Below are 144,179 nucleotides of genomic sequence, written 5' to 3' on the forward strand. Positions count from 1 at the left end.
TATATCACCTCCCAAGGCAATCTGTTCCATTGTTGAATAGTTCTCATTAGATTTTATTTTTCACGATGTCTGACCAAAATTTACTTGCTCATCATTTTAAGGGTTTTTGTTGTATTTTCTGAGACTCTAAAAGTGCAGAGAAAGAGCAACAAAGATAAGTAGGGGACTGGAGGCTAAAACATGTGATAAACAGGAACTACAGTAGCTATGAAGGACTAGTGGGTGACATGATGGCAATCTTCTAGTTGATCTAAGGGGCTGCCACAAAGAAGAGGAAGTCAATCTATTCTGCAAAGCACCTGAAGGCAGGACAAGAAACAATGGATGGAAACTTATCAAGTGGAGATCCAACCTAGAAATAAAAAGTAATTTCCTGAAACTGACAACAATAATTAGACCCGCTTGCCTTCAGAGGTTGTGGGTGCTCCATTATTGGAGGTTAAAAAAAAAAGGCTTGGACAGCTATTTGTCTGAGCAGGGAGCTGGACTAGGAGACCTTCAAGGTCCCTTCCAACTCTGTTATTCTGGGACAACCTGATAACTCTGCTTGGTCTTCTATGAAGTCTGCATGTAGTCTTCTCTTTGCCAGGCAGGCTAAAGTTTACTAGCCTTTCCTTCCAGACCTCTTATCATCTTGAATAAGAGGTCTGGAAGGACTTTGATAAGATGATAAGAGGTTTATTCTCTGGATCAGGAGTCTCCAACCTTGGTCCCTTTAAGACTTGTGGACTTCAACTCCCAGAGTTCCTCAGCCAGCTTTGCTTTGCTGGCTGAGGGACTCTGTGAGTTGAAGTCCACAAGTCTTAAAGGGACCAAGGTTGGAGACCCCTGCTCTGGATTGTCAATGCCATTCCTAAACTGTGTTAACCAGAACTGGATATAACCATTTAGGTGAGATCTGACCAATGTGAATTATGATCTTTCTCATCACACTATCCTTCTTATGCAGCAGTTGCTTATGCAGCAGCTGGACCATTGTTCACTAACAAATATATTGGCAAGTACAGAAACTAGAACAAAGTTAAATGGTATACCATTTAACACTGTCCAACTTGACATGGAACCAATGCAGTGGTGAAATCTGCCTGTTTCTATCTGGCTCTCCGAACTGGTAGCACCAGTGGCAGGAGGCTCTGCCCACTTGCTGGGGCATCATTACGTCCTTTTTTAACCTGCGCATGCGCAGAAGAGGGGTGCGCATGTAGCGCATGCACACTCCTGCACATTCCCGTTCCCAAACCGGTAGCGAAGATGTGGATTTCACAGCTGAGCCAATGGCACACTTGTTGAATATGACTGATTATTAACATAAGCCAGCTCACATGCTGTCAACTTTACTAGAGATTTACTTTGCTAAATTCAAGCTAAACTACAGAATTCCTGGGGTCACTTATCAAAAAAGGAAATTGTCCTATTTTGGCTTAACTTATTCTTGACAAACCCGTGCTGGCTCCTGCTAGAAATGCTTAAAAACCAACTGCTGAATGTTACACAATTATGATTAATAATGATGCCAGGCTGACCGGTCTGAATTTACCCAGCTCCTTCTTTATTTTATTCTTTTTGAAGTCAGGAACATTACCCTTCTCCAGTCTTCTGGAGCTAAACCAGTGGTGGGATTCAGCCAGTTCGCACCACTTCGGGAGAACCGGTTGTTAATTTTCTGAGCAGTTTTGTGAACTGGTTGTTGGAAGAAATAATTAAGGCAGAGAACTGGTTGTTAAATTATTTGAATCCCACCACTGGGCTAAACCCATTCATGAATTCTCAAAGGTCAGAGCTCTGAAATAACATCCATAAATCTGTCAAGATTTGCTTGTAATGGAGCTGCTCCTGAGAGTTAAACTCATTCATGGCAGCCAGTAATCACTATTGACTAACTTGGATTGCTACTTTCCTATCTTAATTGCTCTGCTTAGGGTTTATTTGAAGTTTCCCCTGGGGAAGACAGAAGAAAAATAGCAGTTGAGGAGCCCTTCCCTCTTATCATGCAACTGTCCTACAATCTTTGGATCTTTTGCAGGATTCAAACTATTTTTCTTACTTTCAACAGTCCCCTTATCTCTGTGTCGGTTCATGTAAAACCAAAGTTGATAAAGATTTTATCGTCATTCCATTTCTCTTTGAGCTTAATTTCTCAAAACGTATAAGAATCAACAACTGATTCAAAAAGCAATTTGTTTTTCCTGCTTTGCCCATTTTCTCTATCCTCTGCATTTATACCAGTTTCTAGTTAATGATGAATCTAGAAAGAGTGCAGAGAAGAGCAACAAAGATGATTAGGGGACTGGAGGATAAAACATATGAAGAACGGTTGCAGGAACTGGGTATGTCTAGTTTAATGAAAAGAAGGACTAGGGGAGACATGATAGCTGTGTTCCAATATCTCAGGGGCTGCCACAAAGAAGAGGGAGTCGGGCTGTTCTCCAAATCACCTGAGGGTAGAACAAGAAGCAATGGGTGGAAACTGATCAATGAAAGAAGCAACTTAGAACTAAGGAGAAATTTCCTGACAGTTAGAACAATTAATAAGTGGAACAATTTGCCTCCAGAAGTTGTGAATTTTCCAACACTGGAAATTTTTAAGAAAATGTTGGATAACCATCTGACTGAGATGGTGTAGGGTTTCCTGCCTGGGCAGGGGGTTGGACTAGAAGGCCTCCAAGGTCCCTTCCAACTCTGATGTTATGTTATGTTATGTTAGTTATGTAGATCTTGAAACATGTTCATGTTATATTAAAATATTAGACTTAATTTTTTTTAAAAATATGCATGAATATACAGTACAGCTAGGATGAGTGTTGACATGGATTATTTTCCATTGTGAATGGCTGCAGCTATCTAACACGCACACACACAGAGACCACCCTTTCTGCCTTCTAGTGGACAGAGCAAATGGAAGAGAAAGTATCTAGGCAGGAATGGCTGGCTGAGTCTTCTTAAATTTTAATATTTTTTCTTAATTCTTTATAGCAGTGGTTCTCAACCTTTTCTTCATCATAGACCCTCTCTAAATACCTTTTGTGGCTATGGACCATGGCCACGGATCCCCAAGACTTAACTCAAGATTTAAATCATAACATTTTTTTCAAGCCTTCGAAGAACCCCTGTGACACCTGAGAATCCGCAGACCACAGGTTGAGAACCAATGCTTTATAGTCATTTGCCTCTTTTGTTCTGCAGAATGCTTTCAGATTCTCTTGAGAACCCTAATATTTTTCAATCAATTTAAAATAAAACTGCTACAGGCAGTCCTTGATTTAGAACCATCCATTTAACGACCAAAGTTACAGAAGCATTGAAAAAGTTATTTGCAACCTTGCACTTATGACATTTAAAGCATCTCCAGTCACAAAATTCAGGTGTTTGGCAACTGGCATGTATTTATGACAGTCGCAGCACCTTGGGATCATGTGATCGCCATCTGCAGCTTTCTCAGCCAGCTTCCGACAAGCAAACAACATAAATCATAATAGGATACTAAATAAAAGCAATCAGCATAAATCAAGAGATACAAGTTATAGTCATGAAAATATAAGGAAACAGGTAATAGGACAGATGAGAAGTGTAAGTGATACAGCCTTACTAGGTGGTTTGACATCCCAGGGCACAGACAAGTGTTGAGGGAAGCATGGGGGAAAAAATTGTCTTTGTGTCTGGTTGTTTTGGCATGCAATGCCATAGTGCCATGATAGCAAACCTATCGCACGCATGCCACAAGTGGCACGCAGAGCCATATCTGTGGGCACACGAGTGTTGCCCTAGCTCAGCTCCTGCACGTATGTGCGCGCCGGCCAACTGGAAGTCAGGAAACGGGCTGTTTCTGGCCTCCCGGTGGTGGTGGTGGGGAGGCTGTTTTCACCCTCTCCAGACTCCTAGAAAGCCCCTGGGAGCCTGGGGAGGGCAAAAGACGGGCCTTCCAGTTCCACTGGAAGTCGGAAAACGGGACGTTTCCAGTGTCCGGCGGGCCTCGGAGGGGGAGGGGAGGCCGTTTTCACCATCCCCAGGCTCCTAGAAAGCCTCTGGAGCCCGGGGAGGGCGAAAAACAGGCTTACCGGGCCCACCGGGCCATTGCGTTCCAAAAGCGGGGGGAGTGTGGGAAGTCGCACGTACATGCACGGGGTGGGGCAGGGTACGTGCACAACTGCCCCACACTCCCCCCCCCCCCGCTTTTGGCACGCGACGGCAAAAAGGTTAGCCTGCACTGCTATAGCATCATCTTGAGAGAAGAAGTTGAAAGTTTATGTCCAGGATGTGAAGGGTCTCTAGAAGTTTTCACAGCCCCCTTTCTAGCTCGTGCATTATACAGGTTCTGCTGTGGCCCGTCAGCGGCAGTAGATTTGGACAGTGAGGAGGTTGGGGAGGAACATGGGCCAGTCCTGGAGTCTTGGGAAGGCTCTGATGAGGGGTTTGCGTCGAAGGCAGAGAGGGGCCAGGTCCGTATGCCAGTTATCAGCTGCCTTTGGAGTCAGACATCAGTGAGGCAGACGAACAGCTGGAGCCTGTTCCTGGTGTGCGCATGCGCCGAGTTGCCAGACGAAGGGAACAGCTAAAGAACAAGGGTCGACTTGGGAGTAAGGCCACAGGTGGATGATGAATGGCCCCTCCCAGAGGAAGTAAAAGAGGAGCAAAAGGGGAGTGCAGTTTGCAGGAGATAATTAGTTCATTATGGCATTCTTGCCAAGTATTGCAGCGGCTGAAATATATCGGCCTGGCCACCCTCCAAGCCTGATCAAGGTCGGTAATTGTGAACTATCTTGAAAGACCGTGGGAGAGGAAAGACTTTGCTGGGGAGGAATTCACTGCAAATTAAATAAAAGGAGTTTATCAGGGCGGGCTTCGTGCTGCTGGGGAAGCCGTAATTAACAGTAATTTTGTGCTCAATTGTGGTTTTAAGTCAAGGACCACCTGTACCGCTCTCCTAACAAGGAAGGGACCCTTGGCAAAGGATCCGTTTTTTGGCCGTGTTTTTTTGCTCTCCAAGCTGGTTGCAATTTATTTCCGAACCACACCAGGTAACCTCGCCAAGCAGGAGGATTTTCTTGTCGTATTCCTCTTTAAGTGTTAAATTTGCACCCTATGACTATCATTTAAGTGTTGTACCTTGATGAAGGTAAAGGAAATAAATAAAGGTTATTCTTTTATAAATTGTAACAAATATAATACCAAAGTGTGAGACTATCTGTTTGCTGTTTTCTGACTATGCAAAGTGACTACAATTGGTAATGTAATCAATTGTGGAGACAATGTATTATGACTTGATAAGAGCTCCCCAGAGACAGAAACTTACGCCTGAGCCAAAAATCCTATCAGGAGACAGGAACATCGGCCCAAGGTGAACATTATAAGTAAATAAGAAAAGATATCAGAATAGACGGAAATTGCCAAGATGACCCTTAAAGGTGTTGTTGGAAGAAATATCCATCTGGGTTCAGTTCCAAGTGGGGACAAAGACACTGGAAACATGGAGGCTGCTTGGAAAGATGGTTTAATGGTGGTCAGGATCACATGGCTTGAGTTCCTGAGCAGAAAAGGGGCCCGAGATCCTGTGTGCTCCCTGGTTTTATGATTTTTCTGAGCTTTGACCTTTCTGGGGCACAGGAAGAGTATCCTGATTGGTTGTCAGACTCCCAGGGGGTGGGGGTCTTAGCTAGCCTTGCTGGCTGTCTCTCAAGCTTGCTTGAGCCTTGCCATGTGGTGAGTTTCAGTTGTATTGTGTTGCAAATCATGGGGGGATTGAGTGAGCTTGGTTGAAGCCTTAATTGCCCATTGACAAAGGTGGGAGAATGAGTGAGCTTAGCTGAGGCTTTTAATGGCCCATTGACAAAGGTGGGGGAGTCAGGAAGTTGCAGGAGCTCCTTTTTCTTTAATATATGTTTCTCCTTTTCTCATCCAGGAATGTATAATATTCTGCTTTTTAAAATATTTCCTAGAATATTTCATTCTTCTAGGAGGGGGGTGGGTGCTAAATTCCTACAATCCCTACTTTTTTTTTTTCAAAAGTGAGTTTTGAAACATGCTCTTGGCAAAAATTAAAATTGATCAAATCAGTGGGTGCTTTTAATTTTCCTGATGCAAAGGAAGCCATTGATAGAGACAACAGAAAAAGATTCCTTCAGTGGCTCCCAAAAGCTTTCAACCATGAAGGTCTAGCAGCCAGGGGAAAAGTTCTGGTAAGAATTTTACAGTATCCAATTTTCTATGCCAATTAATTTCAGCTGTTAGATATCACTTTCTGAGAGCTTCCAGTCAGGTCAAGCAAGCACACATCCCAAAATTTTCACAGCCATGGTTTTCCTTTAAATTACAGGCTGTCCATTTCCAAGGGTTGGTTACTGAACCTGCCCTAGCTCTTACTTTAGTCTATCCAAGATTTTTTCCAGTCCAAATTGAGGTTAATCAGTGTGCAATCCAGGCTTTTTCCTTTCTTCTTTTTAAAAAAAAATTACACACAATGAGCCCTGGGACTTCTACTCATGAGACCACCAGTGCAACATATCTTGCTTTACTGGGCAACTGGGCAGCATCATTTGTGAGTCATAGTCAGGGCTTGGGTTTTGGATATCACTTTTTCTGCTATCTCTTCAAGAGAGGAATTGCCTGAGGGGGATGCCCTCCCCTATGGAATTAGCAGGGAGATCTGACTCCTTGGGCTTTTAGTGCCACAGAGCAAAAATCAACCTAAAAGTCTTGTGTGGAGGTAAGTGAAGGGAATAGACTAATTCTGAATGGTGTGTCTCTCTGTGTGTGCCTGTGTATGCAGCTACTTTTACAATACAGGCAATACAAACATTTTGGACATATTTCCCTCCCACCAGACAAAAATCTAACGTGTTCAGAACTTGCTGTGGTAGCCACTCAAATACAATCCTTACATGAGTACTTTAGACTGATTACAATGTAAATGAGACAAGACAGAAAACCTTACAATGAATTTCCACCCTTCCCCATAGTCTTTCCAGTTGTCTTCTGGGAATTGAAAAGAGTCTTTTAGTCTTTACTTATACATCTCAGGGTCCTTTCTTTCATATCTTTTGGGTGGCATGCTTGTTGGTCAGTCAGGTTTGGAAAGGTCTGCTCCAATCTGGTTGCTGTGATGACTTTCAGTGGGGGCTGGATTCAAACTCAATTCCTGGCTCCAACAAATGGAAGGTCTCCTCTGGGGGCAGCATCTGGAACCATGTGCTCTGCTTCCACAGTTGCAGAGTCATCTTTTCAGGGCTGAAAGACATTAGAACAGGATCTCCTCCCCACTTTTGTGGGTAATCTTCTCAGGAAAGGCATTGTAACAGGATTAAAGGGGGGGGGTAGATATCTTGCAGGCAGAGTTTGAAAAGAAACAACACATCAATATTGCAGTTACTAAAAGGTAATGCAGTTTCAACAAAATGGAGACACAACTGATGAGAAAGAAAAAACTTCACATACTTCAGGAAGAGGATGAACAGGTAAAATCATTTAAATACACAGTAAATGCAAGACTGAAATTTTTTTTTCTCTTGTAAGTGAACTTAAAACGTTTCCTCATAAACTTATCTTGTAAGTGAACTTAAAATGTTTCCTTATAAACTTGAGTTGTTACTTTAAGATAGAGAGGGAGGAAAAAAAAACAGAAATAGGATGAAAAGTCCTTTTTACTATTTTGTTGGCCGGACAAAGACAGGAAAAAGGCTCTTTCCTTTTTTTTTTTCTCTCTCTCTTCCCCATTTTCATTGCTTCAACCTTTTGTTTTTCTTTTTTCCTAACAATTTAAAATTCTTGTCTCTAGAGATCAGATACATTTTACAGTTACAATTACCTCAAGGGCCCACAAAGACAGACATACACACATAAAAAACAAGGAGGACAAAGAGAGGAAAACAAAACTCTGAGATTTACACACACACTGATCATTCCGCCATAAATCTCAGTTAAATTAGGAAGGCACAAATCTTAACAGACAGACCACGTGGTTCCATAGAAGACAGAGAAAGAGACAAACAAACAAACAAACAAACAAAACCCAAACATTCCTATTTATATATTTCCTTTTCTTTTAAGTACCTTTATTTAGCCAAATTTGTTTCCTATTCTCATCTTTATTACACAATTTCCTCAATTTCTTTTCCATACCAGGTAAAACTGGCAGCCTCCGGGCACTCCAGGCCCCAGCAGGTTTTCCAGGGATTTCCTCCACCCTCGAGCTACTGCTTCCCATGTTTCCTCTCCGATGTGAGGTTTTATTTTTCACTTTGGCTTAGCCGGGTGGATCCTCCTACAGTTTTCAGAAAAAGTTCTGGGAAGGACTTGACTCCTTCTGTCAAGTATGAGCACCTTCCTGTTAAGGAGCTTCCGTTTGGATCAAAAAGGTGATCCCAGAGGACCTACTGCCCTGCCAGTAGGTACGAGCACCTCCTCAACACTGCTTCCTGCTTCCTTTTAGCATACCAGGCAGTACTGGCAGCCTCCGGGCATCCAGGGCCCCAAGCAGATCTCCTGCTTCCTTTTTTCTCCTTTTCTTTTTACTCTCTTAATTGCTTCATTCACACTTACTTTCCTCTCGCCGGCTTCCGTTCCCAATAAACACAAAGTTCCACGTTTGGCTTCCCCTTGCTTTCTCTATCCCACCGGTCACGGCTCGGTGGAGCTAGCAGTAGGCAGAGGTGCGGCTAGAGGTTGCTCAAAGAGGTGGAATCAGACTGTTTCCTTAGGTGGAATCCCACACACACTTCTTCCTTCCCTAACAGAAGGTCCTGTGCTCTGGCAAACCCCATGCTCTCCAGACTTTTGGTCTTTCTGCGGTTAGGAAATGCACAGAGGATGCAAGATCCAGCTGTGATTGGGAGCAGGGCTCTCATTCACACACATGCAGGCATACACATATTTCCCATGCTTTTCCATGCTTAAAAAATTAAAATTTAGAGGTACTCACCTTCTTTCCAAGCAGTCTTTGAGCTCAACACTCAAAACCCTTTAAAACCTAGTTCCAAATGGCCAAGGTCCAGGAAAACTTACCCACAGACTCAATGGGTCTGCTGCTAGCAAGGGAGGCTTACCTGGGCCAGGTCCATTGGTTAGGTTAGCTTGGAGTCCCATCTGGGTGCCAATTGTTGGAAGAAATATCCATCTGGGTTCAGTTCCAAGTGGGGACAAAGACACTGGAAACATGGAGGCTGCTTGGAAAGATGGTTTAATGGTGGTCAGGATCACATGGCTTGAGTTCCTGAACAGAAAAGGGCTGAGATCCTGTGTGCTCCTGGTTTTATGATTTTTCTGAGCTTTGACCTTTCTGGGGCACAGGAAGAGTATCCTGATTGGTTGTCAGACTCCCAGGGGTGGGGTCTTAGCTAGCCTTGCTGGCTGTCTCTCAAGCTTGCTTGAGCCTTGCCATGTGGTGAGTTTCAGTTGTATTGTGTTGCAAATCATGGGGGGATTGAGTGAGCTTGGTTGAAGCCTTAATTGCCCATTGACAAAGGTGGGGAGAATGAGTGAGCTTAGCTGAGGCTTTTAATGGCCCATTGACAAAGGTGGGGGGGGAGTCAGGAAGTTGCAGGGAGCTCCTTTGTCTTTAAAATATGTTTCTCCATTTCTCATCCAGGAAGGTATAATATTCTGCTTTTTAAAATATTTCCTAGAATATTTCATTCTTCTAGGAGGTGGGTGGGTGCTAAATTCCTACAGTGTAAAACAACTAAAAGGACAAAGTGGGTAAGGGGGGAATTTCTTAGGCGTGGCGTGCATTGTGTAGGAGTATAAAATGTGTAGCTTGAAAACTGCTTCTTGCGCTCTTTGAACTCAATCCAATTGGGAAGAGTCTAAGAGGCCGCGCTTGCAACCGCTTTTTTATTTTATTTTATTTTCACTTTTTTTTACAATAAATCTTTGATTTTGTTAATCAGACTTGTCTTGGAGTTGTGAGTATCAAATTTGGGTTTTAAATCTCACAAAGGCATCTTTTCTTTTATGTACACTGAGAAGACAAATTCCTTGTGTGTCCGATCACTTGGCCAATAAAAATTCAATTCAATTCAATTCAGCTTTATCAATGTCTCGTCCTTTCAAAAAAGAGGCCCTTCAGCGGGGAACCTACAAGGCGGCACGAGCATAAATACAGACCCCGGACCAGGGTTATCTTCCTCCCTTTTCTCTGGAGCAGGGGTCTCCAACCTTGGCCACTTTAAGCCTGGAGGACTTCAACTCCCAGAATTCCCCAGCCAGCTTTGCTGGCTGGGGGATTCTGGAAGTTGAAGTCCACCAGGCTTAAAGTGGGCAAGGTTAGAGACCCCTGCTCTGGAGGATCCATTTCCCTCAGATTTCTCACTCCAACCCCGACGAGCAAAAAGTAGCGCTTTCCTCAGCCTCGCCGGCCGCCTCAGGCGCTGACCCGCCACGGCAGAAGCGTGAAGCCTTTTTTTTTAAAAAAAATATATTTTTATTATTGGTTTTTGTGGGGTGTGTTGTTTTTTTTTCCCGGCGCCTCGCTCGAAAAGGGCGGGAAAAGCGCGGAGGCCTCGAGCCCCGCCCCTTTTAACGGCCCGGCGGCCTCCGCAGTCGGGTGGGCGGGGCCGCGTGGCCGTCCCGCCCTCCCCCGCCCCCTTTCGCGTCAGCGCGGAGGAGGAGGGAGGGAGGAGGAGGGGGAGGAGGCGGCGGCATCGGGCGACCCTGCAGGATGGTGGCGGCGGCCGCGGCGGCGTCGGTGCCGGCGGCGGAGGCTGAGCCAGGCGGCGGGTAGAAAATGGCGGATTTCGAGGAGCTGAGGGTGAGCGCGAGCGGGGCCGCCCTCCCCCCCCTCACTCCCTCCCGCGGAGAATCCTCCCTCCTCCCGCGAGCCCCGGTTTTTGGGTTGGGGGGGGCCCGCTATCCTCTTCCTTTCTTCCTCCTTCCCTCCCCCCCTCCCTCCGGCCTCCCCGAGGCTGATGGGAATTGTAGTCCGACGCCTGGGAGTCGCGCGCAGGGTCGGGGGGGGGGCGCCCTCCAACCGTGGCGACTCCTTTCCTTCTTTCCTCCCTCCCATTCCCGGTCCTTTTTTAATATATATATATATATATTTAATATATATACACACACATATTAAATATATATCTATATATTAAACCCCCCCCTTCCCGGCCTTAGTTTCCTTCCGGTCGCCCTCGGGACTACAACGCCCATCTTCCATGTCCCTGCCGGACTCGTCTCGGCGGGAGGCTTCAACCTGAGGGCTCCCAGAGGACCCTCCCGGCGCTTCGGAGGAGCAGGTGAAAACAAAGGGAGGGCTGCTTCCCCACGTTCGCTTGAGGGGAGAGTCGGGGGGGAGGAAGGAAACCCCCTGGTGTTTTTGTTGTTTTTTATTTTATTTTAAATCGCCACAGGAGGAGGGGAGCCTGGACTGAACTTGGCTGCCTCACCTGACCCCCCCTCCCCTATTTCCTAAGTCACCCCTATCAGTCCCTCTAATTTCCCAAGTCACCCCTATTACCCCCCCTTTATTTCCTAAGTTACTCTTGTTCCCCCCCCTTATTTTTTAAGTCACCCTAACCCTTATTTCTTAGGTCACCACTTATCAGCCCCCCCCCATTATTTTCTGCCTCCCTAACCCCTCCCTTATTTCTTAAATCACCCCATGTCCCCTTATTACTTGGGTCATCCCTATCGGGCCTCCTTATTTTCTAAGTCACCCTAACAGCCCCCTATTTCCTAAGTTACTCTTAGCAGCCCCCCATCTTATTTTTAACTCACCCTAACCCCTCCCTTATTTCTTAGGTTACCCTTATCAGCTCCCCCATTATTTTCTGCCGTCTCTAAACTCTTTTATTTCTTAAGTTACCCTATCAATCTCTAATTTCCCAAGTCATCTGTACCAGAGCTCTCTTTACTTCCCAAGTCATCCCATCACCCCTTATTTCCTAAGTTACTCTTGTTCCCCTTATTTTTAAGTCACCCTAACCCTTATTTCTTAGGTCACCACTTATCAGCCCCCCATTATTTTCTGCCTCCCTAACCCCTCCCTTATTTCTTAAATCACCCCATGTCCCCTTATTACTTGGGTCATCCTATCGGGCCTCCTTATTTTCTAAGTCACCCTAACAGCCCCCTATTTCCTAAGTTACTCTTAGCAGCCCCCCATCTTATTTTTAACTCACCCTAACCCTCTCCCTTATTTCTTAGGTTACCCTTATCAGCTCCCCCCATTATTTTCTGCCGCCTCTAAACTCTTTTATTTCTTAAGTTACCCCTATCAATCTCTCTAATTTCCCAAGTCATCTCTACCAGAGCTCTCTTTTCTTCCCAAGTCATCCCATCACCCCCATTTCCTAAGTTATTCTTAGCAACCCCCACCTTATTTTTAACTCACCCTAACCCCTCCTTATTTCTTAGGTTACCCTTATCAGCCCCCCATTATTTTCTGTCTCTAAACTCTTTTATTTCTTAAGTTACCCCTATCAATCTCTCTAATTTCCCAAGTCATCTCTACCAGAGCTCTCTTTACTTCCCAAGTCACCCCATCACCCCCCTTATTTCCTAAATTAGTCTTAGCAACCCCCCACCTTATTTTTTAACTCACCCTAACCCTCTCCCTTATTTCTTAGGTTACCCTTATCAGCTCTCCCCCATTATTTTCTGCCTCTAAACTCTTTTATTTCTTAAGTTACCCTATCAATCTCTAATTTCCCAAGTCATCTCTACCAGAGCTCTCTTTACTTCCCAAGTCACCCCATCACCCCTTATTTCCTAAATTAGTCTTAGCAACCCCTTATTTTTAACTCACCCTAACCTCTACCTTATTTCTTAGGTCATCCTTATCAGCCCCCCATTATTTTCTGTCTCCCCTAAACTCCTCCCTTATTTCTTAAGTCACCCCATGTCCCCCTTTCTACTTAGGTCATCCCTTTCGGGCCTCCTTATTTCCTTAGTCTCCCCATGAACCCCTCCCCTTGTCCTAAGTGACCCCTGTCAATCCCTCTTGTTTCCCAAGGCACCTCTACCGAACCTATTTCCTAAGTCACCCCTATCAGCCCCACCATTTCCTAAATCGCTTCTAGCAATCCCCCTTATTTGCTGAATTAAGCTTAGCATACCCCCTTATTTTTAACTCACCCTTATCAGCCCTCCTTATTTCCTAAGTCGCCCCCAAATCCCCCCTTATTTCTTGAGCACCCCATCAGCCCCATTATTATGTCACTATTATCAGTTCCCCCATATTTTCTCCCAAATCCCTCCTTATTTCTTGAGCACTCCTATCAGCCCCCTTATTTCCTAAGTCTCTCCTAAGCCATTCCCCTATTTATTGTCACCCTATCAGCCCGCCCTATTTTCTAAATCACCCCAACCCCTTCAATTTTTAAGACTCCTCAACCCCCTCTTATTTCCTGAGTCACTCCATCCTTATTTCTTAAATCACCCCTGTCAGCCCCCTTTGTCTAAGCCTCCCCTAACAATTCCCCATATCCCTTAAGTAAGCCCTATCAACCTGCTCCCTATTTTATTAACTCACCCCTAGCCCATACCTTCCTCCAAGCAGCACCTCCTTTTGTGATTCTCAGATGTTTCCTTTCCCACCAGCAATCCACTCAGTTTGGCTTCACCTGCGGCCCAGAACGATGAGCTTTTGTGTCCCTTCATAGCCTGTAGCTCTGGAGTTACTCAGTCCATGTTGCTCCTTTGCTTCCTTCCCAGCCTCTCTTTCTCCTGGAGTTCGTTCCCTGCCAGGCACTTTTGACAAGAAAAACAGCTTAGTTTCTCACTTTCATAAAGAGGGATTTTTGGAGACTATATTCATTTTTTTCCTGTGCTAATTATTCACCTAACCCCTTCTCGGATCCTAATTCTATTTTTCCTTTGTTGCGTCCTTCTTCTCCCCTCCATTCTCAGGAAGGCCCTTTTCTTTAAGCTTCTGCTTTACCCTGCAGGGTTTCATTCCCTCAATTGAACCACAGAAAGTATCAGGACTTCTCTGAGTGTCAGGATCCAGTGTAATATTCTACATACTCGAGAGGCAGTCCCATCTATTGTTGAGACCTGTTTAAAAAAAATAGGCAAGATTGGGCTTTTAATCTCTGAGTTTACTCCTGGAGTCCTGATACTTTCCTGAAGAAGTCTGAAAGCCTTTATAGGCAATCTGCTTTTGAATTCATTATTGTTAGATACAGATCACTGAGCTGAAGATAATACTCATGGATTATGTCACTTCAGTTAACAAAAATCTAACAATGCTTTGTAGATTTAACTATAGGTAATTTTCACTTAATGGCCAGTTACTTGGCAACTGTTTGTAGTTATGATGGGCCCCTCTCCCAAAAGGTACTTGGGACCCAATTCTAGGTTTCTGAAGGTGGCAACTCTCATGGTAACAAGGAAAGCCTGGCAGCCCCCTTGCCTTAAGGCCAGTTTATATATTTATATTTATTTTTCACACTTCTTAACCTACTATCTCTTCAAATTTAGAGCCCTCTGCAGTCATGTGATGGTGTTTATGGCTGTTTTAGCCAGAAATTGGCCTGTTCAGTCAGTTTCCAGGAATAAACACACATAGGAATACCTTGACTCACTTAACTATTGCCAGTTTATTTAACAACTGCTGCAAAAAGATTGTAAAATCAGATTGGTGTAAGGGTGTCTTGATTTACAATTGTCATGATTTATGACAGAAATTCTGGGCTCCATTTTGGACATAAGTCAAGGACTAATTGTATACCACTATCTCTTGTATGTTTTATGACTTCAAACTCTTTATATTTTGTTTCGTTTTTTTATGTCCTGAAGCTGATTGTATTGGGGGTGGGGGGCGAAATATGCAGGTTTAAATTTTTTTAGTTATGATTTTATTCTGACATTAAAGTAATACTTTTTAGTGCACAAAATATTTTTATTAATGGCCAAAGAGAGAAGAATCAAAGTACAAGTATGATTTGAAAGAATCTTCTTTCAGCTGCTGTTTCCTTTTCCCCAGTATCTTCTATTTAATTTAATTTTAGTGTTTCAAATGAAGCTCAAATTTTAATTTATGGCACAGTCTCTGTGCCATAAGTTTGTTGGCCTAAGAGCTGTTAAACAGGGGAAATCAAGATGTTATAGTTTAACAATACTTCCATGTGTATTCAATACTCTTAACTGAGAATTTTTTAAAAACACGTTCTACATATTTGGCTTCTCCCTCCATTGTTGAAAATTTCTCCCTTGAAACATTAAATGGCAACCTGACCTGTTCAGTATTGATTAACCAAATAATACTGTATGCTTAGTTTCTTTGACTGTTGGAATGAAGAGATGGTTATTTAGTTGTGTAATGTAAAGTACTTGAAATTGCAAAAGTATATCTCTACTCATTTCTTTTGTCATTTATGACAATGCTATTATGACCATGCTGTGTTTTGGAGAGAAAATTGTTTTGGGGTGATTGCAGGTGCCCCGATAACAGCTGAGAACTACTGAGATTAAGTGAGACTTTTCCCAGGATTGCATTGTAGCTATGGAAGTATAATCCTGGGAAAACACACAGCTTCTTTAAGGAACTGTTGATGGATGCTGGGTGAGAGAGGTCCTTGGTGCTCTCTGGTTTGGTTGCTTTCTTGCAGATTTTTCATTACCCAAACTAGGTAACATCAGTCCTATTACTGATGTGAGGACTAGCACCAATGATGTTGCCTAGTTTGGGTAATGAAATTTATGGAAGAAAACAATCGAAGCTCAGAGAGCATCAAGGACCCCTCCTTTCAACCTTGAGCTACCAATATTCTCCTTTATTGGTATATACTGCATGTGTTCCTGCACACCTGAAAACCCCAATTTCTCTTAAAATCGAAAGACTAGACACCATCTAATTTATACGAAGTCAAAGTAGAGATGAGGTTGTACTTTACAAGAAGATAGCAAAATATGTCCCCAAACTGGAATGGAATGGAATAGAATAGAATAGAATAGAATAGAATAGAATAGAATAGAATAGAATAGAATAGAATTTTTTATTGGCCAAGTGTGATTGGACACACAAGGAATTTGTCTTGGTGCATATGCTCTCAGTGTACATAAAAGAAAAGATACATTCATCAAGGTACAACACTTACAACACAATTGATGGGCAATATATCAATATAAATCATAAGGATTGCCAGCAACAAGTTATAGTCATACAGTCATAAGTGGAAAGAGATTGGTGATGGGAACTACGAGAAGATTAATAGTAGTACAGATTTAGTAAACAGTTTGACAGTGTTGAGGGAATTATTTGTTTAGCAGAGTGATGGCCTTCGGGAAAAAACTGTTCTTGTGTCTAGTTGTTCTGGTGTGCAGTGCTCTATAGCGTCGTTTTGAGGGTAGGGGTTGAATCAGTTTATAGCCAGGATGCGAGGGGTCTGTAAATATTTTCACAGCCCTCTTTTTGACTCGTGCAGTATACAGGTCTTCAATGGAAGGCAGGTTGGTAGCAATTATTTTTTCTGCAGTTCTAATTATCCTCTGAAGTCTGTGTCTTTCTTGTTGGGTTGCAGAACCGAACCAGACAGTTATAGAGGTGCAAATAAAGTTCAGAAGTCGCATAAATATGTATTATTATACAGATAGTCCTCACTTAACGATGGAATTAGGGATAGGAATCTTCATCGCATAGCACCACAGGTGTAAAGTGTGACATATGTGACTGATATGGGGGGGGGGAAAGGGGTACTAAAAAATGAGAAAAAACATGATATGTGTCTCTGGAAACACATCAGTTCGAAAGCTGTGGAGTATAGTCTAATAAAAAGCATTAGGCTCTTTCCCGTGTTCATTTATGGGGAAACCCGAGCTTAAAAATTGGGAAAAAGAATGATAAGAAAAAAAAAATCAGATGGAAGCAGGAACTTTTTACCAGTTGATAGATGATGATATATTTTTTACATGCTCTGTGTCAAGAGACAAATATCTACCATAGCAATCCCCAACATTTCCGACTTTGTGGACCAGCAGAGGGGAGGGAGGGAGAGGGAATGGTAGGCAAGCTTGCACGCTACTCCAGTTTGTGCAAATGGCAGACACACGCACACACCGCTCGCATGCACTCACCCCTTGCTTCTGCAGCCCGGTTTTAAACGAGCAAAGGAAAGGCCCAGTAGTGGGCTGCGGGCCAGGGGTTCAGGACCCCTGATCTACCAGATGTAATGCAGTGGCAATATTAATAGTCCCGACATTTGTCGACAAGCATTTGAATTTTGCAAGTGTTTGAATTTTGACCACATGCCCATAGAGATGCTGCAACCGTCCTAAGTGGGAAAAATGGCCATAAGTTATTTTTTTCCCCAGTGCATTGTACCTTTGAACGGTTGCTAAACAAACAGTTGTAAGTTGAGGACTATATATAAAAGCTTTGCTTGTCATTAGAATAATGAAAGTAGATTTGACAATCCGGATATATGGAAGATTGTAACTGGCAATGTAAAAAAGGAGTAAATGAGAATGAGTTGGCTAATGGAATAAATGAAAATAGATGCATGTGAAACCAAGAAAAAAGGAAGGATGTGATAAATCTTAGAATATGGTGCCATGAATTTCCTTTCCACATGAAGGAAAGTGTAAGTTTTATCATGAATTAAAGAGCAAATGTATACATCAAAAATCTGCTTTATATCTTTAGTTGTTGTGGGAACATATGCTGGTAGAAATAGATTTGTGAAGTTGTATGTTAACAATGGAAAAACCCAGAAATAACCTAAGGAAAAAATTGTGGGGGGGGGGGGGAAGCGAAAAGCGAATAACTGCAGGAATGGAAAGTATGAATTCTATATTGAAACGTATTAGATGATATTAATCTCCCAACAAACAAAGGAAAATGTACATAAGAAAGGAATATGGGGGATGCTTTCAACAGCATGGAAAAATAGTATCACCCAGTGCTACAAGAATGTGTAATGCTAATGAGAATGATGGAAAAGGATTGGGCCTGCCTGCGATTGAAGAAAAAATGCATGTAAGAGAATGCTGGAAAAGTGAGAGAAATGAAAGAATATTGTAGAAAGGATGTTGCATGAAGAAAGAGAGTTTTGATTCCAGTGTAAAGCCCAACTTCCTCTTTTCCTATCTCCCCGCACACCATTAAATATAAAAATAATTTCAACTGCACAGAGCTGTCCAAATTGCCTGGTTAAACTGGAAGAACTACAGAGAAACCTCTTGTGGCTCAACAAACTAATGCAGTCTGTTATTAACAGCAGCTGCTTGCAATTACTGCAGGTTCTAATCCCACCAGGCCCAAGGTTGACTCAGCCTTCCATCCTTTATAAGGTAGGTAAAATGAGGACCCAGATTGTTGGGGGCAATAAGTTGACTTTGTATATAAATATACAAATAGGATGAAGACTATTGCTAACATAGTGTAAGCCGCCCTGAGTCTTCGGAGAAGGGCAGGATATAAATGCGAATTAAAAAAAGAATAAAAAGAAAGAAACAGGACTTAAAGCAGCAAATCAGGATAAGTTGTTGAAATTAGTGTAAAACCTAAACATACTTTGCCATTCCTTAAGCCAGAGTTGCCAGGATGAAAGTCAGGAAAGAGAGAAATGATAGTAGGGAATTAATATGGATGCGAACAGAAAAATAGGGATGCTTGACTCTTGATTTTTAACATATTTCCAAAACCAAATCAGCTTTAATTGAAATGAAGGAAGAGGAAAAAGAAATGCTATCTTGCTATCTTTTCTAAATATCCCTATTATTATATTTTCTGCATCAAAAATAGATTACTTAAGTGTTTGGTATATTTTCAATTTCTTATAATAATTGCTTTAAGAAGTTCCATCTTGACTGCCCACACATACTGTAAAGCCATTATCATTATCATCTGAATTTAATCAAGCGTTTAAAAATAATCATTTTGTACCTTGTAGCATAATATAGAATGGAATTATAATGCTCTGAAGGTTCCCCTAACTCTCTAGAAGAAGTTTCAATATTGTAGAGAGAGGTGGAAAATTGCTGCCTCCAATTTTACTCCTGGAGGTCTTTCTCTTGGTGGGGATTTATTTCTTATCATTTGCAGCCCAACCCACCTCACAGGGTGGTTGTTATGGGGAAAATGGGAGGAGGAAGTTGCATTGGATTTGTTTATTTGTAAAAATAATAAAGATGGGATGCAAATAAGTAAAAATAATAACACCCATCTTTCACAAGTAACTCTGGGTAGTTTACAGGATTAAAAACAACTCCCCCCCCAATAAAAATATTATTCCCCCCTTCCCTGGGCACCCAAAGATAAACAATGAACAATTAATCACCGAAGGTAACAGAGCTTATCTCCACTTCGGTTCGAGTGCCTGGGGAACAGCCAGGTCTTCAATGCCTTATGGAAGGCTCACAGGATTCGGGGCTTTTAAATCTCCAGGGAGGGGGTTATACTGTTTCACAGAGCAGAGGACGAGAGAACATGACTCTCAAGATGACATTGTTTAATAGAAGGGACCTGGAGGTTTGCAATAGTGGTGAATATCTGTAGCTCAGATGTAGGATGACGGTGAAGGTTCCTTCTCCAAGCTCGTGGGTTGGTTTTCTGAACATTTTGTTACCAGGCTAGGTAGTATCTTCAGCGGAGTTTAGGGGATTGTTTGTGGTGTTCTGCTTATAAGGGCTTCAGGTGTGGGTGTCTCAAGCGAGGTCTCTTTACGAGGTCTCTGGAGACTCTTAAAACCAATTCTTGGGAAGTGTTTAAGGACAGATTCTGAAGAATATCCAAGAAAGGGAGATTTCAGACGTCTAGGGTAGCTTTGCAAAGCCCTATCATGCATTTGTTTTTGCTATTGAAGCATTGCTTATAGGAAGAATATTCTAGACCTGGAATGGGAGTCCTACAGCCCTCCAGGTGTTGGTGAACTGCAAGCCTTGGTAGCACAAATGAACAGACTCGGTAATAAGGGATGCCGGAAGTTGTATTTTGGTAATATCGAGGAATGGAAGATGGCTTTTGAAAATGGGGGTGAAACAATAGAAGCCCATCATGTTAGCCCCTGTGGTTGGATTTTGTGTTTCGAAACTGATGCATTGACTTGCTTTTTCTCAACTCCCTGTAAAGCTAATGCTATATTTGCAGGTCTGTAGTCCTTAATTAGGACCATTTGAAGTTACAACCTCACTGACATAAGTGACTTATAACTTGTCCTCACACTTAGGACCGTTACAGCATCCTTGTGGTCACATGATTGTGATTCAGGTGCTTGGCGGCCGACGGTGATTGCCATGTCCCAGGGTCACGTGATCGCTATTTGCGACCTTATTAGCCAGCTTCCGGCAAGCAAAGCCAAAGGGGGAAACTGGATTTGTTTAAAGACAGTGTCAAAAAAAAGGGTCGTAAAATCGAGCAAAACCGCACACCGTCATGTGCATGACTCATTTGTCAAAATGTGTTCCAATTCCAGTTGTAGTAACTTAAGGACTACAGTAGAACCTCTGGTCACAACCATAATTTGTTCCATAACTTCGGTTGCAAATCGATTTGGTCGTGACCCGAATCTAATTTTGGAAATTTGGCACTTACAAAAAAAATGGCATGGTAGGGGAATTCGGCTGCAGGAAAAAAAATGATGAATTTTAGTCGGAACCCGATTTGGTCAGAAGTGTTCGTGACCAGAGGTTCTACTGTATCTGTATTCAGAGGAAGGCCAAATTGTGAAAGATAAATAAATACTCAGAAGAGTAAGAACATTTAGCCATGAGAAAATTTGAGGCTATCTTGTGCTCTGTTTTTTTTTTTAATTTATTTTTTATTTATATATAACATATAACACCAACCCTGCGCCAGCTGCACTGGCTGCCTGTGGTCTTCCGGGTGCACTTCAAGGCGTTGGTTACCACCTTTAAAGCGCTCCATGGCTTAGGACCGGGTTATTTATGGGACTGCCTACTGCCACCGTTTGCCTCCCACCGACCCGTGCGCTCTCACAGAGAGGGACTCCTTAGGGTGCCGTCAGCCAAGCAATGTCGGTTGGCGGCCCCCAGGGGAAGGGCCTTCTCTGTGGGGGCTCCTACCCTATGGAACGAACTTCCCCCTGGACTCTGACAACTCCCTGACCTTCAGACCTTCCGCCACGAGCTGAAGACGTACCTATTTTTCCGCGCAGGACTGGCATAGAATTTTTAGACATTATTATTGGGTTTTTAATTTTTAATTAGGTTTTATGGTTTTTAAATGTATTTTAAATTGGGGCCAAATTTGAATAAGATTTTTTAGTTATTGTTTTATCTGTATTGTGTTATTGATTGTTGTTTTTACTTGGCTGTAAACCGCCCTGGGTCCTTCGGGAGAAGGGCAGTATAAAAATTTAATAATAATAATAATTATTATTATTATTATTATTTATTTATTTATTTATTCATCTATCTATCTATCTGTGTTTATCATAGAATTCCACTTCAAGTCACTAGTTTAGTGTTCCAAGGAATGAGTGTAGATTAAGTGATATATTTAAGCTGATTCTATAGCTCTTTGAGCTGCACTGTAATCACAAATATCCTGCATGGAACGAGACGATGGGTATGAGACACCCTGTAGCTATAAAAATCTGAAAAACTGTGAAACAAAAACAGTACAGTAACCAAAATGAGTGTTTGGGCTTTTAACTCTGTGCTATAAATGTGTCATTTCATTAGAACTTATATTTTACTTTATTGCTGCCATTATGGAGGTTAATGTTGCTTGTTCGATGAAAAATTATACTTATTGAGAGGAATGGGTCTAGTCGTGCATGCGTGGGGTGCAGTTTGAGTAGGGCTTTTAACTACATCCCAGTTGCAGTACCATCAGTATTTCAGTGACTGAATTGGTTAAAAAACCCCACTCCTAAATCATGAAGGTTTTGTTGCCCATATATGGCATGACACAATATTATGATGTAAATAAAACTTGATCGTATTTACTGTTAACTTTTTTAACCTAGGGCTGTCAATCCATCCTGCCATTGCCCATCATTTCACCTATTCTTGATCTGTTGTTGCTCCTAGAATATGGTATCAAGTTTTCGGGTGTCTGAACTGCAAGTGTTGCTGGGTTTTGCTGGACGTAATAAAAGTGGGCGCAAACATGACCTCCTAATGAGGGCTCTGCACTTGCTGAAGAGCGGCTGTAGCCCAGCGGTTCAGATCAAGATTCGGGAACTCTACAGGCGCCGCTACCCCAGGACAATTGAAGGCCTTTCTGACTTGACTGCTCTAAAATCTTCAGTTTTCAACCTGGACAGTAGCTCTTCTCCGGTTGAACCTGACTTAGCCGTGCCCGGATTGCATCCTGCACCTTCAACTTCGGCCGCTCCCCAATCACCTTCCTCTCCTCTTGGTTCAGTGTTACTTCAGGACACCAAGCCTCATTTTGAGATGCAGCAGCCGCCCCCTTCGGTTCCTCCAGTGCATCCTGACGTTCAGTTGAAGAGTCTCCCTTTTTATGATGTGCTTGACGTTCTCATGAGGCCTACCAGCTTAGGTAAGTGTGCTAAAATACACACGTTTGATACGAACGCTTAGTCAGGACAAAAATAATGAGGTGACACGCCAAACTGGTTTGCCCTGATTATTGTTTCCAATCCCAAGACTAACTTAGAATTGCTTGCTGGTTAATGTTCCAATGTGATCAGCAATCCCGTTTTATGAAGCTTTTAAAAAGAAGAGCTATAGCTAGAGTATGGTGTGCCAACAGCTATACATATTTTCTCCCCGATTGTGAAGCGTGCTGTGCAAGGAGCTGCGAGAGCAGCGGGCAGGCATGGAGGGGGTACTGGATCTTCCCTCCCCCTCCCCCCATGCCCCATGCCAAAGGAAAGCAGCCAGGCTTCTCCTTCCCTCCTACCCTTCTCCCTTCCACCCACTCAATCCTACTTTGGGACAGAGGAGCGCGTGCTGGAAACACGTGTTGGGGCGACTGACGATAAGGGCGATGGCTGGGAAGGGGTGGGGCTTAATCACCACTGCACATGGGTCAGATAGATTGTGTTGGCGAGCTATATCTATCCTGTAGTTTGATGATGCCTGGGTTAATTGTTCTTGCTGTTAGGAAGTTTCTCCTCAATTCCAGGGTGCTTCTCTCCTTGATTAGTTTCCATCCATTGTTTCTTGTCTTGCATTCTGGTGCTTTGGAAAATAAGTTGACCCCCTCTTCTTTGTGGCAGCCCCTCAAATACTGCTATCATGTCACTCCTAGCCTTTCCTTTCTCTAGACTAGCGATACCCAATTCCTAACTCATAGCTCATGGATAATTCCAACTGTCTGTGAGATAGGATCCTTCAGCCTTTTCTTAAAGACCCTTAGCAAAGAAAAACTTACCATGTCACAAAGTTCTTCCTACTATGTAGTTGGACCTTCTTTTCTGTAGTTTTAAGATCCTGGCCTCAAGGACACTGGATAATAAAGTCTGTTCCCTGTCTATGTGGCAGCCCTTCAGATCCTTAAAGACTCCTATCAAATCTCTTCTCAGGTATTGGCACCTTGCTTGAATTTGTCAAAATCCTCTTTGAACAGTGTTGCACAGAACTAGAAACAGCTCTCCTGATAGATGGAATGCAGCAATTCTTTTCCATAATCTTTGCCATTTGCCTTTTTAGCAACTACATCACAATTCAGGCAGTCCTCGACTTATGACCACAGTCGAGTCCAACGTTTCTGTGGCTAAGCAAAACATTTGTTATGTGAATTTTGTCCCATTTTATGACATTTTCTTGCCACGGTTATTAAGTGAACCACTGCGGCTGTTAAATTGCAGTGCCTTACACAATGTAAGCCGCCCTGAGTCTTCGGAGAAGGGCGGGATATAAATGTAAAAAAATAATAATAAAAAATTAGTAACACGGTGGCTAAGTGAATCTGGCTTCCCCCTTGACTTTCCTTATTAGGCGGTGGCAAAAGAGATCACATGACCCCAGGACACTGCAACCGTCATAAATATGAGCCAGTTGCCAAGTGCTGAATTTTGATTATGTGACCATGAGGATGGTGATTATGCGAAAAATGGTCATAAGTCATTTTTTTTCAGTGCCACTGTAACTTTGAATGGTCACTAAATGAACTGTTGTAAGTAGTGGACTACCTTTACTGGCTTATGTTTAACTTCTGCTTGACAAGGATAGCCGCATTTAAGCGTCTCCTCACTACCTTCATTTAATTAATAAAAATCTTCGAACAGCACAGGATCCCTGACAGAATTCTGTTGCTTTTTATTTTAATACGTCTCTCCAAGATGAAATGAAGCCATTAACAATACACATTTCGGGCATTGTCATTTAGCTAACTGTTAAGTGCATTTAGCAGTATCATCTACCCCATATTTTAATTAATATCATTAGGCAATCTGTCAAAGGCTTTGTTGAGGGCCAAATAGTGTTTGTAAAAATTGTTTTTAATACGGCTGTAAACCGCCCTTAGTCCTTCGGGAGAAGGGCGGTATAGAAATATAGACAAACAAATAAATAAATAAATAAATACAATATGTTTATAACATTCTCCCGACCTACCAAGCTTCTACTACTAAGTACTACCTATTAAGATGAAGATTTGAGATTTGAGAACGTGCCACTTAAGAAGGAGATGAAGTTAATCTAACAAAGATTGTTTGCTACAATTCCCATGCTGGTTTTTAATTGTGGCCTGCCTATCCAAGTTCTCACAGACATGCTGAAGCTACCCCAGGATTGATATCAGGTTGCTTGTCTCTAGCTTGATGGGACCACCTCACCTTTTTGAATATGCAGACAACATTTGTTTTCTTCCAGTCTTCTGGGACCTCATCAATCCACCAAGAATTCTCAGAGATTAAAAAAAAGTGGGCTTTTTAAAATTAAATTTTCTTTTTCAATAGCGAAATGCAAATAATAACGGCATCACCAACAAAAAAGAAGTGATTATATGCTTCAGAGAGAAAACCAAAATATAATGATTAAAATAAATTAAAAGAGACAAAGCTAATTAACAGAAAAATGGGATCCATATAATAATTACATATAATAATGCAAAATTAATCCAAACTCATTGCTAAAGCTTATTAAATCTGGACCATACAGAGACATTGCATTATCTTCTCATTTTTAGAACAAAGAAACTTTTTAAAAAATCAATTACAAATCAATATACGGGATCCTTTTCTTTAAATCAGAAGAATTAAGGTTTTTTAGGAGAGTAAAATAATATTTTTTGCTTTGCCCTAGGCTTCATAAAATCAAAACTCTTTGTAAAAATCACCAGCGCCATTATCTAACCCAAAGTTAATGGATCCAGCTTACTGCTTTCTTTACCTACAGTACATTTTTGTAACATGCAAGATAGCATTCATCTTGGAGATCAGGCCCAGCATTAAAGTGGGTGGGTGGGGGCGAAGGATACATATATACTTACGTATACAGGTAGTCTGGTGGGTTGCTCCCAGTTCGGTCTGGTTCTGTAGAATTGGTAGTAAAACCAGAAGGAGTCTCCACCCACACACCACAACATCATCATGGGTGATCTGCGCATGCGCAGAAGTGTGTGCGTGCTCTCGAACCGGTAGTAACGGTAAATAGAACCCACCCTGCTCCAGAACCATAATAAGTCCGAGGTATGAGCTTCTTTCTCAGGGAAAACCTATTTCAAGGTATCCTGCCCTTCAGACACAAAAAAACAACTTTCCAGAGAACTACCTTCTCTTGGGAACCCAAAGGTGCTTTTTCAAGAGGCAACTGGACTTTCTGGTTTTTCTTTGAAGATGTTTCGCTTTTCATCCAAGAAGCTTCTTCAGCTCTGACTGAATGGTGGGGTATGGAAGCATTTATACTCCTTGGAGACAGCTGGTCATTTGCATTCTTTCAGAGAGTCTTTGAGGCCACCTGGAGGTTTGTCTGTGTCCTCAGGGTCACCTGAGTGGGGGAAATGGGTGTGGAGCCTACTGTTGAAAAGGATTGTATTGTAGAGTGGAGATAGATGTTGTTGTATCCCTCCTCCTCTGTTGAGAGAGGGCCTCTTTGACCCCTCTGTGAAACCAGCGGTCATCTCTGTCCAAAATGTGGACTTTGCTGTCTTCAAAAGAATGACCTTTGTCTTTTAAATGCAGATGGACTGCCGAATCTAGTCCTGATGGGTTTGTTCTCTGTTGTGCCATGCATTTATGAAGTGCTTTTTTTGAAAGCTGCCTCTTGAAAAAGCACCTTTGGGACAACCATGACCTGGATGACTGTGAATTTCCATAGACATTCTCTTGGGAAACATCTCAATGTCTCAACTTTCCGGAAAGCACTCACCTCTGCTAGTCTCATGGATCTGAACCTGATAGTCTTTTGATCTGCCAAGGACAACAGAAGCCACCGGCCATCCGGTATATGAGTTTTAGCGCTTTCTCAATGCACAGTTGATATTTATGTGTCGAAGCTTTATTGTGCATTGATAATTCCTTGTAAGGTTCAGTGTGTTTTTGTATCAGTCAGAAAAGATTTCCTGTATTCAGCTCAAAAGATCTTTTGTCTCTCTTTCTCTTTAGTACAGAGCAGTATTCAGAGATTCCAGGAGTACTTTCTTTTTGCTTTAACACCTCAACAAGTCAGAGAAATCTGCCTTTCCAGGTAATAACAGAAAACTTGAGCCGAATTTCCTTGTACACAATTTCGTATCATGAAAAACTCCCCTAAACATTTTATGTCCCAATACTTGCTGGATATTGAACATTTTGTGGGTTCTCTTCAAGCAAAATTATTACTTCTTTGTGTTTATTATCTTGTATTAGTTGCCCTCCTGAGTGCAAGTATATATTTCAAATTTTTATTATGCCAACAAAACTTTGAAAACAATTACTGCTTTATACACTTTGAAAATAATTCAAAGTAGCACATTTTTGCTATTTATTAAAAATGGTCTGTTGTTTCTCATAGTCTGAGTAAGCTTAAAAAATATAGCTCCTTTAAGAAACTCACTTATTAAATCTAATTCTATTTTTAAAGAACTGCAGGTTTACTTAATAGCAGAAATGGGTTGGTCCACATAAGGTCTGGCCTCCACTGTTTTTCTGAATTATATTCAAATTGTGCTCCTCCCGAAAAGTAATGTGATAAGTTAATATTTTTTACTTTGGGTTTTGGACATGTGCACCACAGCTGAAATTTGGTGAGAATTCTTCTTAATTGGTTTGGTGAAATTCTGGTTCAAATGTTCCTGAGGAATTCCTGCCTGTTTGAATCCAATGGTAATAACCATTTGATCCATGCATGTTATGTTTCTTTCTAGAAAATAGCCCGTTTCTACAGAAATCTAATGGACTTTTTTTACACAATGCCTATTCTTTAGTTATAGAATATTTATATGAATGCAAACTGAACCGCTATTGGATTAGTAGGCCACTTAATATTTTTTTGTTCTCTAGGATACCTGAAACTCCATTATTTCTATCAGAGTAAAAAATTGTATATAATTACCTGCGTATACTGTTTGTTAGGGGCATATACTTATAGAAGTGATATGTACATGTTGAAATAAAATCAAAATTAACCATGAATTTTACCAATTCTCATACAACATGTCCGAGAAAACAGACCAATACATCAGAAAGAGTGAATGCTATCAACACAGCAAAGCTGAACTCTAGGGACAATTATTTACCTCCCCAAAATATTCTGTTTTTTCATTACAGTTTCAGAGATTCACCCTGATGGAAATGCTTATAACTTTGTTAAAAACCTCTATGCTCAGAATATTTCATTTATACTGTTTTAAGGTGTTTTCTTCCCTACAATTTTGACTGCCCTAGAACCTCTGGAACAGTTGGCTCTTCAGCAACATTTTTCAAGCTTCCATTTAATATGGCCTTTTCCTTTTTTTAATTTTATTTGTTCCTGTTTGTCAGCTCTGGTTTATTCTTTCATTTTCCATTTTTATTTAACTTCACTAGTGTTTCTTGTTTTTTCCAGTGGGCATTTTTACCCCTCCCAATGGTGTGTATGGCCTTGAGTTCCTGTAAATCTATAACACGTGGCAATAAATTCATCCTACATATAGGCATCTGCTTTGTTTGAGCTATTTAGAAAGGACTATGTTGCTTATTAAGGCTTGACAACAAAAGCAGGATTTGTCCGCCCCTTGGCCTAAATGGGTGGGGGGTGAAGATTATTTTTTGCAATTGTATGATCCAATGGAGAACATCTCCAAAAACAAGCATGCAAAACAGGAGACAGTGCCAAGATTTCTCATACACTGCACTGACCACAATGAATAAGAGACCCCCATATAGTTACAGAGGAGTTTTTAAATCTAATTTGCTTCCAATACTGTGGTCTGACTTTTTGTACCTACACTACAAGTATAGATCCAGTTTGGGCCACAAGAAAGGACTTAATTGCAAACTTATAGTAGTAGGTAATTTCATAACAAGCCGAGCAATCCTAGTAAATCGATGAAGCATTCTGCTCCAGTTTCAATAAACCTAATAAAAAAAGAAGGCTGGAATAATGGTAATTGTCACTAAATGTTTTGATTGGTTGTTTTTGTGCCAACTTAGCTATTGCTGAAATAGAACCGATAGAAGAGAATATTTGTAGCTCAGGGTTGAACTGTGGGGTCCTTGGTGCTCTCTGAGCTTGATGGTTTTCTCGCAGATGTTTCATTACCAAACTTTAATCCTGGCGATCAGATCTTTTGGTTCCTGAATGTTTTATTCAGCAATGTCAGAAAGCAGGTTTGATGAAAAAGTGAATCCTAATAAAGGAGAAGATGTGTAGCTCAGGACTGACATGAGGGGTCGTTGGTGTTCCCTGAGTTTGCATGTTTTCTTGCAGATGTTTCATTACCCTAAGTAACATCAGTGCTAGTTCTAGCAGTGATGATGTTACCTAGTTAGGATAATAAAACGTCGGCAAGAAAACAAGCAAGCTCAGAGAACACCAAGGACCCCTGAAAGTGAATCCTACAGGTCTGGATAATAGCACTTAGCTTACATCTTCAGTCCCGTATGCAACTGATAAGGCCACAGTGAATAACAGTCTATCATGGAGTCTTTAGGTTGCGGTTGCCCATGGCTTCAAATATGACCGATTAATGTTAGCAAAGGTGGCCATTCGTCCGCTGAGAATTCATACCTCTGAACAAACCTGTCAACTTTCTTCAACGTTTATTTCTGCCACTGGGAAAGCTGGTTGTATGTTGTCTGAAAACAACTCGCAATGTGGGGAGAGAAACTGTCTTTAACAAACGCATCTGCCCCTCTGATCTCTATTGAAGCGGTGGACAAACATTGGCTGAAGCAAGTTTGTATTCAAAGGTGAAGGTCTAAACCATTTCTATTTCCATTGCTACAGGGACTTTTTGCCTGGAGGCAGAAGAGACTACACGGTGCAGGTTCAATTGAGGTGACTTCCATCTTTCTTACGATAACATATCCATAATGCCTTCCTTTAACTGGAATGAATGGTAACTTAAATTCATTGACTGAACACTTTTTTCTTTTGCAAATAGACTATGCCTAGCAGAAACAAGCTGCCCTCAAGAGGATAACTACCCCAATAGTTTATGCATAAAAGTGAACGGGAAGCTCTTTCCATTGCCGGTATGATGACTAAGTTATTTTGATGTATTTATTATTTTGATGTATATGGATGCTCATCTCAAATTTATGATGCTGGGTGACTCACCATGTTACAGCCGGTCCGAAGACAGGGGGGGAGGGGTATGTGCAGAGCAGAGAGTATTATTCCATCTGTACGGTAAGTGGGAGAGGCAGATATGGCGGAGGCGGGGGGTCGTATCGTTCTTCGGGAGCACGTGTTCGATGTTTAAAAGCGATCACGTGCTCCGGCCCCTCAGTCCTCACTGCTCCCGGAAGGTCAAGACCCTCAGAGCTTGGGTCTTGGCTGATGCTTTGCAATGCCGGTCCGTGGTCAACAAGGCTCCCTGATTTGTGATCTGATTCAGAGGAGTCCGCGGACTTCATGGGCATTACGGAGACCTGGTTGGGCACAGAAGGGGTGTACCCTGGTTGAACTGTGCCTCCGGGTTTCCGTGCATTCCATCAGCCGAGGCCCAAGGTAGGTGGGGGTGGCGGTTGTGATTAAAGAAAGTCTAGGGCCGAGGGAGTCCACTGTTCCTCAGATAGCTGGCTGTGAATCCTCCTTGTGAAGTGGGGCCACGGAATCAGATGGGGCTGTTGATCACGTACCTGGCTCCTTGCTGCGTGACTACAGCCCTACCTGAGCTACTAGAGGTGCTTGCTGGCGTGGCGGTTGAGATTCCCAGACTTTTGGTCTTGGGGGATTTCAACCTGCCATCAGCCGGCTTGTCATCAACGGTGGTTCAGGAGTTCCAGGCCTCCATGACGGCCTTGGACCTGATTCAAGTAACTGATGGCCCTACACACATTGGGGGAGGCGCGCTAGACCTGATTTTTATCTCTGGTCAGTGGGTTAATGATCTGGATTTAGGAGATATAGTTAAAGAACCAGTGTCATGGTCAGATCATTTTCTTCTTCGCCTAGACTTTCGGACCGCCGCTCACCACCGCAGGGAGACGGAGCCAATGCGTTGGTTCCGTCCCAGGCGCCTGATGGACCCGGAGAGGTTCCGGACGGAGCTTGGGCCGTTCCCTGAGGATCTTACCCACGGCACGACTGAAGAACTGGTTGCGGCCTGGGGCTTTGGACCGTGTCGTGCCTTTGCGGCCTCTGACCCGGCGTAGATCTCAATTGGCTCCCTGGTTTTCCGAGGAGCTGAGAGAGATGAAACGCCGGAGAAGACGCCTAGAGAGTACTTGGAGGTCTAGCTGTTCCGAGGCTGATCGGACACTAGTGAGGTCCTTTACTAGGACCTACCTAGTGGCAATGAGGGAGGCGAAGCGTTCCTACGTTTCCACCCTCATTGCATCGGCAGATAACCGCCCGGCCGCCCTGTTTCGGGTGACCCGTTCCCTCCTCCATCAAGAGGGACGGGATGACCCCTTACAGGGACGAGCTGAGGAGTTTAACGGTTATCTATACGATAAAATCGTTCAGCTTCGGGATAGTTTGGACCAAGATTGCGATGATCCAGCTGAGATGACAGAGACACGTCTTGTTGAGGTTATTTGGGATGAGTTTGATTCTGTGGCTCCCGAGGACATGGACAGGTTGCTGGGGAGGTTACATGCAACTACATGTTTACTGGACCCGTGCCCTTCCTGGTTAGTGCTGGCTGCTCAGGAAGTGACACGAGGCTGGCTCCAGGGGATTATAAATGCTTCTTTGATGGAAGGGGCCGCCTTGAAAGAGGCGGTGGTGAGACCTCTCCTCAAGAAGCCTTCCCTGGACCCAGCTATTTTGGGTATTTGCCGTCCAGTCTCCAACCTTCGCTTTGTGGTGAAGGTTGTAGAGAGTGTGGTTGCATGGCAGCTCCTCGGCACCTGGAGGAAACTGTCTATCTAGACCTGCTCCAGTCTGGCTTCCGACCCGGTTATAGCACGGAGACGGCTTTGGTCGCGTTGGTGGATGACCTCTGGAGGGCCAGGGACAGGGTTGTTCCTCTGCCTTGGTCCTATTAGATCTCTCAGCGGCCTTGATACCATCGACCATGGTATCCTGCTGCGCCGGTTGGAGGGATTGGGAGTGGGGGCACCGCTTATCGGTGGTTCTCCTCCTATCTCTCTGACCGGTCGCAGACGGTGTTGACAGGGGGCAGAGGTCGCCCCGAGGCGCCTCACTTGTGGGGTGCCTCAGGGGTCGATTCTCTCGCCTACCCTGTTCAACATCTATATGAAGCCGCTGGGTGAGGTCATCAGTGGTTTCGGGGTGAGTTATCATCTGTACGCTGATGATACTCAGCTGTACTTTTCCACCCCGGACCACCCCAACGAAGCGGTCGAAGTGCTGTCCCGGTGCCTGGAAGCTGTACGGGTCGGGATGGGGAGAAACAGACCCAAGCCCAATCCCCCCAAGACGGAGTGGCTGTGGATGCCGGCACCCCGGTACAGTCAGCTGCACCCGCAGCTGACTGTTGGGGGCGAGTTAGTGGCCCCAAAGGAGGTGGTTCGCAACTTGGGCGTCCTCCTGGATGGACGGCTGTCTTTTGATGAACACCTGGCGGCCGTCGCCAGGAGGGCCTTTTACCAAGTTCGCTTGGTTCGCCAGTTGCGCCCTTCCTTGACCGGGATGCCTTATGCACGGTCACCACGCCTGGTTACGCCTAGGCTGGATTATTGCAATGCTCTCTACATGGGGCTGCCTTGAGGTGCACCCGGAGGCTGCAGTTAGTCCAGAATGCGGCTGCGCGAGTAGTAACGGGAGCCGCCAGGGCTCCCACGTGACATCGCTGCTCCGTAGCTTGCACTGGCTTCCTGTGGTCTTCGGTGCGCTTCAAGATTTTGGTAACTATCTTTAAAGCGCCCATGGCTTAGGACCCGGTACTTACGAGACCGCCTGCTGTTACCTTTGCCTCCCACCGACCCGTGCGCTCTCACAGAGGGGTCTTCTCAGGTGCCGTCCGCCAAACAGTGTCGGCTGGCGGCCCCAGGAGTAGGGCCTTCTGTGGGGCAGTGACGCCTGAACGAACTTCCCCTGGCCTGCGTCAAGTGCCTGATCTTCGGACCTTCCGTCGTGAGCTCAAAACATATCTATTTATTAAAGCGGGACTGGCATAATTTGGGTTGAATTTTAAATTGGGTATTCTTAATATTTTTAAATTTTTAAATCTAAATTTTAATAATCAGCCTTTAAAATTTGCTCTTTTTAAATGTTGTTTTAAATGGTATATATTTTGTTTTTATTTTGGCTGTACACCGCCCTGAGTCCTTCGGGAGAAGGGCGGTATAAAAATTTAATAAAATAAATAAAATGAAATAAAATAAATGTTAAAAAGAAAATACAAAAGTATTGTTAAAAAAATCAAATGTTTGCAGTTCTTCTGCCTGAAACAGAATTTGTTCTGTCTTTGTACTTAAATCTCCTGGATTTAACATCATATAGCAACAGCAATAGCATTTAGACTCATATACTACTTTACAGTGCTTTACAGCCCTCTCTAAGCGATTTACAGAGTCAGCCTATTGCCCCCAACAATCTGGGTCTTCGTTTTACCCACCTTGGAAGCAGTGGTGGGTTTCAAAATTTTTTACTACCAGTTCTGTGGGTGTGGCTTGTTGGGCATGGCGTGGCTTGGTGGGTGTGGCTTGGTGGGCATGACAGGGGAAGGATACTGTAAAATCTCCAATCTCCTGTAAAATCCTCAATCCAGGGGAAAGTTACTGCAAAATCCCCATTTCCTTCCAATCAGCTAGGACTTAGGAGGCAGAGAATAGATGGGGCTGGGGCTAGTCAGAATGTTTACTACCGGTTCTCCAAACTATTCAAAATTTCCACTACCGGTTCTCCAGAACTGGTCAGAACCTGCTGAAACCCACCTCTGCTTGGAAGGAGGGAAGGTTGAGTCAACTTTGAAATTCAAACTGCTAAATTGCAGGTAGCCAGCAGTCAGTAGCCTGTAGTACTGCACTTTCACCACTGCGCCACCGTTGCTCATATAGACCAGGGGTGTCCAACACTGAAAACTTTAACTGTGGACTTCAACTGGCTGGGGAATTCTGAGAGTTGAAGTTCCACAGGTCTTAAAGTAGCCAGTTGGACACCCTGATGTAGATTGTCCACTGGAATATTATGGTCTGTTCTGAGGACAGTTAATACAAGAAAAATTCTGGGAACAGACAAAAGAAAGAAAAAATCCTACGATTAAAGGTAATCCTCGACTTACAACAGTTCGTTTAGTGACCGTTCGAAGTTACAACAGCAGTGGAAAAAGTGACTTATCAGATGTTTGGCAGCTGACTCATATTTTTGATGGTTGCGGTAGCTTGGGTCACATGACCACCTTTGCGACCTTCTGACAAGCAAAATCAATTTGGAAGCCAAATTGTTGTTAACAACTGCAGTGGTGCACTTAACGGTGGCAAGAAAGGTCATAAAATGGGGCAAAATTCATTTAATATCTGTGTCACTTAGTGAGAGAAATTTGGGGCTCAATTATAATCATAAGTCGAGGACTACCTGTATTTGCAAAAAAAAAATATAAGTGAACACCTTTTCTCTGATTATCTTTGCATTTCTTGTTCTAGTTTTCCTTTGCTACACGAGAAGGGCTAGAAAGAGATATTTCCAGGGCTGCCTATATAACCTATGATAATAATGTTTGAAATAACCTTGTTTAACTTCAGATGCTTAAGGCATTATGGCCTTTTTACTGTCCCTGAATATGTCATCAAGTCATAAGAACTGCAGCCCTTACTTATGTGGGAATGAGCTGCAGGGGAATACATTCACTCTGCTTTGTACCAAATACCTTGAAAGAACTAAGCACATGCTTAATGCTTCTGCGAGCGTCAGTTGAACCTGTTCATAATTTTAGATGCATGTATTATGGCCCGTATTCCAGATATATTGTGGGGGAAAATAGAAGGACGAAAGAGCATTAGATAACATTTGCTGCCTTGAGTTATTTATAAAAAAATAATTAAGGCGAGTAAAAATAAATCCCTAAAGGAAAATATATGATTGGGAAAATGCTGTGTTTTTCAGGGATACGCACCTCCACCTAAAAATGGAATTGAGCAGAAGAGGCCTGGACGTCCGTTGAATATTACATCATTAATTAGACTTTCCTCTGCAGTGGCAAACCAGATTTCTATATCCTGGACATCTGAAATTGGAAAGGTAAGCTGTACACAACAAGATGGTTTCTCTCCCCACTCCCCCCCTTAAGTTACTATGGTCCTTTCTGTATCTGCTATAGATCAGTGTTTCTCAACCTTGGCAACTTTAAGATGAGTGGACTTCAACTCCCAGAATTCCCCAGCCGGCAAAGCTTTGCTGATTGGGGAATTCTGGGAGTTGAAGTCCAACCATCTTAAAATTGCCAAGGTTGAGAAACACCGCTGTAGATTAAAGTTAACAGTGTTAATTTTTCACTACATAGTAGAACTCACTCATTCTTTTATGATTTTCCCCTTGTAGAATTACTCAATGTCTGTGTATCTCGTGCGCCAGCTGACTTCAGCAATGCTGCTACAGAGATTAAAATTGAAGGGTATTAGGAATCCTGATCATTCTCGGGCACTAAGTGAGTAAAGCCGTTCTTGCATATATATATTTTTCTGATTTCAGAAATCTGTTATTAGGCTCCAGTTTTCTCCAGCATATGTACTCAGGTGAAAGCAGTTGGGTACCAAAGTATACTTGGGAGGTCCACATAAATGTGAATATTTCTCTTACTGTCTTAACAAGATTGTAGCTGGAATAAAATGATGACTTTTGTTTTAGAGAAAGCTGAAAAGAGATGAAACATAAAACAGACTAAAAAAGTTTCCAGGCAACTTTTAAAATGCAAAGAGATTAAGCTTAAACAGGTAATTTTCAGCTTACGATCAGAATTGAACCCAACATTCCCATTGCTAACCTATTTCTCCTCTAGATAGAGGCAGCACGTTACAGGTAGTCCTTGACCTACGACCACAATTGAGCCCAAAATTTCTGTCGCTGAGAAATTTATTCAGTGAATTTTGCCCGATTTGATGACCTTTCTTACCAAAGTTGTTAAGTGAATCTCTGCGGCTGATAAATTACTAACCTGGTTGTTAAGTGAGACTGGCTTCCCCATTGACTTTGCCGGTCAGAAGGTCGCAAAAGATGATTATGTGCCATTGGGACACAGCAAACGGTTGTAACTATGAACCAGTTGCCAAGCATCTGACTTTTGAGAACATGATCATGGAGATGCTGCAAAGGTCGTAACTGTGAAAAACAATCATAAGTCACATTTTTCAGTGCCATTGTAACTTTGAATGGTCATTCAGCGAACTGTTGTAAGTCAAAGACTATCTGTAATTGTATACTGGGAGCAGCGGTGCTATTCAGCAAGTTCTGACAGGTTCTGTAGAACCGGTAGTGGAAATTTTGAGTAGTTTGGAGAACCGGTAAATACCACCTCTGGTTGGCCCCAGAGTGGGGTGGGAATGGAGTTTTTGCAATATCCTTCTCCCACGAGTGGGGAGGGAATGGAGATTCTGCAGTATCCTTCCCCCAGGAGTGGGGAGGGAATGGGGATTTTGCAGTAACCTTCCCCTGGAGTGGGGTGGGAATGGGGATTTTGCAGTATCCTTCCCCCAGGAGTGGGGAGGGAATGGGGATTTTGCAGTAACCTTTCCCTGGAGTGGGGTGGGAATGGGGATTTTGCAGTATCCTTCCCCTGCCACGCCCACCAAGCCACGCCCACAGAACCAGTAGTAAAAAAATTTGGATTTCACTACTGACTGGGAGGCAAGCATTTATTTGTATGGCAAGGTTTTTCAAAAGTTATACCACAGAGCTTCATTTAAAAAAAAAATGTTGGATTTTCGAATGATAAGCAGGTGAAGCAGAACTTTTATTAACCACTGTATTTAATGTGACAGTCATTTTGCATTTTTAATACTTCTCTCTCTTTTTTCCCCTCTCAGTTAAAGAAAAACTCACTGCTGACCCAGATAGTGAAATTGCTACAACCAGCCTCCGGGTATCACTGATGTGTCCTGTAAGTAAAACTAGGAGAAAGTTCTCAACTTTTTTTTTTATTAAGCTTCTATCATAAAAACACATTAATAATTTGCCAGTATTATGGGGAACATTACGTGGAATACATACTTTCTGCTTGGACTTCAAAGCTTCCTATAATATTAAGAAATAAATAAGTTGAACCCTTCTTTGTGGCAGCTCCTCAAATATTGGAAGATTGCTAGCATGCCATCCTTGTCCTTCTTTTCATTAAACTAAGATATACCCAATTCCTGCAACTGTCCATTGTATTTTTTTAGCCTCCAGTCCCCTAATCATCTTTGTCGCTCTTCTCTTCTCGCTTCCTATTTAATTTTAATTATCACTACAAATAAATACTGTCTGGGTGTGGAATTCTGAAAGTTGAAGTCCACACATCTTAAAATTGCCAAGATGGGAAAAAAATCATTTCTCCAGTAATTAGATGTGAACCCGGTCTGTGGGAGATGCTCTAATTTAGATCCTTGCATTTGGGGGGGATTTGACCATACGTCCTAAACGAGGACCTTCCATTTTATTTCCTGAGAATGGAATTTCTTCTTCTTCCCTGTTCTCTTTCTATCCACCTGGGTCTCCAGCTGGGGAAAATGAGACTGACAATCCCCTGCCGTGCTGCCACTTGTACTCACCTGCAGTGCTTTGATGCCGCTCTCTATCTTCAAATGAATGAGAAGAAGCCGACCTGGATCTGTCCTGTGTGTGACAAGAAAGCAACATACGAGAATCTCATCCTGGATGGGTAAGAACCCAGATAAGGGCTTCCTTCTAAGCTTGTGCGATGAAGTTTTATAGGTAATAGCTGATAAGCTGGCATTGCCCAGGTATTTATTTATCCCAATCCCTATATTCTACAGGGAACAGCGTTTGAGTTATTTAGCTGGCATCTCCCCCCGACAACTTGCCCTCTTTGCTTGAAGCTGAGGGCCTATGGTGTTCTGTTTTTATTAAGAACCAATTCCAGAGGGAGCCCCCTTGTGGAGTACTGTGAAGCTGTTACCATGGCAACTCCATTGTGCTGTACAGTAGAAGCCATTTTAAGGCACAACAGGCTGTATCTTAACAGAACTTGAATCCAAAATGCACACTATCACTGTCAAAAGTACTGTGATTTGACACTATAACTATAATTCATTCCTTTTCATATCAGTGACCCAGGCATTCCAGAGTTATGCTGGAACACACCCAGACACACACACACACACAGACACACACCTCCCGAGGGGTGTTAGGGGTATCCTACCCTCACAGTTTTTTCCAGAGAGTAAATCATCTGTGTACCAAGTTTGGTTGAAATTGCTCGAGGCGTTCCAGAGTTATGCTGGAACGTATGTGTGTGTGCGCGCACACTTACGCACACACACACAGAGCCATTTATATATACATATATAGATAATTGTAATAATGTAATAATTTTCTTCTTCAGATTACAAAAAGCAGTTGAACCCCAGTACTAAAATTTCCCACTTACGCTTAAATGAAAGACATTTTAAATATAAGGCAGGGTTGTATTTTTTTTAAATTTTTTTTAAAAAGGAAAGAGTAGACAGGAAAAAAAACCACAAAAAAAATAATCTTAGCTTCCCTATCTATTCCTGATTCCCTTTAATAATAATAACTTGCAGGTGCAACAATATGCATGTTCATAATCGTGTCTGAGTTTATGTGCAGAAACTACAACTCAAAAAAGGGTAAAAGAAAGAAAAATAATTGAATTAACAGCTAATTAAAATAATTTCCATAAAATAAGATACTCCCGCTTATACACTGGTGAATCAGCCATACATACTTGTGTTTTCTCCCAAAATAAGACATCCCCTGATAATAAGCCCAATTGGGCTTTTGAGCGCATGGCAATAAGGCCAAGTGTTCAGGGTTCCAAAAAATATAAGACAGGGTCTTATTTTTAGAATAGAATAGAATAGAATAGAATAGAATAGAATAGAATAGAATAGAATAGAATAGAATAGAATAGAATAGAATAGAATAGAATTTTTATTGGCCAAATGATTGGACACCCAAGGAATTTGTCTTGGTGCATATGCTCTCAGTGTACATAAAAGAAAAGATACGTTCATCAAGGTACAACATTTACAACACAATTGATGGTCAATATATCAATATAAATCATAAGGATTGCCAGCAACAAGTTATAGTCATACAGTCATCAATGGAAAGAGATTGGTGATGGGAACTATGAGAAGATTAATAGTAGTGCAGATTCAGTAAATATTTTGACAGTGTTGATGGAATTATTTGTTTAGCAGAGTGATGGCCTTCGGGAAAAAACTGTTCTTGTGTCTAGTTGTTCTGGTGCAGTGCTCTATAGCTGCTTTGAGGGTAGGAATTGAAACAGTTTATGTCCAGGATGCGAGGGGTCTGTAGATATTTTCACGGCCCTCTTCTTGATTCGTGCAGTATACAGGTCCTCAATGGAAGGCAGGTTGATAGCAATTATTTTTTCTGCAGTTCTAATTATCCTCTGAAGTCTGTGTTTTTCTTGTTGAGTTGCAGAACCGAACCAGACAGTTATAGAGGTGCAAATGACAGACTCAATTTTGGGGAAACACATAGAAGTATGAACATTCTCCTTTCTTAAGAAGAGATGGAGATGGGGCAAACTGTTACTGGTGATTTTCTCTTAAAATCTTCCTTTTTGCTGTTTGCCTTTGAAGATTTAGATCACGGGTGTCCAACCTTGACAACTTTTAAGACTTCACAATATCCAGAATTCCTTATTGCTGACTGTATTAAAGTTGCCAAAGTTGGACAACCCTGATTTAGGTCATCAGTAGACTTGGCTCCTGGCCTGCTGAACAAACCCTTTCTGAAATATCTCGAGAAGGCTTGAATAGCGGGTTCGTCGTCTGGATATAGTGGAATAATAGTTGTAGCAACGTTGCAGAGGGGAAACTATGTTAACATTGCCAGGGGGTTCTGCCTGTCCATCATTTTGTCTAGATTCGTTCATAGCTTTAGTGCAGGGGTGTCAAACTCGATTTCATTGAGGGCCACATCAGGGTTGTGTTTGACCTTGGGGGACCGGGGGGGGGGGAGGAACTGTGGCCAGGGTAGGCACGACCAGCACTACTATTAATCTTCTCATCGTTCCCATCACCCATCTCTTTCCACTTATGACTGTATGACTGTAACTTTCTTGCTGGCAATCCTTATGATTTATATTGATATATTGACCATCAATTGTGTTGTAAATTGTTGTACCTTGATGAATGTATCTTTTCTTTTATGTACACTGAGAGCATATGCACCAAGACAAATTCCTTGTGTGTCCAATCACACTTGGCCAATAAAATTCTATTCTATTCTATTCTATTCTATTCTATTCTATTCTATTCTATTCTATTCTATTCTATATCACTTGTGTTGGGGGCTCTGTTGTGGCCCAAGTGCTCTGCCTCCGAAAATGGGCTCCCGAGCTCCATTTTTGGCTGCAACGGCCTCCTGCAACCCTCTGCCAGGAAAACTGGAGCTCGGGAGGGCTGCCTGCGGCCTATCTGCCTGCGGCCCTTCCGAGCTCCAGTTTTCCTGGCAGAGGGTTGCAGGAGGCCGTTGCAGCCAAAAATGGAGCTCGGGAGCCCATTTTCGCTGGCAGAGGCACCGCGGGCTGATCCTTTGCTGTTTCCAGGGCAGCCCCATAGTCCAGATCTAAGCAGGCCAAATCCGGCCCCCGGGCCTTGAGTTTAACACCCCTGCTGTAGTGTCTCAATATGTGCCTTGCGATAGAGGGTTATACCTGAATATATACCTGAGTAGTAAGGGTTTAGAGTGAGGGTGGAGGTTCGTTCTCCAAGCTTGTGGGGTGATTTCCGAAGTTTCGTTACCAGGCTAGGCAACATCTTCAGAGTTTAAAGTAACGGTACCAGCCTGGTAACGAAACGTTTGGGAGCCACCCCACAAGCTCGGAGAACGAACTTCGACCCTCAATATCTGCCTTTTTAAACCACCTCTATAAAGATGGCACTCTTCCCCTTGTGTGCACAAACAATTGAAAGATAATGGGAAAATTAATTTTGTCTTCGGGTAAATGTATTGCTACGAAAGAGCTCCTAAAAATCATACAGATAGTCCTCGACTTAACAATGGTTCATTTAGTGACCGTTCAAAGGTGCAACATCATTTTAAAAAGTGACTTGTCACCATTTTTCACACTTACGACCATTGCAGCATCTCCATGGTCACGTGATCAAAAGTTGGATGCTTGGCAACTGACTCATATTTACGATCTTTGCAGTGTCCCGGGATCATGTGATCGCCTTTTACGGCCTTCTGGGAAGCAAAATCAAAGGGGGAAACCAGATTTGCTTAACAGCCGTGCTACTAATTTAACAACTGCCGTGATTCACTTAACAATTGTGGCAAGAAAGTTTGTAAAATGGGGCAAAATTCACTTCACAACTGTCTTCCTTCGAAACAGAAAGTTTGGGCTCCTGTGGTCGCAAGTCGAGGACTTCCTGTAGTATATATATATCAGTCACCTGTAATAGGTAACTAGTAGTTCATGTGAATAATAACTGCTGAATATGGGAAGGATGCTCCAGAGCATGGGTCTCCAACCTTGGCAACTTTAAGACTTGTGGACTTCAACTCCCAGAATTCCTCAGCCAGCTTTGCTCTATTCTTTGCCAGCTTTACTGGTGTTGTGCCTCGTCCTCCCTCCTCTCCTCAGCCGGGCCTCTCCCACCTCCTCCTGGGCCTGCTATCAGATTCAGAGTCTGATAATGAAGAGGAACGGCCTGGCATGCCTCCAGCCCCCAGCCCTGGCACCATGCCCGGACAGAATGTCAGGAATGAACAAACAAACCTCACTCCTATAGCGTGTGAGCCAGGGAGCCAGCCACGTGCAGGGAGCAGGGAGCCAGCCACGTGCTGGAATTACCGGCAGCAGATCCAGAGGAAGAGAACCCACAGTGGGAGGATCCCCGCTTCCGGAGATCTGAGAGGCGATGTCAGCAGAAGGAAGGGTGGGGCAGGTCTGGATAAGTGCTGAGTCATGGAGCCACACCCCACAGCCTATATAAAGGATCAGCTTGAGTCAAGCAACTTTGAGTCAAGCAAAGTCTCATCTGGTTTGCTGAAGTCACAACTTGGATTCCTGCCTGCCCTGAGAAATCTGAAAGGAATTTGGCAAAGCTGCAGAGGCTTCGTGGCCACGCTTGATACAGACTTCCTAGACCCGGTCGTCGGAGGGGGAGGGGGACACGACATCTGGCTGAGGAATTCTGGGAGTTGAAGTCCACATGTCTTAAAGTTGCCAAGATTGGAGACCCATGCTCCAATCCCAAGGAAAGTATCTGCACAATTAATGAAAACATGCCAGTAATGTTTAATGTGTCGTTTTCCAGGCTCTTTATGGAAATTTTGAATGAATGTTCAGATGTTGATGAGATCAAGTTCCAGGAGGACGGTTCCTGGTGCCCTATGAGGCCCAAGAAGGAGCCTTTGAAAGTCGTTAGCCCACAGTGCCCCAAAATGGAAAGTAAGTAATTTGTAGTGATTTGTTTTTTCTGTTGGGCTGGGAAGTTACCCCTGCTGATCTGGGTTGAACTTGGTACTCCTCCAGGTTTTTTGAAGGACAGAGACCTTAACACACCCTTCCTGGAGCACAACAAGGTTAACAGAAGTGGAAGGGAAGGTTTGAAATGGGCTGCTGGCTGAGGCGAGTGGCTACAGCCCTGAATATTATAATATATTAAGAGAGGAACTGCTGTCTTAACCAAAAAGCTTTCTTCCTACTGGTGGGTAGAGAAGGTCTTCTTCCTAAGTTCCCTGCTATTTCAGTTTGTTTATTTTTATTGTATTTATTTATTTATATCCTGTCTTTACAAACACCCCAAAGTGAACATATCTAACACATCTTCCTCCTGTCTCCACAACAACCCTGTGAGGTGGGTTGGACTGAGGGATTGGTCCAAGGTCACCCAACTAGCTTTCATGGTTAAGGCGGGACTAGAACTCTCAGCCTCCTGGTGATTGGCCCAAAGTCTCCCAGCTGGCTTTCATGGCTAATATGGGACTAGAATTCACATTCTCCTAGTGATTGGTCAAAGACACCCAGCTGGCTTTCATAGCTAAGGTGGGACTAGAACTCACAATCTCCTGCTTTCTAGTCTGGCCCCTTAACTACTACACCTAGCTGGCTGCTATTTTGACTCTTTTTACTGACATCTGTCCTAGAGTCCACAAACACTCCCAAGGAGTCTCCTTTCACTATATTTTTTATTAATTAATTAAATGAAGCAAAAAAAATAAAACCCCAAAAAACAAAACCAAGAAACAGGAAAAGTACATCTATACAAAATAAACTTTGCACTACAGCAAAGATTGAAATAACGCTACGATGATGAAAACTTATTTTCTGGATGACTACAGAATTGTAAGGCTTTAATATAAATGGTGTCCCATGGTGGAATTGGGTATGAATAATTTTATGAGCCAAAGTTTTGACCAAGTGAAAACAGTAACAATTTTTGCACCTCAAGAAGAAACCTTTGCCAGTACCCGGAGACTTCAGCTAGTCCAGAATGCAGCTGCGCGGGTGATAGAGGGAGCTGGTCGGAGCTCCCATATAACACCAATCCTGCGCAGACTGCACTGGCTGCCTGTGGTCTTCTGGGTGCACTTCAAGGTGCTGGTTACCACCTTTAAAGCGCTCCATGGCTTAGGACCGGGTTACTTACGGGACTGCCACCGTTTGCCTCCCACCGACCTGTGCGCTCTCACAGAGAGGGACTCCTTGGGGTGCCGTCAGCCAAGATGCTCCTTGATGGGTCCTTGATGCTCTCCGAGTTTGGTTTTATTCTTGCAGACATTTCATTACCCAACTAGGTAACATTATCAGTACTAGAAGGGAATGGGGTTTGCTCTCTCATTACATACTAGTCAGTGGCTTGTTCTGTTAGTGCTGGTGGGTCCTCATTTGACCGACCTTGGAAGGACGGAAAGCTGAGTCAACCTTGTACAATTGCTCTTCCCCCCCCCCAGTCCTGCACTCTCCAGGTTCTGCCATGATCAGTAAGCAGGGCTCGACTCCCACTGGCGAGGTCAGCAAGAAAAAAGTGGACGTCATCGATCTCACCGTCGAAAGTTCTTCTGACGAAGAGGAGGATGCCCCGCCCAAACGGAAATGCATATACATGTCGGACACACAAGCAAGTCCCACAAAAGGGTTGGTTCATTTCCCTCTTTGTAGGGCACCCTCAGGGTTGGATGCTTTGGATTGGATCATAGATGGATAGTTGGATCAAATTATATATTTCATTTCCTAAATTTTTAGTTTAGAAACCAAGTTTAGCCAGGCGAGGGTCTTCAGGGGCCATCATCACAACTGGTAGATCAGCTTGGATGAAGCTTCCCAGTTTACCAGTAGAAGAAAAGACAGATGGTCCTTGACTTAAGGCCACAAATGAGCCCTACATTTCCGTTGCTAAGTGAGACATTTGTTCAGTGAGTTTTGCCCCATTTTACAACTTTTCTTGACAGTCATTAAGTGAATCAGTGCAGTGGTTCAGTTAGTCACCCTGTTAAGTGAATCTAGTTCCCCCATTAACGTTGCCTGTCAGAAGGGCGCAAAAGGTGATCACGTGTCCCCAGGACACTGCGACCGTCATAAATATGAGTGAGTTGCCAAGTGTCTTAATTTTAATCGTGTGACCACGGGGATGCTGCAACAGTCATAAGTGTGAAAAATGATCATAAGTCACTTTTTTCAGTGCCCGTAACTTCGGACGGTCACTAAACAAACTTTTGTAAGTCGAGGACTACCTGTGTTTGTAGCTCGGGGTTGAACTGCGAGCTCCTTGGTGCTCTCTGAGCCTGGTTGTTTCCTTGCAGATGTTTCATGACCAAAACTAGAGTAACATCATCTGTGAATCCTTATCATCCCTGATGATGCCACCTACTTGGGTAATGAAATGTCTGCGAGAAAACAAGCAAGTTCAGAGAGCACCAAAGACCCCACAGCTTCTTAAGTTTTATAGTGGGGTCTTAACACCTGCTATATTTTCCTGTATGAGAACTCCAGACATGGGTATCACTCTAGTCTTCGGGGTTTATGGACTGGGTTCAAACTTGTAGAGACGCCCCCTTTGCAGAAACACTCCCACTTTCAACTCAGTCCTGAGCTCATGAGGAACGTTCTGGGTTTGCTCGTGTGTGTTTTGAATTTGGCTGGAGTTTGGAGTTTGATTTGTGCTTTGTTTTCTTTGGATTCTCTTCAGAATTGAAGCAGCTGAATGAGTAAATTCAGCTATGTTTATCTAGGCGTTTGATGCCTTTAATTACATGGGATTCCTTTGCTGAGGGATTGTGTGTGTGTGTGGGGGGGGAGGCTATCAGTTGGAGATCAGCTGGGGAGCTGCACACAATAGCACTGCAATTAAAGGACAGTTTCCTTTTTTGTCTCCATTTTAACCTGCTGAATCAGGCAGTGGACTCTTGATTGGATTTGGAGCACTTGGTGGAAAGTGCGAGGGAGATTTAAATTGAGCTGCTGCGCCCACGTGGTTGCCCTTTCACAGGGAGATTCAGAGCCATGGGAGGAGGCCTGGGAGTAGAATGGCCTCTACTTTATTTGGGTTACCCTATTAGACTCAAAATTGTGAGTATGGGGTGTTTTTTTTTTGTTTTGTTTTGTTTTTTGCTGGAATATCCACTAATTGTGAGGGAAGGACCAAGGGCTTGAGAGCCATATTGGTAGCCACCCTGGGCTAGCCGGTGTGGCGGCCATTTTGAGGGCTGGCTGGGCTAGCAAGTATATGGAAAAGAGGCTATCATAGGGCTCAGTTCTCGGCCCTCCAGCACAGCATCGGCCTTTGGAGTGTGGCGTGAGGGGCCCGGAGCCTGGCCTGGGGCCGGGGCCAAAAGAAAACACTGCAAAAAAAGAGAGAGAGAAAAGAGGCCTGATTTAGCCTGAAGTAGCCGGTTCCAGGCTGCATGGCTTGAGAGATTTTTAGCTCAGTGCAGGTGATCTCGACCTGCAGAGAGGGAGTGCCAGCAACTTAGGGTGTTGACCCTTGTAATTCTGCTGGGTTCTACGTATTGTTGCTGGCTATTGATGTATGTACATATACATTTATATTTATTATATGAAATTGGTAATAATAATAATAATAATAATAATAATAATAATAATAATAATAATAATAATAATAATAATAATAATAATAATAATAATAATAATAATAGAAATTTAAAAAAAGAATGGAAATAGATGAATCTCAAACAGGATTATTATGTGAAGGTCCTAAGAAAATGCTGATCAGGATTACAAAAAGAGAGAGAGAGAGAGAGAGAGAAATTTCATGGAACTATGAAATGTGCTTACTTCTATGTATATTTATTTCTATATGTGTTCTAGAGATATGGCGTCGGACGCTTCCCTTAGTGACCAGATGGAGCTCAATGATGCTTCTCAATCTCAGGGAGCTTCCACCAAAGGCTCGAAGAGCCGTTATCATAAGACAAGGAATGGCAGTTTGGAAGCGGCTGCAAAACTCAGAGCAAAAGCTTTGGCGCTTAAACGGGCTTCTAAGGTGCAGGAGAAGGCGGAAAAACGCCGTCAAAAGGTGCTGGAAAAACAGGTACAGGGGAACATCAAGGAGGCTGCTAAGTCCAGATCTATTCGGGATCAGGAGCAGTCTATGGAAAAGGACCCAGCAGTGGAACCAGGGCCTTCTACCAGTTTTCAGACCAGGGCTCTGTTGCCCGGGTCATCAGGGGGCGACTCCAGTAAAGGAAGGGCCAGTTCTACACCTGTCACCTTGGTAGCAACACAGGGGAATAGGCAAACCACAGGCCCGGAGACAGAAATTCCTGAGTTAGTGCAGCAATGGATCGCGGAGGCGGTTCAACGGGAGCTTGAGGCCAGCAAACGCCTCAATAGGCAATCTGTCCTTAGGGCAGAAGCCCAGTCACAGGATAAGGGTCAGGTAGAAGAGGCGCCAGCAGATGAACATGTGGGGTCGCGTTCTGACAGTTCTGATTCGTCCTCAGAGGCGGAGAGTTCCGGGTCCATGGAGGAGGACCAATGGGAAAAGGAATTATCTGAGGAGGAAGATCTCATGCCGGACCAGCCCATGTTTAAAGGGCTGTTCAAACCTCATCTTTTTAAACCCTTGTTGAGTAAAGCTAAGGCGGCTACTAAACAGAGGGTCTCATGGGAGCAAGGGGGCGCCCGCCCAGAGCAGGATCCTGTGGACCTGTGGTTTTCTGAACCAACGGAGACGAAGACGGTTCCTGCTCCTCAATTATTCTTGGAGATGATTAGGAAACAGTGGGAAGCCCCGGGCGTATTCCCGAACATGTCCTCCCATGAGAGACGGTTTTTTAACACGGCTCCTGACCTGATGGAACTCTTGAGAGTGCCTGAGGTGGATGAGCCTGTTTTGGCCCTGGCTTCCTCTTCGGCCACCTTGGTTGAACCAGAGAAAGTTTTGAAGCCAGAGGATAGGAAGTTGGAGCAGGCCCTCAAGAGGGCTCATCAGGCGGCTGCCTGGGGTATAAGGGCGGCCACAGCAGCATCCTTTTTCACCAGGGCTGCACTCCTGTGGCTCAAACAATTGCAGGAGAGGGTGCCAGTGACTGATCAGAGGGCGCATCAGGATTTCAACAAGATAGTGGCGGCTGTGGAATACACGGCTGATGCTACTATGTCCTCAGCAAAATTCGGGGCAAGGTCGATTGCATCTTCGGTCACCGCACGAAGGCTTCTTTGGTTAAAGAATTGGCAGGCAGACACAAAGCGCAGATGGCGATTGGCCTCTGTGCCATTTAAGGGTGCAAAGTTGTTTGGTGAGGCTTTGGAGCCCCTGTTGACGGAACCTAAGGAGAGGAAGAAGGTGTTGCCAGCCTTGTCAAGGAGAGGGGATACCAAATTTCCCTCCTCCTTTCGGAGGTCTTATTTTCGCCCCTATTGGGGGTCGGCCTTTGGCAGATATCAGAGAGGTTTTCAGGCACAGGGAGGCCAGTCTGGCCACTATTATCAGTCAGGGGAGGGATCCTCTGACGGGCAGGTCCCGCAGTCAGTCACGGCGTCCTTTTCATGGGAGGGGCAACAGCTCCTTTCACAGGCACCGCTGATGGCAGGTATCAGGCTCCCATTGGTGGTTGTCTAGGGCTGTTCGCCGACCAGTGGGAGAAAACGACCTCCGATTTATGGATAAGGGAGACCATCTCATCAGGTCTCTCACTAGAATTTCTTGCACCCCCCACCCCCGAAGGTCTTGTTTCGTTGTCTCAGGTCTCGAGATGCCGCAAAAAGAGAGATCATGGACATCGCGGTTCGGCACTTGCTGGACATCGGAGGTGGAGCCCGTTCCAGTTCACAAACAATGGAGCGGTTATTACTCAATATTGTTCATCACCCAGAAGACCTCGGGGGGGGGGGCGGTGACCGATTCTCAACCTGAAAGGCCTAAACAGGTATTTGAAGTATCGGAGGTTCAAGATGCACTCCCTTCGGTCAATCCTGGTGAATGTCTGGCAGGGAGACTTCTTGACCTCCATAGACCTTACGGAGGCATACCATCATGTTCCGATAAATCAGAAACACAGAAGGTTCTTGAGGTTCTACTACGACGGCAAGCATCTGCAGTACCGAGTGCTTCCGTTCGGGCTCACCTCAGCCCTAGGGTTTTCACGAAGATCCTGGAGGCATTAGGAGCACTTCTCAGGGCTCGTCCAATATGGATTCAAGCCTACCTGGACGACATTTTGGTGCAGTCAGTCTCTCACAGGCATGCAGTAGAGGATTTGAGGGACACAGTGCTTTGTCTGTAGGCTCATGGCTTTTCCATCAACATGGGAAAGAGTCACCTCATTCCCACAAATCTGCTGTTACACCTAGGGGCGGTGATAGATAAGCTGAAGGGTCAGGTGTTCCTGTCTCCAGACATGCTTCAGAGCATCAGGGACCTGGTTGCTCAGATTCGCTTGCAGAGGGCAGTTCCACTATTGCTACTGTCATCTCTGTTGGGCAAGATGATTTCCTGCATAGAGGTGGTCCCGTGGGCAAGGTTTCATGCCAGGCCTCTACAATGGTTCTTGTTACCGTTCCAGAGGTTGGACAGGGACACGTCGCAGTTCAAGGTCAGGGTCGCGGGGGACATTCTACTGTCTCTGCACTGGTGGACATCCAAGAACATGGAACAGGGCTGCCATTTTTTGGAAGGGGACCGCATCACAGTGTCAACGGACGCTAGTCTGACAGGCTGGGGGGCTCATTGTCTGGACCAGGTGACCCAGGGCTCTTGGTCAAGGTTGGTGACACAGACGAGCATAAATTGGCTGGAGATGAGAGCAACCAGGTTGGCGCTCAAACATTTCAAGAATTGTCTGAGGGGTCGACATGTGCTCCTCATGATAGACAACATCACGGTGAAGGCTCATGTCAACAGGCAGGGAGGCACTCGATCCAGGGGGCTCATGGTGGAGGCAGATCACCTTTGTCGCTGGGCCGAGCGCGATGTGGTTTCCATCAGGGCGGAACACATTGCGGGGATAGACAATGTCAGAGCAGATTGGTTGAGCAGGGCACCTCTGGATCTTGCAGAATGGAAACTGGATCCAGAGTTGTTCGGGGAGATAGTGAGGAGATTTGGACAGCCGGTGATCGATCTGTTTGCGTCTCTGGCGAACCATCAACTTCCTCATTATTTCTCCAGGTTCCCAGTGCCAGAAGGGGTCAACGCCCTTCGACTGCCGTGGCCCAGGGGTCTACAATTGGCTTTCCCTCCGATAGTCCTCAGGTAATTGGTCAGATTCTGCAGACCAGGGTGCAGGTCATTCTGGTGGCATCATATTGGCCCAGAAGGCTGTGGTTTGCGAATCTGGTGCGCCTGTCGGTTGCCCCACCACGGAGGATTCCACCTGACAGGGTGTCTCTCAGTCAGGGGCCGGTCTTTCACCCAGGGCCCCAGTGGTTGCACTTGACCACGTGGCGGTTGAGTGGAGAATTCTAGAAGGACGGAATTTCCTCTCAGAAGTGATAACGACATTGCAGGCGGCCAGATGGCCATCTACTACACGAATTTATGACTCCACTTGGAGAACTTTTGTGATTTGGTGCACTGGTAGGAGTATTCAGCCAACCAAGGTAAAGCTTCCGCAATTGTTGCAGTTCTTGCAAGCTGGATTGAATAAAGGGCTGGCACCAGCGACATTACGTAGGCAAGTGGCAGCAATAGTGTCAGTGTTAGGTTGTGGGGGTAGGTTGTCCGTGACACAACACCCAGAGGTAAGGAGGTTTTTGAGGGGGGGCGACCAACTTGAGACCGGCAGTGGTTCATCGTTACCCTACCTGGGACCTTCAGAAGGTTTTGCAGGCACTTTCCAAGGCTCCCTTTGAACTTATTAGGACAGTCCACCTCAGTGTTTTGACCTACAAGACACTGTTTTTGGTAGCCATCACATCGGCCCGCAGGGTTTCGGAGCTGGCCGTGCTTTTGGTGCGAGAAGACTTATATGTTTTCCACTCCGATAGAGTGGTTTTGCATTTGGATCCGGCCCTTGTGCCAAAGGTCAACTCCTGGTTCCACCAGGCCCAGGAGTTGGGTCTTCCGGATTTTTGCCCTAATCCATCGCACGCAAGGGAGCGTGTTTGGCATACTCTGGACGTATGACGGGCTCTGAGGGTTTACATCAAAAGGACTAGGGATTTCCGATAGACGGAGGCCCTTTTTGTGTCATTTCTACCATCTACCATGGGACAGAAGCTTTCCGCTGCAGCGATGGGCAGGTTGCTCAAAGCCACCATAGCCAGAGCCTACAAGGCTCAGTCTTTACCAAGGCCTAGGGCTATTGTGGCAGATTCAACAAGGAGTGCGGCCATGTCAACGGCCTGGGCCGCACAAGCATCGGTGGAGGTGATCTGCAGGGCTTTTGGCGGCTTTTGGTCGGAGAGTTCTACAGCATGTGGTAGAGATGCCTGAAGGACATGACCAGACGGCTTCCCACCCATGAGGACTGACAGCTTGGGTAAGTCCCATGTCTGGAGTCACGAGTTTTCATACAGGAAAATGGGTGTTGTTCCTACCTGATACACCCCTTTTCTGATGAGAAGGAATGACTCGAGGCCCATCCTAATAAAGGGGTCTGGTCAGGGAGGTGTTCGTGGGTGTCGTTACAGGTGCAGTATCCTGGACCCTCGTTGGACATCGTTGAAAGTGGGAGTGTTCTGAAAAGGGGGCGTCTCTACAAGTTTGAACCCAGTCCATAGATCCAGAAGACTAGAGTCTTCTAAAGCAGGGGTGTCAAACTCGATTTCATTGAGCGCTGCATCAGGGTTGTGCTTGACCTTGCGGGGCCGGGTGGACGTGGCTGGGGTGGGCACAGCTAGCTTGACTTCAGTTGTGTTGGGGGCACCTGGGGGGAACTGGGGGGATCCATTGTCTCTAGCAAAACCAGGGAGAGAGCCAAACTTGTTCTGTCCCTTCCCTTCCTCCCCAAAACAATGCACCAGCTGAGGCTGTCTGCCAGCAATTTATTTACACTTCACCGGGTTTCTTCTGGCAACGATAAGTTCTGGCAACATTCTTGTACGTGCCAGCCAAGTCCTTATCAAGTAGTAGCGTGCTGACAGACTGTTGCCAGGGCAACCAGGAATCTGCAGGAAGATCTAAAGTACTCACAAGAAATCCCAGCCTTCAGTCTGAAGCAGTCAAAGAGCCAGTAGTCCGTAACTTTGTCCGACACAAGGGCCTACAGAGCACTCTCCCTGCTTTTATCCCCTGTGGGGTGTGGCTCTGTGACTCAGCACTCCCTGGGCCTGCCCCACCTTTTCCTCTTCTGCACACGCTTATCTCGGCGTCGCCGTTTCGCATCTAGCCAAGATTGATCCTCAGCAGCTGGTTCTTGGGGAGTTGCCAGGGAGGAGGAGGGGTTGGGGGAAAGAGGCCTTGCCAGCTCCTCCTCCTCCTGGCCTGCAGTTGGAATCTGGGACGGTGCCAGGGAGGAGGAAGGTTCGGGGGGTGGGGGGGGAAGAAGGCCTTGTCAGCTCCTCCTCCTCACTCTCCGAGTCATCCGGCTCCAGGAGGCCAGGCCCACGGGGCGGAGCCACAACAAAACCCTTGTCCTCCAGAGGAGTCTTTCCATCCCTCTCAGGCCACCCGGCGGACCCCTGGATGGTGACGCAGGCTGTCCAGAGCCCTTTCCTGTCCCTTCTTGGGTGCTCAAATGCAAAAGGGGAAACATTTCTCGATGCCTCCTTGCCTTATGATCAAATGCCAGTTTTGCTAGTAGTTTGTTTTGCTAGCGCTCTGCCAGCAAAAACGGAGCTCGGGAGGCGCGTGGGTATCCCTCCCAAGCTCCATTTTCAGCTCCAACAGCCTCCTACAGCACTCTGCCACCAGGTTGTAGATCAGCACTCGGTTGGCCTGAGGCAGGCCGAGGCACCATGAGACAGTCTTTGGCTGTTTCCAGGGTGGTGCTGCGGGCCAGATCTAAGCACCCCGTGGGCTGTATCCAGCCCGAGGGCCTTGAGCTTGATACCCCTGTTCTAAAGGGTGACCTAGATGAACCTGTACAAACAGGAGGCTGTTAGTTTTCCATCCTCAGAGCTCTTTTTCCATTGTGTAACTTTTTGCGAGCCCTTCTGCCTGTCACAAGGATGCCCTTGTGCTCGGCTTTACTCCACACCTGCATTTCTTTCCATAGCTCAGCAGTGGTTTTACTTTAAAATTAGCCATTCTTAAGAAATCCTCATGGCTCTGAGATGTTAGGAGATCCTGTGGCATTGGTTTTCCAGGAAACAGGCTTGGTTTCATAGTTTTTATTACTCATAAAGGAGAATATTTGTAACTCAGGATTGAAATGAGAAGTCCTTGGTGCTCTCTGAGCTTGGTTGTTTCCTTGCAGATGTTTCATTACGCAAACTAAGTAACATCATCACTGCTAGTCATTATTTATTAGTCATTTAATAAAGGCATCTTTTTTTAATTATAGCTTTGCATTTTTAAAATATATTGAGAGTTAATTATAGCATTAATACCATAATTGTTAATTATTTTAATTATGGCAGGATATAAGAGTGATTAATAAAATCATTACTGGAGACTCTCCTGTTTAACAGATATAAATTCAAACGTGACAAATTTGTACTTCTTCCAGTGACCTACACAAGTGCTTTGGTGTGATATTGTGCAGTTAGTCTGTCGTGCCTGGTGTGCCTGGCGGCCTGGGGCTGCCATTTCGGTGGGGAACCAAGAAGCCGGGATTGCCTTTTATTTGGGGACCGGAAAATGACACAGCCACTGTGATGCTAAACCCACCGAACCGCAGAGCCCACACCAGACCTGTCACCACTGCTGACATCAACACTGAACAGCTGTTGGGCGGCCAAGTGGCTGAAACAAAGATGGACACTTGTGTGAATGCGCACTGAGTGTGACTGACAATGGAACTCTGCTGGCCTCCCTGCTCCATTTCTACTGACTCGGCTTAGGGAAGAATAGAGGGTGGGGTGAGTGCATGGGTGGCTGGGCAGGGCTAGGGAACAGTTTAAAACGGTGGAACAGTTACTGGACGGTTAGTCCTGACTTTGAATTTCCTGTTGATGGATGTCAGTTCATGCTGGTGTTTGTGAGGGAGATTAAAAAATACTCAATTCGGAACTGCGTTTTGGTTTTTTTCCCCCTTAAGTTTACATCGGAACCTGACAGGACGTCAGGACTCACCATTTAATTAAACATATGGCAGAGGAAACGGAGCCAAGCCTGGAGGCTGCAGACTTGGTGGAAACTATGGAGCCAACGAAACCTGCCCCTCTGGAGATCTTACTGGTGCCTTCAGAAGATCCTTCCCAGGACATCCGGACCAAGGAACATCCAGGTCCCAAAAAACCCCTAGTCAGTTGGGAGGCCTCAGAAATCTTCCAGGGTATAGGCCCAAAAACCGGGCGAACAGGAGAGTGGTGGCTGAGTTCCTCGGGGCCTGTGGGATATGGGACCCCTCTATCCCCGTTATTCCCTCCAGGAGCCATTTCACCCAGTGAAAGGAGCGATGTATCTTTGAGGGTGAATGGAGTCTCTCCACAGCAGTAAGCAGCCCAACAGTGGAAGTACTGAGAGAAAAATTTGGAGCTGCTAGCATCAGAGAGCAGAGTCCTAAGAGAGGATGAAATGGGAAATGGGGAAGGAGAGGTGAACCGCCCTCCTCTTGAGCAAGGGCTTCAGAACGCTTTCGATTTGGTTAGCCCAAACCCACACTATGAAAGGCCTGGACAGTTAGGGAGGTAGAGCAGAGACCGCACCTACTATCCAGCTTCCCTGTGAAGAGTGAAGAGATGGGCAGGCTGTTAAAATATGAGAGCCAAACCTCAACACTTTCCTGGCCTGCGGCAGTGCATGACCAAAGATCATTAAGCCCTTGGGACCCACCGGCCCTGTGAGTGTCCTTTGATGGTAGTCCAGATAAAGTGGCTCTCTTTTTGGGCCAGGTGCTCAATCACATGGACTGGTATGCTCACTTATATATGTCCCAATGGGCCATGATGATGGCGGTAGCAGCGATGATAGGAGAGGCAGCTGACTGGGTCGCAGACCTATACAGTGACCATGCTGCGAAACTAGGAGACACCGGCATGTTCCTAGCAGCTCTTCAGGAGCGATTTGAGGACAGCACCAGAATCCAGCAAGCAGAGAGGGAATTGTTGGCGGCCAGGCTACATGGCAGAGTGGTGGCTGAATATATCAAGGAGTTTCAAAGGCTGTCCGGAAAGCTGCGAGGATGGTTGTTAGGTTGTTGGTACACCATTTCAAAACTAGCCTTGATCACACGTTGGGGCAGGCTTGTGTGTACCAAGGCCTGCCTCCGTGCATGGCAACCTGGTTCCAGGCTGCCACAGAGCTGGAAGTGGAGTTACGGGACGATAGACCAAGAGGGGACTGGATCATGCAGCCCTGGAAAGCCCCAGACTGATCAGCTAGCAATTATCCCAGAGCACAACTAATATTGATGACAATAACCGAGAAAATCACAAATCCCTGGCTATCAATAATATGCTTACGATGTGTGAAGCTGGGCCACCGGGCGGTTGACTGCCCTGAGGCAGGTCCCAAAAACCTCCATTGGGTACCTCGGGGACGCAACAAGAAATGGCGAGGAAAACAATCGCAGCAAACAAGTTCATCAACCTCGGTTGGGACCGGAGCGGAAATGAGAGGCCAAACTGATGAAGAACTCAACACTGGTGGGAGTGATGACGATGGAGAGAATGATCCCATGGCATGTATGGCCATCCAACCCTTTGTGGTCTCAGTGCTGTTAACGGCACATAGGTACCAAGAGTGTAAAGCCCTGATTGATTTGGGCTGCACCCATTGCCTCATGAGTACAGCCGTTGCAGGCAGCTTAGGAGTAAAAATCCGGAAAATGTTAATGCCCCTAAGCTTTGAGCAAATAGACAGCTCCCTGTTGGGTGGCCGACATCTGACACATATCACTGAACGGATCACGTTAGGAATAGGACCACACCGAGAGATCATACATTTCATTGTAGTCCCAAAAATAATGTAAGAAGTCATTCTAAGCCTGGCCCAGCTCGATAAGTGGGACCCGGTGATTAAAAAAGGGGGGGGGGAGATTGTCAGCACCTGTGGATAGAGGTTGGGCCTAACCCAACACCACATGAAACATACACCCATACCCCAGGAGAAGGGGGATCAGAAAGGGGTGCTATGGAGAGGGCTAAGCCAACGGGTGAACTAATGGCTTTCCCTGCTGTATGCAGGGACTTGAAGGACATGTTTAGCGAAAAGGAGTGTGATATACTTCTTCCCCACCATCCCACAGTGCGATAGAGATACTCCAGGGGACCCATTTACTGAAGCCCAAAATGTATTCAATGACCCCTAAAGAGTTAGAAGAGATGAGGAAGTACATAGATAAAAACCTGAAACGGGGGTTCATACAACCAGCCAGATCCCAGATAGCGGCCCCAGTCCTCTTTAGGGAAGAGAAAAATGGAGGCTTGCACTTATGCATTGACTTCCGAGGGATCAGTGTATTATGTGTTGAACATATGTACCCCCTCCCACTCATGAAAGACATGCTGGCCCAACTAGCAGAAGGCCACATCTTTACAAAGTTAGATCTATAGGAAGCATATTATAGAGTTAGAATCAAAGCTGGAGATGAATGGAAGACCGCCTTCAATTGTCCACTAGGGAGTTAACTAATTTAAGGTCATGCCATTCGGGTTACAAGGGGCCCCAGTTGTTTTCATGCATCTCATTAATGAGATCCTACAGGAACATCTCTATAAAGGAGTACTCGTCTATATGCATGACATTCTAATTTATACCAAAACCCGATAAGAACATGTCACTCTGGTGAGTCAAGTTTTAAGCAAACTGTTACATAAAATTATCTAAATGTGAGTTCCATAAAACACAACTGGACTATCTGGGATTCCGAATCTCAGCAAAGGGAATAGAAATGGACCCCACTAAGGTGAAAGCGGTATTGGACTGGCAGGCCTCCAAAGTACGCAAACAGTTAAAAAGTTTTCTGTGGTTTGCTAATTTCTATCGTCAATTTATCCCTTTCTTCGCTTGAGTGGTTCTCCTGCTAACGGATAGCCTACAAATTAAACTTCTGGCTGGGAAGCCGCACTGTGGATGGAACTTTTTAGCCTTATCCCAAAAACTGCAACACGCTAGCGGATGAGACAAAATAATTCAAGCCATGATACACCACTGCATCAAGCAAGCAGTTCACCAAGCACCAGAAACAACCCGACAGAAAGAGTAAAAAGGAAACATACCCCATTCCATACAAGCCAAGCTTCCGAATGATCTGTGGTTCCAGGAAAACCAACATTCACTCACACAACAAGATGACCTAGTGTGGAAGGGGTTCAAGATTTACATACCCAACACACTGTCTGGACATGCTCCGACACTGCCATGACATCCACTTGGTCGGGCACTTTGGGTTTCTAAAGAATTTACACCTAACAAACTGGCAGTTGGCCTCATATGAAGAAGGATGTGGAGGACTACATCTGGAGCTGCGTTATGTGCAACACCATGAAAAAAGTGGCAAGGACAACCTTCCAGATTTATATAATCAGTGGCGAATCCTGTAAGATCATGGGAGGAGATAACCATGGATTTTATAGTGGATCTACCAGAGATCCAAGGCAACACGGTAATCTGGACGATCGTAGACCTTTTTTCCAAACAAGCCCACTTCGTGGCTTGTTCTGGCCTCCCGTCAGCCAGAAAGCTGGTTAAACTATTCATCACCAATATATACTGCCTACTCAGCATACCGCAGAGAATTGTATCCGATAGAGGGGTGCAATTCATTGCTAAATTTTGGCGACAGCTCCTAACCCTGATAGGATCATCCCAAGGCCTCAGCTCGGCATTCCACCCAGCTACTAACAGAACCGCTAAGAGGGCTAATGCAATGATAGAGCAGTATCTATAATGCTATATAAAGCAGCAGTAGTCAGACTGGATGGAATTACTACCATTTGCCGAGGTGGCCTATAACAATGCGGTGCATAGTAGCACTGGGTTCACCCCTTTCCAGGTAACGAATGGGGTGGAATTTATGTCCATTCCGGAGTACCCCTGAGAGAACCCCGAGGAGGTAGACCTTAAAGAGTAGAAAGCTAAGATGAATATATTGTGGGGAAGAGTGAAACAGGCATTAAAGAAATAAACAGAGAACTATAAACACCAGGCAGACAAAAAGCAAAGTCCACAAACCCCATTCCATATTGGGCAACAGGTCTGCCTGTCCATTAAATACCTTAAGTTAAAGGTACCATGCAAAAAACTAGCCCCTAAGTTTATTGGCCCATTCCCAATTGTGAAACTGTGAAAATCATTAACCCAGTTACAGTGAAACTCCAACTCCCACACCCATTTTTCCATTGCAGCTTGCTACGTCCAGTTCAGACCACTCCCTTTCGGGGACCTCCACTGAAAAAACAGACAGAAACCAAGGAACTTGGATAGGGAGCCAGGTGGTTGCCAGAAACCATCTCATTGCGCCGTCTGTTTTCCAGGTGCCGTTTCCGTGGTGGGGGGGGCGCATGTCAGCCCTGGTGTGCCTGGGGGCCTGGGGCTGCCATTTTAGCGGGGAACCGAGAAGCCGGGATTGCCTTTTACGCGGGGACCTGAAAATGACATGTCCACCATGACACTAAACCCACCGAACCACAGAGCCCCCATGAGACCTGTCGCCGCTGCTGACAGCAATACCGAACAGCTGATGGACAGCCAAGCAGCTGAAACCAAAATGGATGCTTGCGCGCATGCGCATGAGTGTGTCATGCCCCTGTTGGAATCTGAATCCGAAGGGGAAGACAAACAGCTGACAGAGAGTGAGAGAGTGGCTCCATTGGCAATTGAAGAAATGGGGAAGGGCAAAGTCAGGCTGGGCAGAGCAGGGGAGAGGAGAGGTAGAACAAGGGGGAGGGGGTTCGGATGAAGACCAAGGCCAAACCCCTCCTCATACTAGGCAGTGGAGGGAGGAACGGAGAAGAGAGCAACGTGGTTTGCGTGGCTGGCTTACGAGTGAGGATAGGGCCCCAATTCCCTTTACAAGGCACACCAGCTGATGGAGTTTAAAGGAGAGGCAAATGGGAGGAGAGGTTGTCAGGAACAAAGGCTGAGTTCATCTTGTGTTTATCTGAGTTCCTGGCATCCTCCCAATTGGTTTGATTTACTGCCCTGCTACTTCACTTCTGGAACTCCTTATCTTGCTGCCCTGCCGAATTAATTACCTTGTCTTGCCCTGTTGGATTTATAGTTGGACCTTTTCTGCTTACAACATTTGGGACTGAAGTATTATTATCAGCCAAAGACTACTATAGGTTGGTGGAAGAGTTCTCTCTCCAGGCCAGAGAGTTGAAAGGGACATAATGGGGGCACAGTTGGTGATAATAAAGGTACTCATATCGGTTCTCTGGCTGTGTTGCCTTTGTTTCACGCCCCGGGTCAGTGTCTACTCACTCGACTTAGGGAATAATAGAAGGTGTGGTGAACTCTTGGGTGGCTGGGCGGGGCTAGGGAACAGTTTAAAACGGTGGAACAGTTACTGGGAATTGGTTAGTCCTGACTTTGAATCTCCTGTTGGTGGATGTTAGTTCGTGCTGGTGTTTTTGAGGGAGAAAATATTCAGAACTGTGTTTTTGAGGTTTTTTCCCCCTCAAGTTTACATCGGAACCTGGCATAGTCCTCGACTTACAACCACAATTGAGCCCAAAAGGTCTGTTGCTAAGCGAGACATTCCTTAAGTGAGTTTTGCCCCATTACATTACCTTACTTGCCACAGTTGTTAAGTGAATCACTGCCGTTGTTAAGTTAGTAACACAGTTATTACGTGAATCTGGCTTCCCCATTGACTTTGCTTGTCAGAAGGTCGCCGAAGGGGATCACATGATCCCAAATCAATATGGGTCAATGGCCAATTGCCAATTTTGATCATGTGACCCTGGGGATGCTGCAAAGGTTATTCAGTGTAAAAAAAGGGTCATAAGTCATTTTTATCAGTGCTGTTTTGTCTTTGAACAGTCACTAAAACTTGTATGCCAAGGACTCGCTGTATTCTAGTGCAGGGGTCTGCAAACTTTTCTCTTTTAAGACTTGTGGACTTCAACTCACAGCATTGAAGTCCACAAGTCTTAAAAGAGCCAAGTTTGCAGACCCCTGTTCTAGTGAGCTTACGGACAACAGGTCAGTGTTGCGTGGTTCATTAGATCTCTTTCTGGTAACTCCTGGTTTATTTTAACGTTTCGCCTGCTTTTTTTCTCCAACCAGCGTCCTTGTGTACCAGCCGGCAGCTGTACGAGTGCCAGGAGTCAGCACGGTGGATTCTACGGCCATCGCCCCATCATTAACAGACTACTCAGTGCCCTTCCACCATCCACCAATATCAAGCATTTCGTCTGACTTGCCTGGTAAGTGCATTCTTAGTTGTTGTTTTTTTTTAACTGATTGAGATTGTGGCTGGAATGACTTAACAGTTGGAAGGGACCTTGGAGGTCTTCTAGACCAACCCCCCTCTGCTCAAGCACGAGGCCCTATAAAAGTAAGATGTCGAGTCAAACGTTTTTCTTCTCCCCCTTGGTTGAATGTATATCAAGCAGAGATTTTCTGCCAGTTTTGGTGAGACTCTGTCCAATTCCTTTCCTTGCTGATTTCCACAGTCCAGAATACAAACGCTGATTTGGTGTTTGAGTTTCATGGGGAATTTTCCCCTAGCTTGCTTTGACTCTCTTTTCTCACAAAATGCTAAATAAGAGACTTCTTTAATTCCCAAGCTCTTTACTGAGATGTATTGGCCATTTATTATTAAACCTATAGGAAGTCCTTGACTTACGACCGTTTGTTTAGTGACTGACAAAGTTACAGTGGCACTGAAGACTCTGACTTATGGCCGTTTTTCACAGTTACGACCTTTGCAGCATCCCCATGAACCTGGGATCAAAATTCAGACGCTTGAAAATTGGTTTATATTTATGACAGTCGCACGTGATCCCCTTCTGACAATGTCAGTGGGAAAGCTAGACTCACTTAACTGTGTAACTAACAACTGCAGCGATTCACATAACAACCGTGGCAAGAAAGGGCGTAAAATGGGGCAAAACTCACTTAAGAAGCTGTCTTGCTTAGCGATGGAAATTTTGGGATCAATCGTGGTCATAAATTGAGGACGACCTGTAGTTTAGCCAGTCCCAGGTCGCTCAATGCGTGTCATGATTCAGTGAGGTTTCAAATTTACTCTTCTCGCCCAGTACAGGTAGTCCTCAATTTATGACCACAATTGAGCCCACAATTATTGTTGTTCAGCAAGACATTTGTTAAGTGAGTTTTGCCCCATTTTATGACCTTTGTTGCCCTGCTTATTAAGTGAATCACAGCTGATAGCTTCGTAACCCAATTGTTAAGCAAATCTGGCTTCCCCATTGACTTGGTTTGTCAGAAATACGAAGGCGGTTTTCAAGCGTCTGAAGGTTGATCGCGTGACCCTGGGGATTCTACAAAGGTCGTAACTGTGAAAAACACCCAGAAGTCACATTCTTCAGTGCCGTTGTAACTTTGAACGGTCACTAAACTGACTGTTGTAAGTCGAGAACCACCTCTATTTCATCTACTGTGGTCCATGATCGCAGCATGTAATCCAGGGGTAGTCAACTTTTTTATACCTACTGCCCACTTTTGTATCTCTATTAGTAGTAAAATTTTCTAACCGCCCACTGGTTTGGGGAGAGATGCGCGAGCTATTCTGGGACGAGGCTCTTTTGTTTGCAGTCGCACTATAGCACCATGTACGTAACGTGAACTAAACTTATGCACGGGCGATATAAATAGTGTATTTTCAGAAATTTAAATTGTCATGGGGAATTTTATGAAAACCTAATGAAAATGTTTTTAAATAATGCTATGACAATATTTTAAAAAGTCAATTAAGTTAAAAAGGAAAGTGCTTCAGTATCGGACAAAACCCCTACCGCCCACCATGAAAGCTGGAACACCCACTAGTGGGCGGTAGGGACCAGGTTGACTACCACTGATGTAATCTAATGCAGGGGTCTCCAACCTTGGCAACTTTAAGTCTGGCGGACTTCAATTCCCAGAATCCCCCAGCCAGCTTTGCTGGCTGGGGAATTCTGGGAATTGAAGTCCGCCAGGCTTAAAGTTACTAAGGTTGGAGCCCCCTGATCTAATGTATTCTTTCATAACAACCTATTTACTGAAGGTGACGTCTTTCTCTCCCTAGGCTTGGATTTTCTCTCTTTAATCCCAGTTGATCCACAGGTAAGGCTCTTAACTGCTGATCAGCTTTTTAACATTTGCAGAAACCTGGATGAAGCCGGAATAATTTTGAAAATGAAAAATGGAAGGCCTCTGAGAAGAGTTAAAAACTACTGTTGTAGTTGTGCAATTAAACAACACAGCTCCCACATTTTCCCTCTAATCCAGACGTGTTAATTTAAAACGAGAAGGAGACAGGAGCAGAGGTTGGGGCAGCTGTTTTAATTCATTTGATTTCTTTACCTGCCCATCTCCATAAGCATCTCCGGGCAGCATCCCCATCGTAAAACGTGAGAACAAAAACAAACATTACAGAATAAATAGAAGTGGCCATTGAGTAGATTCCCAGTTTTTCTGGAGTTTTCATCAGCTATTGATAGCATCAGTCATGATATCCTGGGATGAACCTGGAAGGTAATGTGATGGTTCTTCTGTCATGGCCGGTCCCGGTCAATATTGATGGGGGAGAAGAGGAGAAATCAAGCGTTAACGATGCCATTGGCCCTTGCTGATGGTCTCTTCTCTCTTCTCTAAAATCTACACCAGGGGTGTTCAACTGTGGCCACTTTAAGACTTGTGGACTTCAAGCTGGCTGGGGAATTCTGGGAATTGAAGTCCACATGTCTGAAAATGGCCAAGGTTGGATATCTCTGATGTACAGAAAGCCACTAGGAGAGAATGTCCATTGCCACAGGTTGAATGATCCTCAGCTGTACCGATTAGAATTCTTTATTGGTCAAGTGTGATTAGACACACAAGGAATTTGTCTCCGGTGCATAAGCTCTCAGTGTACATAGATGTGGCCCAAAGCATTGGGTCCCTCTTAATTGTTTCTCCTCCCCCCCACCAAAGAATTCCAATTTGTCATAAACAAAATTGAAACCGACAGAAATGAATGGCATCCGCCGTTCTTTATCCCACAGCAGACTTTTTTTTTAAAAAAAAAAATATGACCGAACACTTTCTTGTAAATAGGAAAGCAAATGAAAATGGCACGGACATAATTATTGGAGCTCCAAACCTGACAGTTTGTATCCTAGCCTTTTTGGGACAATAACTGCAATCGGGCACTTTCTATTGTTCTGACTAAGACAGGGCTCTCCAATCTTGGCAACTTTAAGCCTGGTGGACTTCAACTCCCAGAATTTCTGGGGTTCTGGGAGTTGAAGTCCTCCAGGCTTAAAGTTGCCAAGGTTGGAGACCCCTGGACTAAGACTTCTGCACTTCTCAGCTGGCAGTTCGTTCTGCTGTTCTTGAGCAAACTCCTTCGGTTGTTTGGATGCGTGATGTGGTTCCTCCTCCTCATTGGGAATTTCAGCTCTTTCCATAGATCCTTAAAAATCCAATGTCTTCTCCAGGGTGGATTTGATTTAAATCAACTTGATTTAAATCATAATTTTTAAAGAGCAGCTGTCAGCTCTGTCCCGCAGCAGTTTCTCCTCTGATCCGCCATTGACTCACTGACCGTCCCATAAACGTGAATGGGATGGCTGGCGATGCGGCAGTGAGACAACAAGGGGAGGGGTGTGGCGGGCAGCAAGTGAGTGGATGCCCGCTAACAGGCGCTGCCATGATGGATCTGAAGTGACAGGCGCTCTTTAAATGTAAGGACTCATTCTTTTTGGTAGTTAGAATTTTTAATATTGTTTGCAAACAAAATGAAGGTTTCCTGTTTTGCTTGCAGAGCTTGGATTCATTGAATGAGTTTACCAAAAATGTAAATATTGCAGAATATATGCAGCCTCGTGCTACATAACGAAGCTCCATTTCATGCTGAATGAACTAAAACATTAATGTATCTTAAATAGAAAACTATCTTTAGGTAGATTTTTATTCCAAAAACATTTTTATTAAAATAAATATGATTTTTTTTAAAAAAAATCCGATTTAAATAAAAGAAAATCTGGTTTGAATTTTTTAAAAATCCATTTTTTAATTATTATTTTTTAAAAAATCATTGATTTTTATCCACCCTGGTCTTCTCCTAAATCGCTTTACTTCTAAGCGATGCCAATAATTGATGTCCGTGCCAGTTTTGTTTCATTCTTGAAAGAATCTTTTTCAGTCATCTGGGCTACTGCAAATAGGCTATGGAGGAGATTATTGAAGACCTCTCAGAAGCTGCAGCTGGTCCAGAATGCAGCAGTGATGGGACGTCTCTTGTTCCACCCCTGTAGTATTTCTACTGGGCAAGCTGCGGTGGCTCTTGGTAGACCTCTGGATGTAATTCAAGGCTCTAAACGTCACCGTCACTGATGGGAGTCCCAAGTTGTTTTTCGAAGGAGAGGTTTTTCTCCTATTTTTGTTGTCCTATAAGCTGTGACGGGGACGTGGTGGCTCAGGAGCTAGGACGTTGAGCTTATCGATCAAAAGGTCGGCAGCTCGGCGGTTCGAATCCCTAGTGCTGCCGTGTTAACGGGGTGAGCTCCCGTGACTTGTCCCAGCTTCTGCCAACCTAGCAGTTTCGAAAGCACGTAAAAATGCAAGTAGAAAAAATAGGGACCACCTTTGGTGGGAAGGTAACAGCGTTCCGTGCACCTTTGGCGTTAAGTCATGCCAGGCACATGACCACGGAGACGTCTTCAGACAGCGCTGGCTCTTCGGCTTTGAAATGGAGATGAGCACCACCCCCTAGAGTCGGCAATGCCTAGCATGTATGTGCAAGGGGAACCTTTACCTTTTTAAGCTGTGACATTATTGGCATCTATTAAGCAGTGCCATTTTATCAGAGTCCAGAGTGCCTGTTCTGTCACAGCGTTGACCCTCTGCAGCAGCAGCCCCCTGAAAAATTTGAATCCCCCCCCCTCCCAGCCAAGCTGTCTATCTTCAACCAAGCCTCCAAGGTCTTGGCCTTAGGCAGGCTTTGGGGCTGTTTTCATGCACTTCTTAGTCTGTTCTCTGGCCATCTCTTTTTTTAAAAAAAACAGTCTTTGGGTTTTTACTGTGTCTGCATCAAGCTCTTGTTTTCATTTGCTATCTGGCATCGGGAATGCTTTATCTAAATTGGGGGGAAAGGTTCCATAAGGAGAGTCTTTAAACACAGGAGCCTGTTAGCATGATAACAATGTAGATGTGGAGTTTTAGGGCTCCTTCTCTTGGTCTCAATCAGGATGCCTTTTGTCAATCCAGACCAGTCCCATAGGTACTTTTCCAAAAGGCAGTTGGAGTTTCCTGGGTCTCCCCGCCCCCTGAAAACATTTCACTTCTCCTCCAAGAAGTGTTGTGATCCAGGCCCAAGTAGGTCCTAGGAAACTCAGTCAGTGTAAAACCAAACAAACTTTATTAAAACAGCTGAGAATTACTTCATTCTCAGCACAGTCCAACTAAATTAAAGCAAATTCCCCCCAACACAAATTCCTCAGTCCTATCACCAACCTTGGTCCAATTAGGCAAACTGCCAAAGGCCTTTCTTGGTAAAAGTTCAGAAGACACTGATACAAAACAAATGCAACAAGACAAAGCTATCAACGTTGTTTTCTGGCAAAGAGTCCAAACGCCGTTGCTGGTCTTTTAAGCCTTCTGGGAGGGGCCAATCATCTCTTGGCCCTAATCCCGAGTCGTCCTCTTTGCTTGAGCTGCTTCAGGACTGGCCCATGTTCTTCCTCAGCCTCATCCCAGTCTCACTCCATTGCCAGCTCCAAAGGCTGCTGCCGGACCACAACAAGAAACTTCTTCAGTTCTTGGCTGAGAAGTGAAAAGTTTTCAAAGGAAACGCCAAGAAAACCTTTTGAAAAAGTACCCTTGAGATAACCACGTCTTGGATGATTGAGAATCTCCATAGACCAGGGGTGTCAAAACTCGATTTCATTGAGGGCTGCATCAGGCTTGTGTTTGACCTCGGAAGGCTGGCGTGGGCGTGGCAGAGTGGGCGCGGGCAGCTCGATGTCACTCATGTTGGGGGCGCTGGGGGCGGCCAAGCACTTTGCCAGCGAAAATGGGCTCCTGAGCTCCGTTTTCAGCTGCGACAGGCTCCTGCAACCCTCTGCCAGTGAAAACGAAGCTCGGGAGGGCTGTGTGCTTCGTTTTCGCTAGCAGAAGCACCGCGGGCCAGTCCTTCGCTGGGTCCAGGGCGGCCCCACGGGCCAGATCTAAGACCTGCGGGGCCTGCGTTTGACACCCTTGCCATAGACCAGGGGTCTGCAAACTTGGGTCTTTTAAGACTTGTGGACTTTAACTCCCAGAGTCCCTCAGCCAGCAAAGCTGGCTGAGGAACTCTGGGAGTTGAAGTCCACAAGTCTTAAAAGACCCAAGTTTGCAGACCCCTGCCATAGACATATATCAGGATGCTGCTTACAACACAGATTCACAACTAGGTGGCAAAGAGCAAAGTAGCCATGTCTACTTTTAAGATGCATGGACTACAACTCCCAGAATTCCCCAGCCAGCTGGGAGGTTGAAGTCCACCTATCCTAGAGCCAACCCAGTTAAGAAACACTGCCCTAGAGCAGGGGTCTGCAAACTTGGCTCTTTCAAGCGAAGCAAAGCTGGCTGAGGAACTCTGGGAGTTGAAGTCCACAAGTCTTAAAAGAGGCACGTTTGCAGACCCCTGCCATAGACAGTCCCAGAGCAGTGTTCGTTAACCTTGGCAACTATAAGATGTGTGGACTTCCAAACTCCCCAAATTCCCCAGCTGGGGAATTCTGGGAGTTGAAGTCCACACACATTGTGTAGTTGAAAAACACTCCCCCTTCGCAGAAGCTTGTTTGCAATTGGTCCCCTGTAGCTCGGATGCGCATGCTGTTCTCCCCGCTTGCATCTAGTCTCTCTTCCTTACCTTCATCATTGTTTGTTTCAAGCAGTACTGTGCTCCTATGTTTTTGGATAGTCTCGCCTCGACCTTGCCAGCAAACACCACCTCTGGCAACCTCCTCACCTCAGCCAGCCCCCTCGACAGCAGCGGCGGCAACAGCAGCACTCGCGTTAGCTCTTCGGGCCGGAACGAGACGGCCGTGCTCACCAGCAGCAGCGGGAGCAACATTCCGGATATCATCTCCCTGGACTAAAAAAAAAAAAAAAAGCTGATGAAAAGCTTGGAACTTTTATTTTGGAATATTTATTGGGAGAAGACAAACGAAAAGCTTTGGATTCCATAACTGTTTCCGTGCAGGTTAACAGTGGAAGAAAACTGACTGGAACCATTTTTTTTTTCCTTTTCATCCTGGATATCTCTATCTCTCTCTCTCTCTCTCTCTCTCTCTCTCTCTCTCTCTCTCTCTCTCTCTCCCTCCCTCCCTCCCTCTGTTTTGGGAGACGTATTTTCCAACAAGCCAGCCTTTCGACTTTATGGTGGTGAAACTGTCACAGTTTCTATTCTGGGGATTCAAAGGATGGATCCCATGTGCTAATTATAACTTTGGCTTAGATCTAGCAATAATGTAAGAAAAGAAAAAAAGCAGTGTTTTAAAATGCATTTACTTACTCGGGTGACAAGAACCTGCCTTATCCCGGATCTTAAGGACAAGAGGAAGGAGTTTAAATTTGGAGGAATCCTTGACCTTTTGCTGGAACTTGGAAGAAATCCTTGACAGAGAGGATGCAACATTGCAAACTTAACGGTTGTATAAATCGTTTGCCTCTTCGCTTCCTCTTCCGTGAGATCACAAACCCTCTTGTAAATCTGAATTGGTGTTTCTATTTAGGAGTTTGTGCTCTCCCGAAACTGCTCAGTTACATGTGCAAAAAAAACAAAAAACAAAACCCCGATGAGAACTGGGGGGGGAAGTATGCTATGCAAAGTCCGTTTCCTGCATCTAATCTGTGTTTGTAAAAATGTGAATACGATGTTCGGCGGTTAATTTTGAGGATGGGTCGTCAGTTCTCGTTGAGAGGAAAGAAAGGGGCGAGGCAGAGGTTGCTCCTTCAGATCTTGCAAAATAAGCCGGTGCTTCGGGCCTCTGGATGGGGTCCTGTGTCCTTTTTTTATCTGCACAAGGATCATGAAATTGAAGCGCTCTCAGTTCATATCACGCCGGTCATTGCTACTAGGAAGATTGACCCTCAGTTGTCTTAAGTATCGTTTTATGAGTGGCTAAATTAACGAGAAACGATCGTCACGCGAAAGAAGGAAATGAATGCTTTAAGCCAGGGGTCCCCAACCTGTGGGACACTGCCCACTAAACTAGCCACGGGCTAATGGCCACCGGGCCACGTGACTGGCTGGCCTGGTGCCCACCTGTGTATGCACAGCCCCGCTCACAGGAGTGTTGCCACAGATGCTTGTGGTCCCGCTAATGTATCGTGAATGTCTGGGGCGCATATGCACTTGCCCCTCCCACAAAATGATCCCCCCTCCCCCCCCCCCGCTCCAGGCCGCCAACCCAAGAAGGTTGGGGAACTCTGCTTTAAGTATCATGAGTAGGTGTGCTTTTTATTTTACTTTTTTGGCCTAAACAAAGTTGCAGAAACTATCCTTGGAAGAGCCTTGCTCAACAGTATGGTCCTTGGGGGATAATTTCCAAGTATTTCATAAGTAAGCAATTTCACTGACATCATTCTTATTCTCTCTCTCTTCCCCACACCCCCCAGTACAGAATCTGTAATACTGGGAATCTTCCAGTATGTTCTGACCTAGACTCCCTTAACAAACTGGAGGCAGGAATTGGTCCCGGCTCTGAATTACGTTCATTCACAGTTAGCAAGGTTTGTCCAGTTTTTTCAGAGGAATATTTCTCAACACACCTTATCTCGTTTGGCAAGCTGCCATGTAACTTGTTTCCATCCACAGTACAAAGCAAAACCCGGCACAGAGTCTCTCAGAGTCATGGAAGGAACGAGTTGTTTCCTGCAAAAGCCCCCTCCCTGGTCATTCCCCTTTTGTTTCCTATGGGAGGGGCCAATCACCTTCAAGGTGTGGTTTACTCCCGAGTCGACCCTGCTTTCTGAATTGTCATCTTTGGCAGCTCTGCGCACCCGTGCACTGGGAACAGGCTCCGGCCGTTCCTCTGCCTCGCTGCTGTCTACTTTCCCTCTCCGACGCAGAGCTCTCGTCTGAGCTTTCCTCAGCCCCCAGGACTGGCCCAAGTTCTTTCCCAACCTCCTCATTGTCTGACTCTGCTCCTAGTTCTGCTGGCTGCCGGCAGGCCACAACATAATAGGTGCCCCTGTGTAAAATACTTTCCCATGGTCAGATTTGGTACCTGAGACCACTTGAGTGCAAGCTTTGTTTTATCGGGTGCGGTATCAAGGATCTCTCCGAAGTAGAAGTGGCCACTATTTAGATTGGAGTGTCCAAACCTTGGCCATTTTTGAAACCTGTGGACTTTCGGCTCCCATTTTCTGGGACTTGAAAGTCCACCGGTTTTAAAAACGACCAAGGTTTGGACACTCCTGCCCTAGACCAATAAAGGAAAACCCTGAGAAAGAAAATGGCAGTTTTAATTGATATTCTAGACCATGGGTCTCCAACCTTGGTCCCTTTTAAGACTTGTGGACTTCAACTCCCAGAGTCCCTCAGCCAGCAAAGCTGGCTGAGGAACTCTGGGAATTGAAGTCCACAAGTCTTAAAAGGGACCAAGGTTGGAGACCCCTGGTCTAGACCTCACTTGGGCATGCAGGAGTAAAGTCACTGTGGCCATTCATGCTTTAGGGATCCTGCAAACCAAATAAAACCTCCCGTATCTTTTTAATAGTTGGCCCCGGAGCATTTTAGCCAGAGTAGATGAGACTAGAAAAACTCTAGGCTTCATAGTTTTCTCCCAACTGTTTGCTTAAAGGTCTCGGAAGTTGTGACGCTGAAAGCCGCCTGGCCATTATCATGCGTGCGCGGCTCTTTCCTGCTCTCCCTTTTAACTTCCTTGCAAAAGTTTCTTTTCTCTAGTATCCAACGGTGTTCCTAAACTGCAAAGGCATTGCCGGGTGCGTCTTTTCCTCTTCTAACCAAGTCTTAATATTTATAGAGTTATCTGGGCCAAGCATACCTGGTAATGATTTCCCTTCGGATGTTCAACCCCAAACGACACTTGTTTTGTATCGTTGCCGCCACGCAAAACAATTTTTCGCTTGCATTTCATCGATCTCCACGTGCCTGCTGGTTTTTTTGTATCGATTAAAAGTAATCTGATTCTTCTATCTTTGAGCTTTGGTTCAAGAAAAATAATGCTGTTTTTACTTTTGAGATTTTCTTTTCAGTACTGTTCAAAAGGACTTTTTTCCTCCTTGTAGTTTTTCCTCTTGCTGTGCTGTGTAATTCTAAAGGTCCCGGAGAGATTTCACTAAAACTCAGGGGATGTCTCTTGAAAAATTCCTCTTTGTTTCAGAGTTGAATTTCAGGCTTCTGACTCAGTCAAAAAAAAAAAAAAAAGCCATACTCTTTTTTATTAAGCGATGCAATTAAGCACATGGACTTTTTGGTTTGTTTGTGTTTTTTTTAAAAAAAATGCCACGCTGGATCGTTTCTGCAAATTTCTCTCCAACCTTTAGAAGCAGCATTTTGTGTGCGAAGCAAGAGACGCTACATACCAAGTTGGCATAAAAGCCACTGAATCTGCATAAACTGAACTTGTTATGTAATGAATGCCCTGTCTCAGAAATCCTTGCCGTTAAAAAAAAAAAACCCATCGAGCAGAACCGGTCTTGTTTCCAGAGGAAAATAAAAACCCGACTAGATCGTTCTATTCAACAACACACTTTTTATTTCTCGTTATGTGAACATGACATAATTGCTAGAGGCTGGTTTTGTGTCTTCATTTCGGGTTGTTCCGGTTTCTCATGTCTTCCTTTCGCTTGTAGTGAAGCAATCCCGATTCCGTTGTGGAGTTAGTCGGGTGTTGTCATTAGACTCTCCTCGCCCGCGTGAGGAAGCCGTTACAATTTGTCCAGGAAGTTGTCTAGGGGTGGGATGCCTTCCTTCAAGCCTTTGCGTTTACGTGTTTCGGCCACAACTTGGAAAGGGCGTGAATTGGCATCGTAAGGGTCCCCGGGTAAGATCTGCCAGTGATCGAAGACGCACTGCGGGAAAGCCTGGCCCCCGGTGTTGGATCTCAGGTCAGCAGTGAAACCTGTCGGGGAGGGGGAGAAAAGATGATTTTGTACTACCGTCCCACACAGCAGGAAGCCTTAGAGGTGTTTTACAACTAATCTTCGACTTAAGACCAAGAAAGCTTTGCCCCATTTTTACAACCTTTCTTGTCACAACCGAATAACTGCAATGGTTACATTAGTAACCCGGTTGTTAAGTAAATCTAGCTTCCCCACTGACTCTGCTAATCAGAAGGTCACACAAGGGGATCACATGATCACTGCAACCGTCAGAAATCCATGCCAATTGCCCAAATTTTGATCACGTGACCACAAGGAGGCTGCAGTGGTCATTGAAGTGAGAAAAATAATGGTCACTGAACAAATGGCTGTAAGTCAAGAACTACCTGTACTTTAATCGCCAATACAATATTTGTGCAGGAGAGGAGAAGCCATTTAACCAATCTTTTCATAGATTATTGTTTTTTCCTTTCCAAAAAAAACGCAGAACTACAGCCATCCCTATTCTGCATCCTCTGAAGAGAAAAACCTCTGTCTGGCGTCTGGACAATTCCTGGTTTCAGTACAGTGTCAGCCATTCCTATTATTTGATACTGGAGGGATGGAAGAACTGAGTTGTTCTTTCAACTATGCATACAGAGAGCCCATCAGTATGTAACTGCCCTTCTCAGATGTAATATAGAACAAGCAACTAGATTGTTGGGAAGTACTGTATTTTTCGGAGTATAAGACACACTCCCCGCCCCCATCTTAAAAGAATGAAAATTTAGGTGTGTTTTTTACACTGAATGTAGCCCCACCCACCCTTTGGCCTCTGCCTCCCAGCAATTTGCCTCCTTGCAGCAAACTGCTTGTTTCAGTTTCAGCATAGCCTGATTAGCACAAGCAGCTGATTGTCAGTTGGATCTGCCTTCTGACACTTGGCTGTTTCAGGCGGCAGGGATTGCCTATTGCCGTCTCTGCACACTCCATTTTCCGCCCATTCCGATCCCCGCCGCCTGGAACAGGTGGAAAATGGGGCACATGGAGGCCGAAAACGGGGTGTGCAGAGGCTGAAAATAGGCCTCACAGAGGCAGCAATAGGCTATGGCAATCCCTGCAGCCTGAAACAGCTGATCATAGGGAGGCCAATCCAACTGAGAATCAGCTGCTTGTGCTGAAACTGAAACAGACTGTTTGCTGCAAGAAGGCAAATTGCTGGGAGGCAGAGGCAGATTTTTTTTTTCTTGTTTTCCTCCCCAAAAGCTAGGTGCGTCTTATACTTCGGAGCATCTTATATTCTGAAAAATACGGTAGATGCTAATACAGGTAATACTTAGCAAATCGCATATGGCTACTGCACAGGTAGTCCTCGACTTACAACTGATCTCTTAGCAACCATGCAGAGTTACAACAGATATTCCCCAGGCCTACTTACCATTCAAAGTTTTGACGGCCATCCCCCTCCCCATGCTGGTCATTTGATCACATTTTGGCCACATGACAATTAGCCTCTATGGCTATTTGCAAGATCTCATAATCACATGACCATAATTTACTGGAGGGTGGGGGTTTGCCAGAAACTGGCATTTATATCAAGTTTCTGACAAAATGTCAATTGTGGGTAACTGACTCACTTAATGACCACAGCAATTCACTCATTGACCACTGGGGAAAAAACTCCAGTGAACTCAAGTCAAGGTCATGTGCTTAACAGGCACAACTTGCAACTGTAATTCTGGGTTCAATTATACCAATAGTCCCAAAGGTGCTTTTTCAAGAAGCAAATGGATTTTCTAGTTTTTCTTTGAAGACATTTTGCTTCTCATCCGAGAAGCTTCTTCAGCTCTGACTGGATGGTGAGGAATGGAAGGATTTATATTCCTTGCAGACAGCTGGTCCTTTGCATCCTTTTAGTGGGTTGTTGAAGCCCCTTGGAAGTTTATCTGTGTTGTCAGGGTCACCTGAGTGGTGCAAATGGGTGTGGAGCCTTCTTGGCTGCAGGATGAGAAGCGAAACGTCTTCAAAGAAAAAAACCAGAAAGTCTTGCAAAAAAGCACCTTTGGGACAACCATGACCTGGTGCTGTGACCCAGGTTCCCAGACTCGGACTCCTGGAGGACGATGATTCAGAAAGTGTGGAGGAACTGTTAAGGCCTGCTTCCCCTGGGCCCTCTCCCTCCCTGGCACCCACCCAGGAGGAGGAGGAGGGGCTAGTAAGGCCTGAATCCCCCGGGCCGCCTTCTGATTTGGCAACGCCCCAAGAACAATCTTGGCTTGATGCAAGACTGCGCAGACGTGACCGGCGCACGCAGCAGAGGAGGCGTTGGGACAAAGTCAAAGAATGATGAGTCACGGGCTAGAAAGCAGGAGGTGGAACTTCCTGGCTTTTTGTCTTGGACAAAGCAGTGAATTTGCACGGGCAAATTGTTTCAATGGAGGAAAGAATATATTCGTAAGTAACTCTGGCCTTATCGATAATTTCCTAGTTATCTCCAAAGACTTGGCAGGCGCGTGGGTAGACGTGGCCAAATATCTTTGTGCCAGAGGAATCCAGCCTAATCCAGCCATTTATGTAAATAAATTTGAAAAGGAGGCCTTTGACTGACTCTTTGTTGGGAGTATTGGGAGAGGGAAACAGAACACCTGGATGACTGAGAATCTCTAGACATTTAATGATACCAATAGCCCTTAGCCTTATATAATATCACTCCACAGTGCTTTATAGCAGTCTTTGAGTGGTTTATGGTTAAGGACTATCTTTAAGAATTGGCTGCACTGATTTCAGGGAGATTTTGGGCTCACAGAAGCAAACTGGGTAATATATTTAACGAAGTTTTCTTACCAAAAGACTCATTCACCGGAAGATACGCTTTGACCACAAACATGGGGGTCCCGGCTACCTGAGACTCCTCAAAAACATGGCCACGTTTTCGGTTCAGCACACCATAGATGCCCCCAACCACTTGTTCCGGGCACTAGGGGGAAGAAACATTTTTTTAATCATTTTTTTTTCTTCCTTACCGGCTGGAAGGAGCGGTTCATAGCATCTCACAATTCTTAATAGAGAGGATTATAATTCATGCAACAAGAATGAATCTCAGACTACAAGGTTCGTCTGTTACTGCAATTCATAAAACAAGTTTTTTGCATAGTACAGATATTGCCATATTTAAGCTCCCTCTTTTACTTTGTGGAATAAAGTAGATTCCTGAATGCATTTACGAAAGCAAAGCATTTGAGGAACCGCTGATATTTCTCTTAAAATGATGGGCTGAAACTAGATTCTAAAATTCTAGAAACTAGAAACTAAATTCTAAAATCTTCCCATTCAAGTCAGTCAGCGAATCTTTTAGCTTGCTAAAAAGCCTCACTTAAACCATTGGGTTTACCTGACTGCTCTTTAGAAGGCCAGATCCTGAAGATGAAACTGAAATACTTTGGCCACCTAATGAGAAGGAAGGACTCCCTAGAGAAGGGAAATGCTGGGAAAGATTGAGGGCAAAAGAAGAAAGGGACGACAGAGAACGAGGTGGCTGGATGGAGTCACTGAAGCAGTAGGCATGAGTTTAAATGGACTCCAGAAGATGGTAGAGGACAGGAAGGCCTGGAGGAACGTTGTCCATGGGGTCGCGATGGGTCGGACACGACTTCGCAACTAACAACAATAACAACCATTGGGAGTATCTTGATGATGAGCTAGAAATAGTTGATTAGTGAAAACATGCTTTACCAGAACAGGAAATGAGACTGATAATCCACTAAATGCATTATTCAGCCCCTGAATTTTATCAGGCAATCAATAAATCGTCTTTCGGGGGGAATCTGTGAGAATCTTTACAACACTAAGAAATCACAGTGTTCTTCAAAGTTGCTTTTACCCATAGCAGCACCTGGTGGCAAGATCAACGAACATTTTGGAGTCCAGAGGGAAAAATTTAGAATGCAATTTTTGCAGTAGCCAGTTTATTGCGTATTTTACATAGGGTTTTACTATAATTCTCTGTCCACTCTCCTTTAAAAACAGTGTAGTTTAAACCAGGGGTCTCCAACCTTGGTCCCTTTTTTTTTTTTTTTTTGGGATTTATATCCTGCCCTTCTCCGAAGACTCAGGGCGGCTTTCAACTTATTGCCCCCCAACAATCTGGGTCCTCATTTTACCTACCTTATAAAGGATGGAAGGCTGAGTCAACCTTGGGCCTGGTGGGACTTGAACCTGCAATATTGCAAGCAGTTGATGTTAATAACAGGCTGCATTAGCCTGTTGCGCCACCAGAGGCCCCTTTAAGGCCCCCCTTTAAGACTTGTGGACTTGTGGACTTCAACTCCCAGAGTCCCTCAGCCAAGGAAAGCTTGCTGAGGAACTCTGGGAGTTGAAGTCCACAAGTCTTAAAGGGACCAAGGTTGGAGACCCCTGGTTTAAACTATATTGTGGAGGGTCTCTGGTGGCTCAACAGACTAAGCAGTCTGTTATTAACACAGCTGCTTGCAATTACTGCAAGTTCAAGTCCCACCAGGCCCAAGGTTGACTCAGCCTTCCATCCTTTATAAGGTAGGTAAAATGAGGACCCAGATTGTTGGGGGCAATAAAAGTTGACTTTGTATATAATATACAAATGGATGAAGACTATTGCTTAACACAGTGTAAGCCGCCCTGAGTCTTCAGAGAAGGGCGGGATATAAATTCAAATAAAAATTTAAAAAACATCAGAAAATTCGACAAGGAACCGAATACAACATGAGCAAAAATAGCCGTTGCAGAGAAATGTGCCAAGTCCCAAGTAGCTTGAGGGACATGGGGCTGAGTTTGGAAGTGAGAAGAACTAGCTGACCCAGTATCTCATCTCGGAATGACTGTTAATGACGTCAAACCTGTCACAAGAACATGGAAATCCCAGCCTTGGCTGGCTCTTCTGAATGCCAACAAGGATCATCCAACTCCTTATCCCAAGTTAACCCCGGGGTTGTACCTGAATCTCAACAAGATAGATGGGCTCCATCAGACGAGGCTGGGCAGTCAAGGCAGAAGCATACAAGACCCTCCTGGCAGTCGGGATGATTTGTCCTCCCCCACGATGGATCGCATCGGCATGGAGAGTCACGTCTTGAATGTCAAAACGGACCCCTCTCATGTTCTCTTCGCACAAAACGCCCTGCGTAGAGAAAGAAAACTATATGCTAAGGCCGCCTTTCCTGGCTAAACAACAAAAGGGGGGGGGCTTTTACAAGGGGTGTTGCTGCAGCCTTGCAAACAATCATTAACAATGACAACTAAATGCAACCAGCACAGTAATCAAAATGAAGCCCTCAGGTGAGATATATACCGTGTTTCCCCGAAAATAAGACCGGGTCTTATAAAGGTAGCTGCACTGGCTACCTGTGGTCTTTCGGGTGCACTTCAAGGTGCTGGTTACTACCTTTAAAGCGCTCCATGGCTTAGGGCCGGGTTATTTACGGGACCGCCTACTGCTACCGATTGCCTCCCACCGACCCGTGCGCTCTCACAGAGAGGGACTCCTCAGGGTGCCGTCCGCTAAGCAATGTCGGCTGGCGGCCCCCAGAGGAAGGGCCTTCTCGGTGGGGGCTCCCACCCTCTGGAACGATCTTCCCCTGGGACTCCGTCAACTTCCTGACCTTCGGACCTTTCGCCGCGAGTTGAAGACATACTTATTTATTCGCGCAGGACTGGCATAGAATTTTTAGCAGTTTTTAATATTTGGATTCTAATTTTATTTAATGGGTTTTATTGTTTTAAACGGATTTTAATTTGGCCTTATATTTAATAAGTTTTTTAATTATTGTTTTTACTGTGCCTTTTTATTGTTTTACTTGGCTGTGAACCGCCCTGAGTCCTTCGGGAGAAGGGCGGTATAAAAGTTTAATTAATAAAATAAATAAATAAATATTAATATTTGCTCAAGACTCATTAGGGCTTATTTTCCAGTTAGGTCTCATTTTTAGGGAAATACAATACTAAATGCATCCATCTGGCAGACGATCTTAACTGGGGCTTATTTTTGGGGTTGGGCTTATATTACGAGCATCCTGAAAAAAACCATGCTTAGGGCTTATTTTCCAGTCAGGTCATATCTTTTGGAGAAACACAGGAAATTTGTCTTCCAAGTGATGATTCCACATGTATTCCAATGACGATTTGCGGAAAATTAACTACCATATGCAGTGAGACTAATTATTCAAGATATGGCTAGTCCTTGGCTTACGACCACAACTGAGCCCAAAATTTCCATTGCTAAGCGAGACAACTAAGTTTTGCCCCATTTTATGACCTTTCTTGCCACAGTTGTTAAGTGAATCACTGCAGTTGTTAACACAGTTAAGCAAATCTGTCTCCCTCACTGACTTTGCTTGTCAGAAGGTCACAAAAAGGGATCACATGACCCTGCAACCGTCATAAATGCGAGTCAGCTTCTGAATTTTGATTATATGACCACAGGGATGATACAACGGTCGGTTAAAAAACCGTCGTAAGACCCTTTTTTCAGGGTTGCTGTAACTGTGAACGGTCACTAAACGAATGGCTGTAAGTGGAGGACCACCTGTATGGTTTTAGGTAAAATTCTGCAGCAGGCCTACCTCCTTAGTGGCCCACTGGAACCCAGCCACGACGCTGTCTTTGATTTCATTGAGATACTGGACTCCCTTGGTGATGTCAACCAAAATATTGGGTCCCGTCCCGTCAGGTCCAAAGCACCAGATCTTCCGTGCTTCGGAAACATCCCATTCGTACTTTTCGGCCAGATAGCGAGCTCGCTGCTTCAGCTCTTGGCGGGAACTAACGTCTCCTTTGTCGATATCCTCTGCCAATCCGTCAGGGAAAGGGCGGGCTTTCATATAAAGCCTGTTATGCTTGTTAGGCGATTTGGATAAGCACAACTGGTTAGATTCTTCGCAGACCGTCTCCCGATAAGATACTACTGGGTCGGATTTCTGCAAGTAAACAAATCCAGTTCAATTTATAAAGGAGAACAGTTGTAGCTCAGGATTGAAATAAGGGGTCCTTCGTGCGCTCTGTGTTTTCTTGCAGACGTTTTATTACCAAACTAAGTAACATCATCAGTGCTAGAAGTTTGGGGTTTGCTCTGTTTGGGGTTTGCTCTGTTTTCTACATATAGCAATAACAGAATAATCTATTCCTAATCAATGAACTATTGAGGAGAAAGCAACACTCTTAGCAAGCCACTTGTATATAAACAGACAGCAAATCACAGGCTCTTCTAGGACTGATGGGAGTTACCTAATTTGAGTCATGAAACATCTGCAGGAAAACCACCCAGCCTCCAACCTCACACTCCTCCTCCTCCTCCTCCTAGCATTGATGATGTTACCTAATACGAAACTCAGAGAGTACCAAGGTCCCAAATTCAACTTGCCTATCAATCTATGCCCCAATTTCCAAACACTGCATTCTTTTTTAGAAAATGGAAGAATACTATATCCAGGTTTCCCATTCTTATTAAAAAGCCAGGATCTCCAGAAGGCAATATCTAAAGAGTGGGGCAGAGAGATGACCAGCTTCGAGAAATTATATTTGCAAAATACAGAGAAGGCAGCTTCAGCAGGAAGGAAATGGTTTAGCGGACTGCAGGATCACAAGCTGTCCCATCAGGTTTAATATCTAAGATAAAACCATGTTATATCTAAGATAAAACTAAGACGGGCTTCTGAGAAATGCAGAGCCAAAGCAATCTTCAATTAGACAATTCATTTGAGCAAACGTCTGTGGCTGATACATGATCATCCTTTTCTGACCTTACATCGAATGAAACATGAAAAACAGAGGTACCTAATGAAGGAGAATATCTGAAGCTCAGGGCTGAAACGAGGGGTCCTTGGTGCTCTCTGAGCTTGGTTGTTTTCTTGCAGAAATTTCATTACCCAAACTAGGTAACTGGACTAGCACCGGTTGACTAGGACTGATGTTACCTCGTTTGGGAAATGAAGTATCTACAAGAAAAGAACCAAGCTCAATACTCAATTCTCTACTCCCTCAATAACAGAGGTCAACATTTATTGTGGCTGCAGGCATTTACCTCCCTCCACCCTAGTCTGTAGGGGCAGTCCCATCTGGGAAGCTGAATCTCTATTGGAATCAGAATGGGACAATTCACTGCAGCCAATTCGCCACGGCCATCTCACCGCAGACAATTCCATGTGGGATAACTCCATGCGATAAAAAGTTATTTGCCATTATTCCCACTTTTGTCAATGGAAATAATGTTAAAAGAAACAGTGGTGGGTAACATTTATTGCGTTGAGTTATCCTGTGTGGAATTGTCCGCAGCGAGTTGACCATGGCAAGATGGCTGCAGTGACTTGTCCTAGACCAGAGGTCAGCAACCTGTGGCTCCGGAGCCACATGTGGCTCTTTCATCCCTCTGCTGCGGCTCCCTGTCGCCAGTCGGCTCCACAATTGATAGGACCTTTGGTTAGAAAAGGACACCGCGCTAGGAGGAGACTCTATGGTGGGGGAACCGGACTTCCGGTCAGCAGAGGAAAATGGACGCTGTGTTAGGAGGAGACTATAATGGGAGAACTGGACTTCTGGGCGGCTCCAGAATGGAATGGGGGCTTCCGGTTAGGGCCTTTGTGGCTCTCTGAGTGTTTAAGGTTGCTGATCCCTGTCCTAGACCCATCCAGAATGTCAGCTGGAGAATGGCCGCTGGTCTTTAGTGCTCAGTGGAGAGTCCTTGACTTCCCTTTTGGAGCTCAGCCCACTGACCGAGAACCCTTAGGTTTCTCCAGGCACAGAGCGACCGGCCAAATAGAGGATGAAAGTAATCTTCATATATTCCAGGAAGAAATACCTGGGAGTTGCACAAGAATGCAATAGTAGACAAGAAGCATTTGTACCTTTTACAGATGTTGCCTATTAACACAACTCTGCAAATTCTGTCAACACCTCCATGGAGAGCTCTGCACTTTTACTTTGTTTGCTATTTCTGGGTTCTTCCTTACCTTTCACTTACACTGATGTTTGTTAAAGCAGAACCAAAAACTACTAATCAATCCCAGGTCTGGAAGAAACAGTCCAAAAAAATATATATACAGAATTTTATCTTTACTTTTTTTATTTATTTCAATTTTATCTGGAGGTTTTTTCCAAGAAGAGAATGGATCGCCCTTTCTCCAGAAGGATACAGGATCTCCTGCCATGGGCAGGGATTTGGACTCGAAGACCTTCAAGGTCCCTTCCCTTCTGTTATTCTATATCAGGGGTGTCAAACTTGATTTCACTGAGGGACACATCAGCCTGTGTTTGACCTCGGGGAGGGGTGTGGCCAGCATGACATCACTCATGCCGGGCATCTATGGTAGCCCGAGTGCTCTGCCACAAAAACGGGCTCCTTCCCGCCCCCCAGCTCCGTTTTCACTGGCAGAGGGCTGCAGGAGGCTGTCGCGGCCAAAAACAGAGCCTGAGACAGCTGTGCGCGGCTCTCCCAAGTTGCATTTTCCCTGCACAGCCACCGCTAGCCAGTCCTTTGCTGTTTTCAGGCCAGCCTGCGGGCCAGCTCTCTCCACCCCGTGCAGGGCTTAAGTTTGAAACCTGTGTTGTATATTCTCTTGGGGCACACCCAAAAAAAGACTTTAAAATTAGTATCAATTTATCCCGCCTCCAAATGTTTCCATTCAGTGAGTGGAATCGGATACCTTAATTGGAATGCAGGCATGGTCTTCCTCCAGATCTTTCAGGCAGATTTCCAAGTGCAGCTCTCCAGCTCCGGCGATGATGTGTTCCCCAGATTCCTCAATAATGCACTAGGGAACAGGAAAGGCTTGTGATAGGGATCCATTCTGGTTTCAGGATAGAAGAAAATTCTGGAAACGTTTATAAATCTGGTAGTTCACACCAGTTTTTGTTAAGTGAATTTTACTGTGTATCTCTCCAGGCAAGTGGGATGTTTTAATTCTGACCCTTGCTTCTCTATAATTGAGGGACTTTCCTTTTTAGATTCTCTTTAAACACATTTTAGATACAAAGGGGAAGTCGAGCTATTGAGGTTCCTTCTTCCTATAAAAAAATTTCCTTTTTATGACCTTGTAATCCCTTAACTTGAGGTAGAGTCAGGACAAATGGATGTAGCTCAGCATTTATTGGCTGGATTCCCTTCCTGACACCACGTGGAGTTTGCAGCAGATATTTTTTCTTCGCCCCCTAGGAGAGAAGCATCTGCTGCTACCTAGGATTGAACTCTTAACCACCCGAGTGGGAGGCAGGTGCTTTAACACTAGACCACCATACCACTCTCCTTCTACCTAACACTATCCCACATGAACGAGAGAGATAAAAACTATTAGAGGAAGATTCATTGCTATATTGTTTCCAGTTTTTCCTAAATGCTTCAGAACGTTAAGAGCTCTGGTGAAGCAGTGGATAGAATGCAGTATTGCAGGTAAACTCTGTCCACATCCTGGAGTTCGATCCTGATCGGCTCAAGTTGACTCAGCCTTCCATCCTTCCAAGGTGGGTAAAATGAGGACCCAGATGGTTGGGGGCCAATATGCAAATAATGCTTTGATGCTGCAAACCACGCAAGAGACTGCTGTAAAGCACTATGGGGCAGTATATAGGTCCAAATGCTACTGCTACTGAGCCCGGGTGGCGCAGTGGTTAGAGTGCAGTACTGCAGCCTACTTCGGCTGATCACCGGGTGCCAGCAGTTTGGCAGATCGAATCTCACCAGGCTCAAAGTTGACTCAGACTTCCATCCTTCCAAGGTGGGTAAAATGAGGACCCAGATTGTTGGAGGCAAGAGGCTGGCTCTGTAAACCGCTTAGAGAGGGCTGTAAACCACTGTGAAGCGGTCTATAAGTCTTAGTGTAGTGCTATATGTATAGGTAGACTTCTACTTAATGATTACAATGGAGCTTGCCCATCACAGACATAAGTTGTAACTGTTGTAAAACAGGTCACCCATTGTGACTGGCCAAATTTTATTACCATTTTTTGCAAAGTAATTTTAAGCAAATGCTGCAGTCGTTAGGTGAACCAATGGTTTGCGATGGACTGTTTGCTGAAAACCAGGCTGGGTTTTTTTGGCAAAACTATTCTGAAACAAATTCATGTGATTGTGGGATGCTACAAATGGCTATAAATGCAGCCGGTTGCCGAGTACCTGACACGCAATCCTTTGAAAATGGGACCACTAAATGATTGGTCGTAAGTCAAGGATTACCCGTACTTCCAAGTTTATGGTTTGCCTGCCTGCCTTCCTTTTTTTTTTGCTTTCTCTTTCTCTCTTTCCTTCCTTCCTTCCTTTCATTTCTCTCTTTCATTTCTTTCCTTCTGTCCTTCCTTTCTTCCTTCCTTTCATTTCTCTCTTTCATTTCTTTCCTTCTGTCCTTCCTTTCTCTTTCCTTCCTTCCTCTTCCATTTTGTTCCTTCCTTTTCTTTTTCATCCCTTCTTTACTTTCTCTCATTTCTTTCTTACTTCCTTTCCTCCTTTCTCTCTCTCTCTCTCTCTTTCATTTCTTTCTTTCTTTTTCCTTTTCCTTCCTTCCTTCCTTCCTTCCTTCCTTCCTTCCTTCCTCCCTCCCTTCCATTCCCACTAATATTACTATCACTAATTATAATCTATCCATCCAATGAATAGTTGGCTGAGTTTCGGATGTGATAGGCTTTCTATTTTCAGATGATTCTATTATTTTTGTTTACGCATTTTAAGGCTTGGAGAATTTGAGCGAGGTTTTGAGCTAGGACTGACTGCATTGAGCAGCATGCTTGCAAATGCAATTAGGCAAAACATTTGAGACAAATTCTGTTTCTCTTTTTAATAAACCTACACTGTGAACCGGTTACTCCAAGCCACACCGCACAGCTACCACTCACCTGCACCATAGGGTCAGACTTGGCAAGACGCTTTAGGCCCTCCACTAGCTTTGGTAGGTCGGCAGGGTTTTTGGCTTCAACCGCAACGCGCACAACTGGGCTAACACTAAATTTCATCACTCTCATGTTGTGGGCGTGTTCAAAGGTGGTAATAGTGCCGGTCTTCACCAAAAACTGGTCGACACCAACCAGGCCAACAATGTTGCCACAAGGGACATCCTCAATGGGCTCAACGTAACGACCCATCATCAAAATGGTTCTACAAAGACAGGGGGATGGGTAACGAGACCTATTTTATCATCGGAAGTATTTTCTTTTTTGAAAACCAAACCTTTTACAAAGAATGTATTCTCTATCATTGCCTTTTTTATTCATTTATTCCTTTTTTTAAAAAAAAAATCACATGATGAAATTTCAACTGGAGCGGCCTAAAAAAAAATTGGCGCAGGGAAAAAAAGTGTCCTGGGAAACGAAATAGCATTTTCTTTCTAGCAGCCTTCCGATCCCTATCCCAGAGGTGCATTTTCAAGAGGCAACGGGATTTTCTTTTGGTTTTCCTTGAAGACCTTTCGCTTCTCATCCAAGAAGCTTCTTTAGTTCTGACTGGGTGGTGGAGAATGGAAGGCTTCAGTCAGAGCTGAAGAAGCTTCCTAGATGAGAAGGGAAACGTCTTCAAGGAAACACAAAGAAGTCCAGTTGCCTCTTGAAAAAGCACCTTTGGGACAACCATGACCTGGATGACTGAGAGGGTCCACAGACACCTCTCCATTCCCTACACCCTCTAAATACAAAACCTACTTAGCTTGTGCAAGGAGTTAAACATCGTTAACACAAGCAGGAGAACGAGTGTTGCCCTCCCAAGTCACACCGGTGACGTTTCTATGCTCAAACGCATTCCTGTCTTCGGGCATTGATCTAACAGTGTCCCAAACTCAGAGTTCTCCTGAACACAAATCAACCGCGGTGGCACAGTGATTAAGATGCAGTGTTGCAGGCTGACTTTGCCCACCGCCAGGAGTTCGATCCTGACCGGTTCAAGGTTGACTCGGCCTTCCATCCTTCCGAGGTGGGTAAAATGAGGACCCAGATTGTTGGGGGGGGCAATAGGGCTGACTCTGTAAACCGCTTAGAGGGGGCTGGAAAGCACGGTGAAGCGGTATATAAGCCTAAGTGCTTAGCGGTATTATTCTGCCCTATCGGAGCTGCCATGGAAAGCGTTGTGCATACATGTCTACCAGGGACTGCATCTTTTTGTGACTGGGGGAGGAGGGGCAGAACTCATCCCCCACTGCTTGGACGGTGCCTTGCAACCGTTTCTGTCCTGGCAAACGGGACGCCTGGTTTCGTTAGCATGCACCCAATTTAGAAAAGGACGGAAACCCTCATTAGCTACCTTTGAATAGGCTTCAAGTAGAGGTCTTCTTTCTTTCCCGGGGTATAGTTGGGTCCCATAATCCGCACTTTCTGGCCGGTGGAAACCATCCCGGAGAAGACCCTCCCGAAGGCGTAGAAGCGGCCTTTGTCCGACGTTGGCACCATTTTCGAGATGTACATCATCAGCGGGCCCTTTGGGTCACAGTTCTTAACACCTGCAGCCAAAATGAAAACAGCAAATTGTGCGGTCCGGGCAATTCTCAAAACTGAGTCAAAACTGGCTGCTGGGCCTTCCGACTGACATAGGGGTAGTCTTCGACTTACAACGGTTTGTTTAGGGATCGAAGCTACAATAGCCCTGAAAAAAGTGACACGTGACCATTTTTCACACCGCTCTTCCAGCATCCCCATGATCAAGTAGTCAAAATTCAGATTCTCGGCAACTGTTTCATACTTACGACCGTTAAGTGTCCTGGGGTCGGCTGATCCTTTTGCGACTTTCTGACAAGCAAAGTCAACGGGGAAGCCAGATTCACTTACCGACTGTGTTCCTCACTTAACAACTGCAGGGATTCACTTAAGAATTGTAGAATGATTGTAAAATGGAGCAAAACCCATTTAACCACTGTCTCGCTTAGCAGCAAAAATTTGGGGTTCAATTGTGCTCATAAGTCACGGGCTACCTGAATATTTTTGGATGGAAAACACCCAAGCTTTCAAGGCAGGGGTGAAATGTAAAATTTGTTCTGTGGGCGTGGCTTGGTGGGGGTGGTAATGTGACTGGGTGGGCCAGCTCAACTTTTTTTTTTTTTACTTTTAAAAGCTTCAGCAGAAATGCTTTTAAAAGCCTCTGATGATCCCAGCTGAGCAGCGCAATCAACAGAGGCTTTTTTTTACTTTTAAAAGCATTTTTTTAGCGGAAGAAAAAATGCTTTTAAAAGTAAAAAAAAAAAATCTCTAATGATCGCACAGCTCAGCTGGGCATGGGGGCCCCCCAGGAATTTTTGCTACCGGTTCTCCGAACCACCTGCTGCCATCGCTACTTGGTCAGGCAATCCGGTTCGAACCGGAAGCGTTTCACCCTTGCTTCAAGGTAGTCCAGATCAGGAAACTGTCATTGCAAGGATTCCAAGAGTGCTAATTTATTGTTCTGTATAATAACAGAATCATCAGCGTTTCCCTCTGCCCTGTTTATAAACATAGGATTGAGGTGGCATTATTCTGAATTTCTTTTTCACACCTTCTCCTTGTCCAAGGAGTTTCTCCAATTTTCTTTCAGGCCTCTTATTCACCTTCATCAAGATTATCCGCATAGTCCTCTACAAATTGATAGGAATATAATTCACATTTTTTGATGTGGTCGTTTGGGGTGATCGGTGGTGATTGTTTTCTTGCAGATGTTTCATTATCCAAGTAGGTAACGTCATCACTGTTAGAAGGGAAAAGCCCCAGTACTTTTTAGCACTAATGCAAGTACCTACTGGTAGTTATGAAACATCTGCAAGAAAAAAAATCAAACTCAGACAGTGCCAAGGACACTACAATTCAACCCTTAGCTACAAATATTTTCTTTTACTGATATCACTGTTAAGAAGGAATTTATCTTGCCCCATACACATGGACAGAATCCAAGAGTAAGTCTGTAGAGTAGCTATCTACTGATACAAAGAACTATGACGGTTTAACCAAGAACATCTGGGAGGGCCAAATCCAAGCTACCCTCAACATTCCACTTGCTGGAGATCTCCCGAAGCATGAAGCTGGAATCTTCCACACCGTGTAACACGAATAAGCACAATGCAAAAGGATGTGACATTTAGGAGATGACCAGACTGAGCCCGAAGGGAGGGGTCAAACGTGTCATCAGCCTTGAGTCCCTTCGCGGCCATCAGAGATCTAAGTCAAGCCCACCTTGAATTCCTTTGACTCTTATCTCCCGCCGATTTGCTTTGACAGTTAGTAGTTCTGATTCTTGTAGAGAGCTTTAGAATACCATAAACTTATACAAGTAGTCCTCAACTTATGACCATGATTGAGCACTTATGTTCCTAAGAGAGAAATTTGTTAAGTTTGCCCCATTTTACAACTTTCCTTGTCACATTTGTTAAGTGAGCAGCGCAGTTCTTCAGTGAATCTGACTTCCCCATTGACTTTGCTCGTCAGAAAGTCACAAAAGATGATCACACGACCCCGGGACACTAAAGCCACCTTAAGTATGACGCAGTAGCCAAGCATCCAATGTTTGGGGATGCCACAACAGTTGTTAAGTGTGAAAAATGGTCACGTCTCTTTTTTTCAGGGCCGTTGTAGCTTTGAACTGTCACTAAACGAACTGTTTTCAGTCGAGGACTACCTGTATATTCATTTGAACTGTTGTGGTCCGCCATGGAACTGTTGTGGTTGCCATGGAAAGCTGGAGAAGATCTGAGGTTCACCATGGAAAGCTGGAAAAGGCTTGACTTTCTCCATGGAAAACTGGAAAAGGCTTGTTGTGGTCCGCCAGCAGCCTGCGGAGCTGGCAACGGAGTCGGACAGTGATGAGGCTGAGGAAGAGCGTGGGCCAGTCCTGGAGGCTGGGGAAGGCCCGGATGAGGGCTCTGTGTCGGAGGCAGAGGTGGGGCCAGGGCCATCCTGGAGTGATGTGCGGACTCCAGAGCCTCCAGAGACTGATAGTAGTGAGGCAGAGGAACAGGAGGAGCCTGTTCCTAATGCATGCATGAGAAGAGCTGCCAGAAGGCAAGAGCAGCTAAAGCAAAGAGGACGACTCGGGAGTAGGGCCAAGAGATGATTGGCCCCTCCCATAAGGCTTAAAACAGACCAGCAACGGTGTTTGGGCTTTGCCGGAAAACAATATTGTAGCTGCGTCTTCTGCTTCATCCTCTGCTTCGTATACGTCTTGCATTTATTTTTGTGACTTCTGAATGTTTGCCAAGAAAAGCCTTTGACAGTTTGCCTAATTGGACCAAGGTTTGCGACAGAACTGAGGAATTTGTGTCGGGAGGAATTTGATTTAATTTAGTTGAACTACGCTGGGAATGAAGTAATTCTCAGCTGTCTGAATAAAGTTTGTTTGTTTTTTCACGAACTCAGTTTCCTACTACCTACTTGGGCCTGGGTCACAACATGAACTGCCTGGACTCTCGATCTCCTGTGCTTGACATGACATGGGAAGAGTCACAAAGGTGAGACGGGCTTGGCTCAGACTGCTGAAGGTCCTCCCAAGGCCTTACCCATGGCAGCTTCATCGTCAGGTGGCCCCTCGTACAGAAGCTCACAGCGGTACTTCTGAGCGGTGACAGGGGAGGGTAGATGAATGGTGATCATCTGAAGTAAAGCCTCTCCAGCAGGTAACCAGCGACGCATAACGGCCTGGAAAACACACATACGGAGAAGCCCTGAAGAAGTGCTACCTGAGCTACAGGTGACTAATGTCAGCTGTCCCTCTTTGAAAAGGTAACAAAAACAATGGGGCACCTCCCGTTCTTCCAAAATGCAGGGCAGCCCTGCCTAAGGCTTGCGTGAAGCTTTGCAGTGTCCCTTGATCCAACCCATCCGGACATGGTCACGCTCAGCCTTGCTACCTCAAGACGGCACCTGCAATTCTCAGTGCACACTGCTTGCTTACCACTGTTGTGTTAAAAGGACACACATACACACGCCATTTCAAAAAACCTTGAGAAGCGGCTTTCCTTCTTTTTCTCGATCTTCAGCGTCTAGCTTGATGTCCAGTTTTTCTATCAGCTTGGATGTTTCTTCTTTCTTGAAGTTCATGATGGCGTCAAAGACCTGCAGAGGAAAAAAATATATATTAAATGTAATCATCAACTGCTAGTTAAGAACCAATATCTGAAAGATAAGCCCATTTGAGAATTTCCTCTGGGCCTACAATATAGCATCCTCTTATCTGGGAGTAAGTAAGGTCTACTGATTTTTACCGCCCTTACTTCTAAGCTGGTAAGTATTTGATTGTATCCCTCATTCATCCAATATCAATTGTGCTGACAATTTACAAAGGTTTTCTTCCTAATGTTGCACTCCACCAGACTGTGCTCTCCCAGTAAGTTCTTTTGAAGGCTCTTGGCATTCTCAGGTTCATGAAATGGCCCTGCCATTATGTAAAACGGGCCACCTGCTCCTTCTACATTCTTTGCTGAAACATGCGAATGAAGGCGAATACAGGTGTCCCAGGATAAGGTTGCAGGATCCAATCCGAGTCGGTCACTGGGATCAAGAGGTTTACTCTTTCAAACTTTCAGGCTCATGCTGGAACCCATCCTCAGAGAACTTCTCGCTTTTCAGAATAGGTATACTGGGCTGTTCTGCTCACTGTATTTATATGGTTGCTGGTTGTGCGTAGCTTTTAGTTGTTAATTAAGGCATTGATGGCCAACTATTAAGTCGTTAATTATTGTTTCCTCATGTCCCATCGGTCCTAAGTACCTGGTAGGCTGATGGTAAATCAGCACTCCTATTGACTGACAAAAACCTGTTTCTCAGGCTTCAATCATTTTTCTAGCTGTTTTTGTCCCTGCACAGCCAGCCGTCATAATAGCTTTGAAATTGAATGCACTGCAAGTTTTGAGTTCAACAGAGCTCATTGCAATGTGAGGCTACCATTGAGTCCTCGTCTAACCGCTCATTCGTGTTCTCACAATCTGTGGTTAGCTTCATCCCCATCTGTCCTACATACCGTTTCCCCCAAAATAAGACATCCCCTGATAATAAGGCCAATCGGGCTTTTGAGCGCATGGCAATAAGGCCAAGCACTTATTTCAGGGTTCAAAAAAAATATAAGACAGGGTCTTATTTTGGGGAAAACATGGTAGTCATTCACAGGGACAATCCATATAGGATTGGTAGTCTCATTTTGCAATGAACACGGACATGCATTCAATTTCGCAGCTACTATTGTTGGCCGAGCAGGGACAAAAATAGCCAGATGAATTATTGAAGCTTGGGAGACGGGCCCCTTGTCAATCAATAGGTCTGCTGATTTACCACCAGCCTACCAGGTACCTAGGAGTCCAGCGTGCAGCAGCATAAGGAAACAGTTAACAACTTAATAGCCAGCCATCAACACCCTAATTAACAACTAAAAGTTACACACAACTAGGCACCATATAAATATAGCACGTAAAACAGACCAGCGCGCATTTTCTGAAACAGGCTATAAACATTCATTCAAATCCAAGTACCTTGGCTTAACTTGAGTGGGAGGGATAGGAATAAAATCAAGCTACTTCACTGTGAACTAAAAAAGTGTTTATTCCAGGACAGCTGCATTAAGGCAGGAGAAATCTGTCCATTGGGAATAAGAATCTTTCAAGCTGCACCAGAAAGATGCTTCTAAAGATGCGGCCACCAATTTATGAATACTTGTCTGAAGGTATTTCATTCGGAGGTGTTTTGCCAATTACACGTTCTTGGAAATAGGAATGTCGTCGGTGAAATGTATGAATGTCAAAGTGTGAAGTCTGAAAAGCAGATTAATTAGCATTCAATGTTATAACGGTGTTTTGGTGAATCCCAGCATTACCTTAAAAATGGGATCCAGGATAAGCTGGCAGAAAGTCCGTGGCAACTTCTTTCCATCGGGGCCAGCTGCGGATTTGCTGAATTTCCCTGTTGCTGGGTCAAAATACCTAAATGAAAATTGGACCTGTTTTACATTCATGGGCTAAAGAAGAGAGAAAGAAACAGGCCTTGATGCTACTTCATCTGGACAAAATGGCTCATATATCATTAATACCAATCAGTATAGCACCATAGGATCACACATTATACCACTCTACTTCCATGTTCAAAACAAAGGATACCAAATGTTGTTGTTGTTGTTGTTGCTTGTCTCACAGTCAGCCAAATGTTCAGACCGGATTTGGCATTTTTGTCTACCTATCGTCCTATCAAATCCTTTTCAAGGACTTGGAATAGGCAGATGTGGATGTTTGATGTCATTAAAAGTATCATCGCAGGATGGAAGCTTGTCCCCAGTAAAGCCGCCTGTTGTGCCTCGTCCTCCCTCCTCTCTTCAGCCGGGCCCCTCCCGTCTCCACCCGGGCCTGTTATCAGACTCCGAGTCGATAATGAAGATGAACGGCCTGTCATGCCTCCAACCCCCGGCCCTGGCCCCATGCCCGGAGAGGATGTCAGGAGTGAACAGACAAGCCCGATAAACTTCACTCCTACAGCGTGTGAGCAGGAAGCCAGCCACGTGCTGGAATTACTGACAGCAGATCCAGCTGAAGAGAATTTAAAGTGGGAGGATCCTCGCTTCCGGAGATCTGAGAGGCGACGCCAGTAGAAGGAAGGGAGGGACAGGCCTGGATAAATGCTGAGTCATGGAGCCACACCCCACAGCCTATATAAAGGACCTGCTTTTGGCATTCCAACCTTGAGTCAAGCAAAGCCTCATCTAGTTTGCTGATATTGGACTCTATCGCTGAAGTCACAACTTGGACTCCTGCCTGCCCTGATAAACCTCGAAGGAATTTGGCAAGCTGCAGAGGCTTTGTTGCCACGTTTGATACGGACTTCCTTGACCCGGTCATCGGAGGGGGAAGGGGACACAACACCGCCTTTTGCAATCGATGGCGAATTTGTCAATGCCAATCAATGGTGGTGCTCCAGTTGTTGCACCCAAGGCACCTATTACTATTGGTACTACCCTTGCTTGCCTTTGCCACCGTCGTTCTATTTCCATTTTCAGGTCTTTGTATTTTTGTCTTCTCCAGTTCTTTCTCTTTTATTCTGCTATACAGGTAGTCCTCGACTGACAGCAGTTCATTTAGTGACCGTTCAAGGTTACGACAACACTGAAAAAAGTGACTTATGACTGTTTTTACTTTTATGACCTGCAGTCACATGATCAAAATTCAGATGCTTGGCAACTGACCCGTGTTTATGACCACTGCAGTTCCCCAGGCTCATGTGATTCCCCTTTTGCGACCTTCTGACAAGCAAAGTCAATGGGGAAGCCAGATTCACTAAACCACCGTGTTGACTCTCGTAAGAATGGCAACGATTCACTTAACATCTGTGGCAAGAAAGTTCGCAGAAAGGGGCAAAACTCACTTAACAAACGTTTTGCTTAGCAACCTAAATTTTGGGCTCAACTGTACTCGTAAGGTGAAGACTATGTGTATTACCTCACCACGAGGCTACTGCAGGTAGCTTACAACAATATCAAAAAATGTGCTTTATCGCAGCCAGAGAGATGCCATTTCTTCTTAGACCCACCCTGTATTATCTTGCTTTAACAAAAGGTGCAACTGAAGGCAATCATTCTGCAAACCTGCATCCGAGGCCCTCCTTCCCTAAAGTGTATCCATGTGAGACCGAAGGTAAGGTTGCTATTTACTCACTTGTCTCCCCACAGCTTCTTCATCATGTCCTCCACTTTCTTGGCCCTGTCAGCTGCGGAGAGCTGGGCCTTTTCTCCTCTGGCTGCAAATTTGGCCACGTACATCTCGGCAAACTGCTTCAAGGTGAACGCCCAACCGTGCAAGCCGGAGCCAAAGCCAACAGTACCGATCACGGGATCGATCTGTAACCGAAGAAAGGGATTCAGGTGTTTTAAAAGAACATGGAGAAGGTAGCCTACTTGGAGATCCAATCCCTCAATTAAAGCAGCAGAAACCACAAACCAATCCATTCAATTGCACCTAGCCTCCAGCAGCTCGATTGGTTCCCCCCACCCCCAAAAAAAGAAGTGTTATAAATGTAACACACAACGGATATAAATACAGGTAGTCCTTGACTTACAACAGTTCATTGAATGACCGTTCAAAGTTGCAATAGCACTAACAAATGTGACCGATGACCCTTTTTCACACTTAACGCCCCTTGCAGCATCCCCACAATCATGTGATCAAAATTCACATACTTGGCAACGGGCTCATATTTATGACGGTTGCAGTGTCCTGGGGTCATGTGATCCCCTTTTGTGACTTTCTGACAAGCGAAGTCAAAGGGGGAAAGCCAGATTCACTTAACCAATGTGACAAGAAAGGACATTAAAATGGGCCAAAACCCACTTAACAAATGTCTCACTTTAACAACAGAAATTTTGGGATGAACTGTGGTCATAAGTCGAGGACTACCTGTAATGTATTATTTATTCAGCCAATTTGGTTAAGGGTAGCGACAGGCAATCATGGCGATTTTACGACCTGTGGACTTCAACTCCCAGAGAATTCCTGAGCCAAATAGTAATGGGCTGGGATAGCTCAGGCTGTTAAGAAGCCTGTTATTAACACAGCTGCTTGCAATTACTGCAGGTTCAAGCCCGGCCCAAGGTTGACTCAGCCTTCCATCCTTTATAAGGTAGGTAAAATGAGGACCCAGATTGTTGGGGGGGGTAATAAGTTGACTTTGTAAAAAATATACAAATAGAATGAGACTATTGCCTTATACACTGTAAGCCGCCCTGAGTCTTCGGAGAAGGGCGGGATATAAATGTAAACAAAAAAAAAAATGCTGGCTGGGGAATTCTGGGAGTTGAAGTCCACAGGTTGTAAGGTTACCATAGTTGCCCACCCCTGATCTAGAGGTTAAGGCACCAGGCCAGAAACCAGGAGACCGAGTTCTGTTCCTGCTTTGGGCACGACAGCCGGCTGGGGTGACTTTGAGTCAGTCACTCTCTCTCAGCCCATGACGTCATGCTCAGGCAACAAGCCCACAGGTCAATTCCTGTCACAACCAATAATCAAACACTTGGCTGATCATAAAAAAAAAAGAGGCTGTGCACTTGCAGGAAAATATCAGGAAGAAAACAATTTAAAAAAAAAAAAATCCAGACTTCTGCAAAGTTGGCACCTTTTAGACTTCCACCACCCAGAATTCCCCAGCCAGCCAGCTCTGGAGGAGAGGAGGGGAGGGGAGGAGAGAGTTGGAAGGGACCTTCGAGGTCTTCTAGTCCAACCCCCTGCTTAGGCAGGAAACTCTATACCATTTCAGACCAATGGTTGTCCAATCTCTTCTTAAAAACTTCCAGTATTGGAGCATTCACAGCTACTAGAGGCAAGTTGTTCCACTGGTTAATTGTTCTAACCGTCAGGAAATTTCTCCCTTAGTTCTATTCTCCTTGATTAGATTGTAAAGCGACGTCTTTGACCCAGATTTAGCTTTTGAGATCAGACAAAAAAGGACCCCGTTCCTCGAGGTTTGACTTTTTTCCCCCCCCTACCCGGAGATGCTCAAGATAGATTCTGGGACCAGGTATGTACAGGTAGTCCTCAACTTGCAACCATTTATTTAGTGGCCGTTCCAAGTTACAGCAGAACTGGAAACAGTGACTTACAACCTTTTCCCACACTTACGACAATTGCAGCATCCCCATGGTTGTGTGATCAGAATTCAGATCCTTGGCAATTGGCATGTATCTGTGACAACTGCAGTGTCCCCGAGTAACATGATCCTCTTTTATGGCCTGACATGCAAAATCAACAGGGAAACCAGATTCGCTTAATGGCCGTGTTATTAACTTAACAACTGTTGCAAGAAAGGTTCTAAAAATGGGACAAAACTCACTTAACAGCTGTTAAGGCCAGGACTACCTGTGTGGTAATCCAACCCCTTCCCAAACATTAATGCTGGTGCACCAACTCGATTACGCAAAGCCTCTATTCTTTGCGTTGGATTTTATCTAGCACAGTGTCTCCCAACTGCAGCCATTTTAAGATGTGTGGACTTCAACTCCCAGAATTCAGCTGAAACCAGCTGGGGAATTCTGGGAGTGGAAGTCCACGCATCTTCAAATGGCCGCAGTTGGGAAACACTGTGCTAGCACCACACCACGCAAATACAATCCTACGGAACTAACTTCCTCCTTGCTCCAATCTCAACGTAAGTTCTCTTTACCATAATATTACCCATGGGTCCAGTTTCACCCTCTCCGTAAGTAGAAATGATAACATTGACGTTTTCCACAATGCGCTGGAAGGTCTGGTAAAGCTCCTCGGGTTCTAATTGTAGTTCCAGCAGCGCGCGGTCCATCTTGTTCATCATCAGGACGGGCTTGATGCGCTCAGCAATCGCCTGCCGAAGCACAGTCTCCGTCTGCACGCAAACCCCTGGAGGGAAAGTTGACACCGGTATGATCTAGGCCAGGAAGGTCAAACACAAGGCCTGCGGGCCAGATCCAGCCCACGATGTGGTCGGATCCGGCCCACGGTGCCATCCTGGAAAATGTAAGGGGCCAGCCCATGTCTCTTCGGCCCAGTCTACCCAGGGCGAAGAGGAAACACGCCAGCAGTTTGGGGAGTGGCATCAAGCTGGCCACACCCACCCAGTTGGCCACACCCATTCCGTCACGTCCGTCCGTCCATCCCCACTAAGGTCAACCACAGCCCTGATGTGGTCCTCAATGAAATTGAGTTTGACACCTCTGATCTAGGCTAATTCTAGAGAAGTTGCTGAAAAGTTCCGGTATTCTAAAACTGTCAAAATTTTGGGCAACTTTGGTGGAAAGAAGAGAAACATTACTGGCTCCCTACCAGTAATGCCCAAAGATTAGGGGCAGATAACCAATCTTGTATGTTTTCATTTAAAAAATACATATCGCGTTTCTCAGCACTTAAAAGAGAAAATGATTATGGTGGTCTAGATCAGGGGTCCCCAACCTTTTGGACCTCAGGGACCACTAAATTCATAATTTTAAATCCCACGGACCACTAATATGATCTGCCTAAAGACCAGCTGGGTGGGTATGGCTAGGTGGGCGTGGCCAACTTGATGTCACTCATGCCGAGGGGTGCCTCGCCGGTCTTTACTCGCCCCTCCCCTCCCAGCCACTCCTCGCGTGTCCACCTGGGCTCTTTAGGGTCCCAACAGGAAACAGTTGTTGGAGCTAAGCAGCCACCACGAGAAAGAGTTGTCAAAACAGCTGGCTCAGTTCAGATTGGATCTGACTAAGAAGGAGGCTCAGCAGAAGCACCTCACTGAGGACTAGAAGCAAAGGCTTTCCTAGCAGAGGGAAGACCTGCGGGAGCGCAAGGCCAGGTAGTGGTGCCTGGAGGCTCAGTGGGCTGAGATGGTCAGCCAGTTCCAGGCCATGAGGCAGTCCCACTGGAACAAGCCCTCCAGCTCGCCAGCAGCGGCACTTCCCTCCAGCCTTCGCCCAAAGCCCCGCACTAAGAGGCTGAAGCAGACCCCAAGTCAGAATTTCTCCCCCCTCGACCCGTACAAGACTCCCAGAATTAAACTTTAAGCCAGAATTCTGGGAACTGAAGTCCGTCAGGCTGAAAGTTGCCAAGGTTGGAGACCCAAAGTTGGCAACTTTTAAGACTTTGTAAATTTCAATTCCCAGAATTCCTTAGCCAGCCATGAATTCCCCAACCATGCTGACTGGGGAATTCTGGGAGCTGAAGTCTACCAGTCTTAAAGTTGCCAACTTTGGAGACCCCTGATCTAATAAAACTACCTCGCTTTGAGGTGTCACCAAATATTCAACATTACTTGGGAATTCTAAAGGCCTATTATGGAAAAGTGCTTGAAAAGGCAAGAGTGGGAAAACAGCCTTCTTAGAATTGAAAAGGTGAAAATTGTGGGGAGTTCATTGAATTGCACACGCGTATTAAACAAGTTTGTTTCTACACTTTCTCCCAAAAGTAGGGAGTGAGAGATTAACACTCATAGCACAAGCGACATGCATAATTACCTGTGATGTAGGCTAGACTAGTTATTAAGTGGTTTGCCCAGGGGAATCTAGAGAGTTGTGCTGCCAAGAAGAGATTTAATCTAAACTGCCACATCTGTTTTACCTTTCCATGGTATACTGAATATACACAATAGAGAAGTGGGTAAACCATACTTTGTTGTGACAGCTTGTGAATTTGAGAGGAGAGAAAACAACAGCCAGATATCTTGTAATAATACCGCCAAGTTTTTACTGCCTTAAAAAACAACTAAATACTTGGCACCATCCACAGGGCTCAGGAATTCATAGATTGCTAATGGCTTTGTTAGCCATCCAGCAACCTTGATTGTCAGGAGTGACAGTGCCAAGGAGAATCTTATCCTTGCTACTATGCTGTGCTTCAGAAAGTCTGAGTAAATCAGGAATCTTCTTTGCCAGATGTATGCTCAGCACAAAGGTGCTCGTTGATCATATATAACAGTGAAGGAAATTTATGGATTCCTTCAGAATCAGATGCTAAGATACGGGTAGTCCTTGACTTACGACAGTAGTATTTGAAGTCACACCGGCAATGAAAAAAAAAGGACTCATGATCGTTTTTCAAACTTATGACAGTTACAGCACCTCCCTGGCCACATGATCAAAATCCAGAGGCTTGGCAACTGACTCATATTTATGACGGCTGCAGTATCCCAAGGTCACGTGATCTACCTTTTGTGACCTTCTGACAAGCAAAAATCAATGGGGAAGCCATCAAGGGCCGGTGAATAGCGCAGGCTGGTAAAGCCTGTTATTAAGAACACAGCAGCCTGCAATTACTGCAGGTTCAAGCCCGGCCCGAGGTTGACTCAGCCTTCCATCCTTTATAAGGTAGGTAAAATGAGGACCCAGATTGTTGGGGGGGCAGTAAGTTGACTTTGTAAAAAATATACAAATAGAATGAGACTATTGCCTTATACACTGTAAGCCGCCCTGAGTCTTCGGAGAAGGGCAGGGTATAAATGTAAACAAAAAAAATAATAATTAACAACCTGTGTTCCTAACTTAATTACTGCAGTGATTCCCTTAACAACCGTGGCAAGAAAGGACGTAAAATGAGGCCAAATTCACTTCACAACCGTGTCGTGTAGCAACAGAAAGTCTGGGCTCCATCGTGGTTGTAAGTCGAGGACTACCTGTATTCTTCTTCAGAGACTACCGGTACTTACTGGCTTTTTCTGCAGAGCACAATGTTCCCGCGCAATTAAAGCATCTTAATTTTAAGTACATTCACCTGAAACACAGTCAACAACTACAAGAGCTCCATCAGTGACGCGAAGGGCTGCTGTGACTTCGGAAGAGAAATCCACGTGCCCCGGGGAGTCGATTAAATTAATGAGGAAACCGGAGCCATCTTTGGATTGCTTGATAAAGGCCAAATCGTTTTCTGAGAGCTCATAGTAGAGAGAAATGGCCCTAGAAAAGAAGACAAATTGATTTCCCTAAAGCACATTTGAATTTGCGTAAAACGTCTGCATAGAATGCTCTGCCCTCTGGGTGCGCTGGAACTACAACTCCCATAATCCTCAGGCAGCAGGGCTGGGTGGGCACTAAAGTAAACTAAGACACCACGGCGTAAGACTCCTTCGTTTATCGAAGTGCAAATCTTGGAAACCAGACGCTTGGCAACTGACTCATATTTATGACGGCTGCAGTATCCCAAGGTCACGTGATCTACCTTTTGTGACCTTCTGACAAGCAAAAATCAATGGGGAAGCCATCAAGGGCCGGTGAATAGCGCAGGCTGGTAAAGCCTGTTATTAAGAACACAGCAGCCTGCAATTACTGCAGGTTCAAGCCCGGCCCAAGGTTGACTCAGCCTTCCATCCTTTATAAGGTAGGTAAAATGAGGACCCAGATTGTGGGGGGGGGGCAATAAGTTGACTTTGTAAAAATATACAAATAGAATGAGACTATTGCCTTACACACTGTAAGCCGCCCTGAGTCTTCGGAGAAGGGCGGGGTATAAATGTAAACAAAAAAAAAATAATAATTAACAACCGGTGTTCCTAACTTAATTACTGCAGTGATTCCCTTAACAACCGTGGCAAGAAAGGCCGTAAAATGAGGCCAAATTCACTTCACAACCGTGTCGTGTAGCAACAGAAAGTCTGGGCTCCACAGTGGTTGTAAGTCGAGGACTACCTGTATTCTTCTTCAGAGACTACCGGTACTTACTGGCTTTTCCTGCAGAGCACAATGTTCCCGCGCAATTAAAGCATCTTAATTTTAAGTACATTCACCTGAAACACAGTCAACAACTACAAGAGCTCCATCAGTGACGCGAAGGGCTGCTGTGACTTCGGAAGAGAAATCCACGTGCCCCGGGGAGTCGATTAAATTAATGAGGAAACCGGAGCCATCTTTGGATTGCTTGATAAAGGCCAAATCGTTTTCTGAGAGCTCATAGTAGAGAGAAATGGCCCTAGAAAAGAAGACAAATTGATTTTCCTAAAGCACATTTGAATTTGCGTAAAACATCTGCATAGAATGCTCTGCCCTCTGGGTGCGCTGGAACTACAACTCCCATAATCCTCAGGCAGCAGGGCTGGGTGGGCACTAAAGTAAACTAAGACACCACTGCATAAGACTCCTTCGTTTATCGAAGTGCAAATCTTGGAAACCAGACGTTGAGTTCTCGCTTTCTCTCTCATTCCCAACTCCCTTCTAGAAAGTAGTAACTTCCGAGTTTCCAGCTATAAAACAAGCCTCTGCATGTTAGGAAAGCTTTGCTGGTATGGCCATTGAGATTTTAGCTTTATGGATTTTTTTTAAAAACATATACGATCACCAAAATTAAAAAGGACAATTTAAACAAGAAATGTTGATGAGGAAGAGAAAAATAGCAGGATAACAAGAATTGGAAGGGACCTTGGAGGTCTTCTTAGTCTCTAACCCCTTGCTCTAGCAAAAAACCCTGCACCATTTGAGACAAAGGATTGTCCAATCTCTTCTTAAAAACTTCCAGTGTTGGAGCATTCACAACTTCTGGAGGCAAATTGTTCCACTGATTGTTTTAACTGCCAGGAAATTTCTCCTTAGTTCTTGGTTCTCTGCTTGCTTAGTTTCCATCCGTTGCTTCTCGTCTTGCCTTCTGATGCTTTGGAGAATCGACTGACCCCCACCCTTCCTTGTGGCAGCCTCTCAAATTTTGGAGTGCTGGTATCATATCACCCCTAATCCTTCTTTTCATGAGACAGCCCCAATTTCTGCAATTATTCGTCATATGTTTTAGATTATTGAATTTGAATTAAACTGTTGAGTTAAATTAAATAAGCTGACCGTCTCCATACAGCACGTTTAACTTGCTGCTGAATTAATTCATGTTTGCCGTTTTCACAATATACTGAACCATAAATCAACCAATTCAATAAATCACAAAAACTCTCTGTGAGGTTAATAGTAACTAAGTTTAGTGTGTTGTGCACATTCATTCATCCACAAGTCTTCAAAGTCTTTTATAAAGATGTAAAGCAGTGTTTCTCAATCGTGACAACATTTTAACAAACTGCAACTCTGTTTGGTTTGGTGGCAGCAGTGCCTCAGATAGAAAGTCCATACAGAGAGTGGTAAGTGACAATAAAGTTGTTATTCTATTCTATTCTATTCTATTCTATTCTATTCTATTCTATTCTATTCTATTCTATTCTATTCTATTCTATTCTACTCTATTCTACTCTAGTCTAGTCTATAGTCTAGTCTAATCTAGTCCATTTTCTATTCTATTCTATCTTCTATTCTATTTTAATCTAGTCCAGTCTATTTTCTATTTTAATCTAGTTCAGTCTATTTTCTATTCTATTCTATTCTAGTCTAGTCTAGTCCATTTTCTATTCTATTCTATACTAGTTGGATACCTGTGCTTCGCTACAAAACTATTGATTGGGCTTGATAAAGCAACACTTACACCTTGAAAATTAATGAGTAGTTACGATCCGCCTCTCCTCTCCCCTTCTCTCCCTCAGCCTTGCCCCACAGAAGCTTCCCCTATCCTATCCCCTGCTTGCTGCTGTGAAAGTAGAACTGAAACTCCTCTCCTCTGCTTGTGTTTTGCATTTGGAACAGATTTCTTTTCAAGTGGGGAGGGGGAGTCGAACTCCTAAGCCTCAGAGCGTGTTAATCATAATATAGGAAATATTAAAGCTCTGATGGTCATTTCAAAAAAAAACTTACAAAAACTTAGCACCTACAAGCTAAGAGGAACATACGTGGCAAAGTTCAAGTTTATAGGCTTTACAGTTCTGAAGATTTTGTGATTACAGCGTGAGCAGTTTTCACTTTTATATATAGAGATTCTATTCTATTCTATTCTATTCTATTCTATTCTATTCTATTCTATTCTATTCTATTCTATTCTAATTCTAGTCACCTAGTTTATTCTATTCTATTCTATTCTAGTCTAGTCTATTCTAGTCTATTCTAGTCTAGTCTAGTCTAGTCTAGTCTATACTGTAGTCTCTCTTATCTTATCTTCTTATTATGAAGATATGTGGAATTCAACTCCCAGTATTCCCAAACCAGCATGGCTGGCTGGGCGATTCTGGGAATTGAAGTCCAGACATCTTAATGTTTCTAAGGTTGAGAAACACTGATGTAAAGTATATCACATTTCTTTATTTTGTATGCTGTTCATACAAATAATGCAGAAATGCCTCCTTGCTTGGGAAAAAGTGTGTGGCCTTCATCCTAACCATGTTTGATAAGCCGATGCCATGTTTCTTTCATGTGATGTTAATGCTGGTAGTCCTTGACTTACAACCATTCGTTTAGTGACTGGAGGACATGCTGTGTAAAGGAGTGAATTAGAGATTTCTCTTCAAACTTTCTCGGCAGTTGGAAGGCGGGCTAATAACAGTCAAGGTTAACAGCCCGAACATACCAGAGGGTTGGAACCATCTGAAGATGCAAACCACGTGTCCCTCTGAGGGACTGTGGATTGGACAATGCTGACCGGACCAAAGGGAGGAGGGCCTTGGGGATATTTCTTATATGTAATTTCCGCACCAAATGTCTCAGAGCTTGCTTTCTTTTTGTTGCTTTCCGTTCATACTAGGTAAAAGTACCTATCTCTAAAAACAATGGAGTTGGGGTTTTTCTTTCTTGAGTATTGAAAGGAGGCATACCTGACAGAGTGTCTGGAAAACCTGCCAATTAACACAACTGGCCAACGTGACCTGTGACACTTGGAGATGGAGTTATTTCCTAGTTTAATTATACGGCGGGAAAGATTTAGACTTGGTTTTCCACTGAAGCTGTGCTGATATAATGTACTCATTAAAAATGACCTTTGAGAAGGAGCCCTGTCTCAGAGTCCTGATTTGCTTGAGCTCGTTAGTCAGAGCCTTGGCAGAGCATTTTACTGAGTGCTCCTATGAACAAGAAACAACTTGAAAGTCTAAGTTACAAGAGTCAGTTACTCTAACCTATAAAATCAGTCAGGAGTGTGAATTTTTCAAAATAAACTAGCATAAACCAACTGGAAGCCTCCTATCTTCGGAACACTCCATCTGTAACTGATGTTTCATTTTTGTGTCGATAGTCAAAAAGGACTGCAGATAAAAGTGAACAATACTCACGTAGATTTGATTGTGATACACCTTTCCTGCTCATCTTTCCGTGTGTCAGTAAATCGTGTTTCACCAGCCCTGGCAGAAGCGATGATACCCGCTTTACACACTAAGGAATCTGTAAGCGTGGACTTGCCATGATCAACATGAGCAATCACCGACATGTTTCTGATGTTGGACTTTTTGTCCATGATCGCTCGGATCTGGTCTACTGTAAAATTCACCTGAAAGTGAAGAACAGAAAGTAAATAAAAAAGATACAGGGAACATAACTGGGGGAGGTTTTATTCCATAAATATTTTCACAGAAACTAAAACAGAAAGCTTTTGTAGCATTTATTTATGCCACAAGGTGGTGTTGGCTCTAAGCAACCACACAGAATTTCTCCCCGACTATCTCTTACCTGATCCTTCAGTTCTTTCAACAGTGTGCCTATCTTTGCTGTGACTCAGTGGTCCCTAACCTTTCTGGCTCTGAGAACTGGTGGCAGAATGAGAGAGGAGATGGTTGTGTGTGTGTGTGTGCTGCTTGCACAAATGCAGCTTTGTGCATACACACATTCATCCACCGCTTGCATGACCCAGTTCCTAAAGGGCTATGGACCGGTACCAGGCTGCAGACCGGGTTGCGGGGGGGGTGTTGGGGACCCCTGCTTTAACTGATTCTATCCTTGCTGCTGGCCTTCCTCTCCTACTCCTCGCTCATCCCATCTTTCCCATCATCAGAGCCTTCTCTAGATAGCTAAGTCTTCACATAATGCATTAAGACAGGGGTCTGCAAACTTGGCTCTTTTAAGCTTTGCTGGCTGAGGAACTCTGGGAGTTGACGTCGACAAGTCTTAAAAGAGCCAAGTTTGCAGACCACTGCATTAAGATATTATATCAGGTCTCTGTAATATCGATCAGGTGGTGGTGTTTTTTTAAAAAATGCCTTTATTGGAATAATATTGTACTGTAGTCCAGCTGAAATGAATTTTGCAATCCCTTTTCAACTTTTCAACTTCATCTTGGGATTCTAGTCATAGCCTAGCATTGCAAACTGTTACTTTTCAACAGAATTAAAACAATGAATTTTAACCTTAATTGTCATTCAGTGTCAGCTTTCTCTGCTGCTAGGCTCACTCCTGGCTTTTCAATTTTTTTAAAAAAAACCTGAAATCATAAAACTATCAAATTAAACTGTCAGACAGCAATACTCCTGCTTTGTGGAATACAGGATCATAATTATTTAACAGATAGCTAATTATCTAGTATACTATTCCCATATGAGCAGAACATGCTACGGTGATCTCAAATTCTATCTTTTTAATAACCAAAAGAAGTTACAGCAACCGTATTATCCATCTATAGTATCTTCTGTAATTGACTTTCCCCAATAATATAGCTATACCTATCATCACACAGCTGAATTATATTGGCATTTGTTGGGTTTTGTAGTTAAAAATCAGACTTTAACCCAGGAGCGTCCAATCTTGAAAAGGTTACGATCTGTGGACTTCAACTTCCAGAATTCCCCAACCAGCATGACTGGCTGGGGAATTCTGGGAGTTAAAGTCCACAGATCTTAACTTTTCCAAGGTCGGATACCCCTGCTTTAACCATTCCTCTCATCAAAGCAATGCTATTGTTAGCACCTTGCTATAGCAGAGCAAGTAAATTTTTTTCTTCAATCATTAGAATTGTTATGCAGTCAATCACTTAGGACAATTTTTGCCCGTTTCTGTTGTACTTTCAAAGTTGGGCAGAAAACTTTTTACTTGCCATGCTAGTGAGATGCTAATGATACCATTGCTTTGATGAGAGGCATGGTTAAAGCAGGGGTATGCGACCTTGGAAAAGTTAAGATCTGTGGACTTCAAGTCCCAGCATTCCTCAGCCACATTCCAAAGCTGGGAACAGTATATCTAAAGTTCCTGAGCCTTTGGCTTTCCAAGTCATCTAAAGCATGGTCTAAAATAACCCATGCCAGCTGCTTCTTGAGATGAGTGACACTTGGCACTGACACTGCAACTGGGAGGGTCTTGAAGCATAAGACTCAACCAGCACACACTCCACTCTCTGACAATCCCATTTTTCTAGAGCAAGGCTGTCCCGGCAACTTTGCATGATGGTTGGGGAATTCTGGGAGTTGAAGTCCACAAGTCTTAAAGTTGCCATGGTTGGACAGCCCTGCTAGCATAGGAGGAAATTCTGGGAGTTGAAGTCCACAAGTCTTAAAGTTGCCAAGGTTAGACAGTCTTGCTCTAGGAAGGCACAGGGGCCTAAGTGTTCATTTGTGAAAGCTCTCACAATGCCTTGATTCAGCAGTGTGTGCATGTCCCTGGGCCAGAGAGAGAAGAACAGCCGGCTGACAGTTACAATTGTGGAGTTAACCAGCAAAGGCAGCCAAAGTCTGCGAAGTCCCACCGTTTCTACAAAGAGTTGTCAGTTATGATTAAAGTAACTGCAAATTTTTTCCTTGCTAAGTCGCCATGGAGATGATGGCACTGGGAATGATATATTAAACATGTATGCTGTCCAACTGCAGATCTTTTGCATGGAATGAGATGTTATTATAAAGAAAAATGGTAGTGGATGATTATAAAAAAGAAGATAGAGAATTTTCTGAAGAACAATCTTAATAAAAAGCATTAAAAGTAAGAAGATTTGGGGTGTAAGTGGAGCTTTTATAAGAGGGTATTTTATACAACACAATAGCAGATTTAAAAAGAAAAAGGGAAGAAAATATACTAATGATTTTGAGTGAGATTGGAAAAAAAACTTTCAAATTCTCCAGGAATGACAACTATTATTCACCAAATTAAGTTTTTACAGATGCAATTATCTATGTTAGCAGTGAGAGAGAGGGAATTAAAGATGAACTTGTAAGACAAAGACATTTTGAATCTGCAAATAAACCAGAGAGTTGGTTGGCATATAAGATTAAAAAAAAAGAAATGAAAGTTATGTTAAAGTTACAAAAAGGAAATACTCGAAGTACAGATAATGCAAACACGCAAAATGTGTTTCTTCCCTATGATACAAAGGTCAAGAAATACCTTTGGACAAAGTGGATGAATGCAAGCAGAGATTACAGAAGGTAATCAAGCGAAGATAATTTTTGAATGGACTTTTAACAATACAGATGAAGCTATCAAAAAGACTAAAACAGAAAAATGATTTATTTATGGTTTTGAGAATTAGGCTGGATAGATTACAGAAAGAAAATCATGTTGTAACTTTAGAAAAAGAGGTAAATTTATAATTGTATTTATAACCGCTATGAAGAAGATCTGAACCCATTTTTTATATTTCATTTCTTTTTTTATTTTTCAATTTTCCTTTGATTTCTTTCTTTTTTACTTTAAATTGGTTTGCATTAGATTTTATCTTATTGCTTAAAAGTTTCAATAAAAATTATGTATATATATATATAAAAAAAGTAATTGCCCTTGGCTATTTTTCTATTGCAGCTTTTAGTAGCGTATGTGTAAAGAGCTTACAGGATAGGCTTAGATAATAAAAGTTTATATTGTTTATTGTTTTCTTACTCGGAAAACATTTTATAATATTAGTTTTCAGTCCCATTACAGTGTAAAACTCCCACTAGGATTTCTTTCTGGGTAACTTGAACAGACTAATCCTCCTATAACCCAAAAAAGTATCTCTACCACCCTCTTAATGTCAGTATTGTTAAACATCAGTTTTTTAAGAGTTATATATTTGATCTACTAATGAAAGCCATTGTTGAGGATCCCTTCTGTTTCTTTCCCACTATTATTTACTGCTATAAAGGGGGAAAGAAAGAATAAATAAATACGATATTTCTGTCAATGGGAGAGACATATCTACGCAGATTCTCAGTCATCCAGGTCACGGTTGTTCCAAAAAGGTGCTTTTTTCAAAAGGAAACTGGACTTTCTTTGTTTTTGCTTGAAGATGTTTCACTTCTCATCCAAGAAGCTTCTTCAATTCTGAAGAACTGAAGAACTGAACATCCAGGAAGCTTCTTCACGTTCTGAAGAACTAAAGACGCTTCTTGGATGAGAAGCAAAACATCTTCAAGCAAAACCAAAGAAAGTTCAGTTGCCACCTTTGGGACAATGGGAGGGACAGTTTATTGAATTGGAAAGCAATGATTCTGGCTTAGCCAAATGCGTGAACCTAGTCCTCTATATATAGAAGAGAAACTTATTTGTTATTTGCTTATTTATTAAATCTAGAAGGGTGCACAATTCTATCAAGACTCTGGGCTGGGTATAATATCAATATGTCAAACCAATTCAAGAGAACCACAAAAGTCTGGAAAAGAATAAACACAAAGTCCTGGGGGCGGGGGGAATGTTTTAAGGGCCTGTTTAAACAAAAGCAAAGCCCGAAGGTCAGAATGCAAACAATGAAATTGAAACATACAAGATGTTCAATTTATTCCTACTTTTGGTTTCTCCTCATCCAGACGAAGAAAGCAGCTGAGAACGATTTCAGAAGACTCTGGATATCGCTATCCCATTATCTCCGATCACTGCTCATTGAATTTATGAGAGTAACATCTATACAAAAGCAGATTCCCTACCTACACCTGATAAGAATTTGCTGCAAAAATCCGTAATCCCTAAAACGGCAATACTTTGTAAAATAATGTTTAAAACTAATAAACAAGTCTTCTTGCAGAAAAGATTTCTTCTCTTCGTGGCTGTTTTCGGCACTCGAGATACACTAAAAGAAAGAAGTGAAGAAATATGAGTGCTTTTCATTACATGGTTGTTATAGGCAGATTGTGATTCATATTGTGATTAACAGAGTCAGGTAGGAGTTCCAATGAACAAAATCCTTTTTAAAAAAAATAATAATAAATATACACTAAAATTTTATGCCAACCAGATAAAACAATCTGGTAAAGTAACCATCTAACTTAGCCCTTAGATCAGGGCTCACCCAATCTCTGGGCCGTAGCCCACTACCAGGCTGCCTCCTATTGTGTCTGTCTTCTGCACCTGTATGGTCTTCTGCACCTGTATGTCTTCTGCACCTGTCTGGTTTCACTCCGCAACCCAGCAAGACAGACACAGACTTCAGAGGATAATTAGAACTGCAGAAAAAAACAATGGTTACCAACCTGCCTTCCGCTGAGGACCTGTATACTGCACGAGTCAAAAAGAGGGCTGGGAAAATATCTACAGACCCCTCACATCCTGGATATAAACTGTTTAAACTCCTACCCTCAAAATGACACTACAGAGCACTGCACACCAGAACAACTAGACACAAGAACAGGTTTTTCCTGAAGGCCATCACTCTGCTAAACAAATAATTCCTTCAACACTGTCAAATTAACTACTAAGACTGTATTACTATTCTTCTCATCTTTCCTATTACCTATGGTATTTCCTTTTCTACTTATGACTATAACTTTGTTACTTGTATCTTTACAATTTATACTGTATTGTTTTAATTATTTTTTTATTGAAAAAGTTTTAAAAAAACAAACAAACGTTTTTCCCCCTTCCCCCCCCCTCAAAACCCCCTTCCCCCCTCCCTTCACACACACACACACACACACCCCGGCTTCCCGGGTCAATCACAAGGTATTGTTACACATAAACCAAACAGAGAGTAAGATTTTCCCTTCTAATCCAATTAGCCTCATCCGAGTCTTTTCATTTCCTAACCTCCCCCATAACATTCTATAATAATACATCCTAATTATTCAAAGGCAATCTGATATCTCTTAATTATTTTGTAAATAATCAATCCATTTTTCCATTCAATTAAATATCTTTTCTACGTATTGTCTTTCAAAAACTGTATTGTTTTATTTAGCTTCCTAGTATGATTTATGTTGATTGCTTATATAGTATCCTATGACTAAGTGTTGTATCTTATGATTCATGATGTATATATTTATGATGAGCATGATTTATCACTTATATCTTTATGTACACTAAGAGCTTATGCACCAAAGACAAATTCCTTGTGTGTTCAATCACACTTGACCAATAAAGAATTCTATTTTCCATTCCATTCCATTCTTTCTTTCTTCTGTTCTGTTCTTTCATTATTGGTGCTAAGCACAAATGTTTTTCCATGTTGAGTATAACATAACATAACATCAGAGTTGGAAGGGACCTTGGAGGCCTTCTAGTCCAACCCCCTGCCCAGGCAGGAAACCCTACACCATCTCAGTCAGATGGTTATCCAACATTTTCTGTTGTGTTCTGTTCTGTTCTGTTCTGTTCTCAACAGGACCACATGAGCAGCGGGCCAGCAGGCATTGCAGCTCAACGTGCACAAACTGAGCTGCCCATGCATGCGTGTACACCCCAGCCCACTGCTCGCATGAGTATTTAAACTCTTGTAAGACGAGGACTATTTGTATACACCAAATAATGATCATAATTGTAAGCCACTAACCTAATAGGATTCCAAGTCTCTTCGGTCTTACATCTTTATACTTGCTTATCTTTTTAGTAAAACCTAAACTCTAACGTAGCTCTACTTTTAACTAAATCTGTCCTGATGCGCCTTTTGTACACTTCTACCCAAAAATCCCAGGCAGGCCAGATCCAAAATCCATCTCTCTCTCTCTCTCTCTCTCTCTCTCTCTGCTGTGGCCTGACGGTCCTCAGCTCTGCTTTCTGAAGTACTCCTATCACCTGGCTGCCCAGGTGAGATATGCCAGCATCATGACCAGGCTGAAGCGTGGCTGGTGCACTTCCTAGGATAGGGGGAGCTCTTCCTGAATCGGTCCACGCTGAAGCTGCATCAGATGAACCTGTGAGACTTCTGGGCTCTCCTGTTCCTGCAGCATCAGCTGCTTTCTTTCTCTCACCCCTCTCACCTGTCACTGACCCTCTGCCACCTCCAATGTCTCTCTGTCTTTTCAAAGTTGCACAGCAGGTATTTTCCTTTTCTCCTTGGCCCTGTTTTTTTTTTAACTCTCTTCTTTTTCCTCCTTCAGTTTCCTGGCATCTCAGTGGCCGAACCCTGCCACAAAACTCTCTTTTGAGGCAACCAGGCTCCTTGAGCCTTTGAGCCTTTCAAGAAAAGACTGGACTGTTGTTTGTCAGAAATGGTGTAGGGTCTCCTGCTTGAGCGGGGGTTGGAATAGAAGACCTATAAGGTCCCTTCCAACTCTGTTAATCTGTCCATTTCCCCCCCCCCTCTTCCTAAAGCTCATTCTTCATAGCAAAGTAGGGCCCTTAAAAGAATCCAGGTAAGAAGTGGGGGGAGCGCACAGGCATTCTTGGTGCCATGCAGCCCACACTTTCAAATTATCACAGCCTGTCTTGGGCTCTTAGTTTATGACACACTGATTTGGGGAGATGGAATGGAATGGAATTGAAATAGAAAAGAATTGGAGTTGGAGTTGGAATGGAATGGAATGGAATAGAATATAGAAACGGTGCAGAGAAAAGCAAAAAAAGATGATGAGGGGACTGAAACACATGAAGAACGGTTGCCGGAAATGGATATGTCTAGTTTAATGAAAAGGATGAAGGATGACATGATAGCAGTCTTCCAATATTTCAGGAGCCGCCACAAAGAAGAGGGGCTCAACCTATTCTCCAAAGCACCAGAAGGCAGAACAAGAAGCAATGGATGGGAACTAATCAAGGAGAGATCCAATCTAGAACTAAGGAGAAATTTTCACAGAGTTATTAGAATTAACAAGTAGAACAGCTGCTCCAGAAGTTGTGGGTACTCCATCACTGGAGGTTTTTAAGAGGAGATTGGACAGCCATTTGTCTGAAATGATATAGGGTCTGCTGCTTAAGCAGGGGGTTGGACTAGAAGACCGCCAAGGTCCCTTGCAATTCTGTTAATAATACAAGTCTTTGACTCAATTCTTAATGCACATTTCCACATGTTATACTGGTCTACAGGGGAGTTTGTGGTTCAGAATCTTCTTCAGAATGCTGCCATTGTCATGTGTTGTATTGAATGTTCATTATTTTAAGTTATAACATGGATTATTGTGGGAGGGGGTGCTTAGGACAGTACATAAACCCAGCCAATGTGGTTTATCCTCACAAATTGAAATGCTACCTGAAACTCAGCCATTTTGTGCAAATTTCTGTGGCAAAACTTGACAACAGCCTCTATTCTAGACAGTTCAAGATATTTCAGAATAAACCCAGCAAGGATTAGGACACGTGAACTTAAGAAATTACTGCTTTCTCTTAAAATACGCCAATATTATACTACATAAACCAGATTAGAGCCACACAGATTCTCAGAACAAGGATGACGTTATGAGTCTACCTTATAGGTAAGGATTACTGCATGTAACACAGTTAACACTTTAAATACTCTAAATATGAATTCTCATCCTTGAAAGCCACCTTCATTCTATCTTTGGGTAAAATGCAACATTCTGATTGTGTTTCTTTAAATATGCTTGGTACATTCTGCAGCTATTTAAAGCTATGCAGATGGGGGGGGGGAACTATCCCCCTCCAACATTCTTGCAGTTCCTGCTGCAGTATAAAAGACACTAAGAAAACACAGCTAATTTTTTACTGGACAATTCGGAGAATCGACATACAAAAAAGATAGCAATTAATTTATTTTTTTTAAAAATACACAATGTGTTCTCTAGTCCACCCCCTCAAATGCTGCTATTCCTTAAATAACCTTGTGCAGCGTTTTAGGGGACCCACAAAAGTCACTGCAATGAACATATATGAGGGTGAGCATAAACAGATGGGTTTTTTTTAGTATATGAATAATAGAGGAAGGAAAGCATTTACGAAGCTATTTAGAATATCAAGAAAAGTCCATATCTATAATATAAATGATTTGGGGAGGAAATTAAAGCAAATATATCAGCTTTGGGGTTCTGGATAGCCAATACATACAGGACATTCTTCCAAATATTTCTTCAGAGTTACAGAATAACCCTTTAACAGGCCAATAGAGTAAACAATGCCAGCAATCAAAGGAAAATCCCCTTGAATCAAGGAGGGGGGAAAAAGCCACAATCATACAACAGTGCCCAACTCACAGTGAGATTTTGAAAAAAAAAATATTAGAGGAGACAGTGGTGGGGGAACAGGACTTGCACTGCTAAGATGCTTCAGTAAATAATTATAATAATAGTCTGGAAAGTGAATATTGCAATATCGGGATACGGCAGCCTAGAAGCGAAAGAATGGTCGAAAATTGCAAAATGCAAAGAGCCACAAACAGAAGTAGAGAACAACTGTGGCAAAAGAAAGCAGAGATAGTAACTACCAATAGCAATAGGTGCCTTAGGTGCAATCCCCAAACATCTGGAGTGTTACTTGAATCACCATTGGCTTTGACAAAAATCCTCAATTGCAAAAGACAGCTCTCACCTTGGAACAATTGGATACTACTACTACTACTACTACTACTACTATTATTATTATTATTATTATATTTACACAAAATAACAGTATACACAGCAAACGAGATAACTATGCTGGATTTCATATCACAGACCACTAGTCGCAACACTTCCCAAGCGTTTAGGACTGTGTGATGTATCGGCGAATTATGCAAGCAGATCCCAGTAAGGGATGATTATTATTATTATTATTATTATTATTAATTTTATTCATTAAACATGAAACTCAGTCAACTGAACATTCAAAAATGCATCACAAATAGCATTGATTGGTGCTGATATACGGATTGCTGCCAGCGTCCTAGGTATCATTATCATCATTATTTATTATTATTATTTATTATTATAGCAGCACATCTGCCTTATCCTTGTTATACCTTGTGTTGTACACTGAGAGCATATGCACCAAGACAAATTCCTAGTGTGTCCAATCACACTTGGCTAATAAAAAATTCTATTCTATTCTATTCTATTCCTATTCCTATTCCTGTTCTATTTTAATTCTATTCTATTCTATTCTATTTCTATTTCTATTCTATTCTATTCTATTCTATTCTATTCTATTCTATTCTATTCTATTCTATTCTATTCTATTCTATTCTATTCTATTCTATTCTATTCTATTCTATTCTTCATTCCAATATTCTATTCTATTCTATTCTATTCTATTCTATTCTATTCTATTCTATTCTATTCTATTCTATTCCTAATTCTATTCTATCTCCAATCTCCAATCTCCAATCTCCTATCTCCTATCCCGGGTGGTTGGGAAGGGACCCCATAGGTGGACCAAAATGCCAAATCCAGCCCCGAACATCTGGCTGGCTGTGCAACCAACCAAGCAACCTTATAACCCTAATAAACTATCGCCATGATGCCCGAGTTAACTTCCAGCCTTTTAAAGAATCAGCGCAGAGATCAAACAATCCCAAGTGGATCTTTTTTTAATCAGCTGTGTTGGGGGGGGCTCATCCTCGGCGCAAGGGATGATGGGCTTTGTAGTCCTCCAACCCAGCTGGGCACCAGCGCAAGGAGAAACACACACACACACACACACACACATATATATAAATATATATATATACACCTTCCAGCCTCCAACCCATCCTATTGGGCAAGACAGCTGACCCTTTATATCAGGACTGGGCGGGGGGGGGGGAGGGAGAGAGGCAACCCAAATTAGCTGCCAGGGAAACAGACCCACATTGACAATTCCTCCCTCTTCCCCCCCCCCAACAATACCCCACGTCCTCTAGGGAGGATGTCACTGACATCATCCTGACATGGGTCCTGCAATAGGAATGACGGCGGCGGCGGCGGCGGGAGGGGGGAAGAGAGAGAGCGAGAGCGAGAGAAAGCGCGAGCAACTGCCCTGAAAATGGCTGTCGGAGAGGCCGGGGCCAGGGTGGGGTCTCTAGGAAAGAAGGGCTGCTACGGACCCCACGGGCGCCCGCGTCCCCAAATGGGGCTGCGACGGGGTCGCCGGCCTTCCCCCCTCGGGGTACCGCGCCTTTTCGCCCGGGGTTTCGCTCACCATTTTGGCGGATGGTTCTAGATTGCGCCGCGCCGCCTCAGAAACCGCCGCCGCCTCAGACCGCGGAGGTCGGAGAGAGCCGAAGAGGAGGAGGAGGAGGGGAGAAGGAAGAAAAAAAAAAAAAAAGAGAGGCCAAGACCACAATCGGGCGCGGGGAATCCTAGAGCGGACACAACAAAGGCGGAGGTGGTGGTGGTGGTGATGATGGTGGTGAGGGAGACCCTCTGGCATGCAGATTTCAATCTATGGTCTGCAGCTCGGGCTCTGGGAGGGAGGGGGCCCGGCGCGCGGTCCTCCGGAAGGCGCGTTCGCGTTGGCGTCGCCGCCGGCGGTTTTCCCACGCTCTCTCCCACCCCCGCCGTTATCTTCACGGCGCAGCGCGGGGAGTGCAGAGGGAGGGAGCGGCCAGTGGCCTCACACGTCATGTTTTCTTGCAAGACAGTCCTCCACTTACAGCACTTCCTTTAGTGCAGGGGTTTCCAACCTTGGCAACTTTAAGCCTGGAGGACTTCAACTCCCAGAATGCCCCAGCAAAGCTGGCTGGGGCATTCTGGGAGTTGAAGTCCTCCAGGCTTAAAGTTGCCAAGGTTGGAGACCCCTGCTTTAGTGACGGTAGAGAGTTCTAAACGAATGTGACTTAGGACCGTTTTTTCGCAGTTACGACCGTTGCGGCAATTCCCCCATGGTCACTCGTGATCAAAATTCAAATGGGTTTCATATTTGTGACCTTTGCTGTGTCCCTAGATCATGGCACATCCTGGACATAAACTGTTTCAACTCCTACCCTCAAAACGACGCTACAGAGCACTGCACACCAGAACGACTAGACACAAGGACAGATTTTTCCCAAATGCCATCTGCTAAACAAATAATTCCCTCAACATTGTCAAACTATTCGCTAAGTCTGCTCTACTATTAATCTTCTCATTTTTTTTTAATTTTTTATTTGCATTTATATCCCACCCTTCTCCGAAGACTCAGGGCGGCTTACACTATGTTAGCAATAGTCTTCATCCTATTTGTATATTTATATACAAAGTCAACTTATTGCCCCCAACAATCTGGGTCCTCATTTTACCTACCTTATAAAGGATGGAAGGCTGAGTCAACCTTGGGCCTGGTGGGACTAGAACCTGCAGTAATTGCAGGCAGCTGCTGTTAATAACAGACTGCATTAGCAGCCTGAGCTACAGAGGCCCTTCATTCATTCTTCCCATCACCCATCTTCCACTTATGACTGTAACTTTGTTGCTTGTATCCTTACAATTTATACTGATATTGTTTCCTGATTGCTTATTTGTACCCTATGACTATCATTAAATGTTGTAAGTATTGCACCTTGAGGAAGGTATCTTTTCTTTTATGTACACTGAGAGCATATGCACCTAGACGAATTCCTTATGTGTCCATTCACACTTGGCCAATAAAAATTTTTATTCTATTCAATTTTGCGACCTTCTGGCAAACAACCTCAGCCAGATTCGCTTTACATCCAGGGTCCTAACTCATCAACAGCAGGGATTCCTTGAACAATGGTGAACAACGGTGGCAAGAAAAGTTGTAAAATGGGCCAAAACTCACTGAATGCATCTTATCTCACTTAATGTTATCCAGGTCACGGTTGTGCCAAGAGGCAACTGGACTTTCTGGTTTTCCTTTGAAGACGTTTCGCTTCTCATCCAAGAAGCTTCTTCGGTTCTGACCGGATGGTGGGGAACGGAAGGGGTTTATGCTCCTTGCAGACAGCTGGTCCTTTGCATCTTTTTGATGGTCGTTGAGGCCACTTGGAAGTTTACCTGTCCTCATAGTCACCTGAATGGTGCAAATAGATATGGAGCCTTCTTGGAACTCCTGAAAGGACTGTGTTGTAGACCGGAGATAGATTGTTGCGACTCCAGCCCCCGAACCTGGCCCCATGTCCGAAAGTGACTCCGAGAGTGAGGGGGAAGGGCCGGTAAGGCTTACCTTGGGAGCTCCGATGCCTTTGGCCCGGCTCCAGGAGCCAGAACCAGGCCAGTCGGAGGACATAATGAGGCCGTCATCCCCTGATTCCTCCCTTCCTCAGGCTACGCCCTCAGACCCAGCTGATAATAATCAAGCTTGGATTAACCCGCGCTTCAGAAGATTAGAGAGGCGGCGTCATCAAAGGGAAGGGTGGGGCTCCACAGGATATATAAGGAGCTTTGGGACTGCTCGCACTCCACGGGAGCAAAAGCTTAGCTTAACGGTTTCAAAGAGAGCTGAAGTCCTACTCTGTGAGTCATTTGTTTGTACTTTGGCAGGCAGCTGCGATTTCTCTGCCAGGACTGATAAGAGCCGTGAATCCACTGGCTGAAGGCCAGCTCGTTACTCTGAAGTGGGGAAGGAGACTGGACATAGATGTTATCGTACCCACTCCCCGTCTGTTGAGGGAGGGCTGTTCCATTTTGACATAGATGGCCTCTTCAACCCCTCTTTCAAACCATCATCGTCCCGCTAAAATAATGCAAATGACCAGCTGTCTGCAAGGAGTAGAAATCCTTCCATTTCCCACCATCCAGTCAGAACTGAAGAAGCTTCTTGGATGAGAAGCAAAATGTCTTCAAAAGAAAAACCAGAAAGTCCACCTTGCCTCTTGAAAGAAAAAAAAAAAAAGCACCTTTGGGACAAACGTGTCACTTAACAACAAGAATTTTGGGCTCAACTGTGGTTGTAAGTCGAGGACTACCCGCATGATCACGATCGGTATGTGCAAGATCACGTCGAGCGTCGTAGTAACAAACAAGGTTTTGAGAATTTACTGGGTACCCAAGACACGAAATGTGGATGGGCAGAGAATGGGATCAAGGTGCAGCCAGACCTGACAATAGAAGAAGAATATAATAGAATTTTTTATTGGCCAAGTGTGATTGGGCACACAAGGAATTTGTTTTGGTGCATAGGCTCTCAGTGTACATAAAAGAAAAAGAAAAAAAATACCTTCATCAAAGTACAACCTTTACAACACAAATGATGGTCATAGGTTGCAATTTAACCCTTAATGAAAGCAACAAAAAGTTACAGTCATAAGTGGAAGGAGATGGGTGATGAAAACGATGAGAAGATTAATAGTATGTAGATTTAGTAAATAGTTTGACATTGTTGAGGGAATTATTTGTTTAGCAGAGTGATGGCCTTCGGGAAAAAACTGTTCTTGTGTCTAGTTGTTCTGGTGTGCAGTGCTCTATAGCGTCGTTTTGAGGGTAGGAGTTGAAACAGTTTATGTCCAGGATGTGAGGGGTCTGTAAATATTTTCACAGCTCTCTTCTTGATTCGTGCAGTATACAGGTCTTCAATGGAAGGCAGGTTGGTAGCAATTATTTTTTCTGCAGTTCTAATTATCCTCTGAAATCTGTGTCTTTCTTGTTGGGTTGCAGAACCAAATTAACCATGATTAATTTCCCACTTGGGGAAAATACATAATTCACTTGTGCTAAAATCCATCTCACTGTTTAGGCAAAACGCAGGCGGCTTGATGGGGAAATACATTGAGGAATCTGTGTTATTTATGTATTTATTTTACAATATTAGATTTGTTTGCCTCGAAGCAGCACGGGCGGCAAACGAATCTAATAAATAATAGTTCTCAGAAGAACATGTTATTTATTTGTATTTAATTTGTGGGATTCGATTGGTTTGCCTTAAAGTGAGATGGACAGCAAACCAATCTAAATAAATGTTTAAAAAATAGTTCTTAGAAGAATTCATGTTAGGTTTTTAAAACCTGTGTGTGTGTGTGTGGAGGGACTAGCATGTTTACCTCTTAATAGGCCTTCGGTTGAATAGTAACTAATCCTCTTAAAACATCGAATCGTCGTAAATCTTCTCATGTACTTAGAAGTTTAATTTATTGTTGGTGCTAAACCATGAATCATAGTTCACAGTGTTATCCCTTGAGGAGCAAATGACCAGGCTCAAGTTGTCCTACTTGCAGAATGACAGAATAACACAGTTAGAAGGAACCTTGGAGGTAAAATAAAATCAAACCAAACCTTTATTGTCAATGCACAACAGGTGTACAATGAAATTGAATATTGAAATTGGTCTTCTAGTCCAAAACTTTCTCAAGCAGGAAATCCTATACCAGGGGTGTCCAAACTTAGCCCCTTGAAGAATGGTGGACTTCAACTCCCAGAATTTCCCAGCCAGCATGAGCTATAAATATAAGGAAGTTGCTGGCTGGGGAATTCTAGGAGTTGAAGCCCACCACACTTCAAGGGCCTAAGTTTGGACATCCCTGCCCTATACCGTTTCAGATAAATGGGTATCCAATCTCTTACACACTCTGATGTTGGAGCACCCACAACTTTTGAAGGCAAGATGTTCCATTGATTAATTGTTCTAAATGTCAGGAAATTTCTCCTTAGTTCTAGGTTGGTTCTCTCCTTGCTTAGTTTCCATCCTTTGTGTCGTGTCCCACTCCTCCTCTGATGGCCGGGTCGGGGAAGTCTGTATCAAGCATGGCCACAAAGCCTCTGCAGCTTTGCCAAAGTTCTGTCAGAGTTCTCAGGGCAGGCAGGAGTCCAAGGTGTGACTTCAGCAATCCAGATTAGACTTTGCCTGACTCAAAGAATGCCAGAAAGCAGATCCTTTATATAGGCCATGGGGTGTGGCTCCATGACTCAGCACTTATCCAGACCTGCCCCGCCCTTCCTTTTGCTGACGTCGCCTCTCTATTCTCCGGAAACGTGGATCTGTCCACCCTCCAGCTGCCGGCAATTCCAGCTCGTCACTGGCTTCATGCTCCTCAGGCTCACATGCTGTGGGGGAGGGGTTTATTTGCTCGGTCTGTCTGGGCATGGTGCCAGGACTGGGGGCTGGAGGCATGCCAGGCTGTTGGTCTGCACTATCAGTCCCTGGCTGAGATAACAGGAGATGAGAGGGGCCCGGCTGTGGAGAGGGGGGTGGACGAGGCACAACACCTTGTTTCTTGTCTTGCCTTCTGGTACTTTGGAAAATAGATTGAAACACACACACACCCCTCTTCTTTGTGGCAGCCCCTCAAATATTGGGATACTGCTATCATGTCCCTGCAGTGAATCCTTCCATTCCCCACCATTCGGTCAGAGCTGAAGAAGCTTCTTGGATGACAAGCGAAACATCTTCAAAGGAAAACCAGAAAGTCCAGTTGCCTCTTGAAAAAGCACCTTTGAGACAACCATGACCTAGATCAGGGGTCTGCAAACTTGGCTCTTTTAAGACTTCAACTCCCAGAGTTCCTCAGCCAGCTTTGCAAAGGGGGAAGGATACTGCAAAATCCCCATTCCCTCCCCACTCTGGGGCCAGCCGGAGGTGATATTTGCTGGTTCTCTGAACTACTCAAATGCTGTTCACGGCAGTTAGTAGATCTTTCACTTGTTTGCTATGCACTTCGTGAATGGTAGGTAGTCTTTTTCTTTCTTTGTTTTCTTTGATGTGGTTTTCAATCTTTTCTTTCAGCATTTTTGCTAGATCACTTAGCTCTACACTTTCGAGTTGTTGCACAGGAGGATTTTCATCCTGTATGTTGGTTTCTTCCACTGGTTGGTCAGGTTGTTGTTGTTGTTAACATAACATAACATAACATAACATCAGAGTTGGAAGGGACCTTGGAGGCCTTCTAGTCCAACCCCCTGCCCAGGCAGGAAACCCTACACCATCTCAGTCAGATGGTTATCCAACATTTTCTTAAAAATTTCCAGTGTTGGAGCATTCACAACTTCTGAAGGCAAGTCGTTCCACTTATTAATTGTTCTAACTGTCAGGAAATTTCTCCTTAGTTCTAAGTTGCTTCTTTCTTTGATCAGTTTCCACCCATTGCTTCTTGTTCTACCCTCAGGTGCTTTGGTGAACAGCCCGACTCCCTCTTCTTTGTGGCAGCCCCTGAGATATTGGAACACAGCTATCATGTCTCCCCTAATCCTTCTTTTTGTTAAACTAGACATACCCAGTTCCTGCAACCGTTCTTCATATGTTTTATCCTCCAGTCCCCTAATCATCTTTGTTGCTCTTCTCTGCACTCTTTCTAGAGTCTCAACATCTTTTTTACATCGTGGCGACCAAAACTGGATGCAATATTCCAAGTGTGGCCTTACCAAGGCATTATAAAGTGGCACTAACACTTCACGTGATCTTGATTCTATCCCTCTGTTTATGCAGCCCAGAACTGTGTTGGCTTTTTTAACAGCTGCTGCACACTGCTGGCTCATATCTAAATGGTTATCCACTAGGACTCCAAGATCCCTTTCACAGTTACTACTATTGAGCAAGGTACCACATATACGGTACTGGTGCATTTTGTTTTTTTGGCCTGTTGTTGTTGTTGTTATTGTTTCTCAGATGATAGATATCATCTATCTGGGAAGGACACATGTTTAAATATAACTCAGTTTGAACTCAGCTACTGATGATAATTCGAAGAATGCAGCCTTTTTTCCAGATACCAGTTCTTTTCAATTGCCTGATATATGATGATATAAGAATACCAAGCTTTTTCTATATTTGTAGCAACATTGCAACAATTTTCCACCAGAAAAAAGATTAAAATAGAATCACTCGCCAAATACTGCTCGTTGAACAGTGAGATGAAAATCAGTATCCATACTGCTTCTTTTTTAAAACTGCTGCTTTCAAATCTTAAAGCTTTTTAAAGATGGAAACTTTATACCAGCAGAGGGTGTGCAAAACACACTCTATTTTGACTCTGGACAGCTCTCCCACTCCTTTTCAGATACCAGCATAGATATACCTCTATCTATACCTATACCTATACCTATACCTATACCTATACCTATACCTATACCTATATCTATATCTATATCTATATCTATATCTATATCTATATCTATATCTATATCTATATCCAGTGTTGGGATTCAGCCGTTCGCACCACTTCGGGAGAACCGGTTGTTAACTTTCTGAACAGTTTGATAAACTGATTTTTGGAAGAAATCATTAGGTCAGAGAACCGGTTGTTAAATTACTTGAATCCCACCACTGTCTATATCTATATCTATATCTATATCTATATCTATATCTATATCTATATCTATATCTATATCTATATCTATATCATCTATATGTCTATATCTATATCTATATCTATGTTTTCATAGGTTTAGGTATGTAGGTCTTGGCATATTCGGGTCTTTTCCTGTGTAAGGTTGAAAGTACCTAGGCGACGTTTCGACGAGGTCCCACTCGTCATCTTCAGGCTGGTGCTTTCGGCTTGGTGCTTGTAACAACATAGCCAACCAATCCGCTTACAGCAACAAAGCCAGCACTCCACACCTCCCCACCAGTATTTATAGAGAGACGGCAGCTCCGACCACGCTTTGCTCGCACAAGCACGAAGCCGAAAGCACCAGCCTGAAGGGGACGAGTGGAACCTCGTCGAAACGTCGCCTAGATACTTTCAATCTTACATGGGAAAAGACCCAAATATGCCAAGATCTCTCTCTATATCTCTCTATCTCTCTATCTATCTCTCTCTCTATCTATCTATCTACTGTACAAGTAATTCTCAATTTACAATAATTCATTTAGTGATCGTTCGAAATTATAGCGGCATTAGTAAAAAGTAACTTATGACTGTTTTTCCCATTTACGACCATTGCAGCATCCCTTGTGGTCACACAATCACAGTCCAGATGCTTGGCAACTGACTCATATTTATGCCAGTCGCGGTGTTCTGGGGTCCAGAGATCCCCCTCTTAACAACTGTGTTACTAACTTAACAACTGCAGTGATTCTCTTAACAGCTGCAGCAAGACAGGTTGTAAAACGGAGCAAAGCTCATTTAACAACTGTCTTACTTATGGTAGCAATGGAAGTTTTTGGGCTCAACTGTCATAAATCAAGGACTATCCGTAATCCTTTCCCCATTTGCTAACTATGTCCATAATTTTTCATTCAAGATTCAAGGCCCAACCTAGGAAATATACTTGAACTAGCTGGACGCCTGTGCTTCGCTAGGAAACTATGAGATTGGGCGTCATAAATTGACACTTAAAGCCTGAAACTTAATGTAGAACGTGTAACTCCGTAGCATCAGAGCGTGTTAATATAAGGCAACTGGCAGTTGGAACAGAGGGAGAGCGGGAGTCAAATGTCCCAGCCTGCAGGCCAGATTAATCACGCGCTGGCCATGCCCGTGCCTGGTTTAGTGAAGGGGCAGCATCAGAACATGTTAATATAAGGCAACTGGCAGTTGGAACAGAGTTCTTTTCAGGTGGGGAGGGGGAGTAGAACGTCTAACTCCTTAGCATCAGAGCGTGTGAATATAATACTGCATATGAAATACTAATGATCTGATGGTCGTTTTGAAAAATCCTTTCTTAGTGAGCACCTAGAAGCCAAGAGGAACATACATGCCAAATTTCAAGTTTGTAAGCTTTACCGTTCTGGAGATTTCGTGATGAGTGAGTGGTATTTGGCTTTTATATATATAGATGACATGCAAAAGAGCAGCTCTGCCCCCACCCAAGCTATGTTTTAGACTGGGGTCCTCAACCACCGGCACCGGTCCATGGCATGCCATCAACTGGTCCACACAAACAAGCAAAGCCCCATCTGCGGGATGCAGGCAGCATTCAAAACCACGCTCCCTCCGGTCCACGGAAAAACTTCTCTCCACGGAACCTGTTCCTGGTGCCCAAAAGATTGTGGGCCACTGTCTTAGACCAGAGTTCCCCAACTTTTCCAGCTTTGCAGACAGGTGGGTGGGGGGATGAGAAGGGATGGTTCCACGCGAGTAGCCAGCAAGCGTACACGCAGCTCTATTTGCATGAGTGCCATGCATGCAACGCTGCCACTCACGCAAATGGAGTGCGCGTGCGTGCGCTCACCCGCTGCTCGCACAAGTGGGGATGCGTGGTGCACACGCATGCTCATCCGCCATTTCCGCCAGTTGCAAACACCTCATGGCCCGCTAGTGGGTTGCGACAGTGGTGGGATTAAAATAATTTAACAACCATCTCTCTGCCCTAATGACTGGCTGGGTGGGCATGGCCATGGTGGGCACGGCCAGGGGGTGTGACAGGCAGCACTCAGTCTTCTGCATCTCCCAGGAGCAAAAAGGGGCCGCGGGGAGCTGCCGCCACCCCCGCGCCCTGTTTTGGGCCTAGTAGGCCACTCTGCAGCCTCCTGGGAGCAAAAACAGGCCTTGGGGACCCACGCTGCAACCCCGTGCCCCGTTTTATTTATTTATTTATTTATTTATTTATTTATTTATTTATTTATTTATTTATTTATTTATTCACATTTTTATACCGCCCTTCTCCGAAGACTCAGGGCGGTGTACAGCAAATAAAACGACAATATTCCAAAAACAATTTAAAATACCGTAACAAGATTAAAAATCTAATTTAACCGCTGTATACTTAAAAATATTAGATAAAAAAATTGCAAAAGATAAAAACCCCTGTTAAGAAGTCCGCTAAAACCCCCAATATTAAAATCAATCAATCAGGCCAGCCCCGCTTGGTGAAAAAAGAAAGTCTTGAGCTCGCGTTTAAAGGTCCGAAGATCAGGGAGAAGACGGAGTCCCACCGGCAGCTCGTTCCACAAAGCCGGGGCCCCCACAGAGAATGCTCTTCCCCTGGGGGTCACCAGCCGACATTGGTTGGCCGACGGCACCCTAAGGAGGCCCTCCCTGTGAGAGCGGACTGGACGCACCGGACGATGGGAGGTAACTGGCGGCAGCAGGCGGTCCCGTAAATATCCCGGTCCGATGCCATGGAGCGCTTTAAAGGTGATAACCAACACCTTGAAGCGCACCCGGAAGACCACCGGCAACCAATGCAGCCTGCGCAGGAGAGGTGTTACATGGGAGCTACGAGGAGCTCCCTCAATCCCCCGCGCGGCCGCATTCTGTACCAGTTGGAGCCTCCGGGTGCTCTTCAAGGGGAGTCCCATGTAGAGAGCATTGCAGTAATCCAGGCGGGAAGTGATGAGGGCATGAGTGATTGTGCATAACGAGTCCCGGTCCAGGAAAGGGCGCAATTGGCGAATCAGGCGGACCTGATAAAAAGCTCCCCTGGCAACGGCCGTCAAATGGTCTTCTAAAGACAGCCGTGTGTCCAGGAGAATGCACCGATTCCCTGGGGGCTAACGATTTGCCCCCCACAGTCAGCAACTGTTTTGGGCCTAGCAGGCCTCCCTGCACTCTGGGAGCCAAAATGGGATGCGTGAGGACTCCTGGAAGTAGCGGGGCGGGCCCAGCCAGCAATTTAACAACTAGTTCGCCTGAACTGGCTGAATCCCACCACTGGGTTGCGGCCCAGAGGTTGGGGAATCCTGTCTTAAGGGAAGACAATATCATTATAAGAGGAGGAGATGGAAAGCTTTTTAAAACAAATTTTTAAGCCAGATTTGCCTATTGTATAGTTCCTCTAATAGTGGATCCTTCAAGGAAAAAAAAAAACCAAGACAGACAGAGAAAAGAACTTTAATTACTACCTCTCTTCCTAGCCTTCCTGTGGCTCAGTTATATATTGAATCAACACAAAGAATTCTTTATAGCAGATAATAGCAGTCCTGTTCTTTTCCACCCCCTCTATATTAGCATTCAGCACAAGAATATACTTCATTTTCTGTAAACAGCTGTACATCCAAAGCATCAGAGTAACCAGCACTGGTTGTAGCTTTTTAACTGCATCTGTTCGTAAATTATTCTCCTTGTTCAATCTTTTTTTTCTTCTTCCCCTTTTTGGTTCAGAAATGCATGCTTCTACACTGGGGGTTCCTCAACATTTTCTTATCATGCCTCCCTGTAGTATGATCTTAACGTTGCAGGATCAGAGGTTTATTCTTCCAAGTTTTTGGATTTGTGCTGAAGCCCACTCTCGGGGAACTTCTGTCTCTCCAGAATGTGTGCAGAGGGCTGTTCTATTCCTAATATTTATGTGGTGCCTGACGGTGTGTGGCTTTTATTTGTTAATTTTAGATTAAATTAACAGAGTCATCTAGTCCAGCGGTCACCACCAGTGGTCCACGAGAAAATTTTGGTGGTCCGCAGAAAAATTACTTGCATTTTTTATATTGCACTAAATCAGGGGTCCTCAAACTACAGTCCCTGGGATGGATATGTGCAATGGACATTTGCACGTATCCTTTCAGACCTCAGGGACCACTAAATTCATAATTTTAAATCCCGTGGACCACTAATACGATCTGCTTAATGACCAGCTTGGTGGGTGTGGCTAGGTGGTCATGTGACTGGGTAGGCATGATCAACTTGATGTCACTCACATCAAGGGGTGCCTTGCGGGTCTCTACTTGCCCCTCCCCTCCTAGCCACGCCTCCCCTGTCTGCCCGGGCTCCTTGGGGACCCAACAGGAAGCAGTTGTTGGAACTAAGCAGCCACCATGAGAAAGAGTTGGCAAAACAGCTGATTCAGTTCAAATTGGGTCTGACTGAGAAGGAGGCTCAGCAGAAGTACCTCACTGAGGACTACGAGCATAGGCTTTCCAAGCAGAGGGAAGACCTGCAAGAGTGCAAGACCAGGTACCGGCGCCTGGAGGCTCAGCGGGCTGAGATGGTTAGCCAGTTCCAGGCCATGAGGCAGTCCCACAGGAACAAGGCCCTCCGGCTTTTCACCACCAGAGGCTCTTCTCTCCAGCCTTTGACCAAAGCCCAGTACCAGGAGGCCAAAGCAGACCCTGAGTTGGAATTTCTGCCCCCCTCCAACCCACACAAAAAGACACCGAAGGGGGAGACTCTCTGCAGCAACACAAGCGTTCATTGCACATATCCAGCCCAGGGACTGTAGCTTGAGGACCCCTGATTTAGTGCAATATAAAAATGCAAATAATTTTTCTGCAGACCACCAAAATTTTCTTGCGGACCACCAGTGGTCTGCGGGCCACCAGTTAGTGACCGCTGTTCAAGAGTGAGAGACAGAAATGAGATGTAGTTATTTAATGGATCATGTATGTCCCATCACCTCAGTGGTGGTATTCAACCGGTTCAGACCGGTTCGGGGGAACCGGTAGTGGCGGGCGATCTGCAGGTGGGCCCGCCCACCCTGGTGCTATGCCGTTCTATTATCCACATTTTCTAAGCCACGTGCATGCGTGGAAGACCCGCGTGTGAGCAAAGGCATGTGCGGAAGGCCACGCACAGGTGCAGAAGGCACATGCTCACATTTTTGGTGCGCAGTGGTAAAATTATGTGACACCCACCTCTGCATCACCTCCTGGCAAATAGAAGGTGACGTTTAGGCAAAAAAACCAAAATGCACAGGTACCGTATATGTGGTATCTTGCTCAATAGTAGTAACTGTGAGAGGGATCTTGGAGTCCTAGTGGACAATCACTTAAATATGAGCCAGCAGTATGCAGCAGCTGCCAAAAAAGCCAACACAGTTCTGGGCCGCATAAACAGAGGGATAGAATTAAGATCACTGAAGTGTTAATACCACTTTATAATGGCTTGGTAAGGCCACACTTGGAATATTGCATTCAGTTTGGGTCGCCACGATGTAAAAAAGATGTTGAGACTCTAGAAAGAGTGCAGAGAAGAGCAACAAAGTTGATTAGAGGACTGGAGACTAAAACATATGAAGAACAGTTGCAGGAACTGGGTATATCTAGTTTAATGAAAAGAAGGACTAGGGGAGACATGATAACAGTGTTCCAATATCTCAGGGGTTGCCACAAAGAAGAGGGAGTCAAGCTATTCTCCAAAGCACCTGAAGACAGGACAAGAAGCAATGGGTGGAAACTGGCTTTAATTTTAATTTTAATTTTTAGCTGATTTTATGGGGTTTTAATTTTATATTAACTTTTAGTGTTACTTGTATTTTAATATTAGGCCAAATCTAATAAGTTTTTTAATGTTTGTTTTTAATATTGTATGTATTGCTGTATTTTTATTCTGGCTGTAAACCGCCCTGAGTCCTTCGGGAGAAGGGCGGTATACAAATTAAAATATTATTATTATTATTATTATTATTATTATTATTATTATTATTATTATTATTATTATTATTATTATTATTATTATTATTATTAATCAAGGAGAGAAGCAACTTAGAACTAAGGAGAAATTTCTTGACAGTTAGAACAATCAATAAATGGAACAACTTGCCTCCAGAAGTTGTGAATGCTCCAACACTGGCAATTTTAAAGAAAATATTGGATAACCATTTGCCTGAAATGGTGTACTGTAGGGTTTTCTGCCTGGGCAGGGGGTTGGACTAGAAGACCTCCAAGGTCCCTTCCAACTCTGTTATTATGTTATGTTATGTTATGAAATGGAAGCAGTGACAGATTTTATTTTCTTGTTCTCCAAGATCGTTGCAGAGGGCAAGTCACCCATGAAATTAAAAGACCCTTGCTCCTTGGGAGGAAAGCGATAGCAAATCTAGACAACATATTTAAAAGGAGAGACATAACCTTGCCGGCAAAGATCCATATAGTCCGGGAATCAGCAACCTGCGGCTCTGGAGTGGCTCTTTCATGTGGCTCTTTCATGTGGCTCTTTCATCGCTTTGCTGAGGTTTCCTGTTGCCGATCAGCTCCACAATTGATAGGGCTCTCGGTTAGGACAGGCAGAGGAAAAAGGATACCGTGCTAGGAGGAGACTCTATGGTGGGGGAACCGGACTTCTGGTCAGCAGAGGAAAAAAGGACACTGCACTAGGAGGAGACTCTACGGTGGGGAAAACTGTACTTCCGATCGGCAGAAGAAAAAAGGACGCTACGCTAGGAAGAGACTCTATGGTGGGGAAACCAGACTTCCGGTCAGCTCCAGAATTGAACATGGGGCTTCTGGTTAGGACCTTTGTGGCTCTTTGAATGTTTAACGTTGCCGACCCCTGATATAGTTTCCCCAGAAGTAATGTATGGCTGTGAGAGTTGGACCATAAAGAAAGCTGAGTGTTGAAACACTGATGCTTTCAAATTGTGGTGCTGGAGAAGACTTTTGTTCTGTTCCCCTCCCCCCAATACTCCCAGCAAAGAGTCAGTCAGAGGCCTCCTTTTCTCCTTTTATTTACATAGATAGATGTCCTGGCCACGTCTACCCACGGGCCTGCCAAGTTTCTGGAGATAACGAGGAAATTATAGATAAGGCCAGAATTACTCACGAATATATTCTTCCCTCCATTGATACAGTTTGCCCGCGCAAATTCATTGCTTTGTCCAAGACAAAAAACCAGGAAGTCCCGCCTCCTATTTATAGTCTCTGCAGATGTCACTGCATGACCATCATTCCCTGGCCTTATCCCAACGCTGCTTCTGCTGCGCGCGCCGGTCACGTCTGCGCAGTCTTGCATCACTCCAAAACTGTTCTTGGGGCGTTGCCAAATCAGAAGAAGGCTCCAGAGAATCAGGCCTTGCCGGCCCCTCCTCCTCCCTTTGAGTGGGTGCCAGGGAGGGAGAGGGCTCAAGAGAAGCAGGGCTTGCGAGGTCTTCTCCCTCACTTTCTGAATCATCCGAGTCCAGGAACCTGGGTCACAACAACTTTTGAGCATCCCTTGGACTTCAAACCAGTCGATCCTAAAGGAAATCAACCCTGGCTGTCCTTATAAGGACAGATCCTGAAGCTGCAGCTGAAATACTTTGGCCACCTAATGAGAAGAGAGGACTCCTTGGAGAAGACCCTAGATGGAAGGCAACAGGAGAAGGGAACAGGAAAAGAGGAGATGGTTAGATAGGGTCAGGCAAAGTCATCGGGGAAGCCCGATTCACTTTACAACCATGCAGTGGTGGGATTCAAATAATTTAACAACCGGTTCTCTGCCCTAATGATCAGCTGGGTGGGCATGGCCATGGTGGGCGTGGCCAGGGGGTATGACAGGCAGCACTCAGCCTCCTGCACCCGTTGGGAGCAAAAATGGGCCATGGGGGAGGGATGCGCCACCCACCACGCCACCTCCCTGTGCCCCACTTTGGGCCTCCCTGCAGCTTCCTGGGAGCAAAAGCGGGCCACGGGGAGGGGGGGCACGCTGCCCATCCCTGTGCCCCATTTTGGGCCTAGTAGGCCTCTCTGGAGCCTCCTGGGAGCAAAAACAGGCCATGGGGAGGCACACGCACCACCACACCCCATTTTGGGCCTAGTAGGCCTTCCTGCACTTACCTGGGAGCCAAAATGAGGTGTGTGTGGACTCCTGAAAGGAGCAGGGAGGGGAGGGCGGGGCCAGAGAGTAATTTAACAACCTGTTCGCCCAAACCAGGCCGAACCGGCTGAATCCCACCACTGCAATCATGTTACTAACTCAACAATGGCCATGATTCACTTCACAGCTGTGACAAGAAAGGAACTAGCTTAACACCTGTCTCACTTAGCAACATAAATTTTGGGCTCAGTTGTAGTGGCAAGTCAAGGACCACCTGTACGGATTCATTTGTTTTTATCTTTTTGATTCTATTTGTGGTATTATTTCTGCTTTTAAATTTTTAATTAGAATTGTCGCTCAGGTCTTTTGTTCTTACGAGCTACCTTGAACTCTGCCGAGGAAGTTTTGCGAGCCCATAAATCAAAGAGCGTTTTAATGCTTCACAGCATTTTCAGCTGGAGATGCGGGATGGCAATTTTTCATCCTGTCCCATTTCAGTTTCCTATTCAAGCATTATTGTTGAGGCCAGAACTCGGTTTTCGGTCCGAATCAAGTTAATTAGCCTTGCTGGAAGACGCAAAGGGTTGATTGGTTTGAGGTTACAGTTTTATTACGAAAGACATTTTAAAAATGCACGGTGTACAAGTATGGGTGTCTCTCTGTTCTTGACGGTGACTTCTTCTGAACTGAGTGATTAATTTTCCATGTCAACTGCAGAAATGATAATGGAGGTCTTTTCGCAGTGATGGAGCGGGTGGGCAGTTTGGTAACTGAAGTGAACATAGCTGGCTAGAATAACTGACTAGCAGAATTGTGTGAAGCTGCAGGGCCCTTCAAGTTTGTCTTGTCTCCTGGCAACTTCCCGAATACAGAATAACAAAGTTTGGAAGGGACCTTGGAGGTCTTCTAGTCCAATCCCCTTTATATACAGGTCCTACATAATTAGGGAGCTGGAGACGAAAACATATGAAGAACTTAGTCTACCATGTTTCCCCAAAAATAAGTACCCAGTCTTATTTTCTTTTGGGCTCCAAAATAAGTACCCAGTCTTATTTTCTTTTGGGCTCCAAAATAAGTACCCAGTCTTATTTTCTTTTGGGCTCCAAAATAAGTACCCAGCCTTATTTTCTTTTGGGCTCCAAAATAAGTACCCAGTCTTATTTTCTTTTGGGCTCCAAAATAAGTACCCAGTCTTATTTTCTTTTGGGCTCCAAAATAAGTACCCAGTCTTATTTTCTTTTGGGCTCCAAAATAAGTACCCAGTCTTATTTTCTTTTGGGCTCCAAAATAAGTACCCAGTCTTATTTTCTTTTGGGCATCAAAATAAGTATCCAGTCTTATTTTCTTTTGGGCTCCAAAATAAGTACCCAGTCTTATTTTCTTTTGGGCTCCAAAATAAGTACCCAGTCTTATTTTCTTTTGGGCTCCAAAATAAGTACCCAGTCTTATTTTCTTTTGGGCTCCAAAATAAGTACCCAGTCTTATTTTCTTTTGGGCTCCAAAATAAGTACCCAGTCTTATTTTCTTTTGGGCATCAAAATAAGTATCCAGTCTTATTTTCTTTTGGGCTCCAAAATAAGTACCCAGTCTTATTTTCTTTTGGGCTCCAAAATAAGTACCCAGTCTTATTTTCTTTTGGGCATCAAAATAAGTACCCAGTCTTATTTTCAGGGGATGTCTTACCCGCTTACCTTAGGATCATTGCAGCCAGGTCTCCTATGCCCTGACACCTGTCATGCTGTTGTCTGACTTCTTCTGTGGCCGTTTGCAGCTCCACCCCCCTCTTGTCCTAGCTTGATTTTAAAGCATGCCCCTGTCAGCTTTGGAAGCCATATTTACACCGGAAGCTTCCACACTGCCACCTTCTTGCGCTTGGGAAAGTAAGAGGGGGGGTATTTAGTAGAGAGATTGTAGCTAGACATAATAGCATTCTTCTTTTCGGTCAAGGTCATGACAGTCCTGCATCTGGAGAAGGAGTGGTTGGAGTGATATCTTGAGATGGGACGGATGATGATTGGGCCATGTGATAGACTGATGGGTGCAGGGGATGGGTTTGGAGTTTTGATTTATTGAAGGAAAACCTGGAACTCTCAGATTCGGGTTTTCCCAGATGTGCCAGTATAGGTAAAGGTAAAGGTTTCCCTCGCACATACGTGCTAGTCGTTGCCGACTCTAGGGGGCAGTGCTCATCTCCATTACAAAGCCAAAGAGCCAGCGCTGTCCGAAGACGTCTCCATGGTCATGTGGCCGGCATGACTTAACGCCAAAGGCGCACGGAACACTGTTACCTTCCCACCAAAGGTGGTCCCTATTTTTTCTACTTGTATTTTTACGTGCTTTCGAAACTGCAAGGTTGGCAGAAGCTGGGACAAGTAACGGGAGCTCACCCCGTTACACGGCAGCACTAGGGATTTGAACCGCTGAGCTGCCGACCTTTCGATCGACAAACTCAACGTCCTAGCCCCTGAGCCACCACGTCCCTGGTTAAAACCAGGAAGTAATGACACCCGGGTGGGTGGGCGGAGCTTTGCTCCACCATTGCTACCGGATCGCTGAATCACCGGCCACAATCACTACCGGATCGCGCAATCCGGTCCGATCTGGGAGCATTTCACCCCTGGGTAGGGCTTATATTAGGCACACACCTAAAAATCAAGCTAGGCCTTATTTTTGAGATCGATCGTATTTTTGGGGCAACGTGGTAGTGAAAAGAAGGACTAGGAGAGAGATGACAGCAGCATTTCAATATTTGAGGTCTACCAGAAAGAAGAATGGGGGTCGACCTATTTTCCAAAGCACCAGAAGGCAAGGCAAGAAACAATGGATGGAAACTAATCACAAAGAGAAGCAGCCTAGAAACAAGGAGAAATTTCCTGACAGTGAGGACAGGTAACCAGTGGAATGACTTGCCTCCAGAAGTTGTGGGTGCTCCATCACTGGAGGTTTTCAGAAGATGCTGGACAGTCATTTGTCCCAAGTGGTATAGGGCAGGGGTGAAATTCAGCAGGTTCTGGAGAACCGGTAGCGGAAATTTTGAGGAGTTTGGAGAACCGACAAATGCCACCTCTGGCTGGCTCCAGAATGGGCTGGGAATGGGGATTTTGCCGTATCCTTCCTCTGGAGTGGGGTGGGAGTGGAGATTTTGCAGTATCCTTCCCCTACCACGCCCACCAAGCCACACCCACAGAACCGGTAGTAAAACAATTTGGATTTCACCACTGGTATAGGGTCTCCCGCTTGGGCAAGGGGTTGGACTAGAAGATCTCCAAGGTACCCTCCCAACTTTGTTATTCTGTTCTGTTATGTTGATTAGCTGTTTGTTCTTCACTGGCTGGTTGGCTCTGATTTTTTCAGAGCTGCATTCAGACCACCCTTAGTTTCTCTTAAAGTCGGAAGGCCACCTGAAGTCTTAAAAGTTGCCTAGCTTGAAAACCACTGCTCTAGAGGATTTCGACAGATGTTCCTCCAGGAGTTTGAGAAACCTCTTCTTAATTTGAAACATAAACAATGCCACCAATTTCCTTAATGAGACATGTGCCAGGAGTACAGGGCATAATTGAGCCATAATTGGATTTTTGCATATACAAACTATTAATAGGGCTCTTCAAAGGGGTCACTCAAAAAGCTTAAGTAGAAGTGAGTCCTATTTTGCTTCAAGGTGGTTTTTTTTTTAATTTAAAGGAGCTATAGCCCCCAATTTTCCTCGGCTGTTAAAATTCATAAAAACCAGGAAAAACTAGTTCCATTTTCATATTTTATTTTATTTCCCACATTCTAGACAGCCACGTCAAATCACAGCTACAGGTAATCCTCGATTTACAACCAATCATTTAGTGACTATTTGAAGTTACAATGGCAATGACTTGCTGTTGTGGTCCACCAGCAGCCTTTGGACCTGGCAGCAGAGTCGGACACTGAGGAGGCTGGAGAGGATGATGGGCCAGTCCTGGAGTCAGGGGAAGGCCCAGATGAGGGCTCTGCGTCAGAGGTAGAGATGGGGCCAGGACCCTCTGGGAGTTATGTGCTGGCTTCAGAGTCTCCAGAGGCAGACAGTAGAGAGGCAGAGGAACAGGAGGAACCTATTCCTATTGCACGCATGAGAAGAGCTGCCAGAAGGCAAGAGCAGCTGAAGCAAAAAAGATGACTCGGGAGTAAGGCCAGAAGATGATTGGCCACTCCCATAAGGCTTAAAAGAGCAGCAATGAGCTGTTGGGTTCTTTGTGGAAAAGCAATATTGAATTCCATTGCTTCTTGTCAGTGTTTCTTGAACTTTGTGTGCTTTTTCCATCTTGGCCTAGTCACCTTGGGAAACCCAAGGAGACCCAAGGGTCCCCAACCTCTGTGCCGTGGCCCATTACCGGGCCGTGGTCTGTTAGTCCCCGGGCCACACAGGTCCCATTCATGCTAGCGTCACTGCGAGAGCGCTACCATTACGAGTGCTGTGCGGGCTGTACCTGTTGTGACTCCAGCCCCCGAATCTGGCCCCATGCCCGAAAGTGACTCCGAGAGTAAGGGGGAAGGGCCAGTAAGGCTTACCTCGGAGCACCGATTCCTTTGGCCCGGCTCCAGGAGCCAGAACCAGGCCAGTTGGAGGACGTAATGAGGACGTTATCCCCTGATTCCTCCCTTCCCCAGGCTACGCCTTCAGACCTAGCTGATAATAATAATAATCAAGCTTGGATTGACCTGCGTTTCAGAAGATTAGAGAGGCAGCGTCATGAAAGGGAAGGGTGGGGCAGGAGCCCCACCTCACAGGATATATAAGGAGCTTTGGGACTGCTTTCACTCCACGGGAAGCAAAAGTTTAGCTGAACCATTTCAAAAAGAGCTGAAAGTCTTGCTACGTGAGTCATTTGTTTGAACTTTGGCAGGCAGCTGCGATTTCTCTGCCAGGACTGATAAGAGCCGTGAATCCACTGGCTGAAGGCCAGCTCGTTGCTCCGAAGTGGGGAAGGAGACAGAACAGTACCATTGCTGCAAGTACCATGCGGGGTGCTACCCGTTTCCATCGCACGTACCCTCATAGCCCCATTCGTGCACACAGCCCTGTTTGCACATGCACATATGTGCTTAAAGGCCCTGTTGCCCCATCCTCCCATCCCTCTGGGCCACTAACCCAGAAAAGTTTGGGTACTCTGACTTAGCCCCCAATTTCATTTCCCCGCCCAAGCCCCTTTTTCTCGCCAAAGCCCTGATCATTGGAGAAGACTCATCTAGTGATTATTATTTTATTGCCACTAAATCATCTTCCTGATGTTTATTGGATATCTGTACTGAACTCTGCGAGGAAAACAAATGCATAACTGAATTGGACTGGAATCTGATGTCCTCTTGTTTATTAAGTACGTATTATTGGATTTCTGTTAAAGCAGAATGGCAACGGAGGACTATAAGGAGGACTGAATAGTGTTTAAACTCCTGTCCAGAGTAGAGTTATAAAAATCCCATTTTAATGACAAATGGAGGAAGTTGCTAGAACTTTTGCACACCTCCACACATGCGCCCAGCCTTCCGCGCATACACCTTGCTCACATGCACACCTTCCACACATGTGCTTAGCCTCAAAAACATGCCTAAATATGACAGCATATAGCCGGGGCAGGTGGCTGGGCTCAGCCACGATTTCCGCTACCAGTTCGCTTGAACCGATCCGAACCGGCTGAATGCCACCTCTGCTTACAGCCATCATTAGTCGTCTCTTCCATGAATTTATCTAGGCTTGTTGGATAGCCATCAAAGCTTTGAGGTCCCCATCACAGCTTTGGGAGGTAACGTGCTGGTTTCTCCTTTTTCTAGGCTGCATAAACAGAGGGATAAAATCAAGTTCACATGAAGTGTTAATACCACTTTATAATGCCTTGGTAAGGCCACACTTGGAAAATGGCATCCAGTTTTGTAAAAAAAGATGTTGAGACTCTAGAAAGAGTGAAGAGAAGAGCAGCAAAGATGATTAGGGGACTGGGGGCTAAAACATACAATGAACGGTTGCAGGAATTGGGGATGTCTAGTTTAATGAAAAGAAGGACTAGGGGTGACATGATAGCAGTGTTCCAATATCTCTGGGGCTGCCACAAAGAAGAGGGAGTCAAACTAATTCTCCAAAGCACCTGAGGGCAGAACAAAAAGCAATGGGTGGAAACTAATCAAGGAGAGAAGCAACTTAGAACTAAGGTAGAAATTTCCTGACAGTTAGAACAATTAATCAGTGGAACAACTTGCCTGCAGAAGTTGTGAATGCTCCAACACTGGAAGTTTTTAAGAAGATGTTGGATAACCATTTGTCTGAAGTGGTGTAGGGTTTCCTGCCTGGGCAGAGAGTTGGACTAGAAGACCTCCAAGGTCCCTTCCAACTCTGTTATTCCATTCTATTCCATGCCATGCCATGCCATTCCATGCCATTCCATTCTACTCTGATAACAGTGTTCCAGTATCTCAGGGGCTGCCCCAAAGAAGAGGGAGTCAAGCTATTCTCCAAAGCATTTGAAGGCAGGACAAGGAGCAATGGGTGGAAACTAATCAAGGAGAGAAGCAACTTAGAACTAAGGAGAAATTTCCTGACAGAACCATTAACCAGTGGAACGACTTGCCTCCAGAAGTTGTAAATTCTCCAACACTGGAAGTTTTTAAGAAGAGCTTGAATAACCATTTGTCTGAAGTTGTGCAGGATTTCCTGCCTAAGCAGGGGGTTGGACTAGAAGACCTCCAAGGTGCCTCCCAATTCTGTTATTGTATTCTATGCTATGCTATGCTATGCTATGCTATGCTATGCTATGCTATTCTCCAATCCAATCCAATCCAATCCAATCCAATCCAATCCAATCCAATCCAATCCAATCCAATCCAATCCATACTTCCTATCCTATCCTATCCTATCCTATCCTATCCTATCCTATCCTATCCTATCCTATCCTATCCTATCCTATCCTATCCTATCCTATCCTATCCTATCCTAAATTATGATCAGGGATGATGACAATGAATTCCTTCTAGCCAGCAAGGCAAGGTTTAGCCCACAACATCTGGAGAACTTCCTCCCTGTGGGCAAGATTCCAGCTTAAGTGAATTCAGCATCATTCCTGTTCCATCCTTTGGCTTTCCACATCACCGATCAGGTTTTCATTTGGTCCAAGAGGCAATCCAGGTGGAAGGGTAGGACCACCCCCACCCCCTCCATTTAACTTTTCACAATTTTCTTTTTTTTTTTGCACCGGTGCCCACATGCTCCCTTAGTGAAATGCCACCCACGGATTTTTTAGCAAGTATAAGCGCAAAACGCAGCTCTAATGGATTTTGCTGGAAAGTTGATTGAAAGCACTTTTGAAACCTTTTTAAAGTTCTCAGTGGGAATTCTTTGGATGTATGTATTTATGCCCAGCTATCCTTTTTTCAATGCAATTATTTTGGGGTTGGCTTTGCTTGTCACCAAGGCTTCGGTCCTCATTGTCTTCGGCCCCCGAAAGGTTAAAAACGTCCCCCTCAGAAACCAAAGACAGCATCTCCCATCTGCATCTGTGCGATTTGTTAGCCAAGTTTAGCTCTGGGTGTGTGTGTGTGTGTGTGATTACAGATAGTCCTCGACTTACGACCCCAATTGAGCCTAACATTTCTGCTGCTGAGATGTTTGTTAAGTGAGTTTTGCCCCATTTTACGACCTTTCTTGCCACAGTCGTTAAGTGAATTACTGCAGTTGTACAGTCAGTCACGGCGGATCAGTGTGGTTGTTAAGTGAATCTAGCTTCCCCATTGACTTTGCTTGTCAGAAGGTCACAAAAAAGGAGATCACGCAACCCTGGGGCACAACAACTAGTTCGTAAGTATGAACTAGTTGCCGAGTGTCTGAATTTTGATCACATGATCATGAGGATGCTGCAAAAGTTGTAACTGTGAAAACGGTTATAAGTCACATTTCTGATCAACAAGCTCAGCGTCGTAGCCACTGAGCCACCTAGCCAGTAAGTCACATTTTTCAGTGGCATTGTAACTTTGAACAGTCACTAAATGAAATGTTGTTAAGTTGAGGACTACCTGTATTTGTTGTTGTGGTCCGCCAGAAGCCTGCAGAGCTGGCAATGGAGTCGGATAGCAATGAGGCTGAGGTGAGGCCAGGGTCATCGGGAAGTGAGGTGCAGACTCCAGAGCCTCCAGAGACTGTTAGTAGTGAGGCAGAGGAACAGGAGGAGCCTGTTCCTAATGCAAGCATGAGAAGAGCTGCCAGAAGGCAAGAGCAGCTCAAGCAAAGAGGATGACTCGGGAGTAAGGCCAAAAGATGATTGGCCCCTCCCATAAGGTTTAAAACAGACCAGCAATGGCGTTTGGGCTTTGCCGGAAAACAACGTTGGTAGCTGCGTCTCCTGCTTCGTCTACGTCTTGCATTCATTTTTGTGACTTCTAAACGTTTGCCAAGAAAAGCCTTTGCCTAATTGGACCAAGGTTTGCAATAGGACTGAGGAATTTGTGTTCGGAGGAATTTGTTTTAATTTAGTTGAACTACACTGGGAATGAAGTAATTCTCAGCTGTTTGAATAAAGTTTGTTTTTTCATGGACTTAGTTTCCTACTACCTACTTGGGCCTGGGTCACAACATTTGTTTCATATCCTGCCTTTCCTGCAGAAGGTCAGCTTTAGGCAATGGAGCTGCGGTTCCCCTTTGATTTTCTCTCCAGAACAACAACCCTGTAGAGTAGGCAGTGCTGAGAGAAAGTGGCTGGGAGTTGCACTGAACACCATGGGACAGATTGGTTTTGTCTATGCAGATAGTCTTCAACTTATGACTACAGCTGAGTCCAAAAATTCAATCGCTAAATAAAGCTAAAAATTCAATCGCTAAACACTTAACTCACTGTTAAGTGAGTTTGGCCCCATTTTGTGACCTTACTTGCCACAGTTGTTAAGTGAATCACAGTTCTTAAGTGAATCAGGCACAGTGGTGGTATTTAGCCGGTTCAGACCGGTTCGGACAAACCGGTAGTGATGACTTGGGCCCACTCACCCGCCCTGACGCTATGCTGTCCTATTTAGCCACGTTTTATAAGCCGCACGCATGTGTGCAAGCCACGCGTGTGAGCAAACATTTTTGGGGTGCAGCGAACCGGTGGTAAAATTATATGAAACCCACCTCTGATCAGGCAGTCCTTAAAGAAATCTGGTTTCCACCAATGACTTTGCTTGTCAGATGCTTGCAAAAGATGCTCGCATGACCCTGGGGGCACTGCAACTGTCATAAATAATACATACCAGTTTCCCATCCTGTTTTTGATGTTCTGTGCATGCGCGGAGGGCCCTGCACATGTGCGGAAGTGGCGCATGCGAACGAAGCGAAGGTAAGTGAATACCACCCCTGGTCTTCGGGTACTGCCATATCCACTGTCCAGTCTTTTTTGTCTTTCTTACCAACAATTATTAAGTCTGAGGTGCTAAGTGGCAGGTGCCTGTTGTTATTATTATTATTAGTTTAAATTGATTGGATACCCAACTCCACTCCCGCTATCAGTCACTGGATCCTTTATGTTCCATATATTGTGTCATCTCCAGTAACAGGTTGAGTCAATAAGCAGGATACACAGGTTGCTCGTGCAGTCAAGTTGTAATTTGCTCTCAGAATAAGAGAGTTGGAAGGGACCTTGTAGGTCTTCTAGTCCATCCCTCCCAAACAGGAGACCCTACACCATTTCTGACTGTTCTGTCCCCCTCCGCAGTCCAGGAAACACGAGCGATGACTTAATTAGCCAGCAACTATCAGCTCTGGCAGCAAACTAGCAAGCATCTGCCAAGTGTCTGTTATCTCTCTTGATGCCGATGAGCCAGCCAGGAAACCAGGAACAAACAGGACTTCAGCTCTAATTCTCCCTCTAAGCAGTTAATTTGCTTGCCACAAAGTGGTATAGCAGCCCTTGCGGCTTTTATATCCTGTGGGGTGTGGCTCCGTGACTCAGCACTTCCTAGGCTGCCCCACCCCTGCTTCTGTTGTTCCCGCCTCTCCTGCCTACAAAACCTAGGGTCCAGCCAGGCCTGATTGCCATCAGCTGGGTCTGGAGGTGTGGCCTGGGGGGGGGAAGAGTCAGGGGATGGAGGCCTCGTTATCTCCTCCACCTGGCCTGCTTCTGGCTCCTGGAGCTGAGCCAGGGAAGCCGGTGCTCCCGAGGTAAGTCCTGATGGCCCTTCCCCCTCACTTTCCGAGTCACTTTCTGGCAGGGGGCCCGGCTCAGTGGGCACAGACACAACACTGACAGAGGGCAGTCCGGTCTCTTCTTGAAAGCTTCCAGCGATGAAGCTCCCAGAAATTTCCGAAGGCAACTTCTGTTCTGTCAGTTCATTGCTCTCACTGTCAGAAAATTTCTCCTTATTACTAGGTGGAATCTCTCCTTGTTCAGTTTCCATCCGTTGCTTCTTGTTCTGACTTTAGGTGCTTCAGGGAAGAGGTTGAGCCCCTCTTCTTTCTGGCAGCCCCTCAACTATTGGAGCACTGCTATCCTGCCACTTCTAAAATGTCCTTCTTTTCCTTAAACTAGACACCCCCACCAGCAACCGTTCTTTATATGTTTTAGCCTCCAGTCCCCTCATCATCTTTGCTGCTTATCTCTGCAGTCTTTCTAGAGCCGGGGTGTCAGGCTTGATTTCATTGAGGGCCGCTTCAAGGTTGTGTTTCACCACAGGCAGCCAGGGGCGGGGCGGGAACGTGACGTGACCAGGGTGGGTATGGCCAGCTCAATGTCACTTGTGTCAATTTGATCATCAATTGTGTTGTAAATGTTGTACCTTGATGGTATTTTGTCTAATAATCATTTATGCAGGACAATTATCTAATTTATTTCTCATATTTAAAGCATTTGCATACAAGACAGCTGCAATAATTCCAAGTCTTCCTTTCTGTCTATCCATCCAAAACAAATTGTCTTTTCTAAAGCGGCAATGGTACTGAATAAATACCATAAATAAATAGTAAATAGTGCTGAATAAAAATCAATAGTTTGTACCTAGGTGTGGATTCTGATTATCGCAAGATCCAATCGGTTGGTTCCCGGGACGAGAGATTTTGTCTTCCGAGCTTTCGGACTTTCAGAGAACTTCTCTCTAGCAGAGTATGTGCTGTTTTCTGTGTGATACTGTGTTGTCCCCAAAATACAACCTACCCCGAAAATAAGTCGTAGCTTGATTTTTACACATGCTCCCAATATAAGCCCTACCACAGGGGTGAAATGCTCCCGGTTCGGACCGGATTGCCTGATCCAATAGCGATGGCGGCGGGTGGTTCGGAGAACCGGTGGCAAAGATCCCTGCCCCCCCAATGCCCAGCTGAGCTGCGTGATCATCAGACGCTGTTTTTTTTAACTTTTAAAAGCATTTTTCTGCAACCTCTTCCGCTGAAGAGGTTGTAGAAAAAATGCTTTTAAAAGTAAAAAAAAATAAAAAGTTGGCCACGTCCACCCAGTCACATTACCCCCCCCCTCCACCAAGTCACGCCCACAGAACCAGTAGTAACAAATTTTACATTTCACCCCTGATCATAGGACAAGAGTTTATGAACCAAGGTACTCCAAATGGACTAATTTACAGAATGTGTCCAAAATCCGCGAACTCCGATTCCCGTGGAACTGAAATTTGGCAAATTTTATAAAACATCTTATGACTTAAACATCTCTTGCTGTCTGCAAACCACAGTTTACATCTTTGCACAACAAGTGACGCCAATAAATTTTGGTTATCCAAACACCATGACTATACATATTGGCAGTGTGTTAACTCAGCCTGTAAACCAGTTGTAGTAGAAATGTGTGCCTTGTTGTAGCTCTTGATGGTATTTTGTCTAATAATCATTTATGCAGGACAATTATCTAATTTATTTCTCATATTTAAAGCATTTGCATACAAGACAGCTGCAATAATTCCAAGTCTTCCTTTCTGTCTATCCATCCAAAACAAATTGTCTTTTCTAAAGCGGCAATGGTACTGAATAAATACCATAAATAAATAGTAAATAGTGCTGAATAAAAATCAATAGTTTGTACCTAGGTGTGGATTCTGATTATCGCAAGATCCAATCGGTTGGTTCCCGGGACGAGAGATTTTGTCTTCCGAGCTTTCGGACTTTCAGAGAACTTCTCTCTAGCAGAGTATGTGCTGTTTTCTGTGTGATACTGTGTTGTCCCCAAAATACAACCTACCCCGAAAATAAGTCGTAGCTTGATTTTTACACATGCTCCCAATATAAGCCCTACCACAGGGGTGAAATGCTCCCGGTTCGGACCGGATTGCCTGATCCAATAGCGATGGCGGCGGGTGGTTCGGAGAACCGGTGGCAAAGATCCCTGCCCCCCCAATGCCCAGCTGAGCTGCGTGATCATCAGACGCTGTTTTTTTTAACTTTTAAAAGCATTTTTTCTTCGGTCGAAAAAATGCTTTTAAAAGTAAAAAAAACAAAAGCCTCTGATGATCATGTGGCTCAGCTAGGATTGGCAGAGCCTTTTAAAAGCATTTTTTCTGCAACCTCTTCCGCTGAAGAGGTTGTAGAAAAAATGCTTTTAAAAGTAAAAAAAAAGTTGGCCGCACCCACCCAGTCACATTACCCCCCACCCACCAAGCCACACCCACAGAATCAGTAGTAACAAATTTTACATTTCACCACTGCCCTACCCCCCAAAATAAGCCCTAATTAAGGCTCTGCCTACTCTGGGGTACAGGGGGTGGGGCGAGGCGCATGGGTAAAAATTAAGCTAGGGTGGGGATTGATGGGTGGAGCTGCCCTACTTACCAGGCCTCGCACACCCCGATACCTGCAGCGCCTTGAATAGAATTTTTTTATTGGCCAAGTGTGATTGGACACACAAGGAATTTGTCTTGGTGCATATGCTCTCAGTGTACATAAAAGAAAAGATATGTTCATCAAGGTACAACATTTACAACACGATTGATGGTCAATATATCAATATAAATCATAAGGATTGCCAGCAACAAGTTATAGTCATACAGTCATAAATGGAAGGAGATTGGTGATGGGAACTATGAGAAGATTAATAGTAGTGCAGATTCAGTAAATAGTTTGACAGTGTTGATGGAATTATTTGTTTAGCAGAGTGATGGCCTTCGGGAAAAAACTGTTCTTGTGTCTAGTTGTTCTGGTGTGCAGGGCTCTATAGCGTCGTTTTGAGGGTAGGAGTTGAAACAGTTTATGTCCAGGATGCGAGGGGTCTGTAAATATTTTCACGGCCCTCTGCAGTTCTAATTATCCTCTGAAGTCTGTGTCTTTCTTGTTGGGTTGCAGAACCGAACCAGACAGTTATAGAGGCGCAAATGACAGACTCAATAATTCCTCTGTAGAATTGGATCAGCAGCTCCTTGGGCAGTTTGAGCTTACTGAGTTGGCGCAGAAAGAACATTCTTTGTTGTCCTTTTTTAATGATGTTTTTGATGTTAGCTGTCCATTTTAGATCTTGCGATATGATAGAACCTAGAAATTTGAAGGTTTCTACTGTTGATACTGTGTTGTCTAGTATCGTGAGAGGTGGAAGTATGGAAGGGTTTCTCCTAAAGTCTACCACCATTTCTACGGTTTTGAGTGTCTTCAGTTCCAGATTGTTTTGGTTGTACCACAAGGCTAGTCGTTCGACCTCTCGTCTATATGCGGATTCGTCATTGTCTCGAATGACTGGCCCATTTCTTCTGTAGCTGCTTGCCGCCGCTCATGCATTGCCTCTGGCCTCTGTTTTGCTGTCAATGGCCCTTCTGGATATCCCTCTGCAGCTGAGAAACGGGCTACGGATTGATGCTCGTGCCCCCCTCCCCCCCAGCCAAAGCCCTCTTCAGCAAAGAAATGAGATGCAGATTAATGTGTGCATCGCCCCCGGCCTCCGTTTCGCCATCATAGGCCCTTCGGAAAATATCTCTGCAGCCGATAACAGAGCTCTGGATCGAAATTGGACCACCATTTGTCTGAAATGGTATAGTGCCATGATGGCGAACCTATGGCATGCCAGAGGTGGCACACCGAGCCCTCTTTGTGGGTACATGCGCCATCGCTAGCTGCTCTTCTGGTTTCTGGCACACACGTATGCGCCAGCCAGCTGCACTTTGCGGGCACTGGAGCGCCAGAAGATGGCCAGAAAAACAGCCAAAAAACCAGGCCATTTTCCCAGCCATTTTCAGGCCGTTTTTCAGGCCAAAAACAGCCTGAAAATGGCTCGGAAAATGTTTTGAAAACAGCCCCCAAAACAGCCAAAAACAGGCATGTGTGCGCCGGCCAGCTGGTCTTCAGGTTTCCGGTGCTCTGGCACACGCACACGCATGCACACGTGTTCCAGTTTGGACACTTGGTGCCGAAAAGGTTTGCCATCACTGATATAGTGTTTCCTGTTCTGATTTAGGCTTCCTGAGTCATTAAACACATGAGTAGTCCCAAAAACCTCTTTTATTGCAACAGCTGTGAATTCTGTTCATTCACAGATGAGTCCCAAATAGTTGTAAAGAGTCCTTTGGGATAAGGCTGGTAATCACCCACCTTCATCTCCCTTGAAACGCTGCCAAAGACCTAATTGGCAAAGCCACCCGGAGTCCAGAATCAAACAGAGCTTCAGACTTTAAGCTGAACCAAATGAACAAACGTTGCTTCCTGCAAAGGCTCATGTGCCTTTGCTCCTCTTTTAAGTCTTATGAGAGGGGCCAATCATCTCCAAGCCCTACTCCTGAGTCGTCCCTTTTGCTTTAGCTGTTCTTGCCTTCTGGCAGCTCTGTGCATGCGCGCATTGGGAACAGGCTTCCTCTGTTCCTCTGCCTTGCTGAGCTCTGACTCTGGAGGCAGCACGTACCTCCCAGATGGCTCTTTCTCTGCCTCCGACGCAGAGCCCTCATCAGAGCCTTCCCCAGACTCCAGGACTGGCCCATGGTCCTCCCCAGCCACCTCACTGTTTGACTCTGTTGCCAGCTCTGCAAGCTGCTGGCGGACCACAACATTTCCTATCTGAGCAGTGGGCTGGACCAGAAGACTTCCAAGGTCCCTTCCAACTCTGTTATGCCGTTAAGAGTTTAAAATCATAATATTAGTAAAAGAGTGGTTTTCAAACTAAATAAACTAAAGGTGTTTAGGAAGAAATGGAAACTCGGCGCTTAGACGATACGTAAACATCATCGGTAAGATGTTCCTGACGTAATTCAAGTTCTTAAGCCACCTCTATAAACGGCAGCTGGCCTTTCTGAATTTCAGTTGGTCCCAGTCAGGCATGAGACTGGTGGGTGGCTTCTTCCAGAACGGAGAAAAGCTTTTCTTTGAGCTTCTGAGAGATTCTCCTAACATCTTTTCTAGCTGTTCCAGAGTCAGAAGCAATTTTTAAACCTGCAGCTGTTCAGATCTCAGCCTCAAGTTGAAGGGTCTGACTCAGCTCTGTCAGGCTTTCTTCCACAGCTAAATGCACAACATTATTTTAGAGGTTTGTCTTCAAGAGAAGAATCCATGTTGGGAGGGAGTGTGATGCATCTGGAGGGGAACAAGTTGAAGAAGGCCTGACTTTCTCCATGGAAAGCTGGAGAAGATCTGATATTCACCACGGGGAACTTGTGAAAGCCTGCCTTTGCCATGGAAAGCTGGAGAAGATCTGAGGTTCACCATGGAAAGCTGGAGAAGACTTGTTGTGGTCGGCCAGCAGCCTGCGGAGCTGGCAACGGAGTCGGACAATGATGAGGCTGAGGAAGAACATGGGCCAGTCCTGGAGGCTGGGGAAGGCCTGAATGAGGGCTCTGCGTCGGAGGCAGAGGTGGGGCCAGAGCCATCGGGGAGTGAGGTGCGGACTCCAGAGCCTCCAGAGATTAATAGTAGTGAGGCAGAGGAACAGGAGGAGCCTGTTCCTAATGCACGCATGAGAAGAGCTGCCAGAAGGCAAGAGCAGCTCAAGCAAAGAGGACGACTCGGGAGTAGGGCCAAGAGATGATTGGCCCCTCCCATAAGGCTTAAAAGACCAGCAACGGTGTTTGGGCTCTTTGACGGAAAACAACATTGATAGCTTTGTCTTGTTGCATTTGTTTCATAACGGCGTCTTCTGAACTTTTGCCAAGAAAGGCCTTTGGCAGTTTGCCTAATTGGACCAAGGTTGGTGATAGGAATTGTTTTGGGAGGAATTTGCTTTAATTTAGTTGTACTATGGTGAGAATGAGCTAATTCTCAGCTGTTCAATAAAGTTTGTTTGTTTTTATACTGACTGAGTTTCCTACTACCTACTTGGGCCTGGGTCACAAGAAGGCTTGACTTTCTCTATGGAAAGCTGGAGAAGATCTGGTGTTCACCGTGGCAAGCTGGAGAAGGCCTAACTTTCTCCATGAAAAGCTGGAAAAGGCCTGACTTCCAACATACCTTCTCCATAGTGGTGGGGAGCTGCCTCTTTTCAGACTTGTATAAACTCATGCCTGGGGAGCTGAAGGCCTAGAAAGTCTATAAAGGTCTCCAGCAGCCCAAACAAGCCGGGGGGTTTTTCCCCCTCATGAGACAGAAAGAGAGAATTATAATACGAAATGACAGGATAGTAATCTTAGCATCTGTATTTTAGTAATTAACTTCAGATGCAATCAAATCAAAGATTTTGTTCTGGCTCTGTCAGCTTCATGAACCTGCAGTCCATGATATGTTTGGTCTAGTGGTTTAGGAACCAGGCTAGATGGCAGGAAACTGTGAGTTCAAGTCTGGCCTTAGCCATGAAAGCCAGCTGGGTGACTTTGGGCCAATCAAACAGGAGACAGTGAATTCTAGTCCTTCTATAGGCATAAAAGTCAGCTGGGTGACTTTGAGCCAATCACCAGGAGACGAAGAGTTCTAGTCTCACCTTAGGCCTGAAAGCCAGCTGGATGACGTTGGGTCAGTCACTCTCTTAGCCCAACCCACCTCAGAGGGTTGTTGTTGTGGGAAAAACAGGAGGACGGAAGGAACATTAGATTTATTTTTTGCCTTGAATTATTTTAGGAAAAGGTAAAGGTTCCCCTCGCACATATGTGCTAGTCGTTGCCGACTCTAGGGGGCGGTGCTCATCTCCGTTTCAAAGCCGAAGAGCCAGCGCTGTCCGAAGACGTCTCCGTGGTCATGTGGCCGGCATGATTCAACGCCAAAGGCGCATAGAACGCTGTTCCCTTCCCACCAAAGGTGGTTCCTATTTTTTCTACTTGCATTTTTACGTGCTTTCGAAATTGCTAGGTTGGCAGAAGCTGCGACAAGTACCGGGAGCTCACCCCGTTACACGGCAGCACTAGGGATTCGAACCACCGAGCTGCCGACCTTTCGATCAACAAGCTCAACGCCCTAGCCCCTGAGCCACCGCGTCCCCTTTGAATTATTTAGAAAAATATTAAGTAAGTAAGTGAAGGAAGGAAGGAGAGAAAGAAAGAAAAGAAAAGAAAGGAAGAAAGAAAGAAAAAAAGAAAGAAAGAAAGAAAGAAGAAGAAGACACACAGGAAAGGGAAGGAAAAGAAAGGAAAAAAGGACAGAAAGAAAGAAAGAAAGAAAGAAAGAAAGAAAGAAAGAAAGAAAAAAGAAAGAAAGAAGAAAGAGAGAAAGAAAAAAAGAAAAAAAAGAAAGAAAGACAGGAAAGGGAAGGAAAGGGAAGGAAAGGAAAGGAAA

At 44.5% G+C, this 144,179-nt stretch overlaps 2 protein-coding genes across 11 annotated transcripts; one reads left to right on the plus strand and one right to left on the minus strand.

Annotated features, from left to right (window-relative positions):
- The first annotated feature begins 10,612 nt into the window (after window positions 1-10,612).
- On the plus strand, window positions 10,613-106,649 carry PIAS2 (protein inhibitor of activated STAT 2). 10 transcript variants are annotated; one of them, XM_058171057.1, is made up of 15 exons: window positions 10,626-10,738; window positions 11,095-11,216; window positions 21,919-22,393; window positions 26,406-26,487; window positions 29,209-29,259; window positions 29,366-29,456; window positions 34,441-34,575; window positions 34,876-34,981; window positions 36,357-36,430; window positions 37,029-37,189; window positions 41,811-41,944; window positions 43,450-43,633; window positions 59,238-59,377; window positions 61,201-61,238; window positions 66,032-69,309. In XM_058171057.1, the coding sequence occupies exons 3-15, from the start codon at window positions 21,922-21,924 to the stop codon at window positions 66,236-66,238; spliced, it is 1,875 nt and encodes a 624-aa protein (XP_058027040.1). In that variant the 5' UTR covers window positions 10,626-10,738; window positions 11,095-11,216; window positions 21,919-21,921; the 3' UTR covers window positions 66,239-69,309. The 10 variants fall into 10 exon arrangements, 8 of the variants coding, with proteins under 8 accessions (XP_058027042.1, XP_058027038.1, XP_058027039.1 ...); XM_058171059.1 differs by lacking the exons at window positions 11,095-11,216; window positions 66,032-69,309 and adding an exon at window positions 105,087-106,649 and having other exon boundaries at window positions 10,613-10,738; XM_058171055.1 differs by lacking the exon at window positions 11,095-11,216 and having other exon boundaries at window positions 10,613-10,738.
- Window positions 69,843-111,798, minus strand: LOC131192172 (elongation factor 2-like). The gene is made up of 15 exons (XM_058171074.1): window positions 111,535-111,798; window positions 100,662-100,876; window positions 97,329-97,510; window positions 93,270-93,481; window positions 90,773-90,954; window positions 88,948-89,053; window positions 87,084-87,197; window positions 86,642-86,780; window positions 83,431-83,626; window positions 82,038-82,296; window positions 79,859-79,966; window positions 76,784-77,137; window positions 75,160-75,342; window positions 73,035-73,167; window positions 69,843-70,231 (listed from the first exon to the last, which is right to left on the minus strand). The coding sequence occupies exons 1-15, from the start codon at window positions 111,763-111,765 to the stop codon at window positions 70,038-70,040; spliced, it is 2,808 nt and encodes a 935-aa protein (XP_058027057.1). The 5' UTR covers window positions 111,766-111,798; the 3' UTR covers window positions 69,843-70,037.
- Window positions 111,799-144,179: the final 32,381 nt, after the last annotated feature.

Source organism: Ahaetulla prasina, chromosome 2, assembly GCF_028640845.1.
Source record: "Ahaetulla prasina isolate Xishuangbanna chromosome 2, ASM2864084v1, whole genome shotgun sequence".
Classification (NCBI taxonomy): Eukaryota; Metazoa; Chordata; class Lepidosauria; order Squamata; family Colubridae; genus Ahaetulla; species Ahaetulla prasina.

What these genes read in the sequence shown, in the direction of transcription:
- PIAS2 (XM_058171055.1), top strand. Translation starts at nt 10,715, where the DNA reads ATGGCGGATTTCGAGGAGCTGAGG. An exon ending in TGATCATTCTCGGGCACTAA is followed by an intron (nt 34,982 to 36,356) that starts GTGAGTAAAGCC and finishes TTCCCCTCTCAG; the next exon opens with TTAAAGAAAAACTCACTGCT. An exon ending in CAAGCAAGTCCCACAAAAGG is followed by an intron (nt 43,634 to 59,237) that starts GTTGGTTCATTT and finishes TTCTCCAACCAG; the next exon opens with CGTCCTTGTGTACCAGCCGG.
- LOC131192172 (XM_058171074.1), bottom strand. Translation starts at nt 111,765, where the DNA reads ATGCCAGAGGGTCTCCCTCACCACCATCATCACCACCACCACCACCTC. An exon ending in AAGGAAAGCCGCTTCTCAAG is followed by an intron (nt 86,781 to 87,083) that starts GTTTTTTGAAAT and finishes TGTGTTTTCCAG; the next exon opens with GCCGTTATGCGTCGCTGGTT. An exon ending in TCCAGTGGGCCACTAAGGAG is followed by an intron (nt 75,343 to 76,783) that starts GTAGGCCTGCTG and finishes TTCTCTACGCAG; the next exon opens with GGCGTTTTGTGCGAAGAGAA.